The sequence below is a fragment of the Colius striatus genome, chromosome 13, assembly GCF_028858725.1.
Source record: "Colius striatus isolate bColStr4 chromosome 13, bColStr4.1.hap1, whole genome shotgun sequence".
NCBI lineage: Eukaryota > Metazoa > Chordata > Aves > Coliiformes > Coliidae > Colius > Colius striatus.
The window spans coordinates 9901871-10028544 of record NC_084771.1 but is presented as its reverse complement, the minus strand read 5'-3'; the positions used below and the strand labels follow the sequence as shown (position 1 = coordinate 10028544).

The following is a 126674-nucleotide window of genomic DNA, read 5'->3' as shown; positions in this document are numbered from 1 at the left end:
TCTTTTGGTGCTGATGCGCCGCCGGCCCCGGGGCAGCGATGGTTTTTCCGTACGGACCTGGGACCTTCGTGCTGCTCAGATCCACATCTCTGACGAGGCTCAAGTGTTGTGGCGGTGCCGGTGCGGGCTCGGCAGGCGATGTCCTCCGGAGCAGCTCGCTCCGAGCCTGGCTTTACCAGCTCACGCTGGTGGCAGCGGGCGGCGAGAGCAGCAGGTCGGGAGGGAAGGTTCCCCTGCACTCAGCTGCCAAAAGACTCCGGGCTATTATTATTAATATTTCCCATTCTGCCCCTTCCAAAACCACAAAACCCCTCCTTCCTTACCTCTGTGCCATGTCAGGCAAACTAGGTTATTGTGCATTATTCATGCTCACAATCATTTGCCCTAATATTTTGCCTCACATCCTGCACACTCCCAGGTCCCTACAGCTTGGCACAGCTTGGCTGATGAGGCAGCCATCCAGAGCACCGAATACAGCCTGGGAGAAAGAGGAAAGCATGGTGCAAAAGCCCTTTATCACAGACAAAAACTCACCCTGCCCCTAAATACCTGCTCACCAGGGCTGAGCTGACACATGGTGACATGGTGCCTGCCAGCAAAGGCGCTTCTGAACGTGTTCCCCTGGCTCAGGCAAGCAGTGCAGCCAAAGGACTTGGAGTAAAATCATTCAGGTGGGAATGACACCACTGGAGGAAGGAGGGAAAATCCTTCCTCTGGCTTGGCCTGATTGCTTTGGTGTGAGGGTGAGGGAGCCCTGGCACAGGCTGCCCAGAGGGGTTGTGGAGGCTCCTTCCTTGGAGGTCTTCAAGACCCGCCTGTTCCTATGTGACCTGATCTAGGTGACCGTGCTTCTGCAGGGGGGTTGGACTGGATGATCTCTAAAGGTCCCTTCCAACCCCACCATTCTGTGGTTCTATGATTCTATGAATCAGGAGGAGAATTGAGAGGGAGTCTTTAAACAGGCAGGGCTGCTCCTTCTCTCCTGCAGCCAGATGTGGTGTCCCCAGCAGCCCGACACCAAACACAGAGATCTCTCAGGTGCAGGAAGGTATCTCATATGTCCACATCATGAGGCAGGGTGAGACATGTGTTCCTCAGGGCTGCAAAAGCCAAACCATCCATCTGCAGAGGAGGTAAAAGCAGGGTTGCAACTGTGCTTGGAACAGGCTGCCCAGGGAGGTGATGGGAGTCACCATCCCTGGAGATACTCGAAAGCTGTGTAGCTGAGGTGCTGAGGCCCATGGGTTAGTGGCCCTCACAGAGCCCCAGTCCTTCCTCCTGCTGGGCTGGGAGGCTGAAGCAGCACTGGCAGAAGCCCCCACTCTCCAGCAGCAGCAGCAGCAGCAAGAAAATGGCCTAATTTCCACCCATACTGTCAAAGATTATGCAAAGCCCTTGAATGTAGGACTTCACGCACGGCCCCCGACGGCCCCGTTTTGGGGAGGCTGACGGGTGCAGAGCGTTTGTTTGCCACCCTGATTAGTCAGCACTGCTAATTATAGCTGTGCTTTTCCTTCTTATAGCTGTTCAAGCACCGTTGGAGTAACGTAGGGAACAACAAGCAGCACTGAAACAAGGCTGTGCCCGCTCGCTGCAGAAAAGCACCCGCTGTAGAGACAGAGCTGGATTCCCAGCAGTGTGACTTTGCACACCCAGCTTGGGGGGGTCTCTGGGCAATGAGCTCACTGGTTTGTCAGTATGGCCATGGGATGTTCTGGCAGGAGTGGGAAAAGCTCAGGTGATGCAGGGAGGTGATGGTGTTTCCACAAGGAAAAGAAATAAAGTTGATTGTAACTCTTTTAGAGACAAGAAATGATGGAGAATGACGTTGGATCTGGTTTATGAAGCACATCGAAGGTACAGCTTTGTTAGCCATTCAGGATGGATAGTGGAGGGTGCCCAGAAAGGATGCTCTGGAGTTGGGGCAGTGCCTGTGGCACCCCGTGGCATTCCCAGCCCTCTGCAATGCCACAGGGCATCTAAACCCTGCTGCCCACTGGCTCAGTTGCCTGTGGTTTTCAGCACGTTTTGGTGGCTGTTTGCAAACCCAACAGAAAATGGTGAAAATGCTGCCAGTCCATCTGCTTTGGCAGGTTATTGCCATTGTAGTCATGCCAGCCACTTGGGTTTTAACCAAAGAAAGCACAGTCTAAGGTAGGGTGGAGAGTCAGGTCAAGCCCTGCCATGTCGGCAGCACCCTGTGTCCCCAGGGACAGGGCTGGGGGAGGACTGTGTGGGGTATTTGGCACTGAGGGTCCTCTCAAGGGCCAAAAGCTAAGGAGGAAGATGAGAAATGAAGGTGGGAAAGGAGAAGGGAAAGCCTTCTGATTAGGGACATCCCCAGGTGAGGCCGGTGGCCTCTCATGCTGTGATTACAGGTCAGGCTTTTGCTGGTGTCTCTGATTACCTTTGATTTTTACTCCTCACTACTGAGCCCATGATTTACATACAGATAGAGCATAAGGAATGTATTGTTAAAATGTTCCTGCAGAGACACAGTCAGCTCAGGGCATCACACATAACTATAAAAGGCAAATAATCAAGTATTACAGATGTGAGGTGCAGTGGTGGATCCTCACAGATGCATTCAGGGCAGCTTTGAAGGCAAAGTGCTTTGGTTTAGAAATGACCACATTTTTGTCACCAATGTCTTAAGGAAACCACAGCACTCCAGCACAGACCATTTCCCCTTTCAGACAGACAGACAGACAGCTGTGCCAGTCCCTGTGCAGCTGCCAAATCCTGGCAGCCCCTCGGCTGCTTCTCAGTGCCCAGTGCAGGCACCACTGAGAGTCTAGAGACATCCTAAAGCCATTCCTGGCTAGCAGGGAAATAATGTGGCACACAGCTGTGTGACTGCCACATCACATGGGTTATGTTCTCCTCGTTGTGTGACCACAGGGAAAGGAGAGTGGAGATACATTGGCACAGTCCTGAGACTTCTTTCATCCCTGTTTTGCCACACAAAGGAGCGACTCTCCATGGGGTTGGTTTGTGTAGCAGGGCAGAAGCAGCGTTTCACTGCTCAGGTCCAGCTGTTGGCAGGATCCAGGCACAGGGAGGGAGTCATAGAATCATTAAATGGTTGGAAGGGCCCTGCAGAGCTGCTCCAGCCCAAGCCCCTGCTACAGCAGGTTCCCCTCGCTCAGGGGGCACAGGAACGTGTCCAGGTGGGTTTGGAAACCTCCTGAGCAGGAGATTCCACACCCTCCCTGGGCAGCCTGGGCCAGGGCTCCCTCACCTCAGCACCAAAGGAGTTTCTCCTTGTGTTCCAGTGGAACTTGTTGTGTTCCAGCTTGTGTCCATTACCCCTTGTCCTCTCACTGGCCATCACAGAAAAAAAAGTGTCTCCCCATCCTGCTGACACCTACCCTCTAGGGACTGATCAGTGTTGATGAGGTTTCCTCCTTCAGCCTTCTCTTTTCTAGGAAGAAAAGCTTCAGGTTTTTTCTGCCAGCCCAGCACAAGGCCTTGTAACCCCCAAAACCTTCATAGGATACATGGAGCAGGAGGGCAAGAAGCCCCATGAGATAGATGCACAGAAAGGGAGGCAGATAATACCTGCAGGGGTCTGGTACTCGCCAGGGATTTGGGCAGATCCAATGGGGACAGCGAGTCCTCCCCTACTGAGAATGCTCACACTCATCTCAGCACCAGGGACCCCGGGTGGGCTGTGATCCTGCAGAGCAGCTCCACATCGCCGACCCGTCTGCTGCACCCACCTCCTGGCCAAGGCTGCTGCCGAGGGGAGTCAGCAGCAGCTCCTCATCCCCCCTTCCCTCCCCCTTCCCCAGGCGCTGCGTAATTGCGCGGAGCGGGAGTGAATTCATTCAGCTCCTCACTCAGGTTTCCTCCGCCCCTTTCCGTGCTGCTCATGTCACTCGGCACACAACGGAGCTCGGTCACGCAGGTGGGTGACGATTCAAGGCCCCTGGGACGGGGCTTGGCCTGATTAGGGAGCCAGATGCTCCTAACTGGGGCCATCGGTTTCAGCCAAGCCCAGATATTCACCTCGGTATCTTTGTACACCAGGAGCTGGAAATGCTTCCCGGTGTTGAGCTTGCTGCACTGCATTGCTACAGCCTGGGAGAGAGAGAAGGGGGTGAGAGAGTGAAGCTTGAGTGTTACGAAAGCAGCAGGGAAAGAGGGAGAAGGTGTAGCTGAGATACCGCGGAGCCCGGAGCTGAGCATCCCTGCTTTGGAGATCTGCTCCTGAGCCGAATCACGGAGCTGTCTGTGGCCGCAAAAACAACCGTGGCTTTGGGATTCGTTCCTTCCCTGGCTGATCCTTTCCCAAAGAATCAGAAAGGAAGCCCCGGGAGTGGGTGGGTGCAGGGAAAGCGACGGACCCCCGCACCCACCGTCCTCCGGCAGGTTCCCCCCCTCAGGAGGGTGGGAATTTCCAGGTGTGGATCCTCCTCATCCCACCTTTTAGGCTGCCCGGAGGGAAACCCATGCGGTGTGAAGGCTGTGGGGTGTGATGCCTTCATGTGGTGCGTGAGGAGGTTGCGTCTGCCCCAGCTCAGTTGCCCAGGACCGCCCTCCATCACCCCCGGCTCCTGGGGCGCAGGGGCACTGATGCTGCAGTCCCCGGGCATTGCCCTTGAAGAGCGGGGCGGGTGAGCCGCGCTGTGCCGGATCCCACCCCCCTCCCGATCACCGCATCCCACGGCACCAGCGGTAAAAATAAACCTCTGCGAGCGGCCGGGACCTGGCGGGCGCCCAAACTGCATCCGCAAAACGCAGGTGCAGAGAGGGGCCCCGACCTTGGGGAGGTGCGTCGAGAGAGGCTCATGAATGAACGGCGGGAGCGCGCCCGGGCGCGTGTGCGCGCTCCCGCCCGTGCCCGCGGGTTGTGGATGGAGATGTGGAGCAGGGAGCCGGGCTTGTTGTTATTCTGATCACAGCGGCTCTGATTCACAGGCTTGGATCATGAATATAAGTGAAGACTTTGACGTCAGAGTTGAGATTTATCAGCAGATCCAATGGGGCAGGAATATTAAGCGCGAGTCGATGCCAGCTATCTGCCAACGTTATTAGCGATGCTCAGCGAGGAATGAGGCTTCACACCAAGCACCGGGAAGGAAATAAATAAATAAAGGGGAAAAAAGCCACGGGGGGAAGCCAGCGGATCCTCGAGCATTAAAGCCAGGTAAAACAACCAGCCTCGGCGGCGGGGGATGGCCGGGCTGGGCTGGGCTGCGTGCGGGAACGGGGGATGCCGGCGGCGGGGGCGGGCAGAGGGCTGCGGGCAGAGCACTCCCCTTCCCCCCAATTCCGACCTTCACACCTCGGCTGCCCGGCCCGGGGAGATGGGCATTGACTCTGCCAGGGGTACCCGAGCAGGGCAGGATCCTGCAGCGGGCTGAGGGCGGCTGGGAGCATCTTGCGCTAGTCTTTGCCAAAGGAAGGGAAGGAGGAAGGAGAAAGTTAACGCAGGCTGTCCCTTGCCGCTGCCTTCTCCTTTCATCAGCGGCTCCGCATAGATGCGAGGGCTGGCCTATTAATAGTATTTATTTTTACTCTCTGAACGCAAAAAAGAAAGGGCTGACGGGGGGGTGGAGGGCCGCTTTGAGCTATAAATAGGTGGCAAAAGGTATCCGTGCCGCGGGAAAGGGAGGAGGGGGGTAGCCCGGCCCCGTGCGCAGCGCCTGCGGATCCTACGCGGAGCAGAGCGCATGGAGGCTGCTGCCGGCAGCCGTGCGCTGAGTTGTGCTCGGCCTCAGCCCACCGCGAGGAGCAGGAGCTAGCGGCGACCCTTCCCCCGGGCGAGGGGTGCGCGGAGGGGGGCGGAAGGTGGGGATAACGGCGTAGCCCGTGACTGGGGGGAGGGAGGGGGGATGTTACCTCCCGGGGAGGCTGCAGGCGCGCTGGGGGGGATGCAGACGGGGACGCGCCCTGCGGCGGGCGGGGGCGGCCCGATGCGGGACTGGGTGCGGGGGTCCCCGGGCCCGGTGCCTTTCCCCGCAGCCCGGTTCCCGTGCCGGCCGCCGGCTCCCCTGACCGCATCCCCTCTCGCTCTCTCCCCAGCGATGCTGCACGGCCCCGCCGCCATGGGGGACCCGTGGCAGCCGCAGCCGCAGCAGCAGCGGCTGCCGGGGCTCGGGAACGCCTCGGAGCCCAGCGCCTGGCCGTCGGCGGCGGGCGGGCCGGGAACGGCGGCACCGGGAGACGGCGAGGGGCCCGGGCCGGGGGCCGGGGGCTCCGTCAGCCCCTGGGACATCGCGCTGTGCGCTACGGGGACGGCGGTGGCGGGGGAAAACGCGCTGGTGCTGGCCGTGCTGTTCTACACGCCGAGCCTGAGGGCTCCCATGTTTCTGCTGATCGGCAGCCTGGCGCTGGCCGATCTGCTGGCCGGGCTGGGGCTGGTGGCCAACTTCGCCGTGCGGTACCTGCTGCGGCCGCCCAGCGAGACGGCGGAGCTGGGGGCGGCGGGGCTGCTGCTGGCCGCCTTCTCCGCCTCGGTCTGCAGCTTGCTGGCCATCACCGTGGACCGTTACCTGTCGCTGTACAACGCGCTCACCTACCACAGCGAGCGCACGCTGGGCTTCACCTGCGCCATGGTGCTGCTGATGTGGCTGCTGTGCCTCGGCGTGGGCCTCCTGCCCCTGCTGGGCTGGAACTGCCTGCGGGACCAGAGCGCCTGCAGCATCCTCCGGCCCGTCACCAAGGACAACGCGGCCGTGCTGGCCGTCACCTTCCTCCTCCTCTTCGCCCTCATGATGCAGCTTTACCTGCAGATCTGCAAGATCGCCTTCCGGCACGCCCAGCAGATCGCCGTGCAGCACCAGTTCATCGCCACGGCCCAGGCCACCTCCACCCGCAAAGGGCTCTCCACCCTCTCCCTCATCCTCGGCACCTTCGCCCTGTGCTGGATCCCCTTCGCCATCTATTCCCTGGTCGCCGATTCCAGCTACCCCGTGGTTTACACCTACTCCCTGGCCCTGCCCGCCACCTGCAACTCCCTCATCAACCCCATCATTTACGCCTTCAGAAACCCCGACATCCAGAAGTCGCTGTGGCTGGCGTGCTGCGGGTGCATCCCTTCCACGTTCTCCTCCAGACCAAGGACATCCAGCGACGTGTGAGGACTGAGCACGGAGCCAGACGTGCTCCCTTGCTCTCCTCCTCCTCCTCCTCCTTTTCCCCTCTGTCGTTATTGTTTCCTACCGGGAGGAATTCCCCGGCCAGCACATCTCGTTCCATGAAAAGGTGGCCAAAAACAAAAAAAAAGAGAGGAAAAGAAAAGGGAAAAAGAAGGGGAGAAAGAAAGAGAAAGAAAAGAATGAGAATGGTTTCCTTTAAAAATGTTATTTTCTTACACATTTTATTTTTTATTTAAAAACACAAAACACAAAAAAAAAAGGAGAAAAGAAAAAAAAAGCCACCGAGGATCTCTGTCAGCTCATGTCTGTCTCCTCCCGGGGTAAGGAGCTGGGGCAGCAGCGGGCTTGCCAGCCCTGGCTTCCAGTCCTAGCTGGGTGGCTTCCTACTGGGAAGGCCACAGGAGCTGGGGGGTAAGGAGGGGGGGAAGTGGGTGTCAGTGTCAGCCCCTCCCACAGCGGGGCTGGTCCCCACGTGTGGGGTTCTTGTGCAAGGGCACCCATCCCCCTAAAATCAGGTCTTGCAATGCTATGCAATATTTGGAGGGGGGAGTGGGTTGTGGAGTGCAGGGAGCGCAGTGGGGGGTGGAGGGGAAATTGGGGGTGGGAGGTGGGGAATGATGCCTCTCTGTTTCTATGTTGTTTGCAAAGCACTTTGAGAACCTGTGGGGCAAAAGGCACTTTAGGGCAAGGTTGTTGTTTGGGGCTGTCACAGGGATGGGGTTACCTGGGGATTCTGTTCCCAAAAAGGTGACTGCAGGTAGAGTGACAGCTCATGATGTGGAGGTGGTGAGGGCAGCTGGGGTGCTCCACACCCCTAAGCTGTGGGGAAGCTGAGGAAAGGCTCTCCTGCCTGGTTTGGGGCTGTGGGGTGATGTGCTCCCCAGCTGAGCTCACTTCCACACTGATCGTTTACATGGGATGGGATTTTCATCCAAAGATGGGTCCAGGCTTGCTGGGGTCCCTAGAGGGAAGCCTCTGGAATCACACATCTTATTCCAGATGCTACCAGTTTAACTTGCTTCTTTAGAGAAGCTACAGGACTCTGACATTCCTCTGCTGTATTATGTGCTTTGTGATGTTTGTGAGACCATGATGAAGTGTCCTTTATCTTGTGCTTTCTTTTGGCTGAGAAGTGGAACAGTGCATTCCTTGAAAAAAAAAGCAAGCAGGAAACCAAACAGCCTTCAGAGAGATGGCAAGGCTTGGGGTGGAACATCTAGGGTGGCTGAGGGCAGGGGTGGTGGGGTCTGGCATGGGACCAGCTCAGGGGATGCAGCAGGAGATTCCCAGCCAGCTAAGCCTGGTGTCCTAAAAGTGTTACTCTCCTTTAGAGGTCAGTGCTGTGATCTCCAGCATCCAAAATGCTCCTCTTGGAAGCAGGAACTGGGTTCTGCCACACTATAGGCAAACCACAGGAAGGTTCCCATCCACACAGCCCAACAGCCCCGATGCCCCGTGGCTTGGTGGAAGGCAGTGATGCTCCTGCTTGCTGAGGCTGGGATGGGGACAAAGCCACCCCATAGTCCAGACACAACTGTGTTTTTCTCTCTGGGTCTGTGCAGTGACCTTGCTCCTTGGAGTCAAGTGCACACCAGAAAGCTATGAATGTCCAAAGTGTGCCTGGGGCTTGGGCTCATTGCCTACCTTTGACAGGTGGCCAGACTCTCTCTCTTTCTCTCTTCATTTCCTTTTGAATACCTTGGGCAACAGGCAGGAGGCACAATGTTGGATCAGCATATGTTTAAAAGTAGATATACATATAAGAAAGAGTAATATATATACACAAACACTTTAGCCTCATTTCTTCTGGAAGTGCAGCCAGGTCCTTGCAGTCCCTTGGTGTTGCAGTTCCTTGGTGTGAAAGCTCAAGACAGAGTCAGTTTAAACCATTTTTGAAACACAGTGAGGGGTTTGAAGTGTTTTTATACCACCCTATCTAGGAGATGGTCCTTTGTTTCTCTGGGCAGCTCACTTTGTATCTTCAAATGAAAGAATCAGCTCTACAGCAACCTCAGTATGAAAAGAGATGCATTTTCTTGGCTTGCCAGTGAACTCCCTACTGCTGGAGACATTGATTTTAACCATGTTCTTAGAGTTTAGTTGCGTGCTCCAAACTCGCCTCAGCTTGAGGCATCCATTGATAAGCTTGGACAAAGACATGCAAGGATGAAGGGGAAATCATTTTTCCCTGTGTCCCTCAGCAATAGGAGAAAGATTTGGGATGTGAGGAGCTAAAGCTGAGGACAACAGTCCCTGCCAGACAGCTAAGTAAGGAGGTGGAGGTGGAGGTGTCCTCACCTAAATGCTTGGTGTACCAAGACACGTACAGCAACTGCCTCTCAAGGGGAGGTTTTTATTCTGCTGCACTACTCCAGCCCACAGTCAGTATTGAGATGTGGCCCAAGTTTATTACATGCTCTGAGTTGGTACAAAATAGCAAGCTATTGGTCTTTTTTTTCAAGTGATGGCCTAGGATCTGTCTCTTGGAGACTGTTAAAGGGAGTCATGGAAGCTGTTCAAAACTCTTGACAGGGTTAAGGCAAGGTCTTGAGAAATCTCCTTTGAAGAACATTTTGGTAAACTGGCATTTTTCAGTCTTTTTCAGTAGAAAGAGAGGAAAACAAGGAGAAGCAAGGAAGAAAGCAACCAGATATGAGCTCACCTGCCATGCATCATGTTGTGGAAGTCTCTTTTAGCAGACCTCTGGTGATTGTTTTCTTCCTGAAGAAAACTCTTTCCTTGGAAAAAAAGCTTTTTTTTTTTTTGAGTGGTGATGTTGGAGCTTCCTTATGCTGGACATCAGGAGAGATAAAACCTTAAATTACTTACCAAGTTAGTCATGCTGTGTGCAAGGTGGGAATGCCCCTGTGCCCTTCAGTGCTAGCTTTGTTTGGGATGTGTAGTATGTCTGGAATGTGTTTAGAGCTTGCCTGTGGATGAGGTTGTGTTGCCATAAACAAGGAGCAGCTCCCATGAATGTGATGGTGTCACACATGGATGGGGCACCAAATGTAAGAGAAGCACTGGAAAACAGTAAAGGGTTTTCCAGCAAAATAAATCCTCTGTAGATTCACTGAGGATCCAAAATACGGTGACAAGAGCCAAGTAGCTCCTGTCTAGCTCCCGGGCATCATGAGTAACCAGACTATGGCCCATTGCTCTCCATCTTTTGGTGCTGAACCTGTTGCTAAGCCTCCTCCAGCTGGAATTCCTGTGTCACAGGTCACTGGGGAAGTTGAGGTCTGTAAAATCCATGGATTTCATTGTTTTCTGAGGAGATACAAGGGGACAGTGGTGGTTTTGCAAAGCACAAGGTCTTAAGCTGGAGTGGATTTGCAGGTGCCCTTCCAATTGCCACAGAGCCTCTGTGGCCACTCCAGGTGGAAACCACACCTGCTTGGAGAGGACTGGTCAGTGTTTGGTTGGGAAGACTTCTGTGTCCTCACCCAGACCTTGCCATTGCACCTTCAAAAACTGAGCTTTGTAAACAGCTTTTGATAAAAGGTGGAGGGCTGGAGCCTGGCCCTCCTGTCAATTCTGGACCTTATAAGGAGCTGCTCTAGATCTACAGCAGCAGCAACAAGCAGAAAATTGGTCCTGGGCAATTAGATGAGGTATCTACCCAGCCCTGAGCCTATGGCAGAGATCAGCAAGGCAGGGGAATGAATCCACTGCTTATTTGGGCCATTTATTCACATATTTCTGCTTGCCTTCAGCTTTTCAGCCATGAGTTGGTGGCAAGTAGGATGTAGGTATGGAATGCTTCCTGGGCCAGTGGTCAGCTGGTTTAGTCAAGGGGGTGAGGAGGAGAAAGAAAGAGAAAACATTCCTGAAAAATACTGTGCAAAGGGCAGGGACCAGTGTTGGGTGGGATGGAACCACAGCTGCACCAACAGCCTGAGCTTCGTGGAGATGTGCATTTCCAACAGGCCCTTGTCCCTGTCCCAGTGGGTTTCACTGGAGAAATTTCAACCAAGAAGTAAAACAAAAAGGGAATTACATGTAGAGACTCTACCAGTAAAGTTGGTAAGGTCTTTGGGTTTCTTTTGTTTACCATTTTGTTGTTTGGGGCTTTGACCAGTGAAATTGTCTCTCTTTAGGCGACCTCCTGTCAGTAGCCAGCAGTGAGCATCTCCAGGATCTCAGTCTCATGTGGCAGCCACAATCTGTTCATCTCAAACAAAGGGTTTTAACTGAACTTTGTGCCAAAACCCAAGAAACCATTACTGTTCTCAGTAGATGATGAAGTACCTCTTTCTTGTAAAAATCATCATATTTGGGGTTGGGAGGTCTTTAAGAGGCCACTGATGTTGGTGTGTACTGACCACTCACAGCACCGTTAACAACTCATGAACTTTGACTTGTCAAGATTAGCTGTTCAATGCACATGCTCTTTCCTTGCAACAACTTCCATTCACCCACAACCTTCCCTCTGAGGTGGGGCACTTGTGCTGCCCTACAGCTGATGCTTTCACTTGGACCTTTTCTATCAGCAAGTCAGTTGCCTACTGCAAAATCCCTTGAGAGCTGCCCATCCTGCTGTCCCTGCAACCCTGGGAATGGAGCTTTCCCCTTGGAAAATTCTGCTATTCAGAGCATTAGAGAGATAAAATGGGTTTTCAGTGAAGAAGACCCGAACCAGAATGGGTGGTCCAAAGCCTTTTTGTCTCTGACTTTGAGGGATGTGAAGAAATTGTCTCCAGCTCCACAGGTAATAGTTGCCTTCACAAATTCTGCTCTATGTCAAGTGTAACTGTTTCTGAATTAAGGTTATTCCTCCATGATTTGAGCAAGCTGTGGCAGGCAGGAGGCTGACTGGCCTATATCCACAGGCATTGAAATCACAAGCGTGTGTTTATGACCTTCTTGCAGGATTTGGAGTTGGGAAACATCTGGCTTGTCCCAGGAAAAGCTCTTTTTCAACTGGGCAGTGCCTGGCTAAAGATGAGATACGGAGCTGGCCCTTTTGAGGCTGCTGTAGCCTGGCCTCCTGGCTCTGCCTTTCCCCTACACCACACAGAGAGTGATGAGGACTGGGCTTACTTCTGACATCCCTGGTGAGTAGGTCAGAATCAGGCTCCAGGCAGACAAATAGCATTTTCCTGAGAGAGGGAGGGATGAGCTTCTGGTGGCAAAACTCAGCAAGAGACTCAGCCAAACTGGAGTGGCCCAGGGCCAGATCCTTCTCTGGGGTCACCAGAGCTGTAGCCACCCTCCTGAGGCTCTGAAGCCCCAATAAGCCTGTCCCAGGCTTCAAGCAGTGTCTGTCAGTGTCACCTTCAGCAGCACAGACAGACATCCCCATTCCCAGCCCTGCCTCCTGTCCTATCTGCTTCCCAGGAATGAGGTCATTTCAGAGCAATTAAAAGAGCAACTTATTTTGATGTGAGTGTTTTCATTAACCTTTTAACTGAAGGGAAAGTTGATCTCAAAGGAAAATGTACAGTTCTCATTCAGTTCTGGTCAAATCGAGCCCCTTCGATGCACTTTATGAACGAGTGAAAACCAATCAATGCTGTTATTGCACTGTATCTCTATTGTGTATAATATTATACATTCATCTGTAAGAGTAATTTATTTTTATTACTGTAAATAAAACTGTTCAAGTGATTTGTCAGGATATCCAAAACCAGGGGGAGGGGTGGGGGAAATTAAAAACACGTGAAGCTCTGGGCTCCTGTCCCAGCTGTGTGCCAAACTCTGCGTGTCTGTGGTTTGATTTCAGCTGAAGTGTGCCCACTACAGGTTTCTGCTTTTCCTCAGCCAGGGGTTGTACTTCCTCTTGGATCCCAATGAGATGAAGAACTGCTCCAGATATTCATTGTAGTAGTTGGGAAGGAGTCTCTAAGTGGGAAGGCGGATGGATGGATGGGTGGATGGATGGATGGATGGATGGGTGGATGGAGGTTTTTCCACCAGCAAGCAATCCTCTGCTTGCCCAGGCAGTCAGGGATTACATACCCATGGGAATTAATTGATTTTTGAGAGCTGGTTTCTCCAAATGAAAGGGTTATAGAGAGATCAGAGCTTGCTGCTGCTGCCTCTGTGCCCTGGCCTCTGACACAAAAAGGAGCATGGCAGGGCTGGTAACTCACAGAAAACAAGGGCAGCAAGGGCAGGCTGACAAAAACCCAAGTCCAAATCTACTTTAACCTCTTAAAATCTTTATTTTTATCAATTTCCTTTGTGGTTTTTTTTGATTAGCACATGCATAAAGTGTCAACAGTTTGGGATTAAGGTGACATCTTTTGAACCAATGTAGTTACAAGCGGCGCTTGGGATCCATCCGGGTTTCCTCTCTACCCTGTACAGAAGAAAGCTCGTGCTGTGAGGCAGGAGGCCCTACCTTTCCTTCCCATCACTGTGGCACGACAGGCAGAACCCACAACAACTGAGGGGAAATACACTTGTTCACACGTAGCAACTGGGTACGGTAGATAGATACAAGCAGCAACATCTACTCACCTATTGTACTAAGTGCACATGGTTAGAAGACCCCATTAGACAGTGAATGCCTCCTTTTATTTTTACTGTCAACTATACAATAATGGAAATCAAGTTACAGCTTGTAATGGGTGACCCTCCCGTGGGAGAAACACCAGTCCCCCATCAGCTGCTCCTCTCAGGCTGCAGGTCGAAGGAAACAGGAGCAATACTGCTGCTGCTATTAAAAAATGAGCCTTTTTACCACCAATGCCAAGGCCCCTGGGTTGGCACCTCCCTGTCTCAGGTGAGCCAGCCCTGCAGAGCTGGAGCCAACCTCCAGAAAGACCAGCCCCAGCCCTGGCTCCAGGCTGTACCTCTGAATGGCCAGGGGTAAAAGGGGAGAAAACTGCTTTCCAAATGCTCGTCTCAAGCTGGCCACCCACAGATGCTCTGTTTAGGAGGATTGGTTGCCCCAGTGCTCTGGGAGGTTTCTCTGTCTCGTAGATGCTGAATGTAGGTAGCATAGATGGGGTTTTGGGGTGGCTCAGATCTTCCCAGACTGGCCTTTATCCCTAAAATCATGCTTCTGCAGCACCTGGCCTCACCCAGAGGTGTCTGTGCTCCTACTCTGAGGGTGATGAAAGGAAGCTGGGGAAGGGGCTGGAGCACAAGTGTGATGGGGAGCAGCTGAGGGAATGGGGATGTTGAGCCTGGAGAAGAGGAGGCTGAGGGGAGACAGCAGCACTCTCTGACACTCCCTGACAGGAGGCTGCAGTGAGGTGGAGGGTTGATCTCTTCTCCCAAGTAACAAGTAATAGGACAAGAGGGAAACGGCCTCAAGTTGTCCCAAGGGAGGTTTAGATTGGAGATTGGGAAGAGCTTTTTCCCTGAGAGGGGTGTCAGCCCCTGTGCCAGGCTGCCCAGGGAGCTGGGGGAGTGCCCAGCCCTGCAGGGATCCCAAGGCCACGGAGCTGAGGGCTGTGGGTTAGTGGTGGGCTGGGCAGGGTGAAGGGAGGGCTGGGACTCCAGGAGCTTAAAGGGCTTTTCCAACCCAAATGATTCTATGTGTTCCCAGGTGAGGCATCAGCCATACACAAGCACTGGTAACAGGTGAAAGTCAATGGGATTTGAAATACTTAAGCCTTCAGGGACAAAAGCACCTCAGCCCATAGTAGGAAGCCCATTTCTTTCTTGCCCCAGGGGCTGATAGCTGCTTGCTGTGTACTTAAAATAGTCTTCTTAGGAACTGATTTTTACAGGTGGTTATGGTGGCAACTGCTCTGTTTTGTTTGTGGCTAGATGCACTGAGTCTGACTTTCCTTTAAGCTCCAGGGAAAGGAAACAGAACAGATCTTCCTTCTGGAAATCACAGGTAAGTTGCTGGGGTGTTTTTAAGTTTGGGTTATTTATTTGGAGTACTTTTTTGGGGGGGATAGTGGTTGTTCTTTTTTAGATTCCTCATCAAATCACAGAATGACTTAATTTTTATCACCAGCCATTGCCCTAGCATGGCTTACACCCTGAGGTCTCAAGGGGCAGGTTGCTGGAGCTGCTGCCCTCTGACTCTTGAAACACAGCAGTAACAGCAGCACACCCTGGCTTTCTGCAGCCCATTCCCATCCTTCTTCCTCAGGTGTTTATTTGGCAGTCCATTTCATCTTTATTGTAATAGAGAGTCAATGTAGAAATGGGGAAAAGAGATAAGAAAGCTAAGGGAGAACACAAGCAAGCTGCCCTGGCTGATGGGCAATGCTTTGGGGCTGTGACCTGCTGGGACAGAGCCATGACCTGTCAGCTCTGCTGTGCTGCAAGCCCCAAGGAGAGGAGATGAGGCAGAACTACAAACATGCCAATTTGGAATAGACCCTGTGGGCACCTCCACCATCCTTCTCTGGTGTCTGCCTACCTGCTTTTCAAAGCCTGCCCATGGCACAGCCTCTGTGACCTGTTTCATTCTCCATCCTTACTATGAGAAAGCTTTCCCTGAGATCTATCTCATCTCCCTTCTGCTGCAACTCAATCCTGTGCCTTGTACTTTAGTCAAACACATGAGTTTTATTCTCCTCACTGCCCTTGATGGCTCTGCACAGGGTTTTACCTACCTGAGGTTCTTCCTCTTGCTATATTGTTTCCTTTTTATTCTGTACACTCAATAGCTTCCTACACAGCTAAGTGCATTGGGCTGTGTCCCCCAGGGCCAACCCAGTCCCCAGCATTGCCACCATGGGAGAGCTGTGCAGAGAGAAGCTGGTTTTGCTCTCACAAGCTCCTAAATACAACCACCAAGAACAGAATTAAGCTTCTTCCTGCTAAGAACAAAAGACTACAGAGACCTGTGGAAGGTGGCACCTGTGGGAAGATATCTACTGGGAAAGATGCCCATGGGAGGGTGAAGCCTCAGTGGTGTACTATCATGTAGTGCTATGGAGATGTCTGTGGCCTCAGGGTCCTGTACCAATGCAAGCCAGACACCAATACTGATGTCACATCCACATCACTTTCAGAGGACACCATGGCCAAGCATATCACATCCAAGTCTTGCTTGGGAATCCCTTGCTGCAGGCCCTGCATCAGCCTAGGGACAGCACCAGGATGGTCTCCTCCTCTCACCCTGGCATGGCAATGAAGGCTTTGGAGCAGACCCCTCACTGCCCCCACCACAATGCAGGTGAATTCTCATCTGGAGGAAGCTGAGCTTGAGAGTGATCCTAGAAAACCTGCAGTGTGTTAAAGGAAGATCAGATTCATCAAAAAACCCCACCTCATTAAACTCTTCAAAAGACTGAAATACTTCAAAGCCTGGGTTTGGGTGCAAGTGCTTGGAGGAGGACACTTGTGAGGCAGAAGAGCATCACATGAACTGCATGGGCAGCTCCAAGCGTCAGCAGGCAGCTGCAGCAATGCCCTTGGGCGAGTTTCCTGTTGCAACCACGGTCATGTCGGAGGAGCAGAGCCCTGTGTGCCACATGTGGACCATCCTGAGGGCATGCTGACCCATTCAGAGACAAAACCAGCATGTCTTGGTGCTTGTATACTTTGCTCAGGCACTTTTGCGAGGGGATAGTGGAGGGGCAGGAGAGCTGCACCACTGCCATCAGCGGTGGGGGATGTGGTTAGGGGGTCACTTAAGCAAGGGACAGCAGCCCTCAAGGTGCTGCTGCCCAGTTGAGGGTAAATTCAGGGTGAGCATTTGAGGATTTTAAAGTGCAGTGCAGGTTCTATGGTCTTTGCTGTAAACTGTAAACTCCTCAGGACAGAGTCCTTGCCTTTATTCTCTTATCTGTAAAGTGACAGGCTAGCTGAGAGAACCTTACCCCTAAATAACTACTGCTAGAGGAAAACAGGAATCATAGTGAAAGGAATAGCCTATGCTCCCCTTGTCAGCATCTCACAAGCCTCCATGGTCCAGCCACAAGGAAACGGCATCCTGCTCCTGCTGGCCATGCACCTCTGAGAAGCACCCTCCAAAACAGCACCTCCAGTGCTACAACCTGCCTCCTTCCAAGTGAAACCTCTGTTTATCACCAAAGCTGAGATGTTAATTCAGGTTCTACTCCCAGGGAAGTCTGCAAAGCTTCTATTCAGGCTGCTGGGTGTCTTGAAAGGGAGATAGAGATGGAAAAGTTGCTGGGAGGAATCTTGAGGGCTCTTACATGAAGGGAGATCTCTGGAGATCTTCAGCTTTACATTGGTCACAGAATAAAACCTACCTGAGATTAAATAGCTGCAATAGCAGGAACTCTCATAGGACGTGGTGCTCACTCCTCTCCAGGTCTCTGCCCAGGGTGGTGGAAAGTTAGAAACAACCAAATTCCTTCTTCCTTCAGGACAATGATCATCTAAGAGCCTCCAGTGTCAACAGCCAGCTCCAATGCTCACTCAGAATCAAGGAGACACGGAGGGTGCAATGCTGGAGTGTGAACACTTCTAGACTTTCCCCAACCTTCATGATACTTGAGCAAGACCAGACTTCACACCTGATGCAGCCTTCACAGGCAATGGTGGTCTTTGTAAGACCCTTCTCAGATAAATCAGATGTCCAAGAGTTTCCTGAGGGACCTCAAGGACCGTAGCTGCCTCTTAATACCTCTCAGCAGGACCAAATTGGCTTATTTACTCTTCCACTGACTCCAGCCCAATTAATTTGCATGCACACAGAATCCACTTCCCCTTGTTGGCAGTTGCATTTATTATTTTTAGTCTATGCCCATAAATTGGCAAGTAGGAGAAAGCAGATCAAATGGGAAGAGGAGCTCCTGGGAGAGGGGTTGGGCTCATTAAACGTTTGGCACTCTGATTATCTGCTGGCAACGAAAAGCCGCTGCTAGATTGTAACGTGGAACGTGACGCCTTAATGTAAAGGAGCATCTCCTCAGCCCACTTCTGGTGCACTTGAGAGAGGAGAAATTCAATCATCTGTGACCTGGATTGTATTTTTAATGGCTGCCAAGTTAGATGAAATATTTAAATATTCACTTTTATATCAGCCCACAGGAGGATTGGAGCTTTTCAGGTTGTGTAACACAGCATGGCCTACTTCTGGGGGAGTATACAGAAACAGGCACATGTACCAAAGACTGAGGATGCACCATATGGGTTAGCCAGCCAGTGTTAACTGGTCTGGCACAACCAATGCCAGCAGAGATAGCCCAGCCCAACCAAGGAGTTGGTGTCACTTGTGTTGGGTTTTGTACGTCATCTGGGCAAAGACCCCATAAATAGATGAATGCAGATAAAAGTCATCTTCAAATGAGGCTGAGTCCCACAAGGATCGATGTGCTGAGGCCAACTGTGTGAGGGTTAACAAGGCCAAGGGCTGGGTCCTGCACCTGGGCCACAGCAACCCCAGGCAATGCTCCAGGCTGGGGCAGAGGGGCTGGAAACTGCCTGGAGGGAAAGGACCTGGTGGGGTTGGTTAATAGAGGCTGAACGTGAGCCAGCAGCGTGCCCAGGTGGCCAAGAAGGCTAATGGCATCCTGGCTTGGATCAGAAATGGTGTGGCCAGCAGGACCAGGGAAGGATTGTCCCCCCTGTACTGGGCACTGGTGAGGCTGCACCTCAAATACTGTGTTCAGTTTTGGGCCCCTCACTGCCAGAGGGACACTGAGGAGCTGGAGCATGTCCAGAGCTGGGCACTGGAGCTGGGGAAGGGGCTGGAGCACAAGTGTGATGTAGAATAAGAAACAAGAAGGGCTTTTTCAAATACATCAGCAGCAAAAGGGAGACTAGGAAGAATGTGAACCTGCTGATGAAAGTGCATCTGCCCTAGTGCAGAGCTACTGAATGCCTCCTTTGCTTCAGTCTTCACTGCCAAGACTGGCCCTCGAGAAGCCCAGTCCCTGGAGGATGGCAGAACAGTCTGGAGAATGGAAGACTTTCCCTTGCTGGATGAGGATGAGATTAGAGACTTGTTGGGCAAGCTGAACATCCATAAATCTATGGAACCTGATGGGCTGCACCCATGAGTGCTGAGGGAGCTGCTGATGTGATTGCTAAGCCTCTCTCCATCATTTTGGAATGATCATGGAGGACTGGAGAGGTGCCTGAGGACTGGAGGAAAGCAAATGTCAGTCCAGGCTTCAAAAAGGGCAGGAAGGACAACCCAGGAAACGACAGACTGGTCAGCCTCACCTCCATCCCTGGAAGATCATGGAACAGCTCATCCTGGATGCCATCTCCAAACACATGAAGGTAAAGACGGTTATTGGGGGAATCAACACGGATTCACCTGGGGGTGAATCCCTCTCCCTGAGCCCCAGCTGGGTCCCTGCAGCCAACTGCAGTTCTTTGAGCACCACCACAGCAGCTCTGACAGCCCTCTGCTATTCTCCCTCTCTCACCAAGGCATTCATTACTCTTTCTAAACTATCATCACCCCCATTTCTCTTCACATACAAACAGTAATGCTATTGTGTCTATATTAAGAGCACTCCACAGTTAATACTGCCAGATAACTACTTAAACATTGCTCTGAATTTTTACAAGACTTTCTTCTGAACTTGCTCCAGGCCAGCCCCCAAGGAAAGCCCATCACAAGCATTACAATGACTCTCTGCCTGGGCAGAGGTGCCAGGCTTTGACCAAGCGCTTTTGCAGCCACTTCTTTCCATCTCAACATCAGAAACGAGAGCTCACAGTGAGCACTAAGCTTGAGTCGCCTGCAGTACACCATGTCCCCCCTGCACTGCTGAGAGGGGGAATTCTGAGGTGAAATCCATCCAAGGCTCTTATTTGCAGCTCCTGCTCTGATACTCAGCCCTGCTGAAGTCAAGGGGAGCTTTCCCTAAGGAACAGTGGGTCAGACTCAAGGATGTGGCCCATGGCAGGGCATGGCCACAAAACCCAAGTCACCATTCTGAGCGAGTCAGGAGAAGGAGGTGCTCCTGATGACACTTCCCAGCAGCTGGGCAGGGGGTTCATCACATCTCACCACTAAGGGTTTCTCACCAGGGGAGAGGAGAAGATGCTTGGGGTATTGCTCACCAATCGCATTTCTTACAGTGAATTTAAAGATCAGCCTTTGAGCTTTTTGGGGCCCAGCCAAATCCTTCCACCTCCTTTACTGGTCTGGTCACTTCTTGGTAGTTAAAATCCTTCTTTTGGTACTGGGAGAGTTGGTGAGGTGGGCCTAGAGCCCAACTTCTGCCTAGAAGAAATGCACCATAGTGACTGAGCTTCCCCCCACTGAGGGACTTGTGTTATGTGGGAACACAAGGGAGGATCTCAGGATATGGTGTCAGGCAAGTCCCTGGCTGCTCCTGGCCCACTTTCTGCTGCTGGGGAACCTCTCTCAGCTATCTGCAAGCTCCTCTCCCGTGGTATTTTCAGTACTCCCCACCCTCTGGCTCTGCCTTCCTGTAGCTGCCTGAAAAGCCTTCGATGAATCGTGCTCTGTTTTGATGAGCAAAGAAGTGTTCTCAGAGCTGTGGCGGGGCCCAGCTTGGGGATGAGGCAGGATCAGGCCTGAATTAGTGCCTGGGCCTGAGCTGACCCCAATTTGTGGGGCTACAAAGTGCAAGTTGAAGGTTTACCTAAAAAGCAGCATTTTGCCTGATTTTTTATTTTAAATGACATTGAACTGGTGCAGCACCAAGGCCAAGGAGGGCTGGGCTTGGGGAAGCTTCCTGGACACCTCTGCTCCCTTCTGGCAGCCCCTTTTTGCCCCCAAGGACAGCACACATTGCACCTTTCAAAGCCTGCACAAGTTCTGTGTCTCCCTGCCAGCTGCACAAACTTTGTCTTCACCTTTTTCTCCCTGATAACTGGTCCTAAGGATGGAAACAGACTCAGGTCACCAACACCATGGTCTTCACCAGGGAGTGACAACATGACAGCGACGTCCCTGTGTGTCTGCCGTGAAACATGGTGCATTGCTCCATGGGGGAAGAGGCTCCTGCCCACACAGAGCCTTTGGAGCTGCCTGATCCTACAAACACAGGCAGAGCATCCCCAAACACAGCACATGGCCATCTCTGCATGCCCTGGGTGGCTTTTTTCTCCAGGAGCTTCTCATTGATGTGGTTAACATCCAGCTGAAAGAGCACTACTGCCTCTGGGCTTCCCTTCTCTAGCAAAGCACTCTCAGGGACAGTCCCTGGTCTTGCTCCAGGTGTAAATCTGGAGTAACCCTATTAACCTGCCTTCAGAGCATTTTGGAAGTCATTACATGGGAAGGTGCTGCTAAGTTTGGGTCTCACTGCCTTTGAGGTGTATCCTACCAGTGCTGCTGCTGCCCAAAGGGTTTTCAACACGGTGTAGAAGCAAAGCTCCTGAACGAGCGGGGCCGCCCAGGCTCGGTGGCATCGAGGGTTGGGGAAGGTGCCAATACACACCTGGTAGGGAGCCAGGGAGCTCGTGCCAGCCCAGCCCCGGGGCCCCTCAGTCTGACCACTCGTTATCGTCCAGCTCAGAGTCGTCGTCAGACTCACTGTACTCCACGGCGATCCGGCGGGACAGGATCGTCGCCACGTCATTGCCCACAGGCTCTTTTTTGGCCTCTTGTTCCCATTGCTCCTGGACTTTCCGGAGCTGGATCCCTGCAGTGGGAAAGGGGGAAGGCTTTAGATTGAATCCATGGGTGCAGCCAATGCACAGCATCCCCTCAGTTAAAAGTACTGGCTGAAACGAGGTACACTGCAGCCGCCGTGCAGGAGGGTGCAAGTGGTTGTAAAGGTGTATGAGATAATGATGTGATGCATGTCATTATAGAGCTGTATAATAGAGTAAAGCTCTTCCCCTCTGAGGGGAGTCATGATCTCTCTGACATTCCCTGATAGGGGGTTGTAGTGAGGTGGGGGTTCTCTTCTCCCAAGTAACAAGTAATAGGACAAGAGGAAATAGCCTCAAGTTGCACCAGGGGAGGTTGAGATTGGAGCTGAGGCAGAACTGTTTCCCTGAGAGGGGTGTCAGCCCCTGTGCCAGGTTGCCCAGGGAGCTGGGGGAGTGCCCAGCCCTGCAGGGATCCCAAAGCCGTGGAGCTGAGGTGCTGAGGGCCAGGGGTTAGCGGTGGGCTGGGCAGGGTGAGGGGAGGGCTGGGACTGCAGCAGCTTTTCCAAGCGAAACAATTCAATGATTGTATAGCCATATGAGATAATAATGTAATGCATGTGATTCTACAGCTCTGTAATACAATAAAGCTCCTTCTCTGCTTCCACTCAGACTGAAGAGACTGAACCTACTTGAAGGTTAAATTTACCACTCGACCTGAAGATTTGCACCAAGAGGAAATGGGGGAAGCCTCGGGACACATCACCTGCTTAGCCTGGGAGAAGGCCACGTGCGCTGGAGAGCTGCTGGTCATGCCCGTGGGGCTCCATCCCACCTCCCTCCAGTCCCTCAGCCTCATTTCCTTCCCTCCCCAGATCCCACCACCACCGCGTCACCCGAGGCTCATCTGGCATTCAACTCGATGCCTCCCAGCTCTAGGCCGAGAGGTCTTTTGCCATTTTGGTGGCAGCGCTGGGGCCCTGTGCCACCCCTCACAACTCACCCCTGCGGATGGCCGCCAGCAGGTCGCTCCGGGCATCGCTCATGGGCATCAGCGGGATCTGCGGCTTGCGAGGCTCCACGGCCGGGGCGGGCGGCGAGGCCGAGTGCGCCGGGGACGTGGAGACGGCGGGAGGCCCCGGGGGCGGCGGCGGAGGGGCCACGGGAGGGCCCATGGGGCCGGGCTGAGGCGGGGAAGCGGAGTAGGGCCCAGGGGGAGCTGGGGGCGGCGAGGGCGCGTAGGTCGGGGGAGCAACTGAGCCCGGGCCCAGCGCGGGGGGAGCAGAGATGGGGCTATCGAAGGCCGTCTGCGCGGAGGGGATGACAGGCGGCGGCGGCGGCGGGGCGGGTGGCACGAAGTACTCTGCCATGGGCACCGGCTGCGGGCTGCAACGGGAGGGCAAAGGTGGGTCGGTAGGATGAGGAACGATGGCACCTGTCACCCATGCCGAGAACCTGACTGGCTTGCTTTGCTCTCTGTCATGGAGGTGGGGGTGGTCTGCTATGGGCTGTATGGTGGTGGGGTGACAGGGAAAATGGTCTCCTCCATCCACCTTGTGCGTTTAACCTTTCAGGTTACCCTAAAAGTGCTCCTGACTGATGGTGTGCGTTAAGAAGAGTTTGGGCAGCACGTCAAGAGAGGTTCTCCCTTTCTACCCTGCCCTGCTGAGGCCTCATCTGGAGCCTTGTGTCCAGTTCTGGGCTCCCCAGCTCAAGAGAGACAAGGAACTGCTGGAGAGAGGCCAGTGCAGGGCTACAGAGATGCTGAGGGGACTGGAGCATCTCTCTGAGGAGGAAAGGGTGAAAGTCAGGAGGATGGGGAAATGCTTTTTTCTGTGGTGGTGGGCATCATCTGGAACAGACAGTGCCACTGGAATGTGAGCTGAAACTCCTTTGGTGCTGAGGTGAGGGAGCCCTGGCCCAGACTGCCCAGGGAGGGTGTGGAGGCTCCTTCTCGGGAGGTTTCCAACCCCACCTGGACACGTTCCTGTGCCCCCTGAGCCAGGGGAACCTGATTGAGCAGGGGGTTGGGCTGGAGGAGCTCTGCAGGGCCCCTCCAACCCCCACCATCCTGTGACTCTATGATTTGGCCTCGGGTCCCATCAGCAATTTTGGACCACTGTGGCTGCAGAGAACGGTTCTCCCTGCTATATCAGCCCAAAAATGAGAGTTAGACCTCCCTCAAGCCCTCCTTCCCCTAGGCATCCCTCCAGTGGGGTGAGAAGAGGCAGGCTGAAGCCCTACCCGTAATCCTTGACCAAGTGAGGTCTCGGCCCGTTGAGGATGGCCTCGGGGGGCTGCGGCACGTGGGGCTGCTGCAGGCGGCTGAGGCTGTTCTGCCGGCTGCCTGCCGCCGGCGCCGGGCGGTACACGTGCTCCTGCGGGGTGGCAGCCACCAGCACCCCCTCCTTGTGCTCAGCAGGGGCCAGGTGGGATGCTGGGGCCAGGAGCTGTGCAGGGTGGTTGGGACTCGCCGGGTAGGAGTGGTCGGCTGCATCCGAGGCGTAAGATCTGTGGCACAGGAGAAGGGTTGGCTGGGCCAGGGAGGGACACGTGGGTTTGGGAGTGTTTTGGGGTTGAGACAGCAAAACGTAAAATGGCCACAAAAAGAGAGATGCATAAGAAAACAGAGGGAGGGGAGGAGGACACCAACACAGCTGAACCCGCCTCTTAGCTGCTAAATGGAAAGTGCTCTGACTTATCCCAACACCAAGGCTGCTCCTGAGGCCCAGGATGCCACCCTCATGGGTCTACAGCTCATCACCCCAACCTGCAACACATCCCTCCAGCACTAAAGGGGAGAAAAGCAAAGGAAAGGCAGTGAGCTAAACATGCAGTAGGTAAAACCTGCCTATTATCTGGGGACAGTGATCCTTCCGATGACGCCATGTGATAGGGGGATGGTGAGAACCTGTTATCAGGCCGGAACTCTTTATCATATGCCATCATATTCCACTCCAGGCGCCGGTTGCGGGCTTTCCTCACCTTCTTCACCTCCCGGGTGGAATCCTCCACCAGCCTCTGCTCCTGAGGACACACACACACACAGAGGTCATGGCTCCAGCTCCAGCCTCAGCCTGGCTCCTCTGGACTGTGAGTGGCACCCAGGGAGAGGCACCCAGCACAGCAGACAGGATGCAACAAGAAGGTGACTGTTCCCTGGGTCCTGGGCAGCCCCAGCTCCAGCCCCTGCTGTCCCCCACCCGCCCGTTACCTTCTGCCTGCGCTTCTCCTTTCTCTTGTCTTCTGTTGCCTGCAACATTTTCTCCTTCCATAAGTTGAAGAAGTAGGAGGGGTCAGTGTAGAATTTGAGACCATCCTTTTTGTCATCTCTGAGAGGTTGGGAAGGGAGGAGAGGGGGTTATCAGCCTCAGGAGAAGACACCTTCCCCCTTCCCCCGTGCAGTGGGATTTGGTATCATCACAGCCATAAGCTGTTGCCCCAGTATGAACATGTCCAACACCGTGGTCCCTAACTGCAGTAACACTGTGAAGGGTTGCTTGTCCCAAGTGTCCTACACAGCAGGACCAGGGCAATGATTGGCACTGGTAAGGCTGCAGTTCAAGGGCTGTGTTCAGTGCTGGGCCCCTCACTCAGTGCCACAGGGACACTGAGGGGCTGCAGAGCTGGGCACAGAGCTGGGGAAGGGGCTGGAGCACAAGAGTGCTGGGGAGGGGCTGAGGGAATGGGGGTGTTGAGCCTGGAGAAGAGGAGCCTGAGGGGAGACAGGAGCACTCTCTGACGCTCCCTGAAAGGAGGCTGCAGGGAGCTGGGGGTCAGTCTCTTCTCCCCAGTAATAAATGACAGGACAAGAGGAAATGGGCTCAAGTCTCCCCAGGGGAGGTTGAGATTGGAGCTGAGGCAGAACTGTTTCCCTGAGAGGGGTGTCAGCCCCTGTGCCAGGCTGCCCAGGGAGCTGGGGGAGTGCCCAGCCCTGGAGGGATCCCAAAGCTGTGGAGCTGAGGTGCTGAGGGCCATGGGTTAGTGGTGGGCTGGGCAGGGTGAGGGGAGGGCTGAGGCTCAGTGATCTGTTCCAACCAAAACAATTCAATGATTCTAATGGGGATGACAGCACAGCACCTGGAGAAAACAGCCCCTCATCCCTTGCCGAGCAGCCAACAGGGTGCACCCCCTCTTGCCTCTCCTGGGAAGTGCCCCCCAGGACCCCTCAGGCCCTCCTCAGCCCCCCAAGAAGCGAAGCACTGGCTGCCCCACCTGTAGGGCGTGAGGATGTTGAGCGGCGGGGGCTTGTCGCAGCGCTGGTACATCTCCATCACCGGGTTGGGAATGGAGTTGCGAGACACCACCTGCTGGTTCTGCACTGTGGAGCTCTTGAAGGCTTTCCGCATGTTGATGTCCTGCAGTGACACTGGGGGAAGAACAGGGATTGCAGGAGATGGGTACAGTGGGTGCTCTGACCCCCCAGCACATCTCTCCCCATCACCCCACACCAGCCCCAGCCTCTCACCTTCCTCCACGGTGGAGTCCAGCTGCGTCACCTTGATGACCAACAGATCCACCCTCTCCTGCAGCGAGTTCATCCGCATGTAGAAGCTGTTGGCTTCGTTGAAGAGCTCTCCGAAGATGTCCTCGGCGTGCCTGCCTGGCAGAGGGCACCGGCGCCCATCACGGGCAGGGCTGCAGCCAGCCCTCTCCCAGCCCAGCCCTCCAGCCTCATGCCACCCCACAGCTCTGTGGAGCTCTCTCCACAGCCTCATTTTTTTTAGGCATCCTCTCCCTGACCTGGCAAAGTGCTGCACGGAGGGAGGGGAGCACAACCTCCCCCCTGCGATATCTGAAAGCGCCCACTTCACTACCCACAGGAGGCATTGAACCATCAACCTCCCTGCCCCAAAAAGCCTTTGGGTCTGCCAGGATAGATGCAGCCAAAAGAACCCCAACCATCACACAACATGACCCGTGGAAACCCATCCCTGAAGGTGGAAAACCAGGAGCAGTGCAGCACCCAGTGCATGGCTACAAGAGCTCTTTGTTAGGGCTGTTCTCATGGCTGACTTATCCCTGGCAGAGCATTGCTGACACCTGCAGGCTACAGCACCCAGCCCAGCACCTCAGGGTCTCCTCCAAACCCACATCTCAAACAGCTCCAGAGATCAAGGTGCTTCTGGTATCTGCTCAGCCAGTTGTATTTGATTTCCTGTTCCCCTGGATGAAGCAGCCACGGCCTGAGGACCTGTGGATGCTGCTCATGTGAGCTGCCACGCTTCCAGCAGCTCCCCAAACACAGGGTTTGTTTTTCTGGGAGTATTTTAGAGAAGAATCTAGTTATGGAGAGGGCAAAAGACAGGGAGAGCCCTGAAGAGCCTGTGCTGCTCTCTCTGTTTTAAGTCAACACTCAGCAGTGAAATAGGTTGCCCCTATTAAATCTTCACAGCAGTGTGTGCAGTGCTCTCATCCTCCCCTTTTCTGCTGAAATCAGTCCCAGGGCAGCAAGACAGTCAAGGGTTTTGACCTTTTATGTAGACTTCTCTTTCACATATAGCTCAAAGATTAAAGAGAACAGGTTGGGGGTTTTTAATCTTCACCTGGCCTTCCTATTCCTGGCAAAGCTGAGAAGGAGGGAGCCCGTGAAAGGTTTTCTGTCCCTTACTGCAAGACCAGCTATAGAAGGAAAACAGGTCTTAAAACCATCATCAAGTCCCCACTTTGGGCTTGGCCCTGAGCATCCTCCTTTTTTTTATTATTAGCTGGATAATCCCCACTGAATGAGGGCTGGCTGCTGCCCTTTTCTCTGGGATTGGAACCAGAGCAAGTGACTGTGGCATCCCACCATTATCCCACCATCATCCCACCACACTACCATCATCCCACCATCATTCCACCACACTATCATCATCCCAACATCATCCCACCATCATTCCATCACACTACCATCATCCCACCATCATTCCATCACACTACCATCATCCCACCATCATCCCATCACACTACCATCATCACACCATCATCCCATCACACTACCATCATCCCACCATCATTCTACCACACTACTATCATCCCACCATCATCCCACCACACTACCATCATCCCACCATCATTCTACCACACTACTATTATCCCACCATCATCCCATCACACTACCATCATCCCACCATCATTCTACCACACTACTATTATCCCACCATCATCCCATCACACTACCATCATTCCACCACACTACCATCATCCCACCAATGCCCCACCATCATTGCACCATCACCCCACCACTGTGTGCTGACTCACTGAGGCTGCCCAGTTGCTTGATGATGGCTGCCAGCGTGCTGTTGGTGACACACTCCAGCTCACTCGTCACCCCCTCGGGAAGAGCCCCCCGGCACAGGTGCCGGGGCTCGATGTTCCTCTTCACCAGCGGCATTCTGCTGGCGAGCCCTCAGCCTCTCCTGGGCAAAGCAGACAGAAGGAAAAAGAAAACAGACAGCTTTTGATATTTCATAGAATCCCAGCATGGTGGGGGTTGGAAGGGCCCTGCAGAGCTGCTCCAGTCCAACCCCCTGCTACAGCAGGTTCCCCTCGCTCAGGGGCACAGGAACGTGTCCAGGTGGGGTTGGAATCCTCCTGAGCAGGAGCCTCCACACCCTCCCTGGGCAGCCTGGGCCAGGGCTCCCTCACCTCAGCACCAAAGGAGTTTTTAGTCTTTAGTTTTTAGAAGGTTTTTTAACCTGTTTTTTTCTCCCCATTCCCTCTGCTCTCTGCCCAGAGGATTCATCCTTCCCACTCCAGGGTACAGAGGATACAGCTCACACAGTGGCAGTGGGGCTCTTCCACGCAGGGAATGCTCCATGGGTATAAACCTCTGGATGCCAGGATGGAGATGAGGACTATGCCAGGCCCTGTCCCCACCCTTGTACTCTGCTGACAAGCCACTGTGCCCAGGAAGCCTTTCCCACTTACCTTCCTGGTGCTGTGCTTAAACCAGGAGCAACCCCGCACTGCTGCAGCCCTTCAGCCAGCCCTGAAAAGCCTCATCCAACCCAAGCAGAGGCCAGAAGCGAGCGAGCGCCTGTAATGCCATTATTTCCAGCTCAGTGCAAAGCTCTCTGGGGTTTTATTTGTGCAGGCACTACACTGAGGCAAGCTGCTGTGGCTAGCTCTCTCCTGCTCTCTGCAACATCCCTGCCCAGCCCTGTGTGAACCATGATCACAGAATCACAGAATCGTTTGGCTTGGAAAAGCCCTTGAAGCTCCTGGAGTCCCAGCCCTCCCCTCACCCTGCCCAGCCCAGCACTGACCCACAGCCCTCAGCACCTCAGCTCCATGGCTTTGGGATCCCTCCAGGGCTGGGCACTCCCCCAGCTCCCTGGGCAGCCTGGCACAGGGGCTGACACCCCTCTCAGGGAAACAGTTCTTCCAAAAAAACCCGAGGATAGTTCATTTTCTATGAGGCTCAAGGAGATGAAGGGAGATGCCCACACTCAACGCCCTCATCTCCAGCCAGAGCACCCAAGGCTTTGGGACCTGGGGCTGTTCAGCCTGGAGAAGGCTGAGAAGGGATGTCATTAACACTGATCACTCCCTAAAGAGTGGGTGTCAGCAGGATAGGGAGACACTTTTTTCTGTAGCATCCAGCATCAAGACTAGAGGTAATGGACATCAGCTGGAACACAGAAAGTTCCACTGGCACAGAAGGAGAAAGTCCTTTGGTGCTGAGGGGAGGGAGCCCTGGCCCAGGCTGCCCAGGGAGGGTGTGGAGGCTCCTTCTCAGGAGGTTTCCAAATCCACCTGGACATGTTCCTGTGCCCTCTGATGGAGGGGAACCTGCTTTAGCAGGGGGTTGGGCTGGAGGAGCTCTGCAGGGCCCTTCCAGCCCCCACCATGCTGGGATTCTGTGATTCTGTGAAACTGGATCCAGACAGGTAAGGACTGGAGAGCACAAACAGCCTCTCCTGCTCCCAAATGCAGCAAGCTGATTCCCCCCCCCTGCTTCCCATCCCGGGCACCTCCCATCCACTTCATCTCTCACAAAACTCTGCTTTGCTTTGGCAGTGAAGGAAAAAACAGCTTCTGAGCAGAGCTGCTAATAGCTGGGAGCAGAGCAGCCAGGCTCCAACAACAGAGCCAGAAATCTGCAGAGTTCACATTTTTTGGCCCCGGGAGCATTGGACAGAACAGTTTCCCATTGACAGCACCCAGCCAGCTCCTCTGCACTTTTCAAATGCAAATGCAAGCTCCCTCCATGAAAGAGTCCAAAAAATTGCTTCTAAATCGTTCATATTGAGCTTCCCCAAGGGGTGATTGTGCTCCCAGCTCTGTACAGGCAGGGGGTGAATGGTTGGGCTCTGCTTTGCCCCCTGGGGCAATCAGGGTGCCATGGGAAGGACCCCAACCCTGAACCCTCCTTAGGGTTGCGTGATGCTTCAGGCTCAGAGCAACCCACATGTCTTCCAGCACTTCTCAGAGTCCCTGCACATGGTGAGGCTGGTGCTGCCCCTGGCTCTCAAAACAACGAAGAGGCTTCTGCCAGCTGGTTATTTTTTTTGGCTGAGAAAACTGTGATGGAGTTTGCCAAGAGGCCCTGGATGTCTGCTGATGGATGTCTGCTCTGGCCATGTACAACCTCCCTTCTGGGCACCCCCTTGAACTGGGCTGTACAAAGAGAGGAGTGACACTGGCAGCTTCACCCCAAGCTCACTTTGAGCTGGTTTTATCTGTCACCCCAAAATCCACACTCAAATCCCTGTGGGGATTTTCCCCCTTCCTCAAAGTGGCTGCTGCAGGGACAGGAGGGTGAGGGGCAGAGCAGTTAATGAGCTGCTTGGGCTCAGCAATTAAAAACAGGGAACAAAGAGCCCTTCTCAGCATCCGCCTGGGACACGGCCACCAGCAGCCCAGGGCTTTCTGTCCCCATGCAGGGGGCCTGGGAGGAACCAGAGCCTCCATCCCCTGTGGGAACCTCAGAGGGGAATGAAGGAAAAAATGAGATTTGAGGGCTGAAACTCTTCCCAGCAGGGTCAGACTTGAAGAGGGGCAGAAGCTGGGAATGTGGGCTGATGGCAGGGTTTGAGACCATGCCACGTGACAGCATCCCTGGGGAAGAAAGACCACTTTAATCTGCCCCCAAAAAGCCTTAACAAGACTGTGCTTGCAGCAGAAGAAACCAAGGAGGAGTTAAGCACAGATGTTTAGGCTAGTGCTATCCAGGCCAGACACAGGAGGAGCTGCTTTTAACTTCTCCAATTACTAGCTGCTAACAGGAACCCAGGGATCAGGACCTGTGCCATCCCCTCCCACAACAAGTGCCACCTCAACCTGATGTAACAGCATCCCTCATGCACCACCAGCACCAAATCTGGCTTCTGTGTTTCTGCCCAGCACTGCTCCTGTCTGTGCTGATATTTTGGGTAATCTCCAAGCCTTCAAAGGGCTGATTTTGGTGGCAGGTCCTCAGTCCTTCAGGAAAGGACTCCCAGGAGCAGGGATCCACCGGGCACAGAGGTGACTCCCTGGTGCAGACAGGAGAAGCCTGAACATGGACAGAGTTATTCAAGACAAGAGCTGTTCATTACTTCTTCCATACCAGACCCATGGGCCACCACCAACACAGGGTGTGTACCAGGCTCAGCAGCCCAGTAGAGCCCAGCTGGGCATTGCCATACAACCAGTACAGCCTCATCTGAGCAGCTGCAGGACCAAATCACCACCTTCCCATGGGCACTCCTAGCCCTTGATGGCCCTGAGTAGCCTCACCTGGCACCCACATCCCCACCCATGGGCCCAGCAGGTTATTTAAGCTCAGATGGAGGGACTAGTCCTGCTCTGAAGGATGCTTCTGATTGTGCTCTGGTGGGCTTCAGCCCTGGATGAAGATTCTGCTCCAGGTGGGTGCTCGTCTTTGTCCCCTTTGGCTCCTGCTTCCTGCCCATTTGTGTCTGGGTGCATCTGGGGCTGCAGCTTGCAGGTCCTGGGAGGGGGTCATGGTGAGCTCCTGTGCTGGAGTCACCCTGGGCTCTCCCTTGCCTTCTCCCATGGCCACCAGCCCTGCTGCACCCCAGCAAGGGCAGAGATGGTGGGAAGGGACAGGGTCTTGCCTGGTCACCTTGTCCTCAGTCTACAAGAGTAGAGCCAGGACAGGAGTGACTGGGGTTACATCAGTGCTGCTGGTACAGAGACTTGATCTAGGGCAGATGGCATGTCCAGGGGTAGTGTCCATGCTCATGTTGGACATCAGGAAGGGTTTTCCACGTTGCTGGGTTGTTCCAGGTTGAGGGGAAGGTGTTTAACCCTGCCTGGAGGCCTTGGGCTGGGTTTAGCTGCAAAATGCCTGCTCTGGCTTTCAGGGTGAGAAAAGGTGTTCCTAAGCTCCTCCCTCAGGATCCATGTGTATGTCCTTGCTGGGGATGGCTGATTGTAGGGAAGGATGAGCTCTTCATCTCCCACTGTGGCTCAGGAAATGTGCCTAAAGGGTGGGTGCCAGCAGGATGGGATGGCCCTTTTTTCCTATGGTGCTCAGTGACAGGACAAGGGGCAATGGGCACGAGCTAAAACACAAAAAGCTCCACTTAAATGTAAGCAGAAACTTGGTTGGTGCTGAGGTGAGGGAGCCCTGGCCCAGACTGCCCAGGGAGAGTGTGGAGGCTCCTTCTTGGGATATTTCCAAGCCCACTTGGACATGTTCCTGTGCCCCTTGATCAAGGGGAACCTGCTTTAGCAAGGGTTGGGCTGGAGGAGCTCTACAGGGCCCTTCCAACCCCCTCCATGCTGGGATCCTGAGTGTGCACTGAGCACAGCTATGCCAAATGCCTCAAGACTGGGGTTTGGGTCAGCCTCTGCAGCTGAACTGAGCTCCCTGGGGTGTTGCTGAGCCCCAAGGACCAGCAAAAGCTTTGGTCACATACCAGGAGCCATAGTGCAAAAAGCACCAAAGTGGTCTATTGAAAATCTATTACTCTTGAACAAAAGGGGAAAAAACCTCACAAATGAGTATCAAAAGAAGTGCCAGATCTCATAAAGGCCTGCTCAGGACAGCAACTTGTGCTTTGGTGAGGTATGGGGAAGGGCTGTGGGGGCAGGGGATACAAGGAGACACAAGCTAGACCTGAAATATTGAATAGGGCAAAAATGCTGCTTCTGGAGTCAGGAAGAGGTGGAGGTGACACTCAGCTGAGCTTGCAGGTGAAGTCTGAAGGAGCTTGTCCTGTGGAGTCTGGCAGGCTGGATCTGGTACAAGGTAGGATCCCTGGGGTGTGCAATGGCTCTCAGCAGACACAACTGGTAGCTGCAAAAGCAGCAGGCTTTTGAGCTGTTGGATTTGTGGAGCTCTGCCAGAAAGCATGCTGGAAACCGGTGCAGGAAGGTTCAAGGAGCAATCTGCAGAGGACCAACAAGGCCACTGGCAACTACCCAATGGTTGAGGGGCAACCTCTGGCTCAGGTAGCCCTAAACTGCTTTTCAACCTCTATGTTTGGCTGATGTGGGCCATGGACAGCTTCAGGAGGGAGAGCAGAGCTTGTAAGTGCTGAAGCTTTGGTGTTTCAGGGAAGGAGGGGGGAGGGAAACCCCCACCAAGCAGCAAAAACTGTGCAGGCAGCTTTTTGCAATGCAGAGAAACCTGTTTGCTAGAGCTGGACCAGATCTGCTGATTTACTTCACACAAAATGGAGCGTGATCTGCACCACAAGGACTCGCTGCTCTAATTTACCAAATGCATCTGTGACCACTTCTTAATTTGTTGCTAGCCCCAATGGCTGTGAACACTACCAGCATGACAAATGTCACTGCTTTGTGGGAAGCTGATGATCACTCCAGAGCTATTGTCCAAAGGTTAATTAAATATATTAAAACCTGCTGGATCTCCAGCATTCCCCTTGCTTAAAATAAACCAGAGGGCAGGTCTCCAGGGGGAGTAAATTCTCCTGATTGCACTGAGGCTGATGGGCACAGGAGAAAGCAATGGCACTGCCTGCTCCCTCCTCGAGACCTCTGCACCCAGGAGTCTGGCTTTACAAGCAGTCTGAGGTCATGGAAGACACCCCAGCCCCATCCTGAGAGAGGAGAGGAGGAGGCTAACACACATCTCCTGGCAAAATGCCTTGGGGACTGAAGAGCCCCAGGATGTGAGAAGCTGTCTCTGGTCCTGTCTACGGGATCTTGGCTCAGGGGAGGCTGGAAGCCAGGATTGTGGACTCACTGCTTCCCACAGCACATGTGAAATGAGTCAAGAGGTCTTAGCCCTGATCTTGAGTGGCACAGAAGAATATTTGCCATCAGCCAAGAATGGATTGGGGCTGAGCTACAAGTGCAGGGAAAGGGTCAGACCCTCCAGCCCAAGGGAGGAGGCAGCTGGATGTCTGGCTGGCCCTGAGGCAGAGCTGCATGGCTGGCTGGGTTGGGGTTGAAGAGATGACCTGTACCCCACTGGGAAGGCACATGGCCCACCCTGGCTGGGGACTGCTGCCTGTGCTTCTCCTCCAGTCCATCTGCAGCTCTCCTCCTCTGCTAACACAGCCAAAGGCAGCTCTGCCACAGCTGACAACTGCCAGGAGGCTTCAGCGAACCATCACTTCACAGCAAAGTGCAACATAACGTTAAATCACAGCTAAAAATATTCCTGAAGAGTTTTATTAGTAAATGCCACAGTATTTTTTCTTCACCACCCCTCCCCTCCCTTCTACTGTAAAACATTTCAGCTCGAGGAACAGCTCTTGACTAAACTGCCTCTAAATCACACCCGCCTCTGATGGCTGAGCTCTGCAACACCAACCTGTGCCAAAAAACCTGCTTAGGAGGATGCCATAAATGCAACTGCCTCTCTGCCTTAGGGTTAGCAGAAAAAGCTTGTCCTGCTGCCTGTCTGGGTTAAAACAAACAGGCTCCTTCATGGGTGTCTTTTTAATCTAAATGGTACTTCTTCACAGGTGTGCACCTAGCAAAGGCTCAACTGGCAAGTGGGTTTGCAGGCTGTAGTATTCCTGGGGTTTTAGGTGATGTGGCTTTTGGTTCTGTCATTTGATTTCTCAGCAAGGGGGAGCCCTCAGTGCCTTCACCTTCCCATGCTGGTCAGGGAGCTGAAAGCCACTTTGTCCTTCCCATCCCACAGAAGCTGCTGCCAGCCCCATGTCAGCTCCAGCATCCCCCACCTCACCACCACTTTTTGGCTTCATGTCTGCTTTGGGTCCAGGCTAAATCCATGCAAGTGCAGTGCTGAAGGGAGAAAGGGGTATGGAAAAAGGTGTGGATGAAACTATACGTGTTCCTCTTCTGTCATCCTCCAGCTGCCCTGGGAGCAGCAATGCCTGCCTTGATCCTCAGAGGAGGAGGCAATGATGGGGCAGTGGGAATGACAGCATGAATCCCAGCTCTGTTTTGGCTGGAAAAGATCTCCTCTGGTCCAGGAATCATGTGTTGTTTGTAATGACTCTTATCACCAAAGGAAAATCTTCAATGCCATTATTTTCCCCTTTCTGTGCTCAGCTCATTAACAGAAGGATCTCTCTGGCTCTGGTTTGTGTGAGCAGGATGCTGCTGAACAAACTAGCCTTTTTCTCCCCAGTATAGAAGGAGCTTTGATAAACCCAGGAAACCCTCAGTGAGCAGCAAGAGCCTTTCTGGAAACCCAGCACAGCTTTTGGGAACCAGCCACAGCACCAGCATCTCCAGCCACAGAGCTCTCCCAGGCAGCTCAAACACAGCTCCTGCCCCTGCTTGGCCCTTCCCAGGCTGACAGTGCTGCTTCAGAGGTGGCAATCCCAGTGAGATCTGGGGGTGTGGGGCAGTTCTTTCCCAGTTACATCCCCTCCACTCACTGAGAGGTGCAAAATGCTGCAGCTCTCACCCATGGGGTGCAGCTTTTTGGGTGAGCAGCTCTGCAAAGAAAAAGCAACCCCAAACCCATTCTTGCCTTTTATTTTAACACTTTTGGCTTGAGGGGCTGTTGTTAGTAACTTGTCAAGATCTTGGCATCTACAGCTGATTTGTCATCCCTGAGAAAATGGAGGCTGAGCATCTTTGGTTCAGAATTGGGCCATGAGAGATGACAGCTCGAAAGGAAATATGCTTCATCTTGAGTTTTCTCTGGGGGCTTCAGCTCCCAGGGAAAGGAGCAGGCATTTGGGGTCTAAGTTGCATCATAGGCAATATGTGTAAGAGCCCCTGGCATGCTTTAACCTTCTGGTTGCCAGATGAAGTCTTGCTGGACCAATGCTGCCTTCAACCCTGCCCCTTCCTAATCACAGAGCTGTTCAACCTGGCCTGAGGGATGCTACAGAGACACAGAAATGCCATCAAAACACCTTTCTCTTTAAATGAAACTACTTGCCTCTCAAATGCAGGCAGGGAGATGCAGCACAGGAGGGGTGTGCCTTGGCATGCTGAACTTTCAAAGATGAATTATTAATTCTGCCATTGCTGAGCTGCCCATCCAGTCAGATCCTGTGCCCCCCTCCTGGGCTCGTGTCTGCCACGAGCCACAGACAAAGCAGCCACAAACTACCCTAAAAAGCATCTTAATCCAGAGGCATTTCATCATGCTGACACCACCACGAGGCAGCAAGAACTCGAGTTTTGAAGCAATAGAATGAAAGCTCCCTGCAAGTAGCTGAATCACGGAGCGAGCAGGCCCAGCCTTTGCACCCTTGGCAGGGGGGGGCTGTGCCTGCCTGCAGCCTGGCTGGGAGGGTGCTCGGGGCTGGGGTGGCATAAGGGGAGACTCCAAACCACAGAGAGAGCCCTGAGTTGGGGGAGGCTGTGTATGGCAAGTGTCACCAGGCTTCTGCCCTGCTGGAGCCTGTCACCTTTGCTTTCCCAGCAGGCTGCAGCTCCCTGTCCCACCCACCTCCCCCATCACCCAGCCATGGGGTGATGAGCCCTGCCCTGTGCTGGCTAGAGGTGCCTCTCCCTGCACAGACCCAGCTGCCATCCTCCATAATGATGTTAAAAATAAAAAGCAGTGGTGGATCCTCCCTTCCCAAGATGCAAAGATGTAAAAGGATGCTGCCCCACCTCCCCCCTGCCAATGCAAGGTGCAAAGCATCCAAGTATCCCTCTCTCCATGCAGGAATGCAAACTGACAGCACACTCCCCCTCACACACACAGCATGCATGGGTGCAAAGAGGCCTGATACCCACCCCACACACACACACTTGTAAGGTTGTAAAGCTGCCAGAATTCCCCCATACAAGAGGAAAAGCAATGCTATCTTCCCCCCACCCCAAGGATGCAAAGAGGCCCAGAGCACTGTAAGGTGCACTGTATAAAGTGTATTGGGGATACTCCCACTCCCCACCACCACCCCCCGCGATGAAAAGGTGCAAAGCAGCCCGATTCCCTCCCCCCCATGAAAAGGTGTGAAGAGGTGAAGGATTCCCCTCCCTGCGCTAAACGGGTATGAAGTGATGAGGGAGTCCCCCCGACACACACGCAGGGATGCAAAGCAGGTCGGACACCCCCCCTTGCAAGCTATGGGGGACACCCCTCCAACACAGGGATGCGAAACGGCCCGGACCACCCCCCCCGCAAAGGTTGCAAAGCGGTGGAGGCTTCCTCCACCTCATGCAAGGATGTGAAGCGGCCCGGACCTCCTCCCCACGCGAGGATGCCGAGAGGTGCGGGATCCCCTCCACGCAAAAATCCCCCCACCCCCCTTCCCCCAAGGATGCAAAACCCGGGGGGGTGGGACCCTAATAAAAAGGCTGCAAAGCTCGCCTATTCCACCCCCCACCGCACCTTTCCCACACCGCGTCATTCCCGCATCCCTCCCCCGCTCACCTCCGCCGGCCGTGCGGGGTATTTTGGGGGGTGGGTGCGCGGAGGGGGGCGCGTCTCCGCGGCGGCCCCGGGGGCTGTGCAGCGCTGCTGCGGCGGCCGCCGCGGGCTCTGGCTGCGCGTCCCCCCGCGCGGCTCCGCGCCGCTCCGCAGTGCGCGCACGGCGCATGTGCCCCCCCTCCGCCACCGCCCCCGCCCCGCTCCGCCCCGCTCCGCCCGCTCCGCTCCGCGGGGCCGCTGCGAGCCCGCGCACCGGGGCCGTCCCTGCGGACCTCACCGCCCTCCCTGACCATCCGATGCTTTATCTCCTGTTTTCTTTTGGAGAAATGGCTCGTTTGCCAGAGTTTTGAGCCCCGGACTTGCCCCAAGCTGAAGGTTGAGCCCGTGGAAACCCTGCGGTTGGCACGAGGAAGAGCTGGAAGGATGCTCCGGAGCTTTGCGCATCATCTTCTCCGGGTTTGGCATCGCCTCCAGTTCCTTCCTCCCTGCCCCGGCATGGCCTTTGGGTCTCCTCAGCCCAAGAACCGGAGGAACCAAGCCCTCCTCCCCGTCAGCTCACCACCATTCCCCTCTGCCTGAGGATTTTTGACCCCTTCCTTGGCCATACTCCAGAGCTTAAATGTCTTTTCCAAGCCTGATGATGCTGAGGAATAATGATTCTAATGCTGGACCGTCCTGAGATGCCATTTGGGAACGTTTACAAGAGCTTTGTCTCATCCTTTGGGGGTCTCTGGCAGAGGGGCTGGAGGTGTGATGGTGGTGTCTACAAAAAAGCCCCCCCCCTCTTGCCATAACCTTCATGGTGCAGCTTCATCTCAGATTTGGAGCTAACGGGAACTCAAACCTAGGTGTGCAGAAATGATCCCACCTCAGGGCTCTGCCCTTCTCAGGCCACTGCAGCTCACACTGACCCACTGCTCAGGCTCTGAACAAGCTCCAGCCCTGAAGACCAGCAGGGGTTTTCCAGGATGGCCAATAAAGGACACGAGTAACTCACTCAGGGGATGGGACTGAAGGAAAAGCACACATCTCTGCATGTGCCAACTGTGCATCCGTGCCAGGGATGCTCTGGTGCCCCTCAACCCCTTCCCACCGCCACGGCTGTGCCCTTGCCCAGCAAAGGCAGCCAAGGGGCAGCTCCGGGCTGGAGGCTGGTGGTGCAGGCACGGCACAGGATCAGCACGCTGCTGTAAATGCAGCCGCTACTAGAGGGCAGAGTGAGCCAGGCCAGACAGGTTTCATAGCCGTGCAGGGAGCTGGGGTGTGGGAAACTGTTTTCTTTCCCCTTCCATCGAGGCATGTGAGGGAAGAGGGAAAACTTCAGCAGAGTGAGGGATGATCCGTTGAGGTTTGGAGTGGGATGACTCAGGCTTTGATTTTTGTTTCCCGGAGCGCTCCAGGATGGGATTAAGCTGTGTTTGTAGGGAAGGCAGGGCAGTGAGCCTGGTGCAGGCAGAGGGGCTGAGCTCCCTGTTCCCCAGCAAGTTGGGCTGCTACACCCCCAGCCCTGAGTGCTCCCAGTCCTTGTCGAGAAGAGAAAACAAGAGCAGGATGGTGAGGACATCCCACAAAGGACAATCAAAGCCCTGGTCCTGCTGGTCACACTGGTGCTGATCCAAGCCAGGATGACACTGGCCTCCTTGCCCACCTGGGCGTGCTGCTGGCTCATGTTCAGCTGTTGTCACCAAACTCCCCCCAGGCCCTTTCTCTCCAGCAGCTTTCCAGCTTCTCTGCCCCAGCCTGGGGTTGGTGAGGCCCAAGTACAGAACCTGACACTTGGCTTTGGGCAACCTCATCCCATTGCCCTTGGCCCATGGCTCCAGCCTGGGGAACACCACTGGTGACCAGCTGCCAATGGGATTTAGTTCCATTCAGCTGGGCTTCCTTGGTGGGCTGTGCTGTCCCTGTGCTGCTGCATGACCTGGTGCTACCAGAAGTGTTCTCATCTCAAATAGTGAAGTAGAAGTTGGCCCTGGCTCTAACAGGGCCAGAAGTGCAGCTGGTTGGGGCAAAGCAGACTAATGCTCCCCCAGGACTGGCATAGCCTGCACTGGTATCACCTCCTCACAGGGACAGGGATTTGGAGGAGTCGCCTTCGTTTGAGCTCAGAGGGCACAGGCAGCAAGTGGGCAGCATGCCCAGGGTGCCCCATGCAGCTTGGCCATCTGGTCCACACACTGCAGGGATGGGCAAAGGAAGGCAGTACATTGCTCCTTTGCCAGGGAGCATCTGCTCAGCTCTTGTGTGCAGAGGGACTGTTGATGTCTCGCCGCAGCCCCAGGTGGTGGGCACACCAAGGGCTAGGGGACATTTTGGCAGACAGTCACTGAGAGATCCTTGCAGCTCTTCTTTGCTTCTTTATCAACTCTTCAGGTTAGGAACTTCTCTTTCTGTATCCACCCTGGATGCTTTGTGCCCGGTGTCCCTACCAGTGCCAGTAGTGCTGCCATCACACAAGGTGCAGGTTTCCCTCAGAACTGCACAGCAGGTTGGCCTCTTGCTAGCTCTGTGCAGCAGATGGGGAGGTTTTTACCCAACCTTTTTCCCTTTCCCACTTGCAGGTTGGGTCTTAGCAGGTTGATGCCCTCCTGCTTAAGCTCAGCTGCATGAACCAACTGCACTGATGTTCCTCTGCTCCTGGAGCTTCCCAGCCTGGAGATGTTTGCTCTGGCTTTGCTTTGGGCTGTAGGGCAGGAGTAGGCAACTTTCCTGGCCACACAGATCACAGAGGTACTCTGGGCTTGCTACAGTGTGGGGCCAACCTCCTGCAATGCTGGAGCTGGGATGTCCCCCTCAGCCTCCAAATCCAGGAGCTAATGGGGAATTCACTCTGTCCCTGGATAAACTATGCAATTAGCAGTTACTACCACTAATTAACAAACCATGGGAACAACTTACCCTAGAGGCACATCCACAGACTCCTGAGCTAGAAATACCCTCAACACCTGGGGGTTTTAATCCACTCAGAGTCAACGATGGCTCTCACATCAATGGCACTGGAGACAAACAGGCACCCAGCCAAAAACCCCAGGGCTCCAAGCCTCCACCACACTCAGCAACTCCAGCGCCATGCAGCTGGAATGGGATGCCAGGAGGCAGCCAAAACTCATCTGCTCTTCAGTTTGGGTTGCAGACCCCAAACCAGCCCAGGAGGAGGTGCTGGGTGCCATGCTGCCGCCGCCACACGCGCTCGCTCGCCTGCCGTGTGCAGGCTGCTGCAAGGAGTGAGGTAATCCTGGGTAATTCCTGACTTCCATGGAAATGCCTTCAGGCCTTGATGATTATCTCTGTAATTAGCCTCTCTGATTTTTCTTGGTGTTCTATAAAATATTAATTTACAGCTGGATTCTTGCCTCCTTTGTGCGCCGGCTTGAGCTCGTCCCGGCAGCACAGCATCTCTGGCACCTCTCGCCGAGGTCTCGTGGGGTTACAGGGCAGAGTTGGGGTGGCCTCTGGAGGACTTCAGTCAGGAGCTTCCACTTCTTGGCAGGAACATCCCCTTGTATCTCCTGTTTTAAAGGAAAGACTCAAAACTACTGAAGCATTCTTGGAAAGTGCCCTTCGTGCCTTCTCACCTGGATGGTGAAGGTGAGCAGGCAGCTAAACCACCCCAGAAACCCTTTAATACAACATGGACCCATCCCATTGCTCTATTTGGGCTAGAAGCACTGGTTTTCCTCAACTAGATGGTAAATCAGGCAGAGTAGTAGCTGTGGTTGAGCCAGGCCACATTCCCCACCCAGCTCCCAGCCACTAGAGTGAACACTGCTGCCATTTCCACCAGCAAAATGGAGCTGCAGATGGGGCTTGATGGCACATCACGCCCTGAAAACCCACTGCCCACACCAGTACTTGTGACTTGCCTCATTTTTTCAGTCAAAACTAAGTAGAATTGACTTTAATCTCGCTAATGAGGTGGAAAATGCCACCTCTAATATTTTGATCCCAAACACCAGGAAGGCCAGGCAGGGAAAGGATGCCATGGAGTGTGTTTTGCTTTGGCTGAGTATAACAGGCTGCCCACTGTCAGGGTTGTTTTCCTTTGAAAGCAGTGCTGGCAGCCCTGGTACTCTTGCTGCCTTCTCACAGTGACAAGCTTTGGGCTCCTGACCCTGTGTCCTAGCATCCCTGCTAGTGAGTGAGTGCTGCCATGGCCTTCCAGGCTGCCCCGAGTTGTTTATTCCTCTGGGATAATGTGTTTGTTGTCTTTGTCAGGTCAGATGTAACGGCTGTCTTAAAGAGAAGAGTATTGCTAAAGACAGGGAGGGGGTGTGCCTAGTGTGTGAATGTTTCTGCCAGGAGCTGCTCCCTACCAGAGCTGTTTTCCTGGTGCTTTTTGGCTGATGTTGCCAGCAGCATTTTCTCATCAGGACATCCCTACCTGTCCCTGTGCCACCGTGCAACTCCCACTGAAACAAAGCCATGTTGCAAACCCTCAGGGGATCCGTATTCTCCTCCGAGGCCACATCCCCAGCAACCCTTCCCAAGGTGTTTGCGTAAGATATTTCCTTTTGGTCACTCCTCCCCTTCTGCAAAAACCAAACACACACACGTTTGGTAACTGCCAATCCCTTTGGCAGAGGCTCTGGCACCACGTTTCAGAGACAAGCAACAAGTTGCTGACAGACACGCTTTGCCTGGGCAACCAGAGGCCTGTCGGCCACGACAAAAGGCGTGAGGGTAATGGACAAAAGCTGGAACACAAACAGTTCTACTTAAACATAAGAAAAAATGACTTTACTGCTGAGGTGAGGGAGCCCTGGCCCAGGCTGCCCAGGGAGGGTGTGGAGGCTCCTTCTTGGGAAGTTTCCCAACCCACCTGGACACGTTCCTGTGCCCCCTGATGGAGGGGAACCTGCTAAAGCAGGGGTTTGGGCTGCAGCAGCTCTGCAGGGCCCTTCCAACTCCTCCCATTCTGTGATTCTGTAACTCACTGCCTGACAACTCTCCAGGGATGTTGGATGTGGGTCCTGCAGAGCCCGTCTCAGCCATGGCCACCCGCCGTGTCCCTTACCAGGCTGGGGGCCATGGGGGCAGGCTGGGGGCTTTCAGGAGAGCTATGCCACAGACACAGAAGGGTGTTTTATCACCAAGTGCAACCAGGGGAGAGGACATTTATCTCAGGGAAGTTTTATTTTGTTTGGTTTTGGTTTTAATCTCATCTTCTGGTTACAGAGCTGAAAACCCTCTGGGTGTGATGCTTCAGCCTAAATAAAAGCTGGACTTACACCTGTGGCCAGAGCTATTTCTGCCTGATGCTGTAAGTATTTTCCTGGCCACAGCTCCTCCTGGTTGAATCCCCCACCAGCTCACTCAGGCCAGCTCTTTAATCCTCCCCCCTTCCTTCAGCTCTCCCCATGCTTTTACACCCCAGCCCCACTCATGCTTTCAGCCCAGCCCAGAAAGCTGCAGTGATGCCTGGCACAGCTGACACCAGAAAACACCCCAGCAAGACACCATGCAGCCAGCACCCGGGAGAGATGCTGCTTGGTGGGTTTTATGTCTGGTTTCAGGGCCACAGAAACATTAAGCCCTTGCTTCCCACTCCACGAGAGTCTTCTGCAGCTCCAGAGGGGAGAATTCCCCTATGAGATGGTATATGCAAAGGGCTCTCCCACCAGTGTCTCTGCTGTTTTTAGTGTAGCTCTGGTTGTTCTGCTGCAGGTAATTAGCAGAATGAGGCGGAGGGCAGATCCCCTAGGCGTAGCCCAGGGTACCCTAAGCCCCCTTCCTTCTCAGATTGCTGGGGTTTAACACAATAAAACCGGCCATGGCACCTGGCCCTGTGGTTATTATATTCATGACTATTGCAATTCAGCGCCGCGGCTGCTCGTGTCGGCAGAGGGCAGTGGAAGATGCTCCCAAACCTCCCGAGCCTCTCCCGGCAGCGCTGCAGAGGTGGGGATCCGGGGAAGAGGCTCCACCGGAGAGGAAGGGAAATAGAAAGCAGTTCCTCCAGCAGCGAAGCTGAGCCGAGAGTGGCGTTACCGCCGGGTACAGAGGGGATTTGGGCTCGTCCATCGGCGCGGCGGCGAAGCGGGAGGGTCGGGCGAAGGGGATGCGGCTCCCACCATCGCGGGGAGCTCCCACCGCCGCCTCGGCGACGCACACAGCAGCTGCTGGGAGCCGGGGAGAAGCTCTGCTCCTCTCTCCCGGGTGGGAGGAAGCGGATGGCGGTGGAGCAGCCCCGCAGCCGGCAGCGATTTGCAGCCGGGAGCAAGGCCGAGGACAAGGGGGGGGGTTTGTTGACGGCTTTTTCCGTTGGTGGTGGGTTTTTTTCCCTGGCTGTACCAATGGCCTAGAGGGTCTTCGCCAAAGCCGACGAGCCGCAGCACGCAGGGAAACGCGTTGGCAGCCCGCAGCCAGCCCGTGGCCCGCTGCTGCTGCTCAGCGGCGGCGGGAGAAGCGCGGAGCCCTGCCCGCCGCCTCCTGCCCTGCCTCGCCCGGCCTTTGTAATTCATATCCCTGAAGGTAAAGAAAGAGCAGCGGGAGGTTGGGATGTATTATTTTACCCTGATAGGAATCTGACACTGACACAGCCATTAGGGTAAAGAAAGAATAATAACTTAGACTTGGCATATATTAAAATGTAAATACCTTCAGCGTGTGAAAAGACAGGCCCTTAATATATTGGTGGGTTTGTAATTATTTATTGAAAGAAGAGAAAAGGCAGAGCTTATTAAAAAACGAGCCAGAGGCGAGAGAGCAGCTTCCCCGGCGGGTTGGCATAGCCACCGCCAGCCCGCCCGTCCTGCTCGGCGAACCCCGGTGCCGGGGTGATGTGGGGTGATTCACGGCCGCGGGGAACATCCCGCTGCAGGGATGGAGCGGTGGGCTCCCGGCCCCGCCACCCTCCAGCGAGGCACTTGCGTGGCACCGGGCTGCTGCTACAAAAACGCTCTCGAAACTTTCCAGGGTGGGAACCAAAAATCCCACCGGCAAATCCGGCGGGAAGTTAAATCAACCTCCGAAGCGGGGCTGCGTTTTGCCACCCCCTCGGCCCGCTCCCCGTGCTCCCTTTGCCTCGGCCGGGGCGGAGGGGAGCGGCAGCACCGAGCCCCCCCCACACTCACCGCCCGAGGGATGCTCCCGCAGCCGGGTGGATGGAGCGCGGGGCCGGGGGCTCTGCCGAGCGGGGGACAGCGGTGTGCGGGGGGCAGAAGGTGCGCGTGTGGGGGGGGGTCACCGGCATCTCCGGCGGCCGCCCGGGCCCCGCGGGGCGGTGCTGGCGGGGGCCCGCCCCGGAGCTGCGCCCGCCGCAGGATGCGCGGCGGAGGCGGCGGCTCGGTGCGGGACCGCGGCCGGGCCCGGGGCCGCCTTTAAACCCCGGGAGGGGCGGGCGGCGAACGCGGGCGACGTCGGGCAAGCGCCGCCCGCTGCTGGCCGGGCCCCGGCGGGGGGGGGTTGGCGCCCGCCGCAGGTAGGGCCCCGGGGGCCGAGCGGCGCGATGGAGGAGGAGGAGGAGGATGGAGGCGGCGGAGAAGGGGAGGCGGGGAGTGAGGCTGCGGCAGGAGGGGGCGGGCGGGGGGGCCGGCCAGGGGGGGCGGCGGGCATGTGGGACCGGCTGCGGGGCAGTCGGGCGGCGGGCGGCGGCCGGAGCGCGGCCGCGATGGCGCAGCGCGACGAGAAGGGGCCGGCGGGGGAGGAGGGGGCGGCGGCGGTGGGCGAAGGCGACCCGCGGACCGCGGCCGGCGACGGGAACGAGCGGGGGCCGAGCGGGGCCGCCGCGCCCTTCCAGCCGCCCGAGGGGGGCTTCGGCTGGGTGGTGGTCTTCGCTGCCGCCTGGTGCAACGGCTCCATCTTCGGCATCCACAACTCCTTCGGGATCCTCTACATGATGCTGCAGAGCGACCTGGGCGAGGATAATAAGGACCCCGCGCTGGAGTTCAAAACAGGTACGGGTTCCTCGGTTCCCTCCCGGCTGGGGCAGGAGGTGTCCGGGTGGCCGTCTGGGGTTTGTAGAAGCGGAGCTGTCAGCCCGGCGGAGCCGCCCGGGCCGGGGGGAACGGCGGGGCGGAGGGGGGAAGGTGCGGCGGCGCGGCCGGCTCTGCCTCCCGGAGCTCACCGACGAGGCGGCGGAGCTGGAAGCTCCTGCTCGGATGCATTGAACTGCGATTGACTCCCGGCCCCCGCCATCCCTGTAGCCGTGGCTATATTTATCTCTACCAGCATCGTGTGTTTCTAAGCTCCTATGTACTCAATTAAAAGTAATTAATCTGAAAAAAAACATGCCCTTAGCTTGTCCTGCCTGGTGTGTTTTGGGGTGAGGAGAACAACACCGGTGAATCAGCTGGTGTGTGTGAGCCACCCCCTTCATTTTTTATTGTTATGGGTTTTTTTTTTCCAAGCTGTACATCTGTTTGCCTTGTCTGCCAGATCGTATTGAGGACAGCCGTGGGAGAGCATCTGCCTCCCTGACATGCTTCCTCCATGTAGTACCCATTGAGTGGGAAAGCCCCTGTAGGGCAGGTTGTCTGTGTGGTCACACCGAAGGCAGCGTGGTGTCTCGAGTGGTTAATGTCCATCAGCAGCAAGAGCCACAAACTACACTCAGTTGTGTGTTTTGGTAGGACCTAAAGGCTCATCCAGGATCCAGACTGTGTAGTGTTAACATGGAGAAAAAGCAGTGTTTCTTGCTGCAAAGACCCTGCTGTTTAAGCAGACTTTGGCAGGAGGACACCGAGCAGTTGGAGTGGTGATCTTGGTGAGTCTGTGATGAACACTGGTGTTGGGAGGCCAGGTCTTGGTATCCTCCCCAAGAAGATGATATCCATCCCCACAATGGACACCTTTTTATCTGGCAGGTAGAGACAAGCACTTGGCCTTGAGGGAACCCGCTTGTGATGTCCTGACTTGGGGTGGGATGTGGGCAGCAGTCAGAAAGCAAAGTGGGAATGTGCTGTTGGAGAGCAGCAGGGTAGGGGGGGGATGCATGAAGACCCGAAGGTCTGATTTCTGGGGACCGAGTTTACCCTCTGCTCAGCTGATGCAGGGCTTTTGGTGGTGGGGGTGAGCTTGTGGGGATGAAAGGTGTTAGGAGATCCACCACATCGACACATCAGCACCAATTAACACCAATTAACGCCGCGACACCATTACCTGAGGAACCACTCTGCCGTGTAATTGTGGGCAGTAGCGGATGTGGCCGGTGGTAATTAGGAGGATTGATGGGCTCTGTGTGTGTGTGTGCCTGTGTGATTCCCCAGGAAGCTCATCACTTAGCCTTTATTTCCTGCTGCCTCTGATCCTATCTAGAAAGCCTAAGGCAGGGCTCTAAAGGTAGAAGTGGTAACAAAAGAAATGAAATACTGCAACTTCTGGTGGCTTAAAGGCTCCATGCCCACGACAGAGCTTGTAGGAGTCAGCATCTGCCTCTTGCTCCTGACATCTATTTATTTAGGGCTATGACCGCACAGAGGCCTCGAGAAAGAGGCGCGTGGGCGTGTGAGGTGAACCCTGGTTCGGTGATTAAATTGCCTGGGTGACGAATATATGCATTTGGGTTCTGGTGCTTAAGGAAGAGGCCGTTAGATGCTGCCTCTGCACTCCGAGGTTACGGCACAGGGGAGAGGTGATGGAGCAGGGTACCTCCAGGGCTGCAGCTGTGCTGGCTGGAACCAAGGGCAGAGGGGTGCAGTGTGGAGCCCCCCTCCAACCCTTCCTCCCACCTCTCCCCCTTCAAGCATTGCATAATTTCCCCCCCTCCCGGCATGCAGACATAATCGAGGGAGGGGGATATTGTAGCTCCTTCCCAAGTGTTAAGTGATACGGCCTTCCTGAAGAGACTGGTGCTGTCTGTTTGTCTGCTCCTGCCAGCTGCAAGCAACAGCCAGTCCTCAGGGTCCCCGTCCTCCCCCAGCACCGGCGCTTGGTGCAGCCGTGGGCGCATCGCTTAACCTTTTGGCTCAGCCCTTTAGTCTCCTTCTCTGTTCTCAGGAAGGTGGGTTTATATCAGAGGGGAGGGTTTGGAGGCAAAATAGAGAGTAATGTTGTGAGCTGGTCAGGCATCCCTTTAAAAATAGGGTTCTGTTTATGCTAAAGCAGGTACTAGTCTGTGCTGAACAATAGCGCACGGCTATAATTAACAGGGTTTATTTCTTGTTTGCATTGGTCACGTTTTCTCACCGTTTGATCTTGAGAGACGCAGGATCCGCGGAGTTCAGGTTTGGGGTCAGGCTTTGAAAACAAACCCTCTCTGCAACAATGCATTGAATGCATAGGCTGCTTTGTTTAAAGAAATGTATATTGCGTGGCTGTATATCAACAAGCAGCGGCGGGGGCCGGGGCTGGCTACGGAGACCACGACCACCGCGTGCTCCTGCGCCGTGGGACGCCTCTTGCGAGGCACACTCTGTGCTTTCGGGTTTGTTTTCATTTGGGAGGGGGAGGGAATGCTGAGGCTGGAATGAAAAAAAATAATATACATCCGAGTGCTCAGCCAGGAAAAAAAATATTGGTCTCCTCTGCTGGAGGGGTGTTGAGTGATGCTTGAAAGCATCTGCTGGGACATGAATGGCGGCGTTTCCCTTGGTTGTACAAGGCGCGTTTCGGTGCTGAGAGATCCCTTGTGGGCTGATGCTGAGCTGAGGGGGTGGATGAGCCATCCTGGCACTCTCATCTTCCCCAGCTCCAATGTGAGCGGCAGAATGGTCTTGGTAAGTGTGAACTGGGTGTTGAGCCTCTTAAGTGGATGTCTGCTCTGCTGCTGCTTGGGTGCTGTCCTCAGCTTGGGGGAAGGGAGCCTCTCCCCCACTTGTGCCCAGGTGGGTTGCTCCAGCTGCTCAGGGAGAGCTGGGAGGGCAGCACTTCTCAGTGCTTCTTCATAGAATCACAGAATCCTTTTGATTGGAAAAGCCCTTGAAGCTGCTGCAGTCCCAGCCCTCCCCTCACCCTGCCCAGCCCACCACTAACCCACAGCCCTCAGCTCCACGGCTTTGGGATCCCTCCAGGGCTGGGCACTCCCCCAGAGCTCCCTGGGCAGCCTGGCACAGGGGCTGACAACCCTCTCAGGGAAACAGTTCTGCCTCAGCTCCAATCTAAACCTCACCTGGTGCAACTTGAGGCCATCTTATTCCTCCAAACACATCCTTGGTGCTTGCCAGCTTGGAGGGCTGGCAAGTGCTGGCACAGGCACCCTGAGAGGCACATTGATTTTTAAGGGAAAAAAAAGTGTGGGTTCATCTTTTTCTTCTCCCCTCCTCTGCTTTCTGTCAATATCCTAGGTATAGATTAACTCTCTTTGCTTAATATTTAATGTTTTGGTTGCTGAAAAAGGGAGCTGCAAGCACTCAGAGAGGTGTCCTGAGGAGGTGGTCTGGTTTGGCCACAGCTCCTCTGAGTGTGTCTGGCATTGTCCACTCTATGTGTGAGAATCTGGGGGGCAGCTTCCCCCCCTTTATCCAGCCCCAGACATGGAAATGGGTGCTGCTGGAAAGCCTTGTGCCTGGAGAAGCCAGGATAGTGCATGAACCTGTAGCCCTTGGATTGTTGTATCATTGTGCCCACAAGGCCAAGGCATTGCTAATATTGTTTTTATACCCAATTTCCCATCTGCTTTGGTAGGGAATTTCTTTGTGAACACTGTTTTCACATCCTTAGGACAGGTGAGCTTAGCTGGAAAAGGCTGTTTGTACTCCAGCATCAGTAAGAAAGTAAGAAAGAATGAGTTTGTTTCTTGGAGAAAATCAAGCATTTTGGTGCTAATAGTCACACTGAAAGATGAGGAGGAGACACTTCTGGGCTGAAGAGAAGTCCTAGGGTGGGTGCTGAGAAGGGAAACCCCAAGGAGAGCACAGATTGTGAGAGGTAGTTCTTGGAAATGGTCCCAGCTGGGTGTCAGTAATGCTCCATGGCTCAGGTGAAACTGGGTAGGGGCCACTGCTGTGAAAGTGCACTGAATTTAACCTGTTGAATGAAAGACATCTACCTCAGGTGTTATGGATGGGCTTGGGGAAGGGGGAGGACACTTACTGACACTCTTAAGTGCAAATTACCAGCTGATGATAGATCCAAAACCTGGGATGGGTGTCATGGCCCAGTGCTGGTGTTGGGGAGGCTCCTGTCATGAGATTGATACCTTCTCACCCAAATCTCCAGGATTTGGTGCTTTCATTAACTACCAGGGAGCTCCTGAGCATTCCTGGGGGCTCCCTCATACCCATCTGGGTTTCCAGCCCTTCTCCCTGTTCCCTAACCCCACAGAGGGATGCACTGGCACGAGCAGCATTTACACAGCCCAGATGGGGGTGTAAATCTGACAAAATGAGCCCTCAAAAAGGCAGTTTCTCACCCATCCCTGCTGCCTGGGGAGTACAAAGGGCACCATGGAGCTTTCCCAGCTTTACTGGGTGTTTCCTGCAGTAGGATGCTGCTGGGACAGTGTTGGGCTCTTCCCTGCCTCAGCTCTTGTTTTGGGAGCCAAAGGTTGTGATTGCAGAGGGAATGGGCCTGAGTTTCAGAGGAGCTGTGTTTTCATCACTCAAGCTGAGTGCAAGGTGCTGGGTGAGGTAAAGCAGCCTGAAAAGCAAACAAAAAACAGTTGTTTCATTAAACCTGGTTCTTGGGGCCCACTGGGAGCGATTAAGGTTATTAGGAAGCCAGAGCAGTGTTTCTAAGGGAGGTTCTTGTTTTTAAAGACTGCAGGGGCCCTCTCAGCCAGCACATTTGCCATTTCAGTGGGGGGTTATTTATTTTTAAGCATTCTCTTCCAGCCAGTCAAGGAGATCACAGAATCCCAGCATGATGGGGGTGGGAAGGCATCTCTAGAGCTCCTCCAGCCCAACCCCCTGCTCCAGCAGGTTCCCCTGGCTCAGGGGGCACAGGAACGTGTCCAGGTGGGGTTGGAAACCTCCTGAGCAGGAGCCTGCACACCCTCCCTGGGCAGCCTGGGCCAGGGCTCCCTCACCTCAGCACCAAAGGAGTTTCTCCTCCTGTTCCAGTGGAACTCTGTGTTCAGCAGCAAAGAGGCAGTTTCATTTCCAAACCCCTCAGTAGCTGGGAGCCCACCATCAGCTGATGTGGTTGATACCCAGCACCTTAAAATAGGCCTGACCCATCATGTTGGGTAGGGTCTTGTCACCAGCAGCCCACCCTGTGTCCTCAGGGCAGCACCTCTGGCTCCCTCCCTCCTTATCCTGTGTGTTACAGGTGTGTCCCTTCAAGGCAGCACCATCAGGCCCCTCATCCCACGGTGTACCAAGAGTGGTGGGAGAAGCCACCTTCCCTAAAACCCAGTGGTATGAGGGAGACTGCCAGAGCTGAGTGGATGTGGAGCTGGGACTGCCAGATTCCCTCTAGGGATGAGGGCTGTTTAGGGAAGGAGGAATAACCTGTGTTTCCACCACCCCAAGGCTGGTTTTGTATCCTGCAGTGCACACAGAGGGACATTCCTGTGGGGGCATGGATGGCAGTAAACAAACCCTGCTCCTGCCACGTTAGCTAATCCAGTGGGACACAGGATCCCACCATTTCCAGGGGAGATTTGGATCAGTCAGCACCCTCTTGATATCAGACCTGGGTAACCTTTTGCTCTGTTATCCTGGTGACTCTGTGGGATGTGTGCCAGGCAGCGTGGTGTGTGTGCCAGCAGCAGGGGGACAGTGTGACAGTGTGACTGGGTGATGTGATGTGCAGGCTGGTGGCATTTGGGTCAGTGCCACATGTCTTTGCTCTCACTCGCCACCCCCAAAACAGAGCCTGGAAACAGCTGAAGCTTCACCCTGGCTCAGTAATTGGGGGTTTTGGCCACTTTTGGCTGGCATCTGGGTGCCACAGGGAATTTTCGGGCATGTTGCCAAATGCCTCAGTCTCTCTGACTCGCTTTTTGGGGGATGATAACCCCAAGCCAGGCAGGGCACGGTAGAGCAAGCCACTATTTCCCAGCCGGGACAGTGACTGAGAACCCACCTCTTCACAGTCCCCCTGGGAACTCACAGTGGCTGAACAGGAGCCAGCAGCGTGCCCAGGTGGGCAAGGAGGCCAGTGGCATCCTGGCTTGGATCAGCAGCGGTGTGAGCAGCAGGAGCAGGGCAGGGATTGTCCCCTGTGCTGGGCCCTGGTGAGGCTGCAGCTCCAGGGCTGTGCTCAGTGCTGGGCCCCTCACTCACTGCCACAGGGACACTGAGGGGCTGCAGCATGGCCAGAGCCGGGCACAGAGCTGGGGAAGGGGCTGGAGCACAAGGGGCTGGGGAGGGGCTGAGGGAATGGGGGTGTTGAGCCTGGAGAAGAGGAGGCTGAGGGCAGACAGGAGCCCTCTCTGACACTCCCTGACAGGAGGCTGCAGGGAGCTGGGGGTCAGTCTCTGCTCCCAAGTAGCAGAATGTTGTGATTCTGTGACAAGAGGAAATGGCCTCATGTTGCCCCAGGGCAGGTTGAGATTGGAGTTGAAGGACACCTTTTTCCCTGAGAGGGTTGTCAGCCCCTCTGCCAAGCTGCCCGGGTAGGTGAGGCAGTGCCCAGCCCTGGAGCTATTACAAAGCTGTGGAGCTGAGGTGCTGAGGGCCATGGGTGGGCTTGGCAGGGTGAGGGGAAGGGTTGGACTCCGGGAGCTTAAGCTTAAGGGCTTTTCCACCCAAAGTGATTCTATGAATCTTCCAGCCAGTAGTTTCCCTTGGGAACCTCTTTTCCCCAGCTTGCTCCAACCACGAGCATGTGTTTCCATGACATCACCATACCTGCTGTGGCAACAAGGGGCAAGAGGACTGGGTACCCCCTGTATAGTAATGCTACACCCATTGCCACAGGGACCTGTTGGATTTTCCCTTCCTCTTCCTTGAAGGATTGATTATTCCCTATTGCAAGGGAGGGAGATTCTGCCCTTTGGCATTCCACTGTGTGGAGTGTGGCTCAGTGGAGGGGTATGTGTCTGGCTGGACATCACCTGGGGGATCCTGCCCAGCCGAGGTGCTGCTGTGCCCGCTGTGGGCACTGGGCAGCTCAGTTTGCTCCGGGCTCTTTCTCTTCATCCACCCCGAGACAGTTGGGGCGGTTGCAAAAACCCACATGACGTGTGCTGGGAATTGCTGCAACACGCTCCATTCCGATCTCTCCCAGGCACCTTGTCCAACAGGTCCTGCCAGCTGCTGGGGCAGGCGAGACTTGGGGCTGCCCGCAGCACCCTGCCTGCCCCGCTGCCTGCCCGCATCCTCCAGCCAGCACACCCCATGGGGCAGGCCTGCACAACCCTGCCTTCCCTTACCACACTTTTAGGCTTTTCCCCTGCCCCTTACCCTTTTATTTGTAGGTCCCTAAAAAAAATGCCCTGATGTAAGAGCTCCCAGCACATCCCTCGAGAGCTGGAGCAGGGCAAAGCGTGTGAGGGAAAGCCCTTGGGAAGGGCTGCCAGGTCACAGCCCTGTGCCCATGGCAGGCTGTTTTGCTGGGACTTGTCTTGGGCATGCCTGGCAGCCCTCGGGGTGCTCTGAGTAACCTCCTGGGCTCCTGCCTGACCAGCTAGAGGATAGTATTGGTGTGCTGGCAACTGGTCCCCATCACCACTTTGCACCTTGGCTTTGCGTGCCCCAGGGCAGCTCCAGATATGCCCTCCCCCCATCCCTGCATCCTGCAGGGCACAGACAGAAGAGCATTGCACCACACCGCTGTGATATGTCCGGGTGCACCTCAGGGTGAGATGGAGATAGTATTTCAGGGGTGGTGCTGCTGGCAGCGAGGCTTCTGGAGCATCTGCTCTGCAGAATCCTGCAGTGGAAGAGGCGAGTTCACCAACCCCTGTTTCTCCCCATCTTGGGGTTTGGGGTTTTTTTTTTGGCTCTGGGGTTGGATCTAAGCAGCTGGGTGCTGGTTTTTAGCTTGCTTTCCCTCATTCAGAGCACAGAGCAGGGCCAGCAGCCGTCCCTGCCGGGTTGGGGAAGCCCCACATGCCGCCGGTGCGGCGCAGGCACTCGCTGCATGGGCTGACTTGTTGGGCTTCACCCCAGGCAAACTCTGGGGCCCTCCTCGGGGAGGAGAAACAACCCTTCCACAGCACCTGCAGCCAAGGAACCTGCTTTGAGCACCCACCCATCACCCCAGCCCCAGGTTCTAGCTGGGAGGGAACTCAGCCTTGTCCCCAGCATCCCTCAAAGCCCCTTTCTTGGGCATCTTGCATCAGGCACTAAAACAAAGCTTTTGTTTCAAGCTCTTGGCCTTAATCTCTCTGCCCAAGGATCCTGTGTGGAAAAGGGAGATGAAATCCTTCCCTCTTGGGGGGGTGTTGTGTGAGGGGGTGGATTGGTACTTGAAAAGGGAGGTGAAATCCTTCCCTCTTGGGGGGATGTTGTGTGAGGAGGTGGGTCAGTACTTGCTAAGGAGTTGGGCATTTTGGCCAGAGGGTTTGTGCAAACCTGATGTGAAGCAGCAGGAACTCATTTCACAAAGCTGGAGGAGCCTGACAGGGTGGAAATGGGGTCTCATGGCAGCCCCTTGAGTGAGGGCTGTGCCTCCTGTGCTCAGTCTGTATCAGGTCCTGTGGCGGGGGGGGGAGGGAAAAAACCCATCTGTGATTAAAAATTGCCAGTAATTACATAATGGGTATGCACAAGATGATGCCCAGACAAGCTCTCTCCTGGGATTTCCCAACTTTTGGAGTGTTTAACTTTGCAATCATCCTAAAAGTGCTTCTACCATGGGGGGTAATTATTGACACTATGATTGCACAGTGGCTGATGGAGCTGGACCCGTGGGTGAGCTTGGCTCCTCTGATAGCCAGGGCTGCTCTGGGGCATGCACAGGTGCTAGAGATGCAGCTTTCCCCATCCCATACTCAACATTGCAACAGCAGAAACCAATGAATCAAGAGAGAAAAGCTCTTTCTGGGTCTGTTGGCCAAGTGAGTGGGGCAGCCACGTGCTTACTCCATGGCCAGCGGGTGACGAGGAGGCAACGTCAAGATGTTGTTGATGGTGGGCCAGCTGTTAAGCTGTGCATTTTAGCAAAACCCAGTTTATGTCTTAAGGCCTGTGTGAGCAAAGGGAATGGGGAGCACTGGGAGTAGGGGAGGGGAGAGCTTGTCTGGGATTAAACTCGCCTGAAAGCCAGGCACGCCAAGCTCGTGAGCCCGGGGAGAGCTTAATTAAAGGTAAAGGAGAAGTGTTTCCAAGAAAATAATACAGGGTATTTAGTGGGATATTTTTGTTCTGGGCCCAGAATGTCTCCTTTCCCCTCTTCGGTGTCAGCTTTAATAAACCAAAATGAGAACTCCAAGAAAAACAAATTGGAGCTCTTAAAAAGGCAGCTGGGGAGATAAAAATCAGCAACAGTGTTGCTGGTAACACCTTGGGTTATTAAAACGGAAAGAATGCTAACGATGGGATTTGCATCGGCCTTTCTTGTGGCTGCTCCCCCCCTGGGCGGGAGCCTGCTCACCCTGGGAGAGAGGCACGACCCAGCACCCCTCACCGTGGCCTCTGGGCTGGGGGTGCAGGCAGGGGAGGGCAGATTTGGGCCTATTTGTGAAATGGTCAGGCGGGAGGATTTGGAAGAGCTTTGTTTTCGTTTGCTAAGGCTGGTGAATAAGGCTCTGGCTGAAGCACGTGGGGTTGGTGGTGGGGTGAGGTCAGATGCTGAAAGGCTTGGGGGGGAAAAAGGGCAAGAATCAGGATTCAAGGGACACCAAACTTAAGCCTCTAAATTCAATCAGGGCTGATGTTGTTGGAAAGGATGCCACAGGCTCGCTTCCAGAGGCAACGAACATGTGGATGAGTCACAGAATCATTTTGGTTGGAAAAGCTCCTGGAGTCCAAGCCCTCCCCTCACCCTGCTAAGCCCACCACTAACCCACGGCCCTCAGCACCTCAGCCCCATGGTTTGGGATCCCTCCAGGGCTGGGCACTCCCCCAGCTCCCTGGGCAGCCTGGCACAGTGCTTAACCAATAATGTACCAAACCATTGAAGGTACCATTGTGATGTGAGAGCTGCTGGCTGCAGCTTTGTCTGACATGCTGGGCTGGCCTTCCATCAGCTGCTGTAAAAGCAGTGTCCTGATCTGGCAGGTACAGCTGAGTGTGCTGAATCCTGTACTAAAGAACTGCCCTTAAAGTGCCCTGGCTGCTGTCAGCCTCTCCTGGCTGCCTGGCTGTGGTTGCTCCCCAGCATGTTGAAGCAGGGATGTGGGGAGGGCTGGGGTGCAGCTGGTGATGTGGTTTTGCACTTTGATTGCTCCACCATCCACTTCTACCTCCTGATAGGAAGAGTGAGATTGAAAGCTGCCACTTTCTTCTCCATATGCTTCCATCCCAGAGAAGGGGCTGGAGCACAAATGTGATGGGGAACAGCTGAGAGACCTGGGGATGTTCAGCCTGGAGAAAAGGAGGCTGAGAGGAGACAGGAGCACTCTCTGACACTCCCTGACAGGAGGCTGCAGTGAGGTGGAGGGTTGATCTCTTCTCCCAAGTAACAAGTGATAGGACAAGAGGAAACGGGCTCAGGTTGCCCCAGAGAAGGTTGAGGTTGGAGCTGAGGCAGAACTGTTTCCCTGAGAGGGGTGTCAGCCCCTGTGCCAGGCTGCCCAGGGAGCTGGGGGAGTGCCCAGCCCTGGAGGGATCCCAAAGCCATGGAGCTGAGGTGCTGGGGGCTGTGGGTTAGTGCTGGGCTTGGCACTAACAAGGGAAGGGCTTGGACTTGCTCCATCCAAAATGATTCTTTGGTCTGGCCATAGCTGCCCATCTGGAAACTGGGATAAGGAAGCCCAGTGCTGCCATGAGGTCCTGTCTATCTGCCTGTGCCAAGCAGGAGGATGCTTTGTGATGCCAATCCAGCCCATAAGCCCAATCCAGCCCTGCCTGCCAGAGGGGTGGGAATGCAGAGGCCGACTCTTGCCTTGCTGCCTGCCTGGCTCCATCAGATAAGGCAATTACAGCTTTATCACTTAATTGCAGGGTCTAATAATAGCAGAGGGTTATTAAGACAGGACTGTGCCAAGAGGTGAACATTGGAGGTGTTGGGTTTTATGGGTTTGTTTTGGTGTTGGCTTTTTTTTCCTTTTTCAAAGCAAACTTGATGAGGCCTCAGTGCTGACAGAGGTGTGAGGTCTTTGCAGGGCTCCTCCTGGCTGTACCCTCCATGTCCCCTGCCCATGGGGAAATTCAGCATCCAATAAACTGGCAACTACCCCTATGCCAAGGCAGCTTGGCTGCAGTGGGTGAGAAACCAACCTGGGGGTTGGGACTGGTGGGGATGTTGTCAGCCCCTGTCTGAATGGCTTTTGCCTCCCATTTTGGGAATGTGGTTTCCATCCCTTGTGGGTTTTTCCTCTCCTGCTTGGCAGGTGGCAGGGTGCCTGCTCACTGCTGCACGTGGGCATCAGGCTAATGCTGGGTAGCCAGATGCCCTTGGGAAGGAGAGCTCTGTGTGCTTCCTAAAGCCCTTTGCTCCGGTCTGAGTATTGTGTGTGAAATGCTCAACTGGTGCCTCTGCACCAAGGGCAAAGGAAAGGTTCATATTGGTGGTGATCAGGGGACTGCAACATCTTTCTTATGAGGAAAAGCCTTAGGACCTGAGGCTGTCCTGCCTGGAGAAGGGAAGGCTGAGGGAGAATCTCATCAATGCTGATAGTCCCTAAAGGGTGGGTGTCAGCAGGATGGGGCAACACTTTTTTCTGTTGTCTTCAGTGACAGCACAAGGGGTCATGGACATCAGCTGGAACAGAAAAAGTTCCACTGGAACATGAGGAGAAAGTCCTTTGGTGCTGAGGTGAGGGAGCCCTGGCCCAGGCTGCCCAGGGAGGGTGTGGAGGCTCCTGCTCAGGAGGTTTCCAAACCCACCTGGACACGTTCCTGTGCCCCCTGAGCCAGGGGAACCTGCTTTAGCAGGTGGTTGGGCTGGAGCAGCTCTGCAGGACCCTTCCAGCCCCCACCATGCTGGGATTCTGTGATATTTGGCAACTCTTTCCCAACCTGCTGAGGCTGGTGTGGGAGAGGTGAAAAGGGCAGCAGTTCCTATACCTGTAACTCTTGACTGTCTCCGACCTGTGGGGTTCTGGTTTTCCACTGTTCTTGTGGAACGCTGTGGCAGTTGAGCTGTCTGTGTGCTCCTGGTGTCAGGATTTGGGTTATTTCCCTGCTGAGAATGCCAAGCAGGGGATTTTCTGCCTTGAAAACAGGGATTTTACAGACCCACACAGTTGCAGGGTGAGTTTCTCACCCAGAACTGAAGATTTGCTGCGTTTGTTCTGACATCTGCAGGGCAGGGTGGTAAAAACTCGAGACCTTTGGAGACCAAGGATAGTGTCACAGGCTTTTAGCTGGGAGAGCCTGTCCCTTGGCATCTGTATTTTGGGAGAGGAGATTCATGTAACATCAAATGTGTTGCCCAAAGCTAAGAAATCATGGCAGATTAACTTTTTTTTTAAGCTGTTAAACTCTGCCCTGCTTCAGTTCATCAACCAAAGCGTGAACCAAACAGTCCAGGAGTGGAGGTACTTCAGATCCTGGTTTGACCTCTGGCTGACTGTTAACCCTCACTGGCCCATCCTAAACTATAGCCAGAGATAAGATTAGCCCTAGTGTGGATTTTGGAGCTCGTTTTCCTCCCTTGGGACAACATTCCTCAGAGCCAAGGTTTCCCAGCTACTCCATTTGCAGCTTCTCCCTGCCATGCTTTGTGCCCTACTGGCCTCATAAAACAAAACACAGCACAGAAAAAAAGCAGAAAGCAGTTTTTACAGTGGAGGAGTGGAGAGTTTTTCTGCTCAACAAAGGCAGTTGCTTAGATTTTTATTGTGGGATGAAGAGGAAAGGAGGAAAAAACCTCTCAAACCCAACCAAAAGCTGTTGGGAAGATTGTGTCGGGCAGAGCAGCACAAAAAAATAGTCTTTGGGGTTTTATGTTTCCTTCTGTTTCTGAAGCAGGTATTAGCTCTTGCAAAATGTCAGACATTGCCAGCTGATGGCCCCCTGGCCTCATGCTGGCACTTTTTGCAGCAGACAGCCCTTTGTTTAGCCACCCAACCATGCCAGGGCAAAGCTTCGACTTTGTCTGAGCACTTGAGTTTGGGGAGATGCTGAAGAGCTGAAAAAGCAGGATGCTGGGGCCGGTGTGCAAGCAGCAGGTTGTTGGCTGGTTTCCTCATTAGTCAGGGCTGGTGAGGAGTTGATCTCCATTTCCATTTTCTTCTGAATGAATCAGTTTTGGCTCGGCCCATGGTCAGACTGGTTAAGCAAGAAGCAGCTGGTATTAGCCTCGCAAGCAGTCGAGACAGAAGCGGCCTCTCCCTGGCTCTGCAAACGCCCTGTGACTCCTCCACCAGCCCACAGCCCCTGTTTTGGTGCCCAGTGGGAGCCCCACGAGCCCCATCTGGAGCTGAGGAATTCAGCTTCTCCATCACCCCGTTCCCTTACACCTCTGTGTGCCCCCCATCTCCCCAGCACACTGGAGCTTTGTGGTGGGGTTAAACTAAGTGACAGACGGCCACGGGGATCTGCACCTTGTGCTTGCTGCTGCCTTAGTGCATCTGTCCCTGGTCAGTGCCACAGCACAGAGGTTTTTTGGGGGGAAGTGGGAATTTCAGGCTCAGGTTGCCTGTGCTTGCTGCTCAGCTGTGGCCAGGGAGCACAGCTGGGTGCTGCATTCACCATTCCAGTCCCGAGGTGGTCTGGCTCCAGAGCTGGTCCTTGGCCAGCAGACAGGGCTTAGCATTTTGCCATGGCTTTGGCTGTAAGGTTTGGGCTCTGGGAGCCATCAGTACCTGGGGTAGAGCTACACAGGCAGCTGTGAGCTGCCTCCTCTCAGCCTCTGGTGCACATTTACCCTCATCTCACTGCTCTTTCCTTCGTTGCTGACCTACAGCACTGACACTTGGCTCCATGGTGGGATGTGATGCCTCTATCCCACTCTGCCCATCCCCAGTGCCACTACCACGTGTGGGCACAAGCTCCCCACAGCCAGGAAGGGCTTGGGAAGGGAGAGTTCTATGGCAGGGGCATTGCAGAGACTGAGTGATCTGGTGATGATTCAGTAAACACACCATCCCCAGCGCTGTTATGAAGGGCTGGTGGGCTTGTGGCCTCCAGCAGGTCACCACAGGCCAGTGCTGGGGCAAGCAGCATTGTTACATCCACCTTACACTCAGGGCTTTGTACCTCAGGGCTGCTTGTGGCTCCTCACATCCCTCTTTACCCCAAAATCCTGGGAGTTTCAGCTCTATGCTACTGAAACCACTTGACCCCAGCTCTTCCCTTTGCCCCAGGGCATGGGTGAGCTTTGTGGGAGACAGTGGAGCTCAGGTTCTTGAAATCAGTCCCAGAGACTGTGTTATGAGTTACCTACAGTAATCTCATGCCTGGCACCTGTGGAAACAAGGGACTTTCCATTCCTGCCCCTACCCCAACACGCAGTATTTCCCTGGGGAGGAAGAGGAGACTGTGGATGCAGAGATAGGATGTATGGCTCTTAAACCCGGATCACAGGAGGGCCAAAACTTACCCAATAGCTGATAGAAACTTTCATTAACCCACCCTGTTATTTATTCTGATTTCAAAGCCCTTGATGCAGCAAAAAGCAAAGGCATTTTTCTGGGGGAGCATATTAATGTTTCACTGAGCTTTGGAGCACTTTGCTGTCGAGGCACTTTGTCACGGGCCGTCCCCAGTTCCCCCCTCTCTTGTTAAACATTGCTGTGTTTAACAAATCTTGTGGGCTAAAGCCTTCCAGGGGTTGCTTTTTTAATATATATGTATATGTGTGTATACAGAAAGGCAGGCAGGCATGTATCTATGCACATATATGTAGATGTGTGTATGTATGATGAACCCCCCTCCCATTCAAGGTGCATCAGCAGGAGCTGGAAGGCTGAAGGCTGGGTTCCCAAGATGCTAATAGGGAACGTGAGGTTGGGTCCCATCCCACACAGGAAACCCCAATGCTTCAGCTGTGGCTTTTGTGCACTCACCTGGAGCATCAGAGGGCAGGGCTGGCCCTTCCCCAACCGCGGGGCAGCTGCCGAAGCCACCCGGCGTCTGAGAAACTTTCAAATGAGAGCAGGTCAGCCAGAAGTGACAGCCCATTGGCAAAGGGGTGGAACCTGTTTCTTGTCAGGGGAAAAAAAAACCCACCACATCTAAATAAAATAACATACTGCTGTTCTTCAGTTTCCTGCAGCTATTGGATTTGCTTAATTACAGCGTGGTCTGTTTTTCTGAGATACCCAGTGGCTCTCAGTGTGCTTTGGTGTAAGGAGACTGCAGGAGGTAAAATCATGTGGATGTTTTACCCCTCTTTTCACAGAATCACAGATTGGTGGGGGTTAGAAGGGCCCTGCAGAGCTCCTCCAGCCCAACCCCCTGCTCAAGCAGGTTCCCCTGGCTCAGGGGGCACAGGAACGTGTCCAGGTGGGTTTGGAAACCTCCCGAGAAGGAGCCTCCACACCCTCCCTGGGCAGCCTGGGCCAGGGCTCCCTCACCTCAAACCAAAGGAGTTTCCCCTTGTGTTGAGGTGAAACTTCTTGTGTTACAGCTGATGTCCTGTCAGTGGCCACCACAGAAAGCAGACAGACCCCATCCTCTGACATCCACCCTTTAGGTACTGATCAGCATTGATAAGATCCCCCCTCAGCCTTCTCTTCTCCAGGCTGAACAGCCCCAGTTCCCGCCGCCTTTCTGAGGAGGAAAATGTTCCATCCCCTCAGCATCTTGGTGTCCCTGCTCTGGCCTCTCTTCAGCAGTTCCCTGTCCCTCTTGAGCTGAGGAGCCCAGAACTGGACACAGGACTCCAGATGAGGCCTCAGCAGGGCAGAGCAGAGGGGGATGAGAACCTCCCTCAACCTACTGCCCACACTATTCTTGATGCCTCCCAGGGTACCATTGGCCTTCCTGGCCACGAGGGCACATTGCTGCTCATGGTTAATGAGCTTTTGGCCCCTGGCTCTTTGGATAGTGCTCCTGATGGGGAAAAAAAATCCCCAGACAACACAAGATTTTCTGTCATCATTAAACCAAAGGCGTTAGTGTCTCCATCCTGGAGACCTGGGGACACTCTTCAGCACAGGAGGAGGAGTTAATTTCCCAATGGACATCAGGAGAAGAGCCCAGATCCTCCACCATGGAGTGGCTTTGCTGGGGTAGGGGGCTTGGCTTGGGCTGGGGCAGCCTGAGATGCTGCCCTGGTCTGTGTGCTCTGCTCAGCTTTCTCACAATCTGCTTTTCTTCTCTTATTGTGACTTCTAAAGATATTTGCTTGATGGAAGAGACTCCCCAGTGGATCCTCCACTGCGGTCAGCCATTGTCATGTGCTGGGAGTGTTTGGGCTGGCTGCTGAGCACAGGGAGCTGCTGTCATGGTGGGAGAGCCCAGATGGAAGAGGCTATTGCAGGGAGGTGTTCTCTCCTCTGTGAGTGAACCTTGGGGGCAAAACAACTTAAAAGCCGAGCGGAGAGGGGCCTCCCTTCAGAAAGCGCCCGCAGCAGCCGCCCTTGCCGCCGCCTAGATTTTCCCTTTCATATTTCCTAGCCCTGTGTATAGTCTGGTGTTGGGCAGACTTTGTCTTGGGGGAAATTGGGGCCTTGTTGGGTGTAAGCAAAGAAATAGCATAACTGAAATATTTGGGTGGTATTTGTGCGGGCGGCTGCGCAGTGCTGTCAGAGAGGCCCCAGCATTTGCCCCAAGGAGGGGCTCAGGATGAGGTTGGTTTTTCTCTCCTGGAGATTGTGGGGCTCTGTGGGTTAGTTACAAGTTGGGGGAGAAGGTTTGGGGTCCCTATAAATGCTGCTGGATGCTGAGGATGCCGCTGTGCAGAAGTGGGACAGGGCAGAGCCGGCAGCGCGTGTGGCCGCTGCTTTCGGCTCCCTAAAAAGCTGCAGGGAAATGGAAGAAGCTGTTCTTTCTGTCTGAGGAGGGACAAGTTGAAAAGTGATGCTTTGAAATTTTGCAAGAGGGCCAGTGTTGGTTGGGAGAACCGCTTGGGGTGCGAGAAGACCAGCCCTTGTCTAGGGGAAGGGTGGGAGAAAAGGCTGAGCAAAAGGCTGCCAGGGCTGGGAGGAGACCAGAGATGGATCTGTCTGAAAAATGGTGCTTTGAGTGTCTGGGCCGGGTGGAGGAGCTGTGGCCGGGGCTCCTGGGTTTGATCTCAAGCCCACTATGACTCTCCCCTTAATGGTCAGGGCTGGCAAAGGGCTGGAAGTATTTTTCTTTCTGAGTGTCCCTTAATTAACTGAAAGGGGAGGCTGTCAAGCACCCAACCGGGATGGCAAAAAGATCTCCATGAGCCTGTGACCAGCTCAACATCTCGCCTCCATTTATTTTTCTCGGCCTCTTTGTTTTCCCTTTGAAAAAAAAGGGTGTTTTTCTCTTTCCCTCCATTTAACTGCTATTTATTTGCTGGTAAGTGGAAGGAATTCAGCTGGGATCAGCCTGGCTCCTGCCAGCAGCTGCAGTTGAAAAGTTTCCGTGGGGGAGATGTAAGAGCAGAGCAAGGGGGTTGTTTTCCAGCCTGCTCTGCAGGTCCGTGTCACAGCCAGCCAGGTTGGGTGCCTTTAATTCTCTGGGCCTTTCTTTTTTCACTGAGATGCTGACAAGTGCCTGTGGGAGTTGCAGTGGGAGAAGCGTGGACCCGGGCTGGAAGGTTTCTTCTCACCGTTAATGCGAAACAGAAGATGATTTGGGAGAGATTTGGCAAAGAGGGAAACTTTTCTGTCTCTTCCAGCTTGGAAAAGAGCATCCTTTCTCACCCCAGCCTCCCTGCAGAAGGCAGAGAGTTCCCAAACACAGCCCAGGCGGGGTTTACAGGAGAGGAGGCAGAAAGGGCCTGGGGACTTCACAAAAGATGGAAGTCTTGGGCTACCAGCTGTGTTTTGGGAGGAGTATCCAACCTACCTCCCTTGGGCTGGGAACATCCTCTCTTGTCCCTGAGGCACCAAGGGGCTGGCATGCCCTTGGATGTTACACCCAGGAGTAACACTGGGGATTTTTGGGGTCCCACAGCTGTGTCTTGGGTGTAATATTGTGATGGAGATGCGATGCCAGCTGCAGTGGTGGGTTTGCACACGGATGCTGTGCCTGGCCAGGAGATGAACCTCTGACCTTGGCCTGGGGACCTTATTGGCATTGTCCCCTCAGCCCAGCCCATGAGCTGCAGTGCTGCCTGGGCATCCACTGTGCTGTGTGCTGGCTGGGAGCCATGACCTCTTATCACAGAGCCAGCTGAGCTGCTCCAGGGCAGGGTAATGCCACCACAGCCATGTGCATGGGAATGCTGGCAGGATACTGGGGCACATGTAAGTGTGGAGCCCTCAGACTCACCTTCTTGCTCTTTTAGGGTTTCAGGTGTCCCCTCAAAAGTGGCAGTGCTTGTCTGAGTCCCAGGCTGGGAAATGGTGGTTGGCACTGGCTGGACATATGCTCTGGCACTGCTATCTCGGTCCTGGTGCTGGTGTCAGTGCCAGGCTGGGATAGACCCCAGAGCAGTCTCTTGGTGTTGGTGGTCTCCAAAGAGAGATAAAGCAGTGGGGCAAGTTCCTGAAGCTCTACCCCTCACACCCCCCAGCTGCACCGTCCTCCCAGCTGTCTGGGTGCTGCAGGGACTGGTTAGCAATGTGAGTCTGTCAGTCACAAGAAGTGGCCATGGTGGAGAAATGACAACACATTTTGGGGCTGGGGCAAGGGAAAGGGCTCACTGGGGATGGGAGGATGGCCATGGCAGGACAGGAGTGCTGAGCAGTTCCTTTGCAGGCTCGTACAAGTGGCTGGAGGAGGTTAATCATAGTCAAAGCCCAGTGAAGTTTGGTCGGGTCACGGCATTTCCAAGGCTTGAAATTTTGGACGTGCAGCAGCAGACGTGCAGGGCCCCAGCTGACCCACATCATCCCACCAGAGTTAATCATTGCCAGCAGCACTGAGACCTGCCTGGTGTCAGCAATGAGAACCCTTTCCCCAAAAACACGGGGTGAGGAGCCAGTACACAGGGCCTGGAGAAAACACCAGCTTGTCAGAGTGCATTGGGCTGGGGAGAGCTGGGCCCTTTGGCCTTAACCCAAACTGTGGCCCTAGCTCAAATCCTTACCCTTTGCTCTCCCTTTCATTTCACAGGGTAGATGCTGTCTCTGTTGCCCTCTTGGCCCCGTGCTGCCATCTGTACTTGGGGCTAGACAGGGTGGGAAGCATCTGGTCTGCTTTAGTCACCCAGTCCCAACTGGGATGTCCCTGGGGGCTACTGGTCCAGCCCTGAGCTGGATGTGGCTGCTGCGTGCTCGGAGCATGTGAATCCCAAATCGCTCCACGTTAACCCAAGGATCTTGAAACCTGGGATCTGTTTGCCTTGCCAAGGGCAGGTTCTCCAGAATGGGGCTGGGGGCTCTTGATTTTCCCCACTGGCTCCTGTCCTTTGTGTGACTGTGCAGCATCACAGGGGAGACATCTGAGGGGCATCACAGCTGGGGAGAAAAATTATGTGAAGGTGAAAAAAAGAAAGGAAAGATGGAAAAAAATCAAGAGGAAGGGCCTCCTGGCTTTGGGTGAGGGCTGGGGGTCAGGCCAGACCCCAGGCTGGTGCCTGTGGTGCTTTGTTCACTGCTGGTGTTGCTGATGCTGGAAGGATTTTTCTTCTATATAGACATATATATATATATAAAATACTTTCTACTCGCTGTGGGTGTGTTTTGAATAGGGGCTTGGGAACAATGAGGATTAACAGGCAGATAGAGAATTAAATGCAGGGTTTGAGTCTTCAAATGTGTGCACATTTCAGAGTGCATGTTGGTGCCAAGATAAACTCTGTCAGGAATAAACATCGTTGGACATGAAAGGCTAATTACGGATTGGCGCTGGGCGGGTGGGAGGGGGGAATCTGCACCAATTAAAATGGAACTTTTCTGGTTTTCATGAAATTGCTGGATTCAAAGGCAGCCAGGGGCTGGTGAGGTGTTTGACAGCGCTGTTGAAGGAGGGGATGCAGGCCCCCCCGGGATGAGCTTTTTTCTCTCTCCAACACTGAAGGGGTTCTGCCAGTTCGTTCTGGCAGGAGCTGCCTTAGGGCACTGGTTTTGACCAACAGCAGTTGAACCCCAAGAGTTGCCCTCCATCTGTGCAGCCCTTGGCTTTTACCTGGGGAGCTGGGACATGGGCAGATTTGGTCCAAGCCAACATCACTTGGAATCACCCAGCATCAGGAGAGACTGGAGTAACAAAGTCTCCAACCTCCCTGAGGCTGGAAAGCCATCTGGATGGGACACGGTGGATGGGAACTGAAGTTGTTGTGACCATAGCTCCTCTCTGTTGGGTAACTTTAGTGTGTGGTAGGTGAATCATCTCGCAAATATTGTCAGCCAGAAGGCAACACGGAGAAGAAAAACCTTCCTGGCCTGCTGAAGGGAGTGCTGGGAGGGAAAAAAGCTAGCCTGGGCACATGGTGGGTTTCAGCTGCAGAGCACATGGCTGCCTTGTTGCTTTTGGATAGGTTTCACAAGGATTTGCATTTCTGGACCAGCTCTGGAGCCTCTGAGGCTGATGAGAGCGGGGCTGCGGGCAGGGAGGACGTGATGCGGCTCAGACACGAGCTTTAACGCCATTTCACTCTAACTGGGGGTAAACTTTATGGTTTTGGGATGAAACCATGCAGAAATGTGGCTGGAGCTGAGTTTGTCTGAGACATTCAGCACACAAACCTCAGGCCAAGGCTCTGTGCCTGCTGCTTGCCAAGCAAACCCACAGATTCGTCTCCAGCTCTACTTAACGTGGCCGCAGGACAGCTAATATTGGGACTTTTCTCTCCCATAAGCTGATACCTGTCACTTAGTGGTTACAGGAGGTGGCCTGGGCATCATCTCTTAAAAGTCCTCCACGTCCTTGAGAGTGAGGGAAGGCAGAGAAGCCCAATCAAGAGAGATGTGGTGGCAAAGTACATTCTCAGCCTTCTCTGCTCTAGTGCCCTGTGCCTCCTGAAGCAGTTAAAGATTGATTTTTGTAGAAGTCTCCTATGGCAAAGAGTGGATGGATGCTTGCAGGGTTGCTGAGGAGCTGTTGTGTCATCCATGGCCACGGGATCATTCCACGATGACGGTAGCTGCTATTTGTTCTACATTCGCATTATTCCTTAGTCTGTCCTAATACCAACACAAATAGGACACTGAAAGGGTCTTTAGTCAGACCTGGCCTAGAATAATTCCTCTGAATAATTCCATTTATTCCAATTTTCAGGCTGCTATGGAATCATTTTCAAAAGAGGGGCGGGGGAGGAGTTAGAGAGAAGTCAGCCAAACCTTATGAAGGAGGACTTTGTTCTGAAGCTTTAGGGTATGGTACCAAGCAGGACTTGCTATACAATTAATGAGTTTATCTGGCTTTTAGCTGCACATGATGTGTGGTGGCTGCCAGGGCACTACCCTGCTGCCTCCCATCCAGAGCAGTTGAGCTGCTCCTCTACTTCACTGTGCCGCTCTTTAGCTTTAGTTTCCCTCCTGCTGTGCATCGCGGTGGCCTCTTCAGATGTGACTTTGCATCTGCCTTCGTTTAAGCTTTGACCAAGCCTCCCCAGGACAGTCTCTGTCTGCAGGGGATCTTGAGCACATGGGACTAAGCTGCAGGGAACCTTTCAGGCTTTTACTTTGAGTGAGCAAGAGGATGACGCAAATTGTTTTCTAAGGGCACAAGATGAAACAGCTGCTTCGTCTTCACTGCAGATGTTTTCCACAGAGAGGGGGTTAGAGCCGTCCCAATCTCCACAGTGTCTGAGTGGGCAGAGCCACGAGGTTGCTTGGGCTCCCAGACCACCCTAAAGAATCACAGAATTGTTTGATTAGAAAAGCCCTTGAAGCTGCTGCAGTCCCAGCCCTTCCCTCACGCTGCCCAGCCCAGCACTAACCCACGGCCCTCAGCACCTCAGCCCTACGACTTTGGGATCCTTTCAGTGATGGAGACCCTCCCACCTCCTGGGCAGCCTGGCACAGGGGCTGACAACCCTCTCAGGGAAACAGTTCTTCCTCAGCTTCAATCTCAACCTCCCCTGGGGCAACTTGAGCCCCTTTCCTCTTGTCCCGTCACTTGGGGAGCAGAGAATGACCCCCACCTCACTGCAGCCTCCTGTCAGAGAATGCAGAGAATGCTCCTGTCTCCCCTCAGCCTCCTCTTCTCCCAGCTAAACACCCCCATTCCCTCAGCTGCTTCTCATCACCCTTGTGCTGCAGCCCCTTCCCCAGCTCTGTTGCCCATCTCTGGCCACGCTGCAGCCCCTCAGTGTCCCTGTGGCAGTGAGTGAGGGGCAGACAGAAAACACAAGTCCCCAGCAAACACAAGTTAAGGAATTACTTCTTTCTTGGAGGAGCACAGCAGATGGGCAGATGGAGGTGAATTACCTTTGGCTTCCCTATATCTCCTCCAAGAAATGCCAAGTGCCTGGGGGAGCTGACCCTCAGCAGCTTTCCCTGTCCCCTCCTGTGGCCGCTCAGCCCTGGCCGCGCGGCGCGAGCCGGAGAAGCCGCGGGAAGCGAGGGAAGACACTTCCTCCAGAGGCGGATCTGAGGTCACCTCCTGGCCCTTGATCCCTCCAGCCCGGGGTATGTGGGTCAGCGGGGAAGCACAGCTGAGAGCGACGTCCCTTCCTTCTTTCTCCCTGGAGATTCATTTTTAAAGGAACAAATAGGCTCGGCCACAAGCGCTCCACAGTCCCATGTTTTAACGGTGGTTTTTGGAACAATAGCTAAATACCAGGAGGGGGTTTGGATCTGTGTCTTGGAGCACTGATGTTTTCTCCTGTTGTTTCTTACCTTCCTGCATCCACCTTGCTCTGTTCCACCGTGCCCAGAGTGCTTCTGCTCAGGAAGATACCCAGCAAAGAGGGAGTTTGTCATACTTGTGAGATGGCTTTGCTGGAAAGAGAGCTGGTGTGTGGCATGTGGGACCTGCCTGGGCTGACCCCAGGAGCCCTCCTGCTGCCATGAACACACAGAGGTGGTACTCACCGCCCCCCCAGCCTCTCAGCATCGACAGCTACACTGCTGGTCCTGACCCCTATGTGTCAGACACAGGGTCCCCAGCAGTGTTGTCAGCCACGGGCAGGAGGAGGACCTGGTGGCAGAGACCCAGAGCTTCTCCATTGTGGGCAGAGCTAGATCATGTTGGGCTGGTGAGCAAATGGGTCACCCCTCAAGTATTTTGTCTTGAGCCCAGAGTGAGCTGTGCTGAACAGGACAGTGTGGCTTGGCCACGTTACCCACACCTCCTCCATCAGTTCCCCTCGGAGATCTTCAACCACCGTATTCCCCTGTTTGTGTTGAAGGCCACGCTGCTTTGGACCTGCCACAGGCCAATAGTTGGGCTGCCTTTAAGTCAAGGTGGGAAGGAGCAATTTGTGGAGCTTTGACTGGAGTTCACTCTGTGTGATTGCATTGTGGGAGAGCTGTTGGTGGGATGCTCTCGTGGTCAACCCCTGCTCCAGCAAAGGGGCTTCCCACACGCCAGAGCATCCCCAGGACCACCAGGAAGGTCCAGTCAGCTCTGGAGGAAGCTGGAAGGGACAACATGCATTGAGCCACCTCTAATGTTGCCAGTCCCCAAGTCAGAAGTCATCTTCACTCTCCCTCACAAAAAGAGAGTGCTTTAAATGCCCTTCTGCTTCTTCATTTTTAACTAAAACAGTGGTTTCTGAAGGGTTTGGTGTTGCTGTGAAGACATCCCTTGGAGAGAAGATTTCTTGGATGTCACCATCTGGGTCCTCCCATGGCACTCAGCCAGGCAGCTCCAAAACCAGCCCCTTCAGCTCCCAGGAGGTGGTTGGATTTGCTGCACCTGGAGATCACGTCTGAAGCCAACTCCTGTCCAAGTTCTGTGCAGCTTTTGAGCTCCTTCCAGCCCCATCCTCAGCTGGAGCTGCTCCATTGTTTCTTTTTGGATCTGCTTGATCACACCACACCACTGATAAGGCTTCATGCCTCTTGTGGGGGCTTGTCTTTGTGTGTTTCACCCAGGTTATCAGCCACAGAAGCTTGCAAGGTGTGGCCAGGCGAGGAATTAAACTATCTCATCCAAACCCCCTGGAAATCAGAAGCAAAGATGATTCCCTTCTGTTATTTTTTCCTGTGGGCTTTAAATCAAGTCGTAACTCCTCCAGCATTGGAGGAGCTACTGAAGGGAAACCCTGACTCAGGCTGGTTAAGCCCTTCTGGTTTCCACCAGAGGAATAGCTGCCTCTGCTCTTCATGACCTGGAGAAATGTCAATACCACATTCACAGATTGCCAAAAATAACCCCCTCATCCACTGGAGCAGATCCAGGGACTCCAGCTCTGTGTCTCGAGGGGCACATCTGGGGCTAAGATTCACCTGAACCCCATTTTTTCCCCCTCCACCCATGTTTTTTCTCCTATGGCTTTCCTCCAGCCTTGCCCAGACTCAAGGACAGGAGATCCCCAACACCACGCTGGAGCTAAACCAAGGCAGGTCCATTGTGCAAACCTCTCTCCAGAGCCTATTTCGGTGTGAGTCACGTCAGGGCTCAGGAGACCTTCTCCTGCTCCCAGGAGCTTGTGTGAGGAGCTCGTGTGAGCTCTCCTGCTCCCAGCTCTTGCCGAGGTTTGTGTGCAGCTCTGGAGCTCGCCCAGCCCTCCCAGCTTCCCGGGGCTTCGCTGGGAAGCGCTGCGAAGACAAAACCCCGCTCTGGAAGTGAGGCTATTGTTCTTACTAATTTTAACTTGATGTTCTGCTCCAAGCCTATTTTTATTCATTGCTTGTGGTAAGCCCTTTCTCTAAGGTAGAGCAGTTTTGCCACAGGACTCTTTGTGTGTGTGTGTGTGTGTGTTTTCACCAGTTTGAATCGAGCTCTATCTCCTTTTTACAAACCCAAAGCTCGGAGGAGCTTTTAAGCACCCCGTTGCTGCGCCTCTCACCCCGGGTTTGCTTTGAGCTCTGCAGGTGAGTGTGTGTGTATGTGTGTTTTTGGGGGGGGAGCAGAGATTGATCCTGCTCATTTGCATGCAAATCTCTGGGTTATTAAGATCAGAATCTGGCCCTTTAAATTTAATACCTCGCTTTATGCTTTTATTTCCGCATTTCTGAAAGTAATTTCCAAAAATAACAAACTTCAAACATGATGGGGCCATCTAACATTTTACTGCCTTGGCTGGAGTAGAAGGAACATTTCTGGAAGTATATTATCCAATTTAACGAGCCTTTCCCATCTTGGCTTCTCTCCCACTCCTCACCCCCCTCTCAGAGTTGTTTTGGACGGCTCTTTGGAGCCGTGCCACCTAATCCTGTTAGAAGGACTTTTCATTACACTGTGCCTTGTGTTTGGAACCAAGAAAAATCAGCTGGAGAAAGAAGGGAGGGGGGTCCTCACCCCTTGCCCTCAGCTCTTTGCATTTCTCCTGCTGTTGAGACAAGAGGCTGGCGAGTCCCACCAGGTTCCTGTGCAGCCTCTGCTTGGCCTTTTATTGCTCCACTCTGCATTTATTAGGGAAGACTTGGGAGTAAATTGGGTCCTTGCAAATTTGTAATTAGTTTGGAAGGGTCTGTTCTTCCGAGGCAAGTGAGGGCTTCTTTGTGTGGTCTTTTGTTTTGTTGTTTGAAAGGCAGAGGTTGGAGAGGCTGTTCTATAGCTGGGGTTTGCTTTTAATAGGGACCTGGCTATTTTCTGAAGATCTCGGGGCTCTTGAAGGAGGGGTTGTTATTGTGCAGGGCTGTGCTAAGAGACTTTGCAGAGCACTTGGTCTGGATGCAAAAAAAGACCCCAACCCCCTCAATAAAGGAATTAAAACAATAAAAAGCAATGAGCAAATGTTTTGAGGTCTATGTGGGGCAGATCACTCCCAGCAGCCCAGAGCCAGCGCCTGAAGCTCAGAGATGCTCCAGCACATCTCCTGGCTTGGTTGTTGGAAAGGGCTGGGGGCCCCTTGTCTGTCTTATCCATCCTGCCCCATCCCACTCCTCGCTGAGGGGCCCTTTAACTACTCCTCAGAGCTGGTAGAGTGAGAATTTTTTCCTAACCACGTTGCTTTTCTTGAAAGCCTATGTTTCCTCCTCAAAATAGTCACAGAAACCATTAAAGAGAGAAGGTGGAGGGAAGGGAGAAGACAATGGGCTGAAATAATCTGCAAATAATAAGTTTCTGTAAAAAAGCCAGCCCAGCCAGCCAGTGGTTTTCTCCAAAGATGGGTAGGAAGGAGACATGAGGTTGCAGCCCTGCCTGGGCATTGTCTGGCAGGGCTGGGGATGGGATCCAACCTGGCACAACCCTTGTGCCTCCCATCAGCTCAGCTGGAATGAGAAATCCTCACTGAACGTGGGGCAAGGGGGAGGGGAGGCAGCCCTGGCTCCCAGTGATGGATGAGTGATGGATGAGTGTGGTGCCTGGAAAAGGACCTGAGGGGTTGGTGACAGCAGCTGAACAGGAGTCAGAAGCGTACCCAGTGGGGCAAGAAGGCCAAGAGCATCCTAGCTTGGATCAGCACCAATGTGGCCAGCAGGACCAGGGAAAGATTGTGCCCCTGTGCTGAGCCCTGGTGAGGCTGCAGCTCCAGGGCTGTGCTCAGTGCTGGGTCCCTCACTCACTGCCACAGGGACACTGAGGGGCTGCAGTGTGGCCAGAGCCGGGCACAGAGCTGGGGAAGGGGCTGGAGCACAAGGGTGCTGGGGAGGGGCTGAGGGAATGGGGGTGTTGAGCCTGGAGAAGAGGAGGCTGAGGGCAGACAGGAGCCCTCTCTGACACTCCCTGACAGGAGGCTGCAGTGAGCTGGGGGTTAGTCTCTGCTCCCCAGTAATAAATGACAGGACAAGAGGAAACAGCCTCAAGTTGCCCCAGGGCAGGTTGAGATTGGAGCTGAGGCAGAACTGTTTCCCTGAGAGGGGTGTCAGCCCCTGTGCCAGGCTGCCCAGGGAGCTGGGGGAGTGCCCAGCCCTAAAGGGATCCCAAAGCCATGGAGCTGAGGTGCTGAGGGCCATGGGCTTGGCAAGGTGAGGGGAGGGCTGGCACTCCATCTGCTTAAAGGGCTTTTCCAACCAAGATGATTCTGTGATTCTGTTATTTGGGAGCTATAACTCAGTGTATAAAACTTTTCCTAGCCAAAGCCAGGGAGCAGGAGGCTCAGAGGAGCTTGGGAGGGCTCTTGGCTGTGGAAGCAACAGCCGTCTGCGCAGGCTTTATGAGCTTGTTCTTTATGAGCTGCACTGTTAATTAATGGTGTGATAGGGCTGCCTCGGTGCCCAGACCACCTTCAAAGCTGGAGTGAGTCCCTAGTTGTTCCCTTCCTGGCCATTGTTTGATTTCCCACCCTGACTGTTGCCTACCTTCTCTCTCTCCCTAGCATGGGTCGGCTCCTTGGCCATGGGTATGATTTTCTTCTGCTCTCCCATCGTCAGCATCTTCACTGACCGGCTCGGCTGCAGGACCACGGCAGCCTCAGGAGCTGCCATTGCCTTCATCGGACTCCTCTCCAGCTCCTTCACCAAGTAAGCCTGCAGAGGGGCTGTCCAGCTCCTCTTCCTCACCGTTCCCTGCAACCCACCCTCCCTATTCATTGCTGCTGCCTTTTGGGGCCAAGCAAGTGGTTTCCATCTAGATGAGAGGTCTCCTGCAGCCCATGTGCACACAGCCTCTCTCCAAATGGAACCAAGTTGCTCTTTTGTCCTTATGTAACAAGACAGTGAATCTTACCTGAATGAGGGGCTTTATTTTCTAGGGTTTCAGCCCCCTAGCCCTTCATTTGATCTTTAAAGCAGGCAGTGAGAAGCTCACACGCCTGTTGTAGGCAGCTCCAAATTGATGCTCGTGGAGAAAACTCCTTTGCAACCAATTTCACATTGGATACTGAAAGTAAATGAATGCTTAAAGAAGTATTTCATAGGCTACACCTTGCAAGAGGGAGTTTCCACACAGGGCTGATGGGGAGGGAGGTGCAGATGAGGTTTGGAGCAGTTTGTGCATTTCCCACATGATGGCTGCGCCTCGTTTCCCGCAGCTGAGCCCATGCCATGGCTTTCTGCTGGCAGGCACTCACCAGTTGGCACTTGGAGGGCAGATGTACCTGATGCCATGTAAGAATCTGTCCAACCCAAGATGTTTGTGTCTCTGAGAGCAAAAAGAGGTGGCTTCTGGAGTCTTTTATGTGGCACTTAAATGGAGTCTCCAAGGCACTCAGGAGACACCCTCCAAAGCATTGTTTGCCCCAGTTGTTCTGGATAAAAACATTGCTTTGGGTTGGATTGCAGTTAAAATCAATATTGTTTTAATTAAAATGTTTCAAGAAGTGGGTTTTTGCAAGCAAATACACACCAGTTTCCCGGAGGGAGACTTGCCAGTACCACGCTCCTCCCTGCCTACCCAGGGCAGCAGGGTGCCAGCTCCCTTTACTCTGGTCACAGAGAGCCTCAGGCACACCCAGTTCCCTGTGGAGAATGTGTGATGGGTCCCCAACTGCAGGAGCCACCCATCATATGAGCCTCCTGGCAAAGCCCAAGGGACAGGGGCTGATTGCAGCCATGGAATGTTTTTTCATGGCTTGGACAGATGTCTCTTTGTTGGGTGGAAAACTCTCTGGATGGCTGAGTCCAGAGAGTGGTAGGGAATGGAGTTACACCCAGTTGTCAGCTGATGCCTGGTGGTGTCCCCCAGGGTTCAGTGCTGGGGAGTGTTCTGTTTATCAGTGATCTGAATGAGGGGATTAAGGGCACCCTCAGTCAGTTTGAGACGACACAAAGCTGGGTGGGAGTGGAGATCTGCTTGAGGGCAGGAAGCAGAGGGCTTTGGCCAGGCTGAAGCCATGGGCCAAGGGCAATGGGATGAAGTTGCCCAAGGCCAAGTGCTGGGTCCTGCTCTTGGACCACACCAACCCCAGGCTGGGGCAGAGGGGCTGGAAAGCTGCTGGAGAGAAAGAGCCTGGGAGGGTTGGTGACAGCATCTGAACATGAGCCAGCAGCGTGCCCAGGTGGGCAAGGAGGCCAGTGGCATCCTGGCTGGGATCAGCAGCAGTGTGAGCAGCAGGAGCAGGGCAGGGATTGTCCCCTGTGCTGGGCCCTGCTGAAGCTTTAGCGATGGGCTTGGCAGTGTTGGGTTAGTGGCAGGACTTGAAGATCTTAGAGCTCTTTTCCAGCTAAACAATTCCATGATTCTGTGAGTTGAAATGCTAAAACCATCTCAGGCAGCAGCATGGAAGGAACCACCCTCTGCAACTTCCTCTACAGATGCCACCCCTTTGTATTTCAAAGGATAACAGTCAGCTGAGAAAGGCAGTGGCTCCTGAGGGGAGGTTGGCCTGGGCTCCTGGCAGTGCAGATGGCAGGCGATTCTCATGGCACTTTCCTTCTAACCTCTGAAGTTTGGACTTTCCCCCTCCCAACATTGTAAAATGTTTGTGCAAAGGAAAAAGAGCTCTTGGGACCATGTTGCTGCCAGTGGTTTGTTATGTTGGGCTTTAAAAAAAAGGCATCAAACAGCACAGAGAAGAATATTCTTTCCAGGAGAGATCCAGAGCTGAAATCCTCATTTCCTGCCTTCTCGCTCTGGGTTCACATTCCTTTGGCTGCCTTTTAAGAGAGCAAGGAGCCCCTTTGCAGCTGAACCATGGCGAGGGAAGCTGCCTTCAGCCCAGTTTAGTAAGAGTAGAAGGGCTGTGGGATTTGGCAGTGCTCCTCTGGATATCAAAGGCTGGTCCTGACATTCCTCTCCTCACCCAGACCGATGGAGAAGAGGTGGGGTTTTTTGGGTCGCCCTTTGCCGTGCTGGAGATGACCCTCCCAGTGCAGAGGGAGCTGCTGCTTGGGATCTGTAAAGGGAAATGCAGCCTGGGTTTGGTGGGCTGAGGCTGGGATGGACCAAGGCTAATCAATCTTTTACCTCCTGGTTTCTCTGAAATGGGTTTGCTTTGTTCAAACAGAGGAGCAGCACCAAGCTGATCCAGGAACCCACTCAGCCCTCTGGCCTGCGTGGCAGGACCCCAGCTCAGTGCCTCCTGCCCTCAAAGTATTGGGAACCTAGTACAAAACCCACAAAACAAACAAAATATGCTGGAAACAAGTTGGGGAGGGCTGAAGTTTTCTGGATGGGGTCGAGGTGAGGCTTTTCCTCTCTTTGCCCCAGCCTGCACTGTGGATCTCTCCTGCACTTGTAATCAGCTTGAGCCACTGCAGATCTGATGTGCCCTCAAGTAGAGGGAAGTCTCATTTGTGTTAAGATTTCACCTTCCCACCCATTTTAAGGGAGTGATGTTTTAGCATCAGGGGTGGGAGATGATGTGCAGTTCAGCAGGGCTGTGTCATATCTTGCCCCAGTGCCCTCCCAGCCCTCTTGCACTATGAAGTGGTCCATGGTGGGATTTGAGTCTCTTTTCATCCACCCCTCTGCAATTTCTGCCTGGTTTTTCCTGCAGAGAGAAATCTCCCAAGCCTCTGCCAGCAGGGCTGGACCAGAGCCATTCCTGTTGTGAGCTATAAGAGGCAGCCATTGGCAGGGGACCTCCTTGTCCCAGGAGATGTTGTTATCCATGGGACACGTCGTTATCCGAGGGAGACGATGCTGCCAGAGAGCAGCTGGCTGGTTCCTAGCGAGCAGGGTGGGAAACCCTGCCTAAGAAGGGATTGAAAGGAGCCCTTACTCATGCAGGGTTGTCTCAACATCAATGAGGAGCAGATGGGGGAACTACAGCATTTGTCTCACTTATCCACCATGTCAGCTTAGCTGCAGTACCAGAGCTGGTGTGACCCAGCTGAGATGGTCAGGGCTGGTGTGTGGGAGGTCGGAGACAGCTTGCATAGCCCAGCTGCCTGCCTGGCTCCTGCAGAAGGGGGGTGTTTTCTGATGTGGCTTCATTCTGGAGTAGCTGGAAATTGCCTTTCATGACTGCCATTTGTCTTTGAGCTGTTGGGTACAGCGAGTGTGTTCAGCTTTCTGCTTGGCTTAGCTAAAGAGACGAGCGTGTCATGGAAGAATTGATGTGCTTGTGAACGTTTTCTCAGCTTCAAACTGCTCCATTAGATCTGGGCTGTTGTCTTCTCACTTGCTTCCTGAGCAAGCACTCAGTGTTTTGTGTGTGTCCTTTGGAGTGTTGGAACAAAGACCCTGTTTGTGCAGCTTTGCTTGCCCGGTGAGCTGCCCAAATGTTCCCATCACGCTCCCTTCCCATGCAGTGCTTCGTGGCAGAATTTAGCAGCTGAATGTATTACATGGGGATGAAGAAAAACATCCTTCATCTGGAGAGAAGCACAGAGGGTGATTTGCGTTGCCTAACTTTGGCCCCTGTTCTCAGCTGCTTCTGTTGGGAAAACCAGGCTGGCAATTGGGAAAAGGCTCCTTCCAAGGGCTCTCAGGAATTTCCAGCTCTTCTGTAGAGCAACCACTTCACTCCCTCCTCGAGTGCTGCCACCAGTGTAAGGTACAAATGAGATCTATTAAGTGTCTAATTGAAGCTCTCAGAGGAGCTTAAAGAACTTCATTAACCAGCCTGGAGCCTGGGCAGAATCACAGTGTTCTCTTCCTGAGTGCCTAATAACCTAGTGCCTTCTGCTTTCAGAAACAAGGTGTAGAATGGTTTCAATTAGTCCTTTCAGTGAAGAAGGGGAAAAAAGTAAAGGATTTCTAGCTAAAAATAACCTGCCCTGCCAACCTTAGACAGTCTTGCTGCTTGTACTTTAAAAACTATTCATGTTAGGTCATCTTCCCAAGGAGGGCAGGTTGGCTGCTGCCTTCTCTTTGCAGGAAGCACTCCCCCAGCTAGACTTCATCTTCCTGAAGATTACACCTGCCAGCTGTGAAAGGAGGATAATCCTTGCTTTGGCTGGGGAATAAGCTCCTCGAGGTCAGACTGTCTGTGTAGCACAGACAATGTGTGAGACCTGTGTCTTGACTCTGGGTTTTGGAGGACCATGGGGGAGAAGACTTCCTTATCTCTGCATAACTGTCCTTCAGCTGGGAGAGAGTGAATTTTCATCCCAGTAGCTGCTGTATTTTGGGTTTATGCTGAGAAGAATGTTGATAACAGAGGAATGTTTTGGCTATTGCTGAGCAGTGCTGCACAGCATCAAGGCCCTTTGAGCTTCTCACCCTGTCCCAACAGCAAGTGGACTGGGTGAAGGGCTGTTGTGTACACAAGGAGCTGAGAGGGAACATGGCCAGAAGAGCTGACTCCAACTAACCACAGGGCTGTTCCATACCATAGGATGTCATGCCCAATATAGAAACTGGGAAGCTTGGCTGAGAGGGGCAGATCACTGCTTGGGCATCGCTCAGAGAGTGGGGAGCAATTGGGCAGCACTCATCTCTTGGGTTTTGTTTCTCTCAGTTACTGTTATTCCATTTTATTCTTCCCACTGTTATTGTGTTTCATTTTCATTTATTATACTTGTCCTTAACCCAGGAGTCTCGATTTTCTTTCCCAAGTCCCCTCCCCACCCTACATGAGCTGTGGGGACAGGGAGCAGCCGCGTGGGGCTGCGTTGCTGGAACCACGACAGTAACAGAACCATCTGGCTGTGGGGTGGGTTGTTTTTTTTCCCATTAGGTCTCTGGAAGTCCGTTACTTCACATACGGGATCCTCTTTGGCTGTGGCAGCTCCTTTGCCTTCCAGCCCTCCCTCGTCATCCTCGGTCACTACTTCAAGCGCCGCCTTGGCTTGGCCAACGGCATCGTGGCCGGCGGCAGCTGCCTCATCTCCGTGCCGCTCCCCTTCTTCCTGAAGATGGTTGGGAAGGCCATCGGGCTGGCACATACTTTCCAAGTACTCAGTGCCTTAATGCTCATCCAGATATTCCTGTCCTTGACCTACCGGCCCATCTTGCCACCTTCTTGTGACTCTAAGCACCATGGGCAGGACAAGCTGGGCAGCCGGAGCGTGCGGCAGCAGTGCTGGGCCCAAACCCGCAAGTACTTCAGCCTGAGGGTCTTCAGGAGAAAGACCTATCGGATCTGGGCCTTTGGGATCGCCACCGCTGTCCTGGGATATCTCGTACCTTACATGAACCTGGTAAGAGCCTTGGCTGGGACTGGAAGGGGAGGGAGGTCCCTTTGTACGCAGTGAAGGGGCTGCTCCGTGCAAGCGAGGAGGAGGGAGGTGGGAAGGTGGAGATGGGCTGTAGGGGCAGAGCCACCAAAAGCCTCAGAGCTAAAAAACTGTTGCAGGCATGTCCTGGGAACAGGAGTAGCGATGGGAGGAGACAGCTTTTTGATGGTCCTCTGCACCAGGGTGGCTCCTGAGGACAAGAGAGGAGGGAACTGTTGGGTTTTGGGTATGTGGAGGTGGTGTGTGCAGATGTGAGGGTCACACAACCCTCCTCCAAAGCCACGAGCCCTCTGCGGGAAGTCTGATCCCTTTTTGGGATGTGAGAGGGATGAACTTCCTGAGGATTCACGTCCTTTCCTCCATCCTAGGTAAAATACGTGGAGAAGCGATTTCAGGAGACCAAAAAGGACTGGATCCTCCTGGTCTGCCTCGGAGCCATGTCAGGGCTGGGCCGCTTGGTCTCAGGCCGCATCGGCGACTGCATTCCTGGGCTGAAGAAGATTTACCTGCAGGTATGTTGTGTGCAACCCTCTGTGGAGCTGCTCTGGCTCAGAGGACAGCATCTCTACATCAGTATCGACACTCTGCTTAGTAACTGTCAGCTACAGACCACAAATCCTTAACAGACCATTGCTTCACGCCCTTGTCTGCTGTTAGGAAAGAGACTTTATTGTAGGAGGGGTAGGGAGAAGTTGGACACTTGACCTGAGGACTTGGGGTCCATTCAGCAGCCAAACTCCGTTGTCCCAACTCTTTGCAAGCTGCTGGAGACATCAGCTTGTGGTTTTTGCAAAGTGAACTGCTGAAATCTAGCAGCTAATCCAGCAGCTAATCCTTCCTAAAGCTCCTTAAAAGGTTATTCATAAAGGCCCCTCTGAGAGGAGAGCAGAGGGTAGATGGCATTGCTGAGAGGGAGGGGGTGATGTCGTTGAGATGTTCAGTGTCATCTTTATGACACTTCCTGCTGCCTGTCCTGCTGCCTGTCATCCTCCCCCCCCGATGACCTGCCCACTTTTTGTCCCCCCCCAGGTTGCATCCTTCATGCTGTTGGGCCTCCTGTGCATGATGATCCCCCAGTGCCAAGGCTTTGAGGGCGTCATTGTCATCTGCCTCTTCCTCGGCCTCTGCGATGGCTTCTTCACCACCATCATGGCCCCCATCGCCTTCGAGCTGGTGGGGCCCATGCAGGCATCCCAGGCCATAGGATACCTCATGGGGCTGATGGCTGTGCCCATGACCGCGGGTACACCCATAGCAGGTTGGTACCACCACACCTGCACCCAGCTCTTGGCACGGAGCAGACAATTGTAGCAGCTTTCACCCATGGTGTGAGACCAGTTTTGAGTTCTCTGGCTCATTGTGTCACAAGGGCATTGAAGTATGGGTGTAGCATCACTCCATGCCACATCCTGGAGCACCATAGAATGGTAAGGGTTGGAAGGGACCGCTAGAGCCCCCCTGGAGCCTGGAGAAGACTAAGAGGGGAACTCATTAACACAAGTACTTAAAAGGTGGATGTCAAGAGGATGAGGGGACACTTTTTTCTGTAGCATCCAGCGACAGCACAAAGGGTGACAGGCACAAGCTGGAACACATGAAGTTCCATTTGAACACGAGGAGAAAGTCCTTTGGTGCTGAGGTGAGGGAGCCCTGGCCCAGGCTGCCCAGGGAGGGTGTGCAGGCTCCTTCTCAGGAGGTTTCCAAACCCACCTGGACACGTTCTTATGCCCCCTGAGCGAGGGGAACCTGCTGTAGCAGGGGCTTGAGCTAGAGAAGTGATTCTGTGTTTCTCACTGCACAACATTGTCCATGCACATCCTTTAAGGCATAAAACCTCCAAGGAGTACAAACCCAGATCTCCCCAAATCTGGTGGTCAAAGGAAAGAGCCGAGTGGGGTCATTAGGCTGCCGTGGCTATAACTGATGCTGTTCTTCTCCTTCAGGATACCTCAATGATTACTTTGGGAATTACGACGCAGCCTTTTACTTCGCCGGGGTTCCCCCTATCGTGGGTGGTTTGGTGCTCGCCGTCGTCCCGCTGGTCCATCAGAGGATGCTGAAGAAGCAGCGCCTGGATTCGGGCAAAGACAAGATGCTGGTCTCGGAGGCAGTGGTGAACGGGGAGATGCTGCCGGGCTGTCCCTCCTCTGAAGCCCCCATGTAGCCACCTCCTCCGCTCGCCAACACTCAGTTGCCACCAGCAGCCTCTGGGTAGCCCAAGCACAGGCCCTTTTCTAGACGGACCGTAATTCTCCACGATCGCAGCTGCACTACGTTTGTAAAGGAAAAACAGAAATCCCACACAAAGTTCTTCTGGTTAAAGGCTTTTAACTAGCAGAAAGGCTCTTTTTTTTTTCATCAGGACAGTTTTGATCTCAAAGCCACCTTTTTGGAGGTTTGGTTTTTTCCCCTCTAACCATTTTTCTAAGGAGAACTCTCAGCAGGATTCAAACTCCATCCGTCTCCTGCTCCTCCCCTCCGGTTTTCTATACGTCACAACAGAGGTTTACAGCTAAAAATGCCTTTTTAAAGCAGGCCACAGATGGAGCTTGTTGAACCTTGCAACTGTCCATCCTTCACCTCCAGTTTCTCTGGGGTCTCACGTCCAAGACAGCCCCCTCCCCATCCAGTCCAGCACTGGGGGCTGGTGTGGAGCCAGCAGATCTGCGGGATGAAACGCTGCTTTAGGCCGAGGCACAAACCAAATAGGTGGTCAACAAGTCCCTCTTTAATCTTCTCCTTTTCTGCTGCTCTCCCACACCCCCAGGGAGCTGCAGCTGGGACTGTGGGGAGCTCGGCTGGCCCTGGTCCTGCTGCCCTCATCAAACAGAGCCACGTTCCTGCAAAATAATGCCTTAAAAATGCATGGACAAGACCAGCAGGTCCCTCAGCCACCTTTCTGCCTCTGTTTTCTCACCCAGCAACTAATGATGGGGTTTTGGAGGTGCAAAGGAGAGAGGCAGCTCCCTGTGGCTGGCTCTGCAAGGAGAAAACCATGGGCAAGCCACCAAGATGAGCACGTGAGAGGCATCAAGGCTCACAGGGTCAGGAGAGAGCCTCGTGTCATGGGTTGACAGGAGGTGGCTTCCCTGCACACAGGGATGCTCGATGCAGTTGGTTTGGGGCACAGGACACCCACAGATGGGGGAGTGCAGTTGATTTAGGGCACAGGGGCACCATGGATGTGGGGATGCAGTTGGTTTGGGGTACAGGAGCACCCATGGATGTGGGGATGCAGTTGGTTTGGGGTACAGGAGCACCCATGGATGTGGGGATGCAGTTGGTTTGGGGTACAGGAGCACCCATGGATGTGGGGATGCAGTTGGTTTGGGGTATAGGGTGTCACCATTAACTCTCTTTTGGGGCTGGTTGTGTGTTATGCAGCAATAAGCATGAGTCAGTATTGGCAGGGGAAACCTGGGTTTAACTCCCTCCCCAGTGTTTAACCCACAGCCTGTGTGAGGCTGTGCAGAGCAGGTGCAGGGTCAGCAGAGGAAGAGGGGGAAGAGCTGAAGGAAGCAGCAGAGCCCATGGGTTCCCACCACTCAGAGCAAAGGCAGAGCTCAGCCTCGTGCAGAAATCCATCATCTTGGCATCACTAATGAGCATGGCACACAGCAAGGGAGGTCCTCCTGTCCCACTGGCTCCCCGTGTGAACATGGTGCCAGCTGGTTCTGGGGGACCTTTTCCTGGAAATAGCAAGCCAGGAGAGAGAGAGACAGAGAGAGAGCAAGAAACAAAGGTCCCATTTATCCTGGCTGCAAACCCATCCTTCATTGGATTTCTTTCTTTCTCATTTTATTCACCTGCCACTAAAAGCAAATGAGAAGGCTGAAGAGGGACATGTGCCCTGGGACTCATCCCTTGGGCCCTGGCTGAGTGTGGGGTTTGGAACACCAAGACAAACCTTTGCTGTGTGACACGTGGTCTCAGTGGCAGCCCCTCTGCCACCTTTTGTATATAGGCTCAGGATCCTGCATGTCCCTCTGGCCCTGGTCTTATTCCCTGTTGGATAATAATTCATTGTGTGGTCTTGTGGCCCTTCAGTCCCTGTGCAAGCTGGAAAATGAACTGGTGTGTGGTGACGTGTCTGTCTGACTATAAACCCAGATGTCTGTTTGTCTCTTTCTTCGATAACGCTTTCCTGTGACTGTTGTTGCCCTTATTGCATCATCTGCTGCAGCCCTGCTGACCCATGGCTTGGGTTAGGATGCAAGGCACTAGCCACAATGCCCCTTGCCTTGGGGCTGGCCAGGTTTAGCTCAGGGCACGGCATTAGTGATGCTTTCCAGGTGGATGTGTTGGCAGTGAGGCATCTCCAAAGCCATCTGACAGTGGAAGGAAAGAAGCCCACTCTGCACTGTGACTCCTCCAGTGAGTGTGGGGGCTGTTACTCACATCAGAGTTCACTTAAGTTCTTTAAATCATATTTTTTACCTTAATTACACCCAAAGGAGAGTTTGTGAGGGACTTAAGAAGTAGCTTTGTCAGACCAAGAAGAGAATGAGCAGAGCTGCCTCCAAACCAGATGTGGCCTGAGCACGGCAGAGCACACCGCTGGCTGCTCTCAGCTCTGCGTCCTAAGGCAATTTATGGTTCAAATCCCCAGCTTCTGCAGCTTTCCACTTGCCTTAAATGCTCCTCACTGCCTGCAAAGGGCTTTGTCCTGGGAGGAGCCTGGATTGGGTGCAGTGAGTGCTTAATGCTGCAGCAGCATCAGAGCCAGCGCTGTCCCCAGGAGGGATGGTGGGACCCACCTTCACACCCCCCACTAAACTTTGGTCTTTGCCCATAGCTCTTATTATCAACTTTCTAGGAGATTTCGAGTGATGAGGTGCATTCATAGACCACAATCTGGTTGGAGGAAGCCACTCCTCATCCCAACCCTGACCTAAGTGTGGTACCAGCCTCCCTAAAAGCACTCTCAGCATCTTTGTCCAGTGGAGATCCTGCTCTTGGTGAAGACGAGGGCAAATCCTGCAGGCATGTTTGAGCAACAGCAGTGAGAGGTTCACCTCATCTGCAAGCACAGATGGGAAGGGCAAAGGTTGAAGCAGTGTGTCAACACAGAGGGGAGTATTTTGGGGGTTGTTTGGCAGCCCCACGCCACTGCCAGGCCTGTGTCGGCTGCCCCTTGAGTACTGGGCAGCCTTGCAAGAGCTTCTGTGGCATGTGAGAGGTGGGATTGTGGCCATCTGAGTGTCTATAAACAAGGAGGAGTTGCCTCAGTCTCTGAAACAGCCATTTAACCTGTTGGAGTATGGTGCTGGGATGCCAAGTAGGTCCCTCCTGTTGCAAAAAAACTTCATCCCCAAACCCTTCCTTGTCTCTTCCCATCAGGATCTGCTGGTTCTCACCTGGCACGTCCATGTCCTCCTCTGGGTGGGCGAGGGCTGAACTGGCAGCAGTGTTCACACTGGCAATGACTTCTCCCTCCCCAGTGAGTGATTCCTGGGCTTCTCCTTCCCCACTGAATGATTCCTGGGCTTTCCCCTCCCTGGGCTGTGATTCCTGTCCCGCTCCCTTGCTGGAGAGGGGAAGGTGGTGTCTGACACCCCGAGCTAGGCCATTCTGGGAGCCATTCTGGGAGCCAGTGATGGCACAGGAGCCCCTTGGGTGGGAAAGGGTGGAGGAGAGCCAGGAGAGAGCGGCTTTGCCCTGTGCCCAGGGTGTCTGGGGAGCTGCAGGCGTGTGAGTAGCTTTATGTAAGCGCACAGCAAGCGGCAGGACATGTCCCAGCAGCGCCCTGCTCGGGGCTTGGCTGGGGCTGCCTTGCTAAATCTTTAGCTTGAGGGTGTTCAAAAACAAGTTGTTGTCTTCTCTTTTTTTGTTCCCCTTTTTTCTCTCCTTTTTGGTTTTTTTCCCTCCCTCCTGCAGAGTGAGGCACCAGCTTTAACTCCTCTTGCTCTGGCTGAGAGGTGGTGGAGTGGGACAGCCAAGATGAAAGGGCTGGAGGGGGGATTAAGTTGTGTTTTCAGCCTTTCAGGGCTACCCAGTGATGGGAAGCCTGGCAAGGGCAAGTGCCATGCTTCATGGCTTCATGGCTTCATGGCTTTAGGGCTTTTATTTTCCAGTTGTGAAACAAAGCTAGAACCATCTGTGGGAGCTGCTGCTTTGCCATGTGCCCTGCCCTGAGGTCCTGTGGCCAGGGAAATACTCATGTCTAAGTCACATAGCCTAAATGTAACAGTTCTGGCAGCTCATTGGCTGGGGTTGAGGTTTCCTAACCTTTCCCTGCTGTGGGGAGGCCACCTTCATCAAAGCTGGAGGGCTTTTGCAGGTCTGCTGCATTGCTGTGGGTTTTGGGGACCCCCCCAGTTTCAAGACCTTTTGGGGCTGCCAGTTTGGCAGCTTCATAACCCTCTGGGCTGAGCTGCCTGGTCTGGAGGAGCTGGGAGAGAGAGGTGAGCTGCAGCTGGCCAAGGACATTCCTGCCCCTCCAACCTGTGACAGTGCTCCTGGAGGACTTTGCCCAGTGGTCAGGGGTCTCTTTTGGCATTGGTACGTTGGTGCTCAGTCTGGGCAGGCTGAGTTGGTGCTGAGGATCTCATCTACACTTGCTCAGATCATTCCAAGGAGGCTTCAAGTGGACACTTGCATCTCTGTGTGGCCCTACAGTCACACCTCAGAGTAACAATCTGCTTAAAGGTAAACTTGGACAACATTCTCTGGACATGGAAGGGGGGAGATCCAGCTGAGACCCTCCCTGTCCCTCCATCCTTTGCTGCAAACTGTTTCCCAGCATTCACATGCCTCTCTACCCAACCAACCTTTGTTTGGGGGTTACCTTGGTTATTTTAGCTTCACTAATTTTCACACTGGCAGAGATTGCTTCTCCTTATCCAGCTGGAAGCAGAACACAGGGATGACTCTCAGAGCCTTGGCTCCTTTGCCATGGCAAGTGGGGCAGCCCCAAAACCTGCACTCGGGCAGCTCTTTCAGGCTTCTTTTCTTTTAAAGCTGGTCAGTGGTTGGATTTTATGATCTTAAAGGTCATTTCCAACCAAAACTGACTCTATGATTCTATAAAATCTCAGCTGCCCTTGTAACCTTTGGGGAGAAAGATGTGCTTGACAGGTGCTCCTGCTCTGCACAATGCCAGGTGGGGATGGAGCTGGCAGAGGGGCTCCACCTGCAAGCAACAAACTAAACAAGCTGTTTCCCTTCTTATTGAGAACCCATGGAGGGAAAGCAGCCATGGGGATGGATGGAGCTGTCATCCCTGTGCAGCTCTGAGTGGGTTTTGTTATTGAGGGCTCCAGGGATGACCCTCCCCACGTCCAGGAGGGCTGAGCATGGCTCCAGCTGCGTTATCAGCTTGGCACAGCAGCATGGTGGACTTTAGTCGTGGTGACAGCAAGGTTATCGCTGGCCTTTGGCAGGCTCAGCCCCAACAACCCCTTTTAGAGGGGGTGGGGATGTGTTTTCTTTGGCAAATGCTGCAGTGCCCTTAGTGCTCTCACCAAGGACAGACGCTGCGAGTTGCTCCCACGTCTCCTCTTCTGTGAGCACAGGTTTGGGTCCTTGCTCCTGGCAGAGCTCAGGCAGGAAAGGACACACAGTCCCTCGTGTTTTCTGCCAAACATGGCTTTGGGGGGTGGTTTCATTCCTCCAGGGTTTCTTCTCTTTTTGTAACATACTCCCCAGTGCTCACCCTACCTGCAGCCAGCGAGGAAGCTCTTAACCATAGCACTAGAGACAAGACTTTGGCTCAATTTTACTAAGGAATGAAGCTTTTTTTTTCCCCCTTTGTTTTGACCATTTTGAAGTGTGGTGTGTAAAGATGAGTTGTTTACTGGAGCAGGTTTTGCTCTGTCTCTGGTTGGTGACCAGATTGCCTGAATGCAGTCGGGTTTTTTTGGCTGCCGAGTGCATTCAATCAAATCATTTCGGGGAAAGAACAGAACTTCTCAAGGCCCTGAACTTTCCCAGCAGATCCTGTTTCAGTCATTTGAAGCCATTAAAGCCTGAGACAGGAGTGGTTTTTTAGGGGGAGGCTGAAGGCAATTTGGAAATTACCCTGCTCTCCCTCCCCTGCCCTGAAATCCAGGAGGGTGAAGCCAAATGTCTCCTTTCGGATGGGTGGATTTTGGAGCTGATTCCACGTAAGAGCCCTGGAGTGGAGGCTTGAATTTGGGCCATTTTGGGTAAGCCATCAGACTGATTGTTTTTAAAGCAGGATCTCCAAGCTGGCTGCAATCAACCCCTGGTTAGTGGATCTTGATGCCCTGACTTTCCCAGCCCTATTGCTGTCAGCATTGGCTGATGGATTTGATGATTGGCTGAGGGAGAGCATCAGCATCACTGGTGGCAAAACTCCTGCCCATGGGGTTTTTTGAGGCAGGGTACCAATGTGCTGGGAATTCTCACCCTCCCCACGTCTGTAGCCACTAGAAAGGCTCATTAAAGCACCACTGAGAGCTTTACAACCCCATATTTATCAGGGTGCTCGGGGCTGTGTGTCAGCAGGAGCCGTGCTTGGTGCCTGGCGTTGCAGAACCAGTGGCCTGAAAGCAGCTGCTCAATTCAAAGCACAAACCAGACTCTGAAGTCCAAAGTTACCCTTTTTTTTTACCCCCCTCCCCCCACTTTTTTGGACATCTGCTCCCTGTAAAACAATTTCTATTCCCTTCAATTTTATATCTGCAAGTAAAGTATTTGAACACGTGTCTTAGGAGTACGACTGTCCTTTCCAAGTGTGACTTGCTGATTGCTGGTATAAAGTAACAAACCCCCAAACAAACCCCAGCCCTCTCCCATATTAGCACATTTCTTTTTGTAATTCATGTTTTCTGAATGTTGTTTATATATATAAAAAAATAAACATGTAGAATAAAACCAGTTGAGAAAGAAAATGGGATCTCTGCCTTTGTCTCACCAGGTTTCCTCTCTCAGCTTTCCCAGCTGCTGCCAAACCCTGCTGTCTGGTGCCTGCCCAGGATGTCAGAAGAAAAGGGGCTGCAGAGATGACAGTTTAACAGGAGAATTCTTTTTGTCAAGTCTTTCAAATCCCTTGAGGAAAGGCTGTGCTGAGGTACTGGGGCCTAATGGGAGAAGAGCTTCCTGGTGAAGGCTGGAGGTGGTGTTGGGAGGTGGAAGATGGACCTTGTCCCACTCAATAATGAAATACCTGAGAGTTTCTGGGTGTCCAGGCTGGTGTCAGAGCTCAGAGGGAGCCTTGAGAGATGGGTTTCCTCTCATTCCCCTGGGCACAGCATTGGGTCTGACTTCTCTCAGTCGGCATCTTCAGGGGAGGCTGCAGCTCGACAGTGGCTTTGCTCTGCAGGAGCTCACACAGGGACAGCACCAAGGCTTTACAAATTAGTAGCAGTAGTATTTCTTCCTTTTGGCAGCAGTTCAGGGGCAAGGTGAGGCCTCCCATGTATCAGCACTGGTCACGGGAGACAATCTCTGTTGTCAATAGGAGCAGTTATGGGAAGGCTGAGGGTGGGAAGGACTGGGGATGATTATTCACAAGTGAGGTTACAGTGGCTGGGAGATGCTGAGAACAAGGCTTTTTTTTCAGGGGCTTTATAGTAATGGTTTGTTTATGCTAAGTGCTTTAATTGCCATCAGATGAAAGCTGACATATGCATTAGTTTTGTATAGCTCAGGCTTTTAGGTTTGGGGTGGGGGGTTTTTTTCCACATTCATCTCAAGCCTTTTTCAAGTTGGGGATATTTACTGCAAATAGCATTTAAAAATAAATAAAGCAGGAGGTAAGAGGTGGTAAACAGAGACTCAAAGGGAAGGGGGAGGGCTTTGTGCTGTGCATGCAGGAGGGGGAATGCTGCAGCCCCTTCCAGGAGCAGCAACCACCATGTGAACATATGGAACTGCTTTGGCTTCATTTACAGGTAGCAAAACAAGCCACACTGGCCTACTATGTATTGTACCTTGAGTGCTGTGCTCAGTGTTGGGCCCCTCACTGCCAGAGGGACACTGAGGGGCTGCAGCATGGCCAGAGCCCGGCACAGAGCTGGGGAGGGGCTGAGGGAATGGGGGTGTTGAGCCTGGAGAAGAGGAACCTGAGGGGAGACAGGAGTCCTCTCTGACACTCCCTGATAGGAGGCTGCAGGGAGCTGGGGGTCAGTCTCTAATCCCAAGTAACAAGTGACAGGACAAGAGGAAAGGGGCTCAAGTTGCCCCAGGGGAGGCTGACGTTGGAGCTGAGGTGCTGAAGGCTGTGGGTTAGTGATGGGCTGGGCAGGGTGAGGGGAGAGCTTGGACTCCATCAGCTTATAGGGCTTTTCCAGCTGAAATGATTCTGTGATTACATTACATTGATCTTGGGGTGGCTGTAAATCTGGGGAGGGGAGGGCTTGGGATGGTGTGTGGTAGAAGCAGGTTGCACATCCAGAGAGATGGGGGGGGAAGCCCCTGCACACACACACATCTCTCTCCTTCCATAGGTGTGTTTGTGCATGTACCCACGGGGAATCCCCACTCAGCCTCCTTGTCAGCTGCATTACATGGCAAGCTGAAAAAGGGGGGGGGGGGGAAAGTACTTTGTATCAGAGCAAACCCAAAGCTTTTCACTAGAAAGGCTGCAAACTAGAAAAGAGCAAACCAACCAACCAAGAACGTCTTCATTGCCATAAAACAACAGCTAAGTATTTCTCTGCCTGTTCATGTATTAAAACTGAGCTGTCATGGTTTAAAACAAGCTGTTGAGATAGTTTACATCTATAGATACAAAATTTACCTGTGTGCTTTGCATATTCAATATGAACCACCTGACTGTGTTTGCTATTAGTGCACTAGCTATAAATTACATATGGTTTGTAGATAGATAGATATATAGATAGATATGCAAATGGCCTATATGATATATAGATAGATAGATATGCAAATGGCCTATATAATAGCTATAGTTACATTTAATTGGGAGGAAAGGGGTAATTTTTACGTGTGTATTCACACACACACACACACACAGAGCACTCTAGTGGAAGATGTCCCTGCCCATGGCAAGGGAGTTGGGATGAGATGATCTTTAAGGTGCCTTAGAACTTACAAAGCATTCTATGATTCTATTTTATATCTATATATGTATCTGTGCAGGGTGAGGCTGTGTTAGTGGGCATTTGGAGGCTGTGGGCATGTGCTGTGCCCAACCACTCCTCTCCCCAGGGGCTCTGCATTGGCCTTGTTTCCTTTCATTGTCTTCTTCTCCATCTGTTTTCTTTTTGTAGGACACAGGAATTATAATTCTACCCAAAAAAAGCCCAACCCCAAGCCCCAACAAGAGCCATCTGCAAGGGCCTTTGAAGGATGCACCAAGTGGCATTAGCTTTTGGTTTTAATCATCTCTGCCTCTAAATGCAAATCTTTCCTGGAGCTGTTGCTTCACTGTCATTATTTAAAGCAATAATTTGGAAAAGATCCTTTCCCAGGGGCTGTTCAGCTGCAGCCAGGCTTGGCAGATCTGCAGGAGGGCGTTGAGGGACCCTCTGCCCTCAGAGAAGGGTGCTCTGCCCCCATGGAGGGTGCAGCTGTGGTGGGGGGAGTTCAGGATGAGTTCCCTTTCTGACAGTTGGGTTGTAGGGGCTTTCTTAAATGCTATATAGGAAATTCTCTCTAGAGAGGATCCTGTGGAGGGCTACCAAGATGCTGAGACTGGGCCATCTCACTGATGAGGAAAGGCTGAGGGACCTGGAGCTCATTAGCCTGGAGAAGAGAAGGCAGAGGGAGGTGGAACTCATCAACACTGATCAGTACTTAAAGGGTGGGTGGCAGCAGGGTGGGGTGATGCCTTTTTTCTGTGGTGGCCAGCGACAGGACAAGGGGTGATGGACATCAACTGGAACACAAGGTAAAACTTCTTTGCTGTTCAGCCCTGACACAGGCTGGCAAGGGAGGGTGTGGAGTCTCCTTCTCTCTGGACCAGCTCTGCATCCTCACAAGCAGACCCTGAGGATACCAATGGTTTGCTCTCACTGTATTCTTCTTCCACCTGTGTTGCTCTCATTCAGGGAGTAAAGTTCAAAAACCTTTTTTTAACTCTTCCTTAGTTTTTTTTCAGTTTAATTCACCTCCTCTTTCATAGAATCCTTTTGGTTGGAAAAGACCTTTAAGATGATCAAGTCCCAGCCCTCCCCTCACCCTGCCCAGCCCAGCACTGACCCCTGGCCCTCAGCACCTCAGCTCCACGGCTTTGGGATCCCTCCAGGGCTGGGCACTCCCCTTTCAGGGAAAAAGGTCTTCTTCAACTCCAATGTCAACCTCCCTTGGGGCAATGTGAGGCTGTTTCCTCTTGTCCTGTCCCTTGTTACTAGGGAGCAGAGCCCGACCCCCACCTCACTGCAGCCTCCTGTCAGGGAGTGTCAGAGAAGGCTCCTGTCTGCCCTCAGCCTCCTCTTCTCCAGGCTCAACACCCCCATTCCCTCAGCCCCTCCCCAGCCCCTTGTGCTCCAGCCCCTTCCCCAGCTCTGCGCCCGGCTCTGGCCACGCTGCAGCCCCTCAGTGTCCCTCTGGCAGTGAGTGAGGGACCTTCCTCTATCCCCTTGTCAGTCCTTCATGCCTTTCCATAATCTCCCACTCCTCACCCTTCGCTCCCAGCCCTACTACACATGCAGGGCAGATGGAAGAGCAGCACTGCCAGTTCCCAATCTCCCCTTCCCACAAGTATTTCAGTTTATTAAGATCCATCTTTACAAAAAGTGGGGGAGTTCAGTGTGGGGCGGTGGCATCAGGGCCATGACACTGCTGTGAAGTGTGGCAAGGTCAAGGGAGGTTCTGCTCCCCCTCTGCTCTGCCCTGCTGAGGCCTCATCTGGAGTCCTGTGTCCAGTTCTGGGCTCCTCAGCTCAAGAGGGACAGGGAACTGCTGGACAGAGGCCAGTGCAGGGCTACAGAGATGCTGAGGGTATGGAACATCTTCCTCCTCAGAAAAGCTGTGGAACCTGGAGAAAGCTGAGGAGAGACCTTATTAATGCTGACAAATACCTAAAGGCTGGGTGTCAAGAGGATGGGGCAACACTGTTGTGTGGTGGCCAGTGACAGGACAAGGGGTAATGGGCACAAGCTGGAACATAAACAGTTCCACTGGAACAGGAGGAGAAAGTCCTTTGGTGCTGAGGTGAGGGAGCCCTGGCCCAGGCTGCCCAGGGAGGGTGTGGAGGCTCCTTCTCGGGAGGTTTCCAACCCCACCTGGACACGTTCCTGTGCCCCCTGAGCCAGGGGAACCACTGCTCCAGAGAGGAAAAACTCCAAGCCTCAAAGTTTCAGCCTGGAGATACCAAAACCTGCAAATCCATCAAGAGAAATTAAACCAGTACAAGATAAATCATCTCTGTTGGCAAGCTGGAGCCCAGATGGGCCCCTCTTCTGGCACTGCACCAGGCAGCTCCTGCAGCCCCACCCCAGGGACACTGCCTTGTAAGCACAACCCAGGATCCTGCTGGCCTAGGGTGCTCAAGGAACCCTCAGCAAATATGGGTTGTCTCCTATTTTATGAAGTAATTATTGTTGAGGGGGCTTGAGGCCTGTATTTTCACATGCTCAGCTTAACAGGGGTTTTATTCAGGGGAGCAGTTGGAGCATGCAGCATCAGCATCTCATTAGTGTCACAGACAATGCCCCTCCAGTTCACCACTAAAAAATGGGGTTAGTTTTCCCCACATAACTTTATTGCAAGGGTTTAGGGAGCCACAACACAGCTGAGTTTCAATTAAACCCCCCGAAACAGGGTCAATCTCACTTGAAACTGCTGGGACAGGCAAGTAAACAGCAGAGAGCTTTTGCTTTCCCCTTACCTCTCTGTTCCCAAACACTCAATCCCACTGTGGTCAGAAGAGCTCTTCTGGTGAGAAGCCCTGGACTGCAGGGTTATTCCTGCACCCCCATCACTCTAGGATGGACAGCTTTGCCAAACACAACCTTTCTCCTCCCAGCCAGCAGCAAGACCAAACATTGCCCTGTGAAGGTCTGGATCTGCTGCAGAAATACACCCTGAAGAGAGGAGGATAATGGGAAAGGTTACAGGGTTTAAGCACCAAGAGGGAGGAAAAAGGTTACATAAAGTTGTATAGGCCAGAACAAAGACCTCAAATGTATTAGAGAAAACAAACACAGGGATGAAGTCAGCCACAAGCATGCTCCAAGGTCAGTGTGGACTCAAAAATTTTGGGGGGGGTCAATTGACAGTTTTTAAGGAACAAATAGAGGGCTAACTGAACCAAAGGCCTTCCAGCAGGGCTAGAGTCAGCAACCTGGCAAAGAACTCCTGAGGGAAACACCTCATGAATGAAGTTACCAGAGTAAACCTTAATGCCAATGTTAAAGACTCAATGTCAGATGGAACTGGAGACTCACAGGGCAAGACAGACCATGGAGCAAGCAGGTAGGAATGGGGAGAAAATCCACCCTTAGCCAAGAGTGAGAGCACACACAGCCCAGGAGAGGCCCAGGACTTTCACTCCCAGTGCTGCCAAGCCTTTGCCCTGCTGCCCACCCCACTGTCCAGTTCCCAGCAGGAGCAGAGTTGAGGTGAGGGAAGTGTTGATAATAAAGACCTTCCCCACACCCTAAAAAACCATCCTTCCCACTCAGGTGTTCACAAGTGCAGCAGGTACTAGTTTTAGGACAAAGCTTCTTGCTGTATGAGAGCTGCTGGTGAAGGCTGAACACTGCCCAGGGTGTCTGTAGGGACAGCCCCGATACCCACGGGCACCTGTAAAAGTCACAGCTACTACTTGACAACTTGCAGATGCTGCTTTTTTATCCCACACTATCCCCAGAGAGACTGACACAAGTTTGGGACACAGGGAGATTTACTGCTTAGGTTTTAGGTACTAAGGAGCAATAAACTCTTCCACGGAGTTCACTCCATACCACTCCAGCTCTTCCCTTTCTGCAGATCCCAAAAGGGAAAGGTGTACAGAGGAAAGAAATCCCTACCACGTCCAGCACCATTTACTCCAGTGCATTCCCACTCTAAGAAGAATAAAGCCAAAGGAGTGATGATCAAGCACAAAACAAACACTTCATGCATTTTATTGAGTCTATTTAAATTTGCATTATGACATCTTACATAGGAAACAAACTCCTCCTAAGTGTTAACTATCAAATCTGATCAAGCTCTTGTCCCATGAGCTCAGAGTACCATTTTGTATTAAACAGGTCCAGTATAAGCAGATGTAAAGCACTGGACAAAAAAATAAGAGAAAAAGGGGAAAAAAAAAAAGAGAAGAAAACCTGTTACATTCTCATCTGAATTCAGGGCTTCCCAACCAAGAGCCTTGCTAGCAGAGAGGGGAATTCAGGAAGGGTTCTCTCTGGTATTTAGCTTAAGGGAACAAAACCTGATAAAACAATCAATTGAAACTAATTCAATGGTGCATCTACCTATAAGAAGAAAAAAAACCAGATACCTCCTGTCAAAAAGAGGTTGGGAGGCCCTGGCATAAGCGAGGCAAACTCCTTTTTTAATACAACACAGCTCTGTGTAGTTTGGGTGAGTTAGTCTCAGTTCTGTCCCTTCCCCCTCCTTCCCTGCGTAGTCAAAGCTAAACAAACAAAAAGTCCAGTGTACTTACAGGTTAGAAATATTTATGAATTTGTTATAAATTCCCTTAAGGTGGCTCCAAGCCAACCCTCCTCCAAAGCACCTCCTCCCAGGAGCAAGCAGAGGAGCAGGCAGACATTTCCCTTAGGCCCCACGCACCTCATCAACTCCACGTGCACCTACACACCCTCAGGGCAGGAGCATGGATGACCCCTGAGAAAACCCAACATCAGACAGTCCCACAAATGCACACATGAATGAAAAGGATCCCAAACTAAATGTAAGGCTGTGGCTGAGCCCACAGGATGAGCTCTGCATTGTGCTGCAAGGGTAAGGTCTCACTGGGAGATTCAGGAAAGCCCTCGTCATGCTGTGAAACGTCAGAGACCAACGGTCAGACTGAACCGCGCTGCTTTGCTCATCTTCACATTAGACCCTCGTTATTAGGAGACCACCAGGAACCTCCCCTTTGTGTAGGCACCCATGACGAGACAAACACCAGCAGAGTGAGGAAGGAGAGAAACCTTCGAGTTCACATAATCCAGAGAAGTGACAGAAACCTGCAGTGACAGTCACTACGGTCCATTGCACCAATGTTGGTGGGAAACCCATTCAGCTGCAAGCTGCCACAATGGACGATGATGGCCCCCGAGAACTGTAGGGTCTGGTGTCAGTGCAGCTGCTGTGCCTGCACATTGAAGCTCCTGACAAAACGTCTTCAAACTCTGAGTAACTTCTAAGCATGCAGTACCTACACTAATCAAATCATTTAAAAACAGGTCAATTAACTGCTTACAAGTTCTTTTGCTGAAGAACTTGTCTGAATAAAAAAGTGCCCAAAGGGAAATGTAACAAACCCCACAAATAACTCATCACAGCCTTTTAATGGCTAAAACCCCAACTGAAATAAACTCACAACCCAAACAAGCAAAATAAGCACCCACAACTCTATAATGGTTCACAATCAGAGAACTAGACTCTAAAAGAAAAACCACTGTGCATTGTCCCGTGTGTTGGCCTTGTGACTGCTCTAACTGCTGTGTGGGGATGTCCTGCGGGTCCAGCTCTGGCCTGTCACTGAGCAGTTCAGCTCCCACATTAAATCCATCGATAATACAGCAGATTGGCAGGGGAGCGGAACACAACACACGACAACTAGAGGGAAAAAAGAGGGCAAGAGCCTTGAAGGCAAAACGAAGAGGGGTGAGGAGAGAGGAGGCATGCCCTGGGCGGGGGAGGAGGCTGGAGAGGCTCCCACACGGTGGCACTGCGCGGCCGCCACAGCACAGCCCGGCCCAGCCTTCCCGCCTCCAGGCCCCCCACAGCAGCATCGGCCATCTTAACCCTCACACGGCCACCGCCGGCAGCGAACCGCCTGCAGCCCTGTCAGCCCGCCGTGAGCACCCGCACCCCTCCTGTAACACCACCATAAGCATCTCCATCCATCCTCTACCACCACCAAAGCGTAACCTCAGGGAAGCAACGACCACAACTGCTCAACACCAAAATGATTCTAAGCCCTCAGTGAGGTGAACCTCATGAAATCACCTCGTGTTAGCAGCCAAAGTGTTAATAGCAGCTATTCCTGACTTTGGTCTAACTTTAAAAGAACAGAAATCGAGTTAGCAAAGGTGTCTGACAGATGACTCCGCTGTGTAAAGCAGCCTGTGCTGGATCAGCTCCTTCAGCCCTGCCAGCTCCTCCAGAGAAGGCACCCCTTCAGCACACCCAGCCTTGGAAAAGGCAAGAGAAAACACCACACTTGATGTCTCCTCAACTGAGATTAAATTATTTGTTCTTGGTACCACTTGGGAAACCTCCAACATTTCATTAGTTGCCCTTGTTACAGAAAGATAAAATGTTAAGGCATGCCATTCTCAAGCTCTAACAAAACTAAAGCTGACTTCACCAACATCAACAGTCACTGGCCACTCAAACAGGGAGAAGAAAGCCATGTGGAATGACACAGATGACAGCCATGCTTCATGTTAATTAGCAGTAGTGAACCTCTCTCTTTCTGGTCAACAGAGGTACAGCAGACTTATAAAATGTAACCTGGTAGTCACAGAGGGATTGATGTTTTGCCCTTCTAATTCTACACTCCAGTCAGTGAAGCTACTGGGAACTGCAACAAAAACACATCTATTTGCTACTTGAATGCTACTGGAAGAAATTCTTTTGTTGTGTTCCTTTGTTAAGCAAATGTTGGCATAGAGAATCAGGCACCTGAAATTAAGAGTTAAGTTGCAATTTTAGTGATGCACATCAGAAGGGGGTGAGGGGGAAACCCCAAACAACAACCTAAAATTAAACCCATGAGCTTATTTATCCTTTTGCAGCTCCTCTGCCACAACAGCATGTACCACCAGGAGGAAAATGAGCTCAAGAGCCAGTTGGGGCTTCTCACTGAACCAAACACCACAAACGCACACACCGGAAAAAATCAAATAACTTTGGGACATTGTGGAATCCTTAACTAGCTGATGAGATGTTACTTAGAGCAGAGACTAGAGTTTATGCAACCACCACTACAAAACACCAAAAATGTGTTTTAATCAGGGAAGAAAGGAGATAGGCCAGCTTTGGTTTTGTCATCTGAGGAACAAGCAACATTTCCTACATATCCAGCAAGAGCAGTTCATATCCCTTCATAACTGCTGCCCTGGAGTTGAAATAAATACTGCTTTTCCTGTAGTACATGTAAGCTAATTGTATGAGAATAAAACAAAGAATAGGTCACTGAGGGTGAAGGATGTTTTCCCCTGACACTGAGGAGAGCCTTCCCTTCTCAATATGCCACGTACACAGCTCTAAAAGTAAATTCAACTCATTTTAATCTGTGGGAGTCTGAAGTTTGTTGAGTTTTTTTTAAAGCTATTCTTACCCTTAGCTCCACATTTAAATGTACTCCCAGAAACAATCATCATTTTCAAATTTAAGCTAACAGTCAAATCATCTGCTTTCCAGTTCATACTTCAGTTGTTTTTCTGTGGCACTCGAGTCATGGGTTACCGACACTGCATGTACCAGTATGTCCACTCACAACAGATCCAGAGGTTACAAGTACAGCTGAAGCTGCTGGGGAAGAAGAAACCCAAACCTGTTGAAATGTATCTGCTGAGTGGTTGCACATAGTCGCCTGAAAAATGGAAAGTACAAGTTAATAGAAGAATTGGGGATAAGCCTCCCTGAATGATCTGGCACATATTGGTTTGCATTATTACACATCAACAATTGCATAAAGAAATAAGCAGCCCTTCGAAGAGGTTCTAATTTTTATCATCTCATTATTTTTGGTGGCATGACTGAGCCAAAACAGTGCAATGAGAACATTTAATTTCTGGGGTTCTTTTAATGCGATTAAGATGTCTAATTCAACTGGGTTTATATTACAGTAGCTGTTCACATAAATAGTACAGATATGTACTGCTCTTGACAGGTACACAGTTACAAAAGCAGCTCTCGTATTTAGTTTGCTCTCTGGGTGGTGGGTTTTGTATGAAAAGCATTCTTGATTTCTAAGCACGGTACAATTTTAATTCTTAATGCGTTAGTACAACAGTGCATTGGAAAAGTACTGAGCTTCTACAAAAAAGCTTTACAATTTTAAAACAGATTTGTTTTCAGTTTTGTTTTATTTTATTTAAACAAGCATAGGCAATTCTTTTATTTCCACAACAAGATAAATATCCCAATGAAGCTAACAGCTCGTCCTACACCGTGCCATAGTGATGGGGAAAGGGCTAACATTAGTGTTATTTACACAGACACGTCCAATATTAACCCGGTAAGAAAATTCAAACTATGTTCAAGTGTGCAATTCAGTTCATATTGGGGTTGGTTTTTTTTCTTCCAGATAGCTGGGTTTCTTGCAAAAATTCCTCCATGACTCACGCACATGTAGCTGGGATGACTTCTCAAAGAGCTCCTTATAAGCACAATCTTGAGGACAAAATGTTTCTTGGACTGGGGTGGCAGGGGCTGGGTGGGGGAAAGAACTTAATACTCTTCACAAAGCAAAAAAAAAACCCAAAAAAAGAATATTTCAAAGTGAGTAGATAGTCTTTGGACAAGTGAAATTTCACACCCAAACTGACTAGATCTTGAAAACCTTGATTAAAGAAACTTTATGATTTTTAAAAGCTTGAATTTGGAGAAAATGCTTTCTTGAGAGAAGATTCACTTCGAGTCATTACTATACATCGAGGTACCACTCAAAAAGTGGCCATAAAGGAAGTGACTTCTTTGCCCATCACTATCACACTAGCTGCTTGGCCATTAAACTCAGCTCTCATTTAGACAACGCTCTCTCTGTTACCAGAAGCTAAGACTGCTCTGCGACAAATGGGACAAGTGGAATTCTCCGACAACCAGCGATCGATGCAGTGGACGTGATACTCGTGGGAACAAGGCAGCTTTCGGAGCTTGTTGCCTTCCGTGTACTCTGTGATACATACGCTACAGGTTTTCAGAGCATCGCTCTCACCAAAATTCCTCATCGCTAGGTTGTCAATCTGTTCTTTGGTGAGTCCTCTCGGTTGGTCATCATCATCTTCATTTAGTAGGAAAAACTGTGCTAGGCTAAGGAATGGTAGAGAACCGCTTTCTTCAAACGTGACCGAGCCCCTCGTGTTCCGACCTTCCCGTCTGGCACCGGACGTGGAACCGCCTTCGTTACCACCTTCATACACCTCCCCTGAGCCAACATCTGTGCTCTCGTTGCTGGAAGCACCACCACCACCTCCGTGCTGTGTCTCGGAAGCATCCACGTTCTGATTTGGAGCTGGGCCACTGGGATCCGCATCGCTATCGCTATACATGAAGTAACTCAGCTCTCCGAAGCCTGTCATGATCTGCCTCAGCATAGTCTGAATCGCAACCGACGTGGTCTCGCTCAAGCCTGTGTTTAAGATCCTACGGATGGGAATCCTGATGGTGCTGACGTAAGTTCTCACTCCGGCCCGTTCTGAGCGGGAAAACGTGCGCCTGAAGCCTCCTCGTTCACTCTCGTAGGTGACAGTGTTGTTGGGTGTCTGGGACCTGGACCGAGTCCTGTTGGCTATGCTGTCTCGTTGCCGATACTCTCCAGGGCGAACTCTTCTCACCTGAAGATCAAGTACTATGGTAGGAGGCCTCTGCCCAGGAGCTGTGGACTCACTGGTGCCGTTAGTTTCTGAAGAGCCTGCTGCTTGAGGGGCGGGTCTTGTTTCGGGGGCTGAAAACAGAACTGGGTTTTCACTTGGCACCTCAGTCCCCGCTGTGTGCTGCCTTAATGTCACATGCTGCCTAGTTCTAGAGCTTCCCTCAGCTTCGTTCGTTGAGGAGTGGTCAAGAGTTTGAGATGACGTGTTGTGATGAGACCTGCGAGGAGCCTCACTCACTGGATTAAGAGGCGACCTACTTCTATCAGTCCTAGCCCGCGTTCTCCGCTGTTCTGGACTCCTGCTTCTCGCTCTCCTCTGCCCTCTAGGAGGGGAAGCCTCCTCGGTCGGCAGCTCCTCCGAAGAGCTCCTGTCTGATCCAGGCTGCCTTACCGATGGCGATTCAGACCTTGGAATTTCAGAGTCACTTGGGCTGTTCTCCAAATCCTCTCCACTGGAAGGCTCTGCAGATGGCTCATTCTCGGTTTCTGGATTTGTGTTTCCATTATTACGGTTGACATTTATTTCCAAACTGAATCTGAAGTCACCACTGTTGGGGTTAGTCCGGCTCACTGCTCTCCAAGATTGGTTCCCTCGTTGCCCACTTCGTGTGGTATTTCCAGTCTGTCGGACTGAATTAAGCCAGTCTATTATGGAATCTCCATTCGAAACATCTTCTGCGGACTCTGCACCTGCAAAAAAGACAGGGAACTACCACAATTAGAGCACTGAGCTAATTTTGGAGGGATCTTTTCCAAGAACGTAACTGCTTCATTTAACAAGTGACAATTTAGAAGTGCTTAATCCTACCAAGTGCTATTGTGGCTTCACACGTAGCCTCACAATTCTTATCTACCAGAGCTCTTTTAAGGGAGCAGGAGTGGACCTTTTACTAATATGAACAGATGGACTGCAGCTTTCATATAGCAAACAAGTCATCCTAAGTAAATGGAAAGTCACGTTTCAGGTGTCATAACATATCAATAGTCTGTGTTTTCCTTTCCAAACAATTAAATGATCTATTGACTGCTAAATAGAGAAACTAAGTTTGTCTCTGGTCATCCTCCACCAATCTCTATAGAAGAGTGATAACGAAAGCAAAACAGCATCTTCAAAGGGAAGAACAGTGAATAAAAAACCAGGGATGGTCATAAAGCATCCCAGAAGGGAGCAGACAGGAAGGCAACCTTACATCAAAGAATAACTCAAAAAAAGAAACCTAAATGAGACTTTATCTCGATGCAAACAACAGATGCATTATGAGTGAAATCTGTTCCAAACCTCTGCAGCAGCTATCAGACATAATGTTCCCTTACTTTTGAAACAAAGCTCACCTTGCATCTGCCTAGGCTTAACGTGTTCCACTCCTGCACTCAAATTAAGGTCCGTATGGGGTGCTAAAGTTAAGAGTTTTCACAAATACTGTATATACCTCTATTCTCATCACTGTTTTGCTGTGGTGGACCTTCTTTAACTTGGTGTAGCCTTCTCAGCAACTCTTCTTCAGTAATTTCACCTTAGAAAATAAGCAAAATTTTCCAAAAATATTTCCAAATCATATGTATGGCAAGCATCATCAAAAGCTTCTACAGAAGGTACAAGCCACTGCTTGTCTTTTTCCCTAGTGAAATCCTGCCATCATGAGACTGCCAAACAGGTTGCTAAGGGGAAGTTCAGACACCTCAGCACCGTTGTCCCAAACAAGTTTTGCTGAAGCTGAAAGATCCGACGCCTTCAAACCTATTCCAGACAGATGTGCTTTGTGGTTCTGTAACCTTTACAGTTTATCAGCAATTTTCATCACCCTATACCAATTAAATGGCTGTTTAGAGTGAAATAGTAAAGATAATACCTTCACAAGCATGAAAAAAAAGGTTTAAGTTAGCTGAGGTCATGTTTCAAATTGGAACTGGTTTGAATTAGGTACCATCCTCTAAAGAGGCAATTTAAAAGAATAAGTTAACTGAAAACTGACATAAAAGCATTCATGCAGAATCTGGCACCAAGCTGCTTATCCTCGTTACACACTCTCAACCTCACCAGCACAACAGTTTCACAGAGATGCTTAAGGGAGATTACTTTTTGGTCAAAAATGTTTAAGGGCCCATAACTAGAACTGGGTCAACTCTGGGTGTGCCCACCAAGCTGTGAGGAATCCACATCACCCTAACTACCTGTCCACTAGTAAGGGGACCACTCAAATTTCAGGATGCACAAATTAGCAAGAAGCTGCTTCCTACCATGGAGCACAACTGCAGCACGCAAACTAAATGGGTGAAAGTTTCAGGAGAACAGAAAATGACACAAACTGCCTAGAAGCAACTGGAATAAGATGTATACACAAGCATTACCTACCTGGTGTTCCTAGCAAGTTGTTGTCTCTCATAAGCCTGTAGTCCTCTTCACTCAGGTTGTTTACAAACTGATAGAAAGCTTCTTCTCGATCTAACCGATCTAGCTGACTCTGACGTTGTGCTTCTGATTGATCAATATTTCCTTTATCACTAGAATCTGAGCTTTCCATCTTGATGGAGTGGAAGAGTACCTAAAAAGGAGAAAGCAAACCCTTCATCCAGCGTAGTGAAATTGTGGCATGACATGTAGACATTCTCCACTGTCAACTGTAACTTTTTTTTTGGGGGGATGGCAGGGAAGCTTCAGCTGAGAGGCCTAATCACAGGGATCAAGAGTAAAATAATTCTCAAAGCATGAACCTCTTCAAGTCACAAACAAAAAAATTCTGTGCCCATCATTATCAATTTTTCAATACAGCAGCAAGTACGAACATGTGAAACAGAACCCTTAGGCCACTTTTATTTTCACAGTTAACTTGGTGTCCGTGACTATCTGCCTGTTAGCATAAAATATTCCTAATATCCGCCTCACAAGGCATGCCTTCCAGAGCCATGCCCAGTGCAGTGTGAGGCACAAGCTGTCCTTGATCATGTTAACTCTAAAAGCCCATGGGATTACGATGTGCATTGTCTCTACAAGAATCACCCTCTTCACCATCCAAGAGAATTTTACCAGTATGAAGGGGTTATGAAGAATTCAACTATAAAAATGGAAGATGCTGTGGAAGACTATACATGCAAAAAATCCACCACCTAACAACAACAAAGCTATTCATTTCCTCAAAAAAAAGGGTTCCTAAAGTCAGCTTTATAGTTTTCTGTCAAGAGAACAATTTGCCTGCAAGTTTCAGCCTTTACTAAATCCCCAATATTGATGAGAAACTTCCAGGACAAAACTCCACAGTGTATTCCAAGTACAACTTCTGCTATACAGAGCTGACTTCTGTATTGTGTATTTTTTACTACAATCATCTTCTCAGATTGTTTTTCCTCTGGATGAGATCCTTGACAATGTCTATCTCTCTCAAAAAACAACCAAAAAGTTACTGCTGAATGCCACGACTCTATCAGATAAATATGATAACAAAATACATGCAAATACAGGAGACACTCTGGCACTAGCTGTGCCATGCAAATATAGCAAATCAACTTAAAATAATAACTAGTTTCCTTAATCACCATGCCTCTCTACTCACAACATCAAGAATTTTCCTGTACAACTGGTAGAATCTAGTTACTCAGCGAGGTGATTAGCGAGCTAATCCTCTCCATGCTAAAATGTACTGCAATAACATTCTCCATCAGAAAACATTCCTTTCATTTAAACCATACTTCATGTGACATGAAAATACTGGAAGAATAAAGCTTTTCTGCTTCTCACTGGAAAATTTCCAACACTTAGACATCTGTGTAGTGCAAAAAGCATCTTTTTTGGGTTTGTCAGCACAGCTGCCATGTCAAGCCTGCCCACAGTTTACAGTACTGCTGCTCCCCAGAAAAGCAGCACACCACTATCTCCAGGGGTAGTTGATTTCTGCTGCTACTGTGAAAACCAACAACCTCTGTGTGTAACAGCAGAAAATTCCACAGGACAGGACATTCCATTATTGTAGGCTTGCAAATGATAAAAGAGCTACCCCAATCCTCTTTGTCTTGAATTCTGACACAGCAGAACGTGTTTTAAGTTAGTCATATTAAGGCACAAACGACACAGGATGCAAGGCTACTGCTATTATGAGGTTCTGTGACTTTCTGTCACTTGAACAAAGAAATTAAGCTCATTTTTCACCTTTTAATCACTAAGCAGCAGCAATCACAAGGGTTACTACTCTTTCAAAGGGAAACCTAACAGCTTTCTCCAGATTGCTAAATCTCTCTGGTGCAATCTAAAGACTGCATGGCCCTGCTGAAATCTCACATGTGACCTGCTGTCAAAGACACAGATAAATGAACACATTCACAGGAAAAGTTGCACAAGGGCTTCGGTAGGTATGCTCAGCTCTCACTTGGGCTGACTTATGAAACCTGTATGCCCTTCAAATCTCATACACATCTTTCTAAGGAGAACATAGCTTGATGGAAACTCAAACAACTGGTTTTTTTACAAGCTTTCTGTAGCAGAATGATATCTCCAAGTAATGTTACTTAAAGACATATCCGTTCTAGGGAAGATACCAGAAATACAAAGCTAGCTGCTTTCAAAAGAAACATCTGAATAAAGCCTCAAGTAGAACAAGAGACTTGCATCTAAAATAGTTCTCTGGGGATACACATCAAAAGTCAGCTGGCATTCCTTTTTTTAGGATAACAATGAAACAAAGTTGACAACAAGATTAAGAAAATAAGGGAACATAATAAGTTGCTAAGGGACGTGAGGAGCAGAAAATATTTTCCCCAAAATGACTGCCACCTTGGTATTTACTGACATGAAATCACATACAACGCCTTCATAAAGACAGCAATATTAACATATTTGTAAGCATTAAGACTAATTCTGCTACAGCTTTTAAAAAGGAAGACTGCACTACAGATACAAAGCATGACATTTGTTTACTGCTTATGCTTTGAAATTCTCCTTTAGACTAGAAATCCCACTGCTTGGAGGCACTGGAGCTACATAATGTCAAGTCAAAGTATTTGCCCATTCTGTTTCAGAAGATGAAGGGGCACTGTCCTTGATCAGGGAAAAAGGGTGAATCAAAACATGTTGTGTTGGTTTTGGCTGAGATAGCTAATGTCCTTCACAGTAGCTGGTATAGGGCTGTGTTTTGGATTTGTGCTGCAACAGTGTTGATAACACAGGGATGGTTTCATGCCTACTGAGCAGGGCTTGTACAGGCTCAAGGCCTGTTCTGCTCCTCATTCCACCAGGAAAGAGGCTTGGGGTGTACAAGCAGCTGGGAGGGGGGACAGCCAGGACAACTGACCCCAACAATCCCCAGTGATATCTCAGACCATATGACATCGTGTTCAGCAGATAAAGCTGGGAGAATGAGGAAGGGAGGGGATGTTTAGAGTGCTTGTCTTCCCAAGTCTGTGTTACGTGGGATGGAGCTCTGTTGTCCTGAGGATGGCTGAACACCTGCTCTAATAAATGCCTTGTTTTGTTTTGCTTGTGTGGAGATTTTGTTTTACCTATTAAACTGTCTTCATCTCAATCCATGAGCTTTCTCATTTGTACTCTTCTGATTTTCATCCCCATCACACCAGGAAGGGGCAAGCGAGCGGCTGCAGGGGTCTGAGCTGCCAGCTGGGGATAAACCATGACATATGTGAAGACAAGGTGGGAATTTCTTCTTTACCAACAGACTGGTGTACACTTCCATAGGTGATCCTTTAGTAAACGTTCAGAGTAAGCCAAAGTCAGTCTTATTTAACAGGTTTCCTACTCTTTTGTCCTCCACCATCTCATCTTCCCTCCTAAACCACTGGGAATCATGACTGAAAAAACGCTATTGCTAAGAAAAAATGTCTTAGAGGTGAGATCTTGAATAAAGAATTTCATTTACATGAGGACTACTTCTACTAGTGACAAACTCGCTGTATTTTCCTATTACAAGCTACTCTAACAGATTATACAAGCCCACTGTAGCCCAATTTCATGCTGTTTAGCTTCCATGTCCTAGAAATGCTATATATCTAATCAGGATGTTTACACTGATGGAAATACAGATGGCAAAGAAACACATAAATGCACATCAACACATTTTCCCTGCCTTGCTGTTGACAGCAAATGTGACAATATTCTTCAAAATAGAATTCTGATATTATAACCAGTAAATAAATGGAAGAAGGGATTTCTACCCCAAGACTTCTATTCCTTTCTCTCTCCTCACTGTCCATCTCAGCTCATTGTCCACATTGTCCATTTTAAGCTTTACCTCCTGCACCACCAGACTGAACTTGCTACAATATTTAGACTAGTACTGCCTCAGCATGACTCCATAGGTCCCATCTGGCTGTACAACAGGATTTCCACAGTAGCAGTTACTATGTCAGCTCACTCCTATTTCAGCACGGCAGAGCGTTGCAGAAACAACTTGAAAAACCTCGTTCAGGATTCTGCTCTCAGCTCATACACTGCAGAAAATGAACACTGGCTTAAGGAAGTAACTACAATGACACACAGAAACCTGATGAGGGAAAACCAACAGGTATACTATTAAGTTACAAGAAAATAACCATCATTTGATTATCTAATAAGCAGGTGCACTTCCAGCTGTTTCTGTTTCTTCCAGTGGTTTAGTTCAACTGAAAACAAGACTTTGTTCTTACAAAAGTAAGAGAGTCAGAATATCCTTCTTTAGTGTGCTCCCTTGTCAGCACCGAGTTGACAAAGGCTGGGCAAGGTCACGTGTATGAGCAGGAAGTTCAGATCTGTTAATTACTGCCAACTTCAGCTCAGACATTCAGCAATGAAAAAATCCTCTACAGAAAAATGCACGAAGGATGGGCAGGAAACCACCCAAAGGCTGCACAGATCTGTAAGCTGCACAGAATCATAGCTAGCATAAGCAATTTTCTCCTAAAAAAAAAGAAAGAATATTCATCATCAGTTGAATATCCAGACACCTTAACTACAGAGAATTCTTAATTTGCATTCCCATCCTTCCACAAGCCAGCAAAGTATCTTCCCTGCAGTTATGCTTCAGCAACCTCAGAGATTTCACAGCACAAATGAGTAGCTGTCTCTCCACTGCTGCTAGAGACTGCAAGAGTAAAAACAGTAAGCCCAATAAAGGTATTTGTTTGCTACATTCCTTTATTCAAGAGGAAGTAATATTATGCTCTTTTGGATAGGAACCATTCTAGTACAAGAGTACAAGGTATTCCTTCAAAGTTATCCTTCTTATTTTACATTTTCCCTTATGCCAAACTATGTAAACTAGATAAAATCAGTCAGGCATTCCCTACTGCTTCAAAACAATCTAGTGGGACTGCAAGCAGTGATAGAACACTTGTGTTTTCCACAAACCTTCAGCAATAACACTGTGAATCTCCACATGGTTTAGACTACAGAATTCTTCCCAGAAGTAGTACAGTGATAAATAATTAGCTCTTCCTCATTAGCTCTTCCTCCTTCTAAAATGTGTGACATCTCCTGACATTAATTATCTGTATTTTTAATTAACCCCTCTCCCCACAATATAAACCATTAGAACTGTCATTAAACTACCTAGGTAAGACTTAGAAGATCTGACAAACTCAGAAATCACTCATTTGCAGGGTTAAATGAAAAAGTAACAGCTTAAAGTTACAATCTTTGTTACTTATGGGACAAGTCTAAAATTTTAGCAGGAGAAAGACACTAAATTAAACCTGGAGCAACAACTCAGATGTTCATGAGCCAGCTGTGCAACAAAAACGTCCTCTAAATTTGTCCCCACCTTGGTGTTACCGGTATTTCAACGTTACTTGAGAATTTGTAGTGCCTGGTAGGTTATGAATGTTTCCTGAATTACCTCATGTCCCAGCAACATAATTAATACCTCTGCACAAACAAAAAAAAAAGATTATGGCAATATGAGTGTTTCATAGATGTGCTCAGCAGAAGGCTAATTTCTCATTTATGATTCATAACCTCATCTTAATTAAGTACTTCGACCAGTAGAGCACCTTGCTTACTTCCAGTCTGCAGAAATCATCAAACCCTTTGACTAAAAGAAGTGACTCAGTAGTGGAAGCCAGAAGTACTTATGCTCTGTTGTGGGTTGTTACAGATTAACTATTTTTTCCTCCTCTGCTTTCATTGAAGGTACCTCAAAGACATTTTAGCTCTGGAGCAGAAGTACAACACAGCTGCCTGTTCAAAGCTCTCTGGGTGAACTCTGACTTCAGCAGCTCTAACGTGCCATCCCGCTTGGCAGCATCAGCCCCAGTCAGGAGTCTCTCCAATTCCATTTCTCAAATGACACAGCAACAGCAGCTAGAACAGACAGTTCTGTCACGAAGTTAAGCACAAACAGAACCAACTTCGCATGTAGCATTCATCTGATCCCACCCCACCTCCCAACTACGAGATTTTCCTAGAAGAATTAGAAGTTGAAAAATAGTTTCCACACCAATCAGTAGCCAGTTTCTCAATACTCCAAACTAGCAGAAAGATGTGACAAAGTACATTTTCATTGTAAATGTATCATTCGAATCTGCAAGCTCAAAAGCAGGAGCAAGAATTGTCAGTGAACCCCATCATTAAAGGAAAATGATACTATAAACCAGTTGTCTATTTGTATTATGCATGGAGCTTCACTACCTGAAGTCTGGGTGGGTTTGGGGTTTTTATTCCATTTATGTAAGTGCACAAGTCGCCTTCTGTGATCACACCGAAGGCTTTGACAGCACAGGTACAACTCACTCCTCTCCTTCTTAGTAACAAACTTCTCTAGTTTTCAAAGTTGCATTATGAATGTTTGTGTACTCTTTTTTCTCCCTGCTGTCTTTCCTTTCTGTTGACACTCTGATGAACACACCTACGCTCCTACTAGATTTCTACTAAACTTACCACAGATTTTTACACACTCAAGAACTCCCCATGTCCTCTTTGCCTCAAAAAAATACCATGAAACACGGACCACTTTTGGAAAGCTTGAAGAAAATTGTCTTCTATCAAGAGTCCTACTATAAAATTTAAATGCCAGCTTAACAAGGAGCCTTAAAACATCAATTCAGCTATTTCACTCCTCCAGTATGTTTGAAAGCTGTAAAATGAGATGTCATTCTGAATACACATTTGAAACAACAGAATGCAGATTAATACTTCAGCAGAAAATTCAGTAGAGTGGGGAAAAAAAAGAGAAGCAACTGTTGAGATAAAGAGGAACACTCTTAGAGGTACCATCAGCTCCTGAGGAGTCACAGAAAAGTGAAGAAATCAAGGTAAAGAATCCCAGTAGTCTCTAACAGTCCTATTGTATCTAAGACAGAGTAACCATCTTGCTGTATAAATTCCCAGCTCAAAGAGAGTTTAAAAAAGAAACAAAACTCATTACTGTTTTCCAATGTTATCTTCCATATGAAAGGGTTCAGCAATTGCTGAATAGTGTGAGCATGTGGAATGAAGATGGAGTGCTGAAAATAAAATGCAGCACGAACTGCCAAAACCCAAGGCTTCACATTTTATCATCTGCAAGTACTAAACCAACTCTTTTTGCATGCAAGCTGAGAAAGAAATTAAGAGAGCACTGTCTCTGGCCCTCAAATTCAGAAGCTATTAGAGAAGAGAAAGCTTGGCATATACAAAGTGTAACAAGTTCCCAGCACTGAAGCCTCTTGAAATGACAGCATTTTTCCCCATAAGTGAGCTGCCTGCTAGGTCAGCAAGCACAAGATCCATTCTGAAGGCAAAAGGAAGAAGTAAACGCTGCACACAAGTAACCAGTGTTGACACAGAAAGGATCAAGACAAACATCAAATCAAAGGATTGAGACAAACAGGACTGAGATCCAAGGAAGCTGTACATTACGACCACCATGTAGTATTTTGATTTCTGAAGAAACAAAACTCCAGCTTAGTGAAAGCACTAAGACAATCCTAACTCAATGGATTTCAATTGAAGAGAAAAACTTCTATCTTTAAGTTTGCTTCTGAACCTCACTTTTCCCACAAAACTGCTGCCAATACAGCTGGTACTGAAAGCAAAAGGCCAAGAAAACAATTGTAATCACTACAACCACAACCCACACAGGAATTCTGATACATGGATTGTCGTTGTTGTTAGTATCCAGTGCCTAACAAACACAGAAGTGGAAAACAAAATGAGGTAAAACACAGAGATCTACTTAAATTCAAATGTTAAGGCTAGAATCCAATTTCTGATGATACAACAAAGTAGGCAAGCTCAAGCATTTTAACAAGACTGTGTGCACACACATCTTGCCTATTGAAGTTGAGTGCTCTAAGCAATATGTTTTCAAGTTACTAAATTAAGAGAAAATGTGAGCTGACTTTTCTGCATCCTCAATTATTGGTACATGGTTTTAAACCTCCATACTACTCTGTAGAGCTCCCTGAGCAAAAGGCTGAGCTTCAACACTGCACATCAGCAAAAAGCTACTACCAGGTACCTCATTAATATAAAGCTGAACAGCTGAAAGAGATACTGGCCTCCGTCTTAACTGCAGCGGGAAACTGTGCAACAGCAAAATGGAGTCTCTGTGGTGCTTCTGGCTATCTCTACTCACCTACAAAGGTCCTGACTCTTAGATTACATGACTACACTGTTTTAAAGTGTTGGTTCTGAGGTGCACAAGACCCCCATAAAAATCTCTTGAAGACAGAGATGGCCACATGTGATTTTATCCCTTCAAGACTCATTTTTGCAAGCTCAAGAGTTGTTAAGTCTTCATCAAGTCACAAAAATGTGAATAAACACCCAGTAATCTTGTTTGGATTCAAATGTTACTACATAGCCACTGTCCACAGAACAGCCTAGTAACATGTTAAGCTGTACTCAGCTGGGCTGAAATGCAATCTTTAGACTCAAATATATGAAGTAATAACATTATGTTAAGGCTGTAAACCAAAAAGTACCGCACCTCCATTGCAACTAAAAGCATTCTACTGTGATCAATGATTTGATTTTGATACATTCCTACAAAGAAGTGGAATAAAGGAACAAGCTAGGCAAGTATAATAACATAGAGGTGTTTTGGAAACATTTCCATTTCAGTATCATAGAATAATAGGGGTTGGAAGGGACCTTTAGAGATCATCTCACACTATCCAGTCCCTTAAAAATACCAGGACAAAAAAACCACCAGAGACCAGACACTTGTAACAGTGTTTTCCAGCACACCTTGGCATGTCTATGGCTTCAGTAATCTCGAAAATAACTATGACAGGCATAACAGCTACTACAGGCTTGAGAAATGCTGCTGTGGTTATTCCACTGACAAACACTGGTGTAGTCAGAATCGCTGATGAAAAGACGACGGCGGTTTTTAGGCTTTCCAACATAACCAGAACCCCTTCATTTTACAGTGTGTGGTGTGTTAACCCTTGGCAGGAGCAGGCAAGGCATCACTCTAAGCTGTAATTCTTTTAATTCCCAAATGGTAAACCTATAAAGGGAATATAGGAATCAGTTTAACTGGTGGTTGAGCACTACGACAAAATTAAGCACCTGACTCTCTATGAAGATAACAAACCGGCACAAGAAGCAGCCAACTGGGTTTTTAACACCACATCTGACAAGTCACTGCAATTAAAATTCAGGGACAAACTGGTGTCAGAGCTTCTTCAGCATTTTGGTAAGGACTTTCAACTTGAAATTAACCAGTACTGACAATATAGACAAGGAAACAATTGGATCTGTGAGGGTACTGGTGGGTACAATCCAGTTTGAATTCTTATTACCAAGCTTCTCCATCTTTCTGAAAAATGGCCAAACAAAACTGTTCTTAAAAACTCACTTGTTTTTTGGCCATGAAATCTTTTGTCGAGCTCTTTCTACTACACAATAAAATGAAGACCCATCATAAATCTTAATTATATACGGATATTACTATATACAACCTGGTATTGCTGCTCCATCAAAGCAGATCACTGAAGACAAATACATACATCTAGCTGGAGTTTGACAGTGGTTTTGAAACAGTTAACAGAAACCTTAAATGCCAACAAACAGCATTGAAAAACAGAAGGAAGAACTTGCATAGAAAAAATTAGGTGACAGAGCAAAGATGACGTGCTTAACCGGAAAGAAACTAACAGGACAGGAACAGCAAACATCACAGGTTTTAACAGCTCACAAACTCATCAAAACCTTTAATAACAGACACAGCGAGATATAAAGAACTCCTCTTTCCTGTCTCCCACAACAGGGCTTCGTTATCTCCACTCACGGGAAGGATAGACTGAAACACGGTCCTGGTGAGCTGCGATTCCCGAACAGCACGGCAAGGCCCAAAATAGCGGCTGTAACTGTCCCCCTACTCCGCCCCTTCGAAAAGGGGTTAGCTTCAATTAGTCCTCCGGTCCAACCGGACACCTGAGGCGCCCAGCAGCCCTCCCCGAAGGGGGAACGCAAACCCTCCTCCAGCTCCTAATGGAGGAACAGGTTCGCCCCGTTTCGGCGGCAGGCTCTGCCGCACGCCCCGGGAGGAAGGGGAAAGGCCCCAGGCTGACTGAGTGCGGCTGGCTCGACCATCCGGGGCCCGCGGATCTCCGCAGCGCCCCGGGCACACCCGCGCCCAGACCGCCATCACCGCCCCCGGCCGCCTCACGGCACCCCGCTCCGCCTCTGCCGCGGGGCGCCCGGGGCCGACCGAGCCCCGCCGAGCCGGGAGCCGCCCTGCCCTGCCCGGGACCCCGCGGCCCGCACGACGGCGACACGCAGCAAGGGCATGGGGGCCTCTGGCCGCCCCCGGCTCCGGGCGGGGAGCGCGGCCGCCGCTGCCGCCTCCCCTGGGCCTGGGCCTGGGCCTCTCCCTTCTCCGGGCCATTTTGAGAGTCCGCCTCCAGCCCCGATACTCACCGCCCGCCGCCACCGCCGGCCGCCGCGTCCCCAGCTCTCGTCCCTCTGCTCTCCCCGCTCCTCAGCGGGCTGTGTCCCAGCTCGCCCCGCTCCGTCCGTCCCCAAACAACCGCAGCGTCGCCCACCCTGTCCTCTCAGGCGGCCATTTTCTGCTCCATTGTTACCAGGGAACGGGGGCCCGGAAGCGGCTGCCAGCAGGCGGAAGTGAAGTGCGGGAGCTCCCCTCCCCCCGCCGCCGCGCATGCGCAGCCGCCGCCGCCGCGCCGCCCGGCCCGAGGAGCGTGGAGGACCGCGCGGACAGAGCGGCGCCGCCGCCGCCATTTTGAAGAGGGGTAAAGGCTGAGGGCTGTGGCCCCAGAGCCAGGCGGCGGCCGGAGCCCCTCCGGGCCAGCCCGCAGCCTCCTGCAGCCGCGGAGGGTCTCGAGGCTCCGCAGTGAGGGGCTGTGTGGCCGGTGGAGTGCAGCTTTTTAATGCCTCAAAAGGCTACCCCGTAAAGGACTTGGAAGGAGACGTTTCACTGTCACAGGTTGTGCTGTACACAGAGAAGAAGGCATGTCGTGAAGGACAGATGGTACAGCATGTGGCTGGACTGACAGAGAGGGCTACCCAAGCCAGTGTACGGCTTTCTTGCAGAGGGCTAACCTGTTACTCCGTTAACCAGGCTCCTCCTCGCCAGCTCCCCACAGTTTATATACTGGGTGTGAAGTTCTGCGGTCTGAAACATCCCCGCGGCCAGTTTGGGCCAGCTCTGCTGGCCACGCTCCTTCTCAGCTGCTTGTGCACCCCCAGCCTCCTCGCTGGCAGGGCAGGGCAGGGCAAGGAGCAGAACAGGCCTTGACGCTACACAAGCCCTGCTGAGCAGGCACTAAACCATCCCTGTGTTATCACAAATCCCGGTCACAGCCCTGTACCAGCTACTGCGAAGGACACTAACCATCTCAGCCAAAACCAGAAGAGTTTTTGAAAGCAAACTGGAGTTGGGAGAGTGAGTTTAAATCAGATCAGTCCTTTGCATCATTGCTGCAATACAGATCCTGCATCACAGTTGAATTTGCTGTGGGGTCAAACCATGACCTAACAGCTCTGGCTTGGCTCTTCAAATTAAAAAACTATAGATTAGGAAGAGTAAATTTAGTGTCCCAAAGCAATTTTGCAGTTTTAATGAACCAAATATTTGTCACTGGGAAAAGTTGCGTCATTCCTGGCACCCCACAGATATTTTTATGTAGGCAGTGCTCCTACCTCTGACAGATTCCAGTAGCTGGAGAAACTATCCCCTGAAGAGAGACCCTGTGGCTGAGGATGTGTGTGTGTCCACTTTCATTTTCTCAGACATCTTTGAAGGAGGCAAAAAAAATGCATCCTGTTGTCAAACATCCATAATTCAGGGAGCAGCTGATCTGAGGGATCCACTTTCTCAGGGAAAGCCTTGTGTCAAGGATTGATGACAGCCATGGAGTGTGAGTATTGGCAGTTAGTAACTCAGCAGGACATCCATCTGAGTGCTCCAATGGCAGACCTCAAAGAACTGCAGAAACAGGAGGTGACAGAGTGATTTATGCATGACAGTGAATCCTGTCTTTGCTCCCTACTTTTTCTGCATACTAGGCAAGGTCAGAGCAGGATAAAAGTGTTATACACCAGTAACTTGAGCAGCAAAATGTTAGGGATTATTGAGCAAATAGGAGGTGGTGCATAATCCACTGTTTGAATGGAGGGATAAGGTGTTGGTTTATGCTCCTGGAACAGCCTCTTAGTACTTTATGACATCTGACAAGTCATTTTAGTTGGTTGTTTGTCTCTTTTAAAATACTTGTAATTGGTTAATCTTACCAAAAGTCTTGAAGACCATCAAATGGCAAGCAGCAAAGGAATAAAACATGTTATTCTTTACCTCTGTGGGGTGATAATAGTAACAATAACAACAACTCTGACTTCAGACTCTTCAGGTAGGTATTTGCCACTTATCTGGGAGATGAACATGCAGCAATGTGCAGAGATGGCAGCTGGGTTCTGCTGGTTCACACCTTAGTACAAACTGGAACAGAAGAGGTCCCAAAGAAATACAAGGAAGAGTTTCTTCCCTGTTGAGGTGAGGGAGCACTGGAAGTGCTGCTCACATGGGTTGTGGAGTCTCCTTCTCTGGAGACGTTCAAACCCACCTGGTTGAGTTCCTGTGTGCCCTACTCTAGGTGGCCCTGCTCTGGCAGGGGAGTTGGACTGGATGAGCTTTCCAGGTGCCTTCCAACCGTTGAGATTCTGTGATTCAGTGGTAAAAACTTGTAGCTGAGGTTCAGGACAGACAGCTCAGGAAAAAGACCTCCCTTGGTGTGATTTGGTGGAGTTTATTTGCAAATGCCCTAACAAAGCTGATCAGGTACAGAATAAACTGATTATTTTCAGGACCATTTAGTGGATTTCAGTAGCCAGTTGACACTAATAACAATTCATGGGCTGTGCACACGTGTCACCTTAACAGCTCTGAAAAAAAATAGGATTGATGTAGCAGCTTGTTTCAAAAAGCCTGCAAAAGGGAAAAGATATTTGCATAGAGAACTTTGCTGTAGAGTGGGGGAAAATCCAAAATCTATAGCAAAAGCACAGTGTAATTCATCCTGAAGTGTTTTCAATTTGCTAATGTCTGAATAGCAAAGGAGAATTGCAACACTTTTCCATGGTAAGTTTAATGTCATTTCCTTCAGTGAGGGTAAATAAATTTGCTTTAAATCCTCCAGGGTCTTAAAAGCTGGTTATTTGGTATGCAGTGTAGGTGAGCAAAACGTTGGGTTTTCTTTCTCCTAAAAAGATATTAAAAGAATTTATTCACAATATAGATAAGTAATAATCCAAATGCAGTGAGGTGCAGAAAATCTGAGTCTCTTGGGAGCTTCTACACCTGATTTAAAAAGCCTTGAGAAACTCAAATCCTCATGTACTGAAGTATCAGCAGAGCCAGGTACTGAGCAGGCAATTGAAGCCAGTATACACAGGTGTACCAGCCCAGAACAAACTGGAGAGGAAATCTAAGCATCTAGCAACTCCTGACAGCCTAGCTTTGCTCTTTTCCCCCTCTCAGTACTCTGCCTATGTTGCTGTGCTGTGCTAGCAGTGGGCCTCTCCATCAGGAGGCAGGTGGATGGAGAATCCCTTCTCTTCTGGTCGGGAGAAAGCTCATGTTTATGTCTTAAACAACATTTTCTATCCAAAGGATATCTCAAGAGGTTATTCCAGATGCTTATTTTTGGATCTACAGGTATGCATGAGTTTTAAAGAGCTGGAGAACAATTTTGTGCCTTAAAGAGGCCTTTTTAACAGTGTTCTGTTCTGAACTAGGTCTTGTTTGGCAGTGCTGTGCTGTTGGGAGAAACTTACATCCTCAGGTACCTCTGGATCATGATCTGAGCTTTTACATTCCCAGCCTGCTTGTGGAGGAGGCAGAATCACAGAATCACTGAGGTTGGAAAAGAGTTTTGAGTCCAGCCATGAACCCAGCGGTGCCACAGCCACCACAGCCCCAGCCCTAGGCAGAAGTGGCCAGAGGTGCCCAAGGAAGGAGCACTTGTGCCTGCAAAGGAGATGAATTGGGGACATCTCGTTTTGCAATAATGCAGGGCACTGCAAAAGACTCAGCTGAAGGCTGAGCCCACCTGGGAATCAGAGGGAAGCTGTGGCCTTTACTGGAGCAAATGTCTCTGTCATACTGACAGCAATGCCAGCAAAATAAGGTAGAGTAAGAGGCCTCCTGGTAAATCACTTCAAGAAGAGACTGTAACGTTATGGAAAGTAAGCTTTGTCAAATTAACCAGATACTTGCCTTAATGTCATGCTTTAAAGTAGTAGCGCTGCTAGAAGAAACCTTAATGTTAATACAACATCTGATCCTGGCTTTCACAGTATTTTTCTCCAGAAAGAGGAACCATATAAGTCAATATGACCAATATTAATTGGCCTGAAAACTAACTGATAGGCCTCTGAGCAGAAGCAGCACTGAAGGAGGCACAGCTCCCTTCCTGTCAGTCCTTGACCCCACACTGCTAAATGTGACCTGCAAGAAGATCTAAAATCATTACTGGTGATTTGCAGGAGCAAGAGGAGGCAGGGGCAGGCCGCTGACACCACACCTCATCTGGATCACTTAATGAGCTGAGCTTAAGTAAACAACATGTTTTTCAATGTCAGCTACCAGGTCATAGAAAACAGTGACTCAGAAGAGGAATAATCAGCTGAGGATGAGCTCCTAATGAGATGCTCAGCCAAGAGGAGCTCATGCTTCCAAGGAACCAAAAAGAGAGGCACCAAGGAAGACAAGGGAGGTTTTTATTACCTCTGCTGTGACTCCAGAAAGACTCCCCCGAGGGCTGGAAAACACACCGTCATGAGAAAACACCCAAGGAGCACAGTTTATGAAGAAATAAAAGGTTAAGGGACATTTTAAATGCAGCCTCTTGTAAGGCACCTGGACAGATTTAACACTGAGGGGTTATCTGGCAAAATGGTGTTTGGTAGCTGGCCCTCAAAAGGAGTTGCTGTGGTTTTTAGCAATGGGGAAAGTTGGAGACTGCCCACCCACACCGTGCTGACCATGGCAGAGAGCCTGTCGCTGAAGAGTCACTGGAAGAGACTTCTTCTTCGCCTTCTAAAGGAAACACTCTAGTTTGAACAAGAATTAATGCAGAGGAGTGCAGCAGCCTTCATTAAGCTGGAATTGGGAGCAGGTTATTAGAACAGCTCCTGGTAGGTTTCTCCTGTGTAAATACAGAAACACTGTGGCTGTAGGAGGGGTGAAGGGGAGGAGTGAAGCAGGCAGGTATGAGCAGCCTTTGCTGCAATACCTGTGCACTCCCAGGTAGGAGAAAAGGCCATTTTTGAGTCATTTCTCCTCCCATTTCAGGTTTAGCCCATGTCTGTAATGGGCTACAGCTTTCCAAGGCTTTTCTTTCACCTACTAAACATTATGAGTGTAAGCCATAGCTGCCCTGAGCAGCACAAGCCACCGGGCAATCAGCATTTGCAAGAAGACAGCTACCAAATCCTGCCTCTAACAGTTTTATTGCCATGCCTTTTGCTTTAACTCCATGCTGTCAGAGCAGTATTTGCCACTGGGAGACTGAAACATATTACCAGGCAAGAGTACAACCAAATAATGTCAGCTTTATTGCTGGCCCTTTGCATTTGGGGAGTACTGAGTGCCTGCTGGGTTTTCATTATTGTTTAGGGGAAGCAAAGACCTTGGGCAGGCTTTATCTTTTAATTTGTTTGTGCTGAGAAACCAGAATGGAGGGGTTTTAAAGTGTCTTAAGAGAAAAATGAGAGAAAGTGGGAAACACAGGATGAGGTTGGAGCAAAGAGAGACTGTTCAAAACTTCTTACTCACTGTTGGTGGTCACAGAATCTCAAGGGCTGGAAGGGACCTCAAAAGCTCATCCAGTCCAACCCCCCTGCCAGAGCAGGACCACCTAGAGTAGGGCACACAGGAACTCATCCAGGTCACCCCTTTATTTACATCCAAACCAGAGTTCTGATGGTCACTCACCAACCCTTATCTTTGGGTGTGATTTCTGACACGTCACATGCGGCTCAAGCGTGTGCCAATGACCGTGGGTGCTGCTGCCTGGTTAATTACAGGTTGAGCAGGGGGCACCTGGACACTGTCTCTGCCTCTTTTTTTTCCTTGCAGCTGTTTGGACAGCAAATGCTAATTCCTCTCTCAATGTTTTGCTCTTTCTGGGAATTTAAAAATAACTTTGCCTAATGAAGCAGTGCTGAGCAGCTCATATGTCCAGACAGATAGGAGTGAAATGCTTCAGTTCAGAAAGCAAAGCCGTCCGTGGTGGCAGTGCCTTTGAACAAGTCCCCCAAGGCCCTTTTCCAAATAATCCCAGGGCTGGCTGAAATTAATGCAGGAAGAAATTCAGAGGAAGGGGGGAGAGTCACATCAAAGGGCCTGGGACTCAGGAAGACATTTCTGGGTGAGCTGTAATCAGTCCCATCCCATGCCATCCCTTTAGCAGTGCTGTTTAATTACTCCGTTACAGGCAGGATTTGATGTGTGTGTTCTATAGCAGGGACATCCAGAACATGAAAGAAAAATGTGGCACTTAACTGAATGCTTTACAAATATCAATGAAGCTCCTTGTCCCTTGTTAGAGCAACGAGAAGCTGAGCACACAGTGACAAAACTGCCTGTCCAAGGGCAGCCACCAAAGCACAAGCAGAAATGCTCACAGGATAGGCCAGGTTTCAGTTTCTCCCTTACCACCACCTTGCTTTGGTACCCACTCGTGGTTCTCTGGGGGTTTTCTATCCCTGGTGCCCAGAGATCACCATCCTCATTGAAGTTTACCTTGCAGTGAGCACATCTGCCTCAATGGGGCAGGCCTTGTGAGAATCACAAAGGATGAACATCCACATGTTCACACCAACAGTTGGGCTGGGAAGCAAAGCTGCTATGGAAGGGCAGGCATGGGAACCAGGGAGGTACTTGACTTTTTCCTTTGAGCCTGGGGTCAGAAACCCTTCCCCTGTCCACTTCTGGCTGCCTGAGCCTCTCAGTTTGATTTGCAACACTGTGATTTAAATGGAGACTTAAATGATTTATGGTGCAAGGCCTTAAGGTTTCAGGTGCCATAATGCCTATCAGAGAGTAAATGTTACTCTTTCTACTATATCAATGATAGACTCCCTTTTTTCACCAGCTAGATGAATGGTTATTACATTCTTTGAATCAATGCTCCCTTTTCTTTAATTACTTCTGATATCCTTGGCACTGTTGAGTGACAAGGTCTGCACTCCAGCCTGGGAGGCTACTGGGCTAACTCTGCAGTCTCCTTACCTGCAGGAGGGGAGAGTATTGATCCTAAAAGGCTGATGGTTTCATTTGGAGAGGATGAGGAAAGCATCTGTCAGAAGAATTGGCCAGACAGAGAGTGATGCTACTACCTATTTTAACCCCACAAAGAATGCAAGATCTCTATCACATGGAGCGTGTCCATGTGTTTTTATCAAATTGTCTGTAGGAAATGCCAGCTTGAGAGTGCAATTCATCACTCTCTTGGATCTTGCATCAAATATGCCATACTGTAAAAGGATGAAATGAAACCAAACCAGAAGGGTCATGTGTTACTTTGGCTCTGGGCTTGTGTCAGGGAAATGGAGGACTTCTACCACTGGAATGCAACTGCTAAAAAGCAGGAGCTTTTCTTCCTCTGTAGAATAATGAATTTTGTCACCAGCCTTCATCCTTCAATGAAGAACGTGGACTGTGTGATGTCCAGAGCAGTCCAGGCAACACCACATTTCCTTTTCTCAACTGAAATCTTGACAGAGATTAACCCCAACAGAGACTGGAAGCTTCCCACCCTCCAAGAGAGAAACTCTCCTCCACTCTACCCCTAAAAGTCCCTGAAGGCATTAAGCCTGTTGATAGAGATGGTCTACAGTAGTGCAGCCTGTCCCTGTTATCACAGAATCCCAGCATGGTGGAAGCTGGAAGGGCCCTGCAGAGCTCCTCCAGTCCCAGCCCCTGCTAGAGCAGGTTCCCCTGGCTCAGGGGGCACAGAAACGTGTCCAAGTGGGTTTGGAAACCTCCCAAGAAGGAGCCTCCACATCCTCCCTGGGCAGCCTGGGCCAGGGCTCCCTCACCTCAGCACCAAAGGAATTTCTCCTCATGTTCCAGTGTAACTCTTTGTGTTCCAGCTTGTGTCCATTACCCCTTGTCCTATCACTGGCCACCACAGAACAAAGACCAGCCTCATCCTCTCTACACCTGCCCTTTTGGTATTTATCGGCAGTGACAAAGTCCCTCTCAGCCTTCTCCAGGCCCTGTTGCACCTGGGCACATTGCAGAGGTGTCATGCCAAGCACCCACCCTCAGACAGAGCCAGGGCCAAGTCCAGTGTGTGCCTCAAGAGCAGGACCCACCATCAAACGAGGGCCAGGCCAGGTCCTTGAGAGAATCAAGCTGATGCCAAATCTCTGATGCAGCTCTGAGCTCTGCTCGACAGACTCCTCTCCCTGAACACCACACCAGGGGCTCATTTCAAACAGAAAGATCTTAAAGTTACCCCAGCCAACACCAGCCCCTTGCAGCATTATCCAATGGGAGATGAAGGAGGGATAAAACCCTTAAAAATAATCCTCATGGTCCTGCTCTGGCAGGGGGCGTGCACTAGATGATCTTTCGAGATCCCTTCCAACCCTTAAGATTCTGTGATTCTTTGGTCTGCCTAATTCTCTTCCTTTGCATTGAAGTGTCCTGCTTGCCAGTGGTTCCAGCTGTGCCCCACTCACTGCCCTGGCCTGGGCACCCTCCTCTGCTGCAGCATGGGCCTGAGCTGACATACCATCACTTTAGCAGCTGCCTGCTGTAAAAAGTTGCCCTTATCTCTCAGTCTGCAGTTTATACTCAGTCTCTTTATTGTCCTTCATGTAATCATCAGCCATTTCTGTGTTTCCTCATGATAAATACCAGACTGTTGAATCTCTGGGGCTGCCAAGAAATGCATCTCAGCAGAGCACAAATAGAGCTGCTGATTTTTTTATCCATTCCTTTAGTTTAACATTTATTCCTGCTATTGTTGTCCTTAGAAGGATAAATAGGGCTGCATCTTGCTAGCAAGTTGCTCCAAATACATTAGATGAAAGAATCAATAACACCATGTACCAAAAGCTATGAAGACTAAATATGTTGAGATAGTAGAGCAAAGAATGTGGTAATGTGCAACTCACTCTACAGGTGCACCAGTGCTCACTACAGGCTAAAATGAGATTGTCTCATCTGTAGGTCATGTACCTTATTTGACACAGAAGTGACAGAGGTTTTCTCCTTTCTGTACTGGTAGAAATGGGAGCATGTCAGTCACAGCCCTGCACTCCAAAGGAAGGTTTCTGTGATCACTCCATATTGCACAGTACAAGGCCCAAAGGATTCTGGTCATTGTGGCTTTAGGACCACATCTGAAGACAGCTTTTCCATTTCCACTTCTTAAATGCCTTAAGGTTTCTCTTTCCCCTCCTCTCAAAGAAGAGGGGAGATGTACAATAAGAAACATGTGGCATCTGATAGCCAGGTTGGTGTGTCAGATGTTACCCAGGTTGTTTGCTCCAGATCATCATCTGTTCGGTGATGCTGAATCAATCTCTGAAGGGGTGATGCTTTGATAGGAAAAACCAGCTCACACAAATGGTCTCTGCTGCATTTCAGACAGCAGGATGGGCTGAGCAGTCCATGCTTCCCATTTTCCTTGATACCAGCATCCCCACTTTGCCAGCTCACAGCCACCCTTCTTGAGACACTTCTACACAAGCCAGCTAGAAAATATCTTAGACTCCAGAGAACACATCCCTTCAGTACTTTTCTCCTTGGGACTGGATTTGTTGTCTGAAGCTGCCACCCACCCCTGTTGTTATCCCCATGAAAAGGCTGGAAGCCTAATCTTGCACAATCACACAGTCTAAAAGATCTCTGAATGAATTCTGATGGTAAAGGAAAAAAAAGGTGCAGGTATAGACAAGAGAGGTGTCTCTCCTGCTTCCTGAGGGAAACAGATGCAAGATTCCACAGAAGCTCACTTGGGTTTGTTTAAGTCCTTCTGTCCCCCAGAGACACAGATCAATAACTGCCTACAATGTCATTTTGGCTGTCTGGGTTATCTTTCTGAGCAGCTCATCTGCAGGAAGGGCTCTTGAATGGGTACCCACTAGGTGTGTCTGCTGGCTTGTCCATCTCCAGATGACAGTTGCTTCCCCTTCTGCCTTCTGAGATGGCTCAATATATAAAAGAAAAATCTAGTCTGGGGTTGTAATACCTTGTGATTTCACACAAAAAGACAAGGAGACAAAAAATTTCAGCACTATTCAGCTTTCAGCAGTCCAAGGGCAGACCTAAGAGTGACTCAGTGACTCAGACTTTGCCCTCCCAGGGTGCCCTGCTGTGTTAGCAAAGGCTGGAGAGGGTTCTGTGAGGGCCCTGAGCTGCTCAGGATGGCAATGGGCTCTCTGTAGGGCAGGAAGCCTGAGGACAAAACACCAACAAAGAGCTGGGTTTAAGCTTTTCTTGCAGACATGTGGGCTTCTCCTCAATTACAGCACAGAGGAGCAGAAGCTTCCTTTTTCCTGCCAATTTTTATGAGAGGAGTTCTTACTCCATCTCTAATCTCCCATTCCCGAGCTGTTTTCCAAGTGTCACATTCAGCCACTGCACTGAATGTCTCTGCAGGTAATTCTGGTCCCTGCAGCTGACTGGGACCACAATGCTCTGTCATCTCATCCCAGCAGGACCAGTTGGCCAGAGCACACCCTGATCATTTCTGTGAGGCAGCAAACAAAGCCATGGCAGGTTGTGCTTTCCATCTCAGGTACCTCCCCACAACCTGAGCCATCTTTCCCTCTTTTCCATAAGCAGCAGCTATGGGTAACATCCTCTTTGCTTGCTTGTTTCCATATGGCATGGAAAACCCTCCGTGTCCTTGAATACAGAGGTGGATGTAGAGCAGATTAGAGAGGCTTAGGAGAAATGTTACAGCATCATGGACACCAGTCCTGACATATGGCACCCAGTGGGACACTTCCAGAGTAGGAGGGAAATGAGACAAAGTAGAAATGACATTTTAAGGGAGAATAAAATGTTTATTTTATGTGGCTTGGATTAGTCACCCCAAACAAGCAAGAGCTCAATGAGAAGCTACAAGAGAAGGCTGGAAGTGCATGAGGGCTGGGCAAGAGGATGAGCTGAGGTGGGAGCTCCAGGAGTGCAGGGGTGGATGACACTGATGTCCTGCCATGGAAACCAAAACTTCACCAATAGTGACAAGAATGGGGAGTGGAAAAGGTGATCTCCTCCAGTAAGGAGTGAGGCAAAGGTGGGAAGTGACCAAAACCTCGAGGTAGTGGTAAGCAGGTGGAGATGAAACTCAAAAGGGAGGAAGGCAAATGGTTGGCTTGAGGCAATATCTGAATTTTGGGGTTAATTAGCAGAGGGATCACATTTTCAGGCACAGAGCAGGGCCAGTGTCGCAACAGGAGGGATCTGAGCTCTTTATCATCTCCAGAAGCCAGCTCCCCCAGCACAGCAAGGCCATCAGTGCCAGGGCAAAGCACATAGTTTGTACCAGCATGTTCCCAAGCTCAGCAAAATAAAGAGATAAGCAGTGCAGCTCCCCATGACCCACACAGAAGCTGCCACTCAGTAATTTCTACAGCTAAAGCACACTTAATACAAAACTGCTGATGTCTCAGGCCCCACGCTGGGTACCAAAGCACTGTGGTGGGTTGACCTTGGCCAGGTGCCCACCAAGCTGCTCTATCATGGCAAAAAACTTGTGAGGCCAGATAAAGGCAGTTTGATAAATCACAAGCAAAGGCCACACATGGAAGCAAAGGAAAACAAAAGATTTCTTCCCCACTTCACATCAGCAGATGATGTCCAGGCCCTTCCCAGGGCTTCAGCATTTGCTCTGGAAGACAAACATCCTCATAACCAAGGTCCCCCTTCTCCTTTCTCTGAGCTGTTACTGCTGACCAGATTGGCTGGAGAAATGTCCCCACAGCCCATTATTTGGTGGCCATTTACATGTCAAAGCCCCTGTCTCTAGTGAGAGAGGATGTCTCAGTCCTTCCTTTCTCATAATTAAAGCTCACGAGCTGGAGACTCATTTTTAAGGTACCCCTCTCTATTGATCCCTAATGCCACTTTAGAGGTTATAACTGATAATATCAGATTTTCATCAACTCCAATTTGCTCCTGGATGCTGCTTTCAGCTTGAGGAATGGAGTTAACTGCCTCTTGCCTTTGTCCTACTTATATTGTAACTGCATTGTGTGAGAATAATGTAGCACCTTCCCTCAGACAGAATTAGTCATTTACTTTATGTAGAAATCTTCAGCACATAGTAATCTCACCCATATTCAGCCAGGCAGGTAAGCACATCCTGAAGTCTACAATTAAAATCCTTAATTAAATCCTTAAATTAAGCACATACTTAAATGCTTTGCTAAAGAGGGATATAATCTCCAACCTGCTTAAGATAAAGTGTGTGTTTAGGTGCTTTATTGAACCGGTGCTTTCACTGCAACACAAAGTAAGCAGGAAGCAAAAGCTGCTGTAGGTGTAATCCCACAAAAACCCCCAGCAATTTGACAAGGGAAGCCTCTGTGCATTTATCAACATAAACCACACGTCTCCCCTTCTGACAGTTCGTACCTGGAATTTTATGAGGTGTAAAAACCCATTTGGCTGCGATGGCAGTCCAGGGGAAGGCGATGAGCTGTGGGCTGGACAGAAGACAGGCCCAGCTTGGAGGCCAGGCAGGGTTTTGCATGGCTTACTGGGCTTATAGCCAAGATTTGGGGCAGGTTTAGTCTCTTTGTTGATTCTGGAGGAGCGTGAGGGTGAGAGATAGAAAGAAGACCTCTAGAGCCAGCACACTGCCCTGGAAAGGTGGCTTTATAGGGCAGGAGAAGAGACAGGCTTTAGAGAGGGTTTCAGGGCTGGATGCCAGGTCTGAGGGAAGGGTTGGGCTTCTGCCAGGGTTTCTGAATGGGATGAGTTACAGAGTTTAGCTCACAGGTGAAGGTGATGGTTGTTTCTGGTGTGAAATGGCTCTTGTTTCAGGGCAGGGATCTGTCAGCTGGTTGCTATTAAAGCTAAGTTAGGTTAGGCTTAAAGCTGAACTTTACTAAGCTGGGGGGTTGAGTATTTTGACTGATAACTGATGCTGTGAGCACACCTGAAGCTCCTCCTTCCTCCCCAGAAAATCTGCCAATAACCACAGTGCCAGTAGCCAGGATCTGCTCCCAGAGGAGTCCAAGGAAATCTGACATGGGGTCTGAGGGCACTGGCAGAGAGCTGGTGGGGCATGAGCTGGGGAGGTCTGGCTCTTTGCCTGGCACCACAGTGGCTAAACAGCAGCAGGCAAAGGGAAAGCAAAATAATAAAAAAGGAAAAGCAGTTTTCTTTTTCAGAGAATAAAGCAAAAGGGCTGTATCCCCCAAATCTCCTCACTCCAACTGTCTTCAGCCCACAGATGTGTCTGGCACTTACCCAGCTTCAGGTTGGAAGCATCCAGTGGGACAGGAGCAGCCTGGGCGAGCTCAGTCCTGGGCCAAAAAGGAGACAGACACCTCATCAGGTCACAATCGAGTCCTTTCCCTGCAGACTTTGCTAGACCTGGCCTATGGTCAAACAGGCCAGCAAGATCCTGAGAATATCCTTCATTCCTGCCAGAAATGGTATTAAAAGAATAATCTGAGTTGCAATTACTGTGGCATGCACTGTTCCTGCTTCAGGTGCCAGTGTTGCTGCATGCCCAGAATGGATGCTGCCCTGCTGATGAGCAGCTCTTTGGCATGTTGTTTTATCCTCATGGCTGGTGTGTGACTATTTGCTGCCTGGTGTCCAAACCCTGCTCCTCAGACAAGGTTCTTTGTTTCCCCACATCCCTTCCTACCAGAGTTCAGCACAGAAGCAACACACATGTTAATGAATGTAGCATTGTGGAAGGGTGGGGGAAGGATGATTTCTGTGGTTCAAAGTTGGAGCTGAACTGGGCTCATTTGAAAGAACCTCTCATTTTAGATGATTTGCAATGGCCAAGACTGGTTTTATTTCATTTGCAGCAAACAGGTGATACTATAGAACAGCAAACCATCATGAAATCAGAGAAGCCTGGCTGTAGTATATGGGTGTTGGCAGCAGAGCACACCAAATCCTTACCAGAAACAATCACTCCAGGGGGCAGAGCTTGGCAGTGTAACGCATTTAACACAGCATAAATCTGTAAAACTCAAGCTTACCAATCCTAACTTCAGTTTCCACTTTGGCTGGTGTAACACCACCAGTGTGCAGAGTAGGGCATTGCCTGCAGCTCGGCCATGACTTTGTAGAGATGAAATGGGAGCATTGCTGCAAAGCCCACAGATGCTCCTCCTGCACTGCAACAGGCCTCCTCCTTTGTCATCCTCAGAAACACTGTCATTTATAAGTAAGAGAAGCACTTACAAATACCCCCCACAAAGCAATTCCCACTGGGTTGAGGGGGTTTTTTTATAGCTACTTCTTTGCATGAAGAGAGAAAAATACATTCACAATTTAAACCCATTACCTGACACCCTCTAGAGGCCTCCAGCCTGCAAACGCTTCAGCACAGCTAATTTTATGAAATGATTCCCACCTTGTGCTAACTCGTTTCAGCTAATGAGCCCAGGAGGGCTGGTGGCACGTGTGCCCTGGGCTGGTGGCTGGGCTGTGCTGGGGCTGGTGCACAGCAGGGAAGGGTTTCATTAAGGAGGCAGACAGCAGCCCACCGGCATGGGTTTGTGAAAAAACAGTCTGATGTGATATCACCAACTCAGGGAAAGGCTCAGTGGAGAGAACAAACGGTGCTGCAGCACATCCAGCCTTTTTTCTTTTGGAAATGGGAAGTAAGATAAGAAATCCAGCCAAGGTGCTGGGACAGCATCTGCACTGAAACGCTCAGCAGAGCTCAGGCTGCAGCGTCTCTGTCTGAGCGCCAGTCCCTCTGCACAAGCACATGAACCTTTGCACTGGATTTGTACCATCCCTATGTAAAGTGAGCTCTTGGGATGCAGCCCGGGGCCTGGCTGGCACTTGTGGCCCTTTTTGAGTGGTTTTTGCTCAGCTCACTGGGCAGTTAACCAAAGTTTAGGTGCTGTTGGATTATTTTTCCCTGTTGCTGCTTCTCTCACCCTCCAGCTTTGTAGGTTTTAGCATATCACAACTCTTCTCCTGGCATGTTCTGCAGCAAGAGATGGATTATATTAAAGCAAAAAACAGGCAAGGAAATGCAGAGTAAAAGCTCAGCTTCCACATGTAAACCAGTCCGTGTCATTTCCCTGTGTGTGAAAATCCACACGCAATGATCCGCTGCGTTCCCTGTAGTGAAGCTTCACAGCGTGGGGTGAAAGTGATCTCAGCTTTGCAGTTACTCATGGTTCTTTGTTATAAAAAAACATGCAAGGGTATGAAAGGACATGAAAAAATGGCCTCAAGTTGCCCCAGGGGAGGTTGAGATTGGAGTTGGAGAAGACCTTTTTCCCTGAGAGTG

At 51.3% G+C, this 126674-nt stretch overlaps 4 protein-coding genes across 6 annotated transcripts; 2 read left to right on the top strand and 2 right to left on the bottom strand.

The window, feature by feature from the left end:
• The first annotated feature begins 6032 nt into the window (after positions 1 to 6032).
• On the top strand, positions 6033 to 7088 carry LOC104555750 (G-protein coupled receptor 12-like). Its single transcript, XM_010199306.2, has one exon. It carries the CDS (start codon positions 6033 to 6035, stop codon positions 7086 to 7088), a length of 1056 nt encoding a protein of 351 aa, XP_010197608.2.
• A 14322-nt stretch (positions 7089 to 21410) lies between these two features.
• Positions 21411 to 27894, bottom strand: LOC104559393 (actin-binding protein WASF3-like). The gene is made up of 8 exons (XM_062006790.1): positions 27762 to 27894; positions 25987 to 26121; positions 25734 to 25887; positions 24733 to 24850; positions 24370 to 24545; positions 23763 to 24029; positions 22522 to 22904; positions 21411 to 21568 (listed from the first exon to the last, which is right to left on the bottom strand). The coding sequence occupies exons 1-8, from the start codon at positions 27892 to 27894 to the stop codon at positions 21411 to 21413; spliced, it is 1524 nt and encodes a 507-aa protein (XP_061862774.1).
• Positions 27895 to 44788: 16894 nt separating this feature from the next.
• On the top strand, positions 44789 to 86991 carry SLC16A2 (solute carrier family 16 member 2). The gene is made up of 6 exons (XM_062006828.1): positions 44789 to 45131; positions 72451 to 72595; positions 77638 to 78100; positions 78505 to 78648; positions 79166 to 79394; positions 80080 to 86991. The coding sequence occupies exons 1-6, from the start codon at positions 44789 to 44791 to the stop codon at positions 80298 to 80300; spliced, it is 1545 nt and encodes a 514-aa protein (XP_061862812.1). The 3' UTR covers positions 80301 to 86991.
• A 10268-nt stretch (positions 86992 to 97259) lies between these two features.
• Positions 97260 to 111781, bottom strand: RLIM (ring finger protein, LIM domain interacting). Of its 3 annotated transcripts, none has more exons than XM_062006751.1 (4): positions 111613 to 111781; positions 101140 to 101329; positions 100217 to 100300; positions 97260 to 99476 (listed from the first exon to the last, which is right to left on the bottom strand). In XM_062006751.1, the coding sequence occupies exons 2-4, from the start codon at positions 101306 to 101308 to the stop codon at positions 97939 to 97941; spliced, it is 1791 nt and encodes a 596-aa protein (XP_061862735.1). In that variant the 5' UTR covers positions 101309 to 101329; positions 111613 to 111781; the 3' UTR covers positions 97260 to 97938. The 3 variants fall into 3 exon arrangements, with proteins under 3 accessions (XP_061862735.1, XP_061862734.1, XP_061862736.1); XM_062006750.1 differs by lacking the exon at positions 111613 to 111781 and adding an exon at positions 104274 to 104340; XM_062006752.1 differs by lacking the exon at positions 100217 to 100300.
• Positions 111782 to 126674: the final 14893 nt, after the last annotated feature.

Coding starts and splice junctions, on each gene's coding strand:
- RLIM (XM_062006751.1), bottom strand. CDS start 101,308: ATGGAAAGCTCAGATTCTAGTGATAAAGGAAATATTGATCAATCAGAA. Junction 100,301..101,139: donor CAACTTGCTAGGAACACCAG/GTAGGTAATGCT, acceptor TTATTTTCTAAG/GTGAAATTACTGAAGAAGAG. Junction 99,477..100,216: donor AAACAGTGATGAGAATAGAG/GTATATACAGTA, acceptor TCTTTTTTGCAG/GTGCAGAGTCCGCAGAAGAT.
- SLC16A2 (XM_062006828.1), top strand. CDS start 44,789: ATGTGGGACCGGCTGCGGGGCAGTCGGGCGGCGGGCGGCGGCCGGAGC. Junction 45,132..72,450: donor CGCGCTGGAGTTCAAAACAG/GTACGGGTTCCT, acceptor CTCTCTCCCTAG/CATGGGTCGGCTCCTTGGCC. Junction 79,395..80,079: donor CGCGGGTACACCCATAGCAG/GTTGGTACCACC, acceptor CTTCTCCTTCAG/GATACCTCAATGATTACTTT.
- LOC104559393 (XM_062006790.1), bottom strand. CDS start 27,894: ATGCCGCTGGTGAAGAGGAACATCGAGCCCCGGCACCTGTGCCGGGGG. Junction 25,888..25,986: donor GGACTCCACCGTGGAGGAAG/GTGAGAGGCTGG, acceptor TTCTTCCCCCAG/TGTCACTGCAGGACATCAAC. Junction 24,030..24,369: donor TCACTGTCCCCAGATAATAG/GCAGGTTTTACC, acceptor CCTGTGCCACAG/ATCTTACGCCTCGGATGCAG.
- LOC104555750 (XM_010199306.2), top strand. CDS start 6,033: ATGCTGCACGGCCCCGCCGCCATGGGGGACCCGTGGCAGCCGCAGCCG.